We start from the raw sequence: 139,783 nt of genomic DNA on the forward strand, positions 1-139,783 counted from the left end.
TAAAAGTTACATAGCACTTGATACATACATATCAAACCCTAAACACCAAGAAACATACCATCCTACTTTGCAAGCAAACTTCTGGACACCCTGGCCTCTTTTCTAATCAGAGTTCAACTTTGTGTTTATCATTCTCATTCCTTAAAAAATGTTGCTTCACTTTTGTCTGGGACCTGCTTCTTCAAATGTAAGACGAAGCTTTAGATTACAGCTCCCTTCCAGCTCTCTGAGATGGGAGAAAGGGATACCAAAGGCACATACCTTGTATAACCGTGCCGGTGCTTATTTTTCAAGGATAAAGCTAAAACAACCTTTTGTGGAAATCTCCAATTCAACAAAAGGGTATCTCAATAGCGCTTCTAATCTCAACATCAAGCTTTCCATCAACTTTCAATCTGTACCTCTGCTATAAAGATCTAGTGGAAAGCAACACAAAGAGCTGAGCAAAGGGCAGCTTCTGATCCTGTCCACTGGAAATCTCAAGGCCAAGCCCAAGGAAATTGAACCGGAACCAGATGATCTTGGAAAGCAGACTTTATTTCTGTGACAAACATTTTAATAAAAATTAAGAGACACGGTTGGGGTGATAGGCAGTTTTTCATACAACTGGGGATTTATTTTGTAGATAATACAAAAACTACACCTGTCTTCATGTTTTCTTGAAATCTCTTACGCTATTTTAGATTCATATAAAACAGTCTTTTGGTAAGGCAGCTACAAATGCAAATCCGTTGGCCAAATCCTTTCGTAGGGTTAATGTCTGGTCTAGGATGCTGTGTTAACTAGCAATCTGATTTCCTACTTCTCGCCAGATACCAAGTTTCTAAGGGGACACTGAGTGGGAAATGCTGTGTGAGCCTGGTTCATCCCAGAACCGCGCTCAGCCAGCTCAGCAGCGGATGCCACTGGAGGCTGGGACTGGACTGGCTGACACTGGTGGAAGGCAGTGGACTCTAAGGAGGCCAAGTCTGTAAGGCAGGGAGTTCAGAAGCTTAAGAGCGTCTGGAAGACAGTGATCCAAACAGCAGTCACTCACTGCAGGGTTTTCTCATGGAACTTAGCCTTTCTACTTTACACACCACACCAACACATGGAAGTGTGACTCTCACAGCTCTCCCCCTCCTGGGGCCAATGCAACTGTGCTCATCTGTAATGTAGTCTACAGTAAACAAGTCACGCTGATGTTCCATCACCTGCCCTTTCACAAACAGGAGAAATAAGGATGCTATCTCCCCAATTTTTGCTTAAAGTTGACTAATGAACTCTGCAAAATATAGCTAAGGCACTCCAAGAATGCCAACATATTCTAAAGATACTTTGTCTTAAAGACTAACACAGTAGCTACTCTTCTGCCTCACCAATTGAAAGGGTACAGTGCAGCATGTGGAATTCAATCCAAACCCTTTTCTCTGTTTAGTTCAGGTACAGCTACCTGGAGAGCTAAGCATCACTTATCATCTACATTTGTTGACTCCTGGAGAGAACAAATGCAAATCACAATGGCACTTCTAGAACCCCGACAGAGAAAAGCAATCTTGCAGCCAGCCAATCCTCTCCTTGGGGTAGAGTATGGAAGCCCTGGATAAGACCAAAATGCAGGACTCAAAGCCTACCTCTCTCGGTTAAGGCTCTGAAGTACCTTCTGCGTTTAATCTTTAGCTGAAACTGCAGCAGAATATTCGACTGTTTACCTTCCACTACTCACATTTCCACGGAAGGGCATCCTCTGAAAAGGAGGGGTTCAAAGATAAGCTAGCTACCTCCCAAGCTTGTGACAGAAGTGGCTGAGATAAAGAGCACTTCTGTATACCAGTGTTTGGGAATCCTCCCCACATTTCCATCACACTAAGTCCATATTAGCCAGTCCTAGGTCCAATAAAAGCACCAAGCAGACTCTTAAAGCTTGTGAACCAGACAAATCGGCGACTGCAATAGTTCATTTACTAAGGAAAAAACCAGGACTGGCTGCTGTGTGTGAGCTAACAAAATGTACGTGGGCAGACATTCTTACACAGCGGGTTGATCACCCTCCCAAAGGTCCGATGTTCTGGGATGACCAGAGGTCTTAAGCAGACACATGTCCTTCTGAAGCTACTGGAGCTTTTCATGAATGAGAGCTGCTAGCTCATTTTGTCACTTTAAAAACAAAGCAACTGCTTTCTACATAACTTTCTGGCTGAGCTGTATTTTAGTAGTTAATGATTTGCAACCACTCTTTCTCTACTTGCTTTTCCTAAACTAGCAGTTCCCTGATACCAGTGTAATATACAGTTTCGATCTGTCATCACCAAAGCAAACAAATCCAAAGGGCTTGGTCTGTTCCAGTCCTGGGGCTACTTTAAAGTCAGGCTGGGAGGTGCTGCCTGATGCACACACACAGGGACCAGGGCTGGGGGTGTCAGGGGCCTCTTCCTTTTTCCTTTCCTGAAGAAACAGTCTGGTTAACTACTTCAGAGTACATAGCTAGGAAAAGAAATAGCACTGCACTGAGATTGTTTTTAGAACTTTGAACTAAATAAACGGAGCCCTACTTCATTAGGACAATCCTATTTTGTGTAAAATTCTTGGAAGGAGGCATTCCACAGGCACCCACCCCTTATCTGTTATCTGCAAACAATGCTGGAGAGAACATTTTGGAAATATTTGTCTCTTAGCTTCATTCAAGTGCCTATCTATACCAGGTCCCAAGTTCCTTTCCAGGCTAGACAGTTTAAAACCCAATCTAAACCAAACCTGTAAACAGCTGAACAAACAAGGCTGCTCTGGGGAAGACTGGGGGTCCACAAGACGCTAGGCAGCCACGGCCTTGAGGGTTTCAGAAGTCTGTTACATGCACATCCCAGGTACACACCAGTCTCTCACACGTGTCAGCTCTGAAGCTTCAGCAAATTGCACCCACATGGGGACAGCATGTCTTTTCTCCATAGGTACACTGGGTTCTCCCTGCCATTCCACATTCTGTTCTTACAGAATCCACATCTAGTCTGACAGCTGGCACAATTTCTAGCTGGAATTGTGGAGAGATAATATTTTCCACCTCTCCTGAGTGGAAAATATGTGGGCAGTAAGATGTCCTAAGGATTCTGAACAAAGAATGGCGAGTTTTGCAATGGTAATGCTTGGGTAAACAAATGCACGAATCAGAATAAAGCCCATCCCATACATCCTCCCAAGAATTTGGCCCAAGTGAACTGGCGAACACTTATACACAATGACTGTTATCAACCCAGGTTTCTCGCTTACTTTAAGAGGACTTTCAGTTTCATTCATGAAGAATGGCATGTGATTGTTGCCCTGGCCGCTGTAGGTACTTAACCAAACTATCTACATGGAGGGTGCACACAGAGGTTCTTCTGAGTGTGGGTGTTTTCACATTAAGTGAGTGAGGTTTTAGTGAAAGGAGGCTGAAATAAAAGGTACTTGTCAATTTGAAAGTCACCGTTTATCATTGTATAATCAGATTAGGAAGAAAAAAATGAAGAGCTCATGGGTAGCAGGAACAATGAGTCTTCTAGTGTCTGGCATCTGCAAGGAAACAACACAAGGACAGTTGTCAGTTCCCTTCAAGGACCAAAGCACCAACTATACTCGACAACAGGCTGCACAACCATAGCTCAGCTAAACCCTCTATGTCTGCTGAAGGACTCTGCTACCGCTGATGGCGGAACACCAAGTGCCTTCTGACCATTACTCAGGTCTTGAGTACCACTAAGCATACAAACTTGTTATCAAAATAAAAACACTGACTCTTTAGACAGCTAACTCCTTCAGACAGTTCAGTATTAACGTCAGTGACTGACCTTGTCCTTCTCACATGCATCACTTATCCATTCATTAAACAATACAGTAAGCTGTTACAATGAATATTTGGGCACAAAATTAATTTAGTGTTACCAGCTTTTGAGTCACTTGTCTAGTAACAAGTGGAGCTGGGTAAAACACAAACAAGGGGCTGGAGTTCTGGTGTAGCTCGTTAAGCTTGCAGCACCAGAATCCCACACTGGATTGTTGGTTTAGTCCCACTTAAGCTCCAAGATCCATTTATGATCCAGCTCTTAGCTAACATGTCTGGGAAAGTAGCAGGAGACCCAGGCAGTTCCTGGCCTCTGGCTTCAGTCTGGCTATATAGTCATTTGGGTATTGAACCAGTAGGTATGAGATCTATTACTCTTTCAAACAAGTTTTCAAACAAAATGCAACCACAAACCACAAATGGGATGAAGTATACCTTAAGTGCTTAGTCAACAAACCTTGCTCATGTATCATATTCAAAAACTTCTACAGCCACCTGCAGTGCCACCATCCCATATGGGCACTGGTTTGAGTTCCAGCTGTTTCACTTTCAACCCAGCTAACACATCCAGGAAAGGAGCAGAAGATGGCCCAAACACTTGGGTCCCTGCAGCCATAGCTGACACCCAGATGAAGCGCCTGCTGCCCAGCTTCAGTTAGGGGATGCTGCCATTTGGGGAGAAAATCAGCAGATGGGAAGCTGCCTCTCATTCACTCTCTCTTAACTCTGTCCTTTCAAATGAAAAAATAAAACCACCACCATCACCACCACAACAAAATCTCTCCCAACTGAAGTTCCCTATAGGAATAATTCACGTCTTTTAATTCTTTTGAGTCCTTCCAAACCAGCTAGAAAAATTCGGTAATAACAAGCATGCAATAACAACAACAAAAACCAAAACCAAAAACCCCAACCAACCAACCAAAAGAAGAAACTTCATCTCACTGAGAGAATGAGGTGGTTTGTGGCTTCCCAAGGATTTTTGCCTAACCCAGAACAATTTTCTTTTGTTCCTCAGGGGTTACACAGAAAAATAAATTTTCAGTGTGTATGCTTAAGAGCAGAGAGTTACAGTCCAAGAGACACATGTCTGGTCTCGAGTTACACACGGGGAAGCTCCCCCAGGTTTCCATCTCAAGAGTAGCCAGTTTACTAGACAACTGCCCACAATGTGTGCTCATCAGACACCTTGTGCAATGTGAGAGAGGGAACGCAAAGTGCACTGTTTGCAGGTAGGGTCCATGGTATGCCTTCCTGACACACTCCAGTGCTGTTGTGTCTCTTCCCCTTCTGGGTCAAGTTAAGCTTTCTAGCTGCCAGATAATCTGACACCAAATCTATTGGGAGAAATGGTTGGTGGCAAGAAGCAATAAATACTATTATCAGTAGCTAAGGGGTGTTTACTTTCAGCATCCTTTTTTTTTTTTTAAGATTTATTTACTTATTTATCTGAAAGGCAGAGTTACAGTGACAGGGGGAGAGGCAGAGGAAAAAGAAGAGGCAGAGAGAGAGAAAGAAACACCATCTAGTTCATTCCCAAATGCTGACAATGCCCAGGGTTTGGCCAGATTGAAGCCAGGCGTTTCCACATGGGTGCAGCAGCACAAGAACTTGGGCCATCCTCTGCTGCTTTCCCAGGTCCAATGGCAGGGAACTGGCCTGGATTTGGAGCAGCTGGATGCTCCAATAATAATATGCATCCAAATAATGGGATGCCAGTACAGTATTGGTAGTTTAACCTGTGGTGTTACACTACTGGCTACCTCAGGATCTTCTTTCTGCTTCTCACCAGAGCAAACAATATTTTTGGTACAAAATTAACATTCATACAGATTGATCAGCTTCACTGTCCAGGGAGAGTGACTGACCTAGAAGGCAACAGGCCCATTACTTATTCATTCAGTGACTAGACAGGTGGGATGTATTCCCATCCCTGGCCTTTATAATACTCCCTCGCCCAAGATAAATGTGGCTGGGCAAGCTTGACCAATACTGCAGTTAAAGTGTCAAACCTGGCTCTGCCACGGGTACCTGGGGTAACCAAAGAAAGGCTTCGTGGAAAGGAGTTTTTGGTTTCTTCATATGGATTTTGTGAAGTACTACTAACTCAAATGCCCAGGCAAACTCAACTGTGCAAAACTCTCAAAGACTCAAAACTTTTAAGTGCCCATTAAAAAGAGTATGAATTTTTTGATGAGTGTTAAACTATGCTGCACAGGAAAGAATTGCAGAGCAGTGAAGCACAGCTGCTTGATTAATCTCAGGCCATTAAAGGAAACACAATAGATGCAGACAGGCAACTCTGATAAAACAAAACAGAAAAGAAAAGGCAATGTGTACTGATGTTGGGAAAACACTTGGCAGTCACAGAATTCTAATTTAACGAGTAAATGCCTACTCATTAGTGTGTAAAGCCATAACAGAGGCTATATACTTAAAAAACACATGCACATACAAAACTTTAATTTGGTACCATAATCTGAAAGAAAATTGGACTCAAATTGCTTTATGTCCGGTTAAATCTTGCTACCATCTAAAAGATAGTGAAATGAAACTCACTTACTTGGTGAGACGGATATTCAGTTACTGTGCATTTCCATCTATGAGTAGAAATATTTTAAAATAAATATACCATGTCAAATGAAATCCATCCCATCTCCTAGTCTTACTGAACACAAATGGCTTGTTCCTATTCCTGAGTTAGAAGAACTTAAAATTAGTGACTGAATTCTATTCAAGACCAAGGGCAAGGGTCCTTTGCCTATTACCTTTTTGGTATATAATTTAGTGATCTTGTTATTTTGGCAATTCCAAGTTACCAAAGAGAAATGTTTTGAAGGGAATCATCTGGCCACCCCCACATTAGCTCTGGTACAAGGCAGCAAAGACTGAAATCAAGGGAATGTGAATGTGGAAGCAATGTTAGAAAAGGCAGTTTGTATTAAAAAAGAAAAAATCCTGGGTGTTCCACATGTGGGAATTTCCTTATTAGGTTGGCACCATGTGAATCTGACGCCTGTTTCTTCAGCAGGGCCTCTAGTGGCTACAGAAGACATCTGCACACACCACTCTTCAAGCAGTTCTGAGGACATCTTGCCTTCCTTTTCTCTTTCTCTCTAGCTGCATCTTTCTAGAAAGTTCTGGCAACCCCAATTTTTTTTTTAGGTTGTTGGGATTACTGCCTTATTTATTTTTCATCATACAGTACTATAGGCTCAGAGATTTCCCCTTCCACCCTTCCATTCCCCTCTCTGCACTATTTTCCCTTATATTATTACAACAGTATAGTCCTTAAACAACCGTCACAAGTCTATCATTCTGCTATTTAAGTCTATCATGACACTGTAGGTATAGACAACAGAAAGTCCAGCATCCTACAGTTTCATTGACAGTCCATCGTTTATTCAGGAGTAGAGATGCATACTGCATTGTGTCTTTACTTCTTGGCATGCTAGTCTCCATTATACAGTTCCTCTAGAAATGTATCTACTGATCTTGTATTTTGCATGATGTTGGCAATCCAATTTTTAACTCCAATTGCTTACTGATAGATAGTCCTTAAAACCAGGGATAATTTCTTTCTAGCTGAAATCGATAGTTCCTTATCGATCCCCAAATGTGGTCATGGTGTTTGCTGTTAGTGGTCACCCACCTTGGAGACAGTCTCCTGTCTGACATCTTACACTTTCGTGTTTATACTTTCCTATTCCAAACTAGGGCTGGAACTGAGGTGAAGTCGGTGAGGCGCTCAGGACAAAATCTGAAGAGGCACTCACTTTCAGCACTGTGCAAATGCAAGGTATTCAGACTGAAGATGTCTGAATAATCAAGACCACATGTGTCTGGCACAGGATAAGAGGAGAAGCACTTTGCCCCTGGTTTACTCACTATTTTTCCATGGCAGAACATAAGGCAGAGACTTGGGAACTCGCATGCCTGAAGCCAGGTTACTCTTGTGTTCCATAACTATGTTGCTTGCAGGGCTGTAAAAACAAAGATGAATTTGACTCTGTTAGCCTGTCAGGCAGGCAGGCATGAAACAAAAGTGTGTATTTTTTTTTTTTTTTTGGTAATTATTGGGAAAACAACAACCTACATTCATCTGAAATGTAAACACATTTCCATCAAGATACTCCTGCAATTAGAATGATTACCACGTCTCTGGAAAACTCCCTGTTCTTTCCTGCCATTAAGACGGGTCTAGCCATTTTCTTTTTCCAGGAATTGAGATAAACAGCAATGCCATCTACTGTTCAGTTGTATGACAGTCTCATCAAGTCACTCGATAAACGTTAAGATATAAAAAAATAAAATGCTAAGGCAACCAAATCAAAGGCAGAAAATATCATAAATTTGAGGTAAAATTAAAATGTAACCTTTAGTGTTTATAAAATAGCATAGTTAAAAGAATTGATGTCAGTACTTAATAAAAAATTGGTAAATATTTCACTTAGCCCAAAATCCAGAAATATTTTGGTTTGAAACTTCATTTTCTAAGGTTTGAATATTAGTGGTAATGAGAAATTCTATGAGGCTGGTGCCATGGTGTGGCGGGCTGAGCCTCCATATGCTGTGGTGCCAGCATCTCTTATGGTAGCCCATTTGAGTCCTGGCTCTTCCACTTCTGATCCACCTTTCTGCTAGTGGCCTGGGAAGGTAGTGGAGGAGGGCCCAAGTATTTGGGTCCCTGTATCCACATGGGAAACCTGGAAGAGACTCCTGGCTTCATATCAGCCTGGCTCTGGCCACTGTGGCCATGTGGGGAATGAGTACATGGAGGCCCTCTCTCTCTCTCTCTGTGTCTCGCCTTTGTAATTCTGCCTTTCAAACAGATAAATCCCAATTTTTTTTTTTTTTTTAAGTTTTAAGTTAGGTACAAAATTGGTGGGAAGAAAACATGCTTTTTCTACCCAACAAACACTCTGGATTTCTTATTCTCAAATGCTGCTACTTCTTGGATACTAGTTTCTTAGAGTAAAAGTGATCCAAGTGGTACACCTGAATAAACTCTTTCAAACTACTAATGTAAACTTAGCAAAACATCCAATTAAAAGAATGTCTGGCACTACTGTCTCTTGTGTTAAAACCATGTTGTAACATTTCTGTATCTTCATTGATTAGCACAAAGCCACGTGACTTTTCAATAAATCAAGGAATAAGTAAGGAAAAAGGTTCCAACATAATATTTAAGTTATCACTAGGGAACATCATTAAGGCTGAGGTTAAGCCATGCTTTGGTGGCTTTTTATGGTAACAGAACACTTTAGTTAAGGAGGCAGGGCTGGGAATGAGATTAATTACCTGTTGTTGCCACAGAAGTTGGCTGTTCCCCAGACAAATGGGGTGCTGGTCTGTTCCCACAAATCTGCCAAAGGAAACAAAATATAGTTTGTGATACTACTAGAAAGTAAGATAAGACACGAGCTCATGCTAGTTGAATTTATAAGATGGAAAATGACACAGTTAACTTTGGAGAAGTAAAAATTAATCAAATACCCTGCCTAAGTGACACAGTAGCGGGAATTGAATTGAAGGATATAAACACAAGCGACATAAATAATAATAAACGTGCCCAGTAACAATCACACACAGATGGTCCAACACAATTTATAGAACATAACAGATGTAAGGAAGTGCTTTTTCCAATCAAGGGGGATAGACTGTTCCATGAGTCTGCACAGCGACACAAATGTGTTCATTTTGGGGTCCAATAAAAATAATAAGACGCTTCCAAACAACATGGTATGCTCATAAAAAAGGAAACTCTTCCTTCTGTCTTAAGGAGATAAGATTTAGACAAGAAAAGGCTGTGGAGGCCCTTCACCTTTATCCCAGTCTTCATCACAAGGGGGGCATTGCCATGTGCTCTCGGTCAGAGTCTCCTGTCCAAGGTTCCTGGTTTGGTTGACTGCAAGACAAGAATTTGACATGAAAGGGGATATTCCCAAATTATTGCAATCCCTTTAAGTAAGGGATTAGTAACTTAAAAGACTGCAGGGTAGCTGAATGGGGCTCTGTTATAAACAAAAACAGAAACAAGTAACACAAAAGTTAAACACAGGGATCCTCTATCTTCGCTGACAGAAGAGAAAGAAATAATGTTTACCATACTGATGGTAATAAAAGGATTTTATTTTTAGATGATTTATTAAGCAAAGGGAATCAGGATGTTCAGATGAGAAAGCATTCTGACACACATATTAACTGACACCTTATTGCTGCTATGAGATAAAAATTTCAAGGGCAGAAAAGCACTGTTCTGAAATGAAAGCCAAAACTCATGCTGATAATGCAGCATAATACAAATCTGAAAGGGCTGCCCTCTAGAATTGAAATATTTTAGCTAGTCAGTCTTACCAACATCCTGCTCAATACAACTCTTATCATCACAGCTTGAGATATGATGACTGATTTCAGCCCGAGGGACCTGGTGGCGAGCATTGAAGGGACAAGTAGCCAATTTATTTGCAACATCAGGATGATTCTGTACAACCAAAATGAAGAAATCTGTCAGTTCTTTGGATCTCTTAAAGCCTAATGGGAATGACTCAGTCTTATTCCATAAATGGCTCCCCGACAATGCTGCAGTAAATTTATGGCTTAGCTATGGTCGGAAAACTCATAGTAGGAAATTAAAAGTGAATTACTTATTCATTCATTCAGACCATCAGACATACTTCAAAAACATAAACCTCTTTGTTATTAATACAGACTGACAATGGACCCTGGAGTTTTAAATGGCTTATAAAAAGGTAAACAATGCATCGGGTATTTAAACCACACCTTATCTATTTATTTCTCAAGGTCACACAATTTAGGAGAGCTAGCCTGTAATGGTGGAGCTCTCTGGACAACCCTGAAAGCTGATAGGGTGAACAGTAACGCTAAAACACAATTGGAGTCTGCATTGCAGTAGTGCTCCTGCAACTGTGATACAACAGGGATGGAAAACAGCTGCTGGAAAGAAGCTGCAGAATAGGTGAATCAATGATCTGTCCAAGTAAAACAGGACATTCAAAGCAACGATGCTAGAAACGAGGCTTCAAACGCTCTCATTTCAGCTTCTTCATTCAGAGAAAGCCCAAATGAGAGCGACTACTTTGGTGACCCAAGTTCCTTATTTTAAAACAAAGGGCTTAATATCACCAACATACCATGATAAATATATATTACAATTAAGACATTTGTTCGTTAGGAAAAGAAAAAGATGTCACAAACGAAACTCCAAAAATCATATGAAGTGAGGAGAAAGCTAAAAAACTATAGGGCTGAGAAACTTGTTGGGTGTAAATCCACAGCATTTTCATGAGGGGTATCAGGTATTCCATGCAAAGAATTTTGTGGTCAAAGTTTAAGACTATTATAAGAGAGGGCTATAAAGGCATTTTTTTTTTTTTTTAACCACTTGGCTCCCTTTCCCAATTACTGTCCTTGGCAAATGTTGAGGGCTTAGAGGAGGAAGTGATAGTGGCATCTGATTATCTATACTGTCCAGAGATCCTTCAAAGATTCTTATTCTAGAAATTAAAGAGCTAGAAAAATAACAAAAGTATATTCTATTTCCAGGACTGAAAGAGAAATGCTTTTCAAAGGCTGTTAGAAATCTAACTTTATATAGTTTGGATTAAATACCAAAACTTTTTTCGAAGTGTGAATCCTGGCAGAATTTTGGCCTCTGTATCTGATGATCCTGACAAGTCTTCAAAGTGACTGAATTAATGAAACATTAATTTGTACCAGCTAGGATCATAAGAGAGTGACCATAAAGAAAAACAGATTTTTGTTTTAAAAAGATGCTTATTATTTAAACTCTAACAATTTAATATTTTGAGGAATACTCTTTCTTGAGCTATCCCTTATCTGTTCAACTTCTCTAAAATGTCTCAACAACAACAAACAAATCAGAAACAACTGCACTGCAGAATTCAATCCTTACTGGGGTAATGAACACATCAAACTTATAAGAAGGATCTCCCGCTGCTAACAAGAATTCCTGTTTCCTCTGCTTTATAAAGGCTGAGAAGATGCCAGAGATGTGTTTAAAAGGATGTCACTAGCCAGGAGAAAGAAAACCAAAACAACAAAAAAAAATGTACCTCAAGGAATAAACAAACTCTTTTCTACAAATTTTGGTATTTAACACAGAAGTAGATTCCTAAAACAATTCTGACATTCTATGAAAATGTTTATGCTAAAATCATTTGATATTTATAAAATGTGGCTTTTGAAATGTAGTCAGAAGGGCACTAGAGGGCAAGTTTATGAAGACAACACTTACCTTTCTGCACTTGATAAGGTGGTAAGGGAATCTGCAGGCCCTGATCTGGTGGTTTTTATCATAGGGGCATTGTAATAGCTTCTCAGGGTCCAGGGAGTCAACTGGAAGAAAAATACAGCAGGTACAACAGGCCTTTGTAAAATGGAAGCATTTCAGGAACAATGACCATTTTTTTTTCCCAAATAATATGTAATGATAGAACAAGACAGCCTTTAGGTTACATGAAAATGTAACCCTTAGAAGACAAAATTGAGTACTGAGTCTTAAGCAGAACCAACAACAGTTGTGGGCAGTGCAAGTTCTCCATTCATGAGGTTTTTTTTGTTTGTTTAAAATCAGAAAGATGTTAGGCAGAGGTCTTTCATCTGCTGGCTCACTCCCGAAATGCCCACAACAGCAGCAAGGGTGGGTGAGGCTGAAGCCAGGAGACTGAAACTCAGTCTGGGCCTCCCACTCAGGACCTGGGACCCCAACTACTCTAGCCATCACCTGCTGCCTTCCAGAGTGGGCATATTCAGAATGCTGGAATTGGAACTGGAGCCAGAAACTCAATCCATGTCCTTTAACACAGGATGTGGGCATCCCAAATACTGTACTACTAAAGCATCCAACTCATCGATTACTAGTACTCCCTGACATGAAAATAAATTGGTAAGCACCATTCTGTAACAGTTACATGTTCTACAAAAGTTTGAGAAATATTAGTGGATACAAAAAGTATTGATATTGTATGTCTATTTTAATTTTGATGTATTTCCTGATTTTAGAAATCATAGTTGGTTCTTAAGTGAAGCCAACATTTCAGTCAAATAAATGGTTTTGCTTCTATATATTAGAACACAGATTAAATAAAACAGAATTCTTTAATCCAGTGACCACCAAACAGGCTAGCTAAAAAAAAAAAAAAAAAACAAAAAAAAACCCACCCTGCAAAATAAACTCCTGCAGTCAAGATGACTGTAAAATAAGGAACTATTGTGTAAAAAATGAGCACAGTCTGTATTTGCCCTTGGGCTATACAAAATGCTCAGGCTCATTCCCTCAATTTTAACAACTCTGATTAAGGAAATTAGATGGTTAAGCACATTTTGAGTATGTGCGTTATTCTATTTTTCCACAAACTTTTGAGACTCCCTTGTATTATTAAGGACAAGGGACAACCTAACAAAATGTTCTTGTGATACCTGAAGGCAATGATAAATGTGAAATAAGATAAACAGTTCACATTTGATAAGAAGCTTATAAACCAGAAGACTGTTATGAAAATCAAAAGCCTGTGGGGAACTGAAGCAGACAATTTCTCTCGAAGAGTGGTAAACATGGAATAAATTGCTAACCATGATCATGATGCAAATGAGCCAGAAAGGTGACTTGAAGGACAGAATGAATAGGAAGGAAAAATATCGGAGGACAAACAGGCTTATTATGCCAAGCAGGCTCTTCTTGACCAGTAATCCTTTCTTGTTTCTGAAGCTTTAGGACACCCAGGGAGTTTACAGATGAAATTCTCATTAGTTTCCCTTCATTTAATCCATTCCATCACTAGCAAATTTCAGGCCATGTTGACAGTTGACAGGTTGGACATATCTTATAATTCATGTGCATTATACTGTCCACACAGTGGCATATGTCAGAATAGATGAGTTTCTTACCTCAGTGCTTTGCTCCTTGGTCACTGCCAAGTTATGTTACTCTAATATGATCTTGTAAAGTAGAAACTTATTTTTTCACATTTAAAAAAGTAATTTTTATTGGAAAGTCAGATTTACGGAGAGAAGGAGAGACAGAAAGAGCTTCTATGCACTGGTTTACTCTTCAAGTGGCTACAATGGCCAGAGCTGAGTCAATCCAAAGTCAGGAGCTTCTTCTGGGTCTCCCACGCAGGTGCGGGTTCCAAGGCTTTGGGCCGTCCTCGACTGCTTTCCTAGGCCACAAGCAGGGAGCTGGACGGGAAGTGGAGCATCCAGGATGTGAACTAGCACCCAAATGGGAACTTAGTGCATGCAGGTGAGGGCTAGCTTACTGTGCTGGGTTTGAAACTTTGATTTTTAATAAAAAAAAATATAAATTGTGGTAAAATATAAAATTTACGATTTAAGTCATTTCTCGGTTGTATTAAGTATTTACACTGTTAAAACAACCAATGTTTGAAAACTTCTCGTCTTGTAAAAGTGACACATTATGACCCTTAACAGTTCTCATACCTCACCTTCTTTAGCTCCAGGTAACCAATTTTTAATTAAAAAACCAAAAAACAAAAAAAACCAATTTTGGGGCCTGCCCTGGTGCATTACCGTGGCAAGCATTACCTGAGGTGCTGCTATTCCACATAAGCAGCAGTTTGAGTCCTGTCTGTTCTACTTCCCACCCAGTTCTCTGCTTGTGGCCAAGAAAAGCAGCAGAGGATGACCCAAGCACTCGGGCCCCTGCACCCACGTGGGAGACCCGGAAGAAGCTCTTGGCTCCTGGCTCTGGATCAGCTCAGCTCCAATTGCTGCAGCCATTTGGGGGGTGAGCCAGCAAATGGAAGATTTCTCTCTCCCCTAATATTTGCCTTTTTCATAAAAGCAAATAAACCTTTTTTCTTTTTTAAGATTTATTTATTTATTTCTGAGGCTGCACATCTCAATCTTCAGCACAATTCTTTTAATATTTTTTTGTTGCTGTTAAATTTTGAATTTTATGGATCAATTTCATAGAGACTGGGGTTCCCCCCAAATCCCACCCCCAGACTGATTTTTCCCACATTGCTACAATAGTATCATCCTTTATAAGGAATCATGAGCCCAACAGTCTGTTATTTAAGTGTACCCAGACATTGCTGGTATAGACAATGTCAGACAGTCCAGCATCCCACTGTCTACAGTTTCCAACAGTTTCACTGGGAGTTGCCATTATTCTTAAATCACTTAGGGACTATGTTAAAATGTGGATTGCCATCCAGAGTGGACTGGGATGCGGCCTGGAACTGTGCATTTCTAACATGCTCCCAGGTGAAATTTTTTGCTAAGAAAAAAAAAAAAAGATTACTGAAAAGTGTCACTAAGAACTCAGAGGCAGAGATGGGCATTTGGGGGCAGTGCTTAAGATGCTGCTATAGTGGAGGGCCTGCGATCAAAGCCTGGCTCAGCTTCCAATTCCAGCTTCCTGCTGATGTGCACTGTGGTCCAAGTACTTGTGTTCCTTCCATCCACATGAAGCCTAGATTGAGCTTCATGTTTCTGGCTCTGGTTTGGCCTAGCCTGGCAACTGCTGGCATTTGGGGGGGAATGTACTGCAAATGGAGGAACCCTCTCTCCCATCCAAATTCCTCCCTAGTAAGGCTACTCCTTCCAAATATGGCTGTTTGGAAGCAAGAGTTACTACTACTGTTTTGAGAAGCTAGAGTCCTGAGAAGCTGAAAATGCCTTATTTAATAAAAACACGGTTTACAGGTGTACCAGCTACTGGCTATTCAAACATCTGCGGCTTTTCAATTTCCTTTGATTATTTCAATTTCAAGTGATGGGAACTTCTTTACACCAATACCACACAGGCCTCTTTCTGCTTTAGTAATTCAGGGAAAAATACAAATATTTCACAACAAAGTTTTAACTTATTTACTAAAAGTAATAATCAGTACATACTGTAAGTTTCTTCCATGGTGGAAATTAAGGAGCTTGTATCCAAGTGCTGAGGAAAAAAAATGTGATTCATGAAATTAGATGAAATATACTGAAAGGAAGTCTAAGATGGTAGTTACTTTGATATGAAGCTACCCATGAAGCCTAAAGTATCTGCTCTCCTTCCTTTAAACTTTTTCCTCTTTAAAGCCTATAAAAATACTCCTTTGAAACTTTTTTTAAAAAAAGATTTATTTCTTGTTACTGGAAAGTCAGATATGTACAGAGGAGGAGAGACAGAGAAGATCATCTTCCGTCCAATGGTTCATCCCCCAAGCAGCTGCACTGGTCAGAGCTGCGCTGATCTGAAGCCAGGAGCCAGGAGCCTCTTCCAGGTCTCCCACACAAGAGAAGGGTCCCAAGGCTTTGGGTCATTCCCGACTGTTTTTCCAAATCACAAGCAGGGAGCTGGATGGGAAGCGGGGCTGCTGGGATTAGAACAGGCGCCCACATGGGATCCCAGTGCATGCAAGCAAGGACTTTAACCACTGGGCTACCATGCTGGGCCCCCCTGAAACATTTTAACATCACTGCCTATTTCATACTCTTGTAATAAATCATAGAGTCCAGTACCAATTATTATCAAAACTAATCTGTGTTCAACCAACACGATGTAAGTCTATTCTAAGCGCTATCACAACAGCCTGTCACTGTGGACTTGCATCAGGGTTTAATCTATTTAATGTCCAGGATGCAAGTAAGGGCCTGGTACAATGGCTCAATTTGCTAATCCTCAACTTGTAACAGCTGGGATCCTATACAGATGCTAGTTTGTGTCCCAGCTGCTCCACTTCCCATCCAGCTCTCTGCTTATGGCCTTGGGACCCTGCACTCGCACGGGAGACCCAGAAGTTCCTTGCTCCTGGCTTTGCACTGATTCAGTCCCGACCATTATGGCCATTTGGGGAGTGAACCAGTGCAAGGAAGCTCTTGGTCTTTCCTCTTTCAATAAATCTGCTTTCCAAATAAAAACAAGTAAGTATTTATTTCCAGCCAAACACTGGAAGAACGTACTATTGTAAAGCCTTCCTCTTAAGTACCTTAAAAATACCGGATGGGCAGGCTGCCAGCCTTGCTCCTTGCAGGACCTGAGGAAGCTTGGTAACCTCATCAGGCAGTCTACATCCTACCCATCCCAAATGCTCAGAGCCACCGTGGCCGACCGCTTTCACACCTTAAATGTGCTGCCCTTCTCCCTTCCCGTCCTTACATGCTAAAGTGACAAGACTCGCCACGGAAAGACTTTCCAAATCTTCATCATTTCCTCTCTGAGCTGGGGCAAACTCCTAAATGGTAGGCCCCAAGAGGCCCGTAATATATAGCTAACACAGTTATGAAAACAAACAAAACAAATCGATAGCAGCAAATGGAAAGACCAGAAGTGCTTCTTCATTTTGAATCCTCTTCGACAAGAGATCTCCACTATTGACTGTGGGCAAAAAGAGCTTATTATTTGCAGGAAATCCCTCTCATGGAAAACTCCCCCCAAATGGTTAGACTTACAGCTCGTCTCTACGCAAGCTCTCCTTTGCTGCTTCCCACAATTCCACGCCCCTTCCCCCATTCTATGACACAGCACCATTGGAACCCATGGTGGAACAGACCAGTGGCCAGCCCTAAACCTCGGGGCAGTAAACCTGCGCAGGGGCCTGTCTACAGTAACCGCTGGAGAAAAACTGTCCTAAACATGGGTGATTTTTTAGGTTTGGATGCGGAAACTCTGACCCCTCTGGCCGTAATCCGTATCCATAATTAACTCCTAAGTTTTCACTAAAAAAATAAAAGAGGTTTTTGAAGGATCAAGGGTTATACTTTCTAATATTAGGGTACATGAAGGATTGACCAGAGAAGGTTCTAAGCAGCCATGCAAACCCCACTGGTGCCAGTGAGCAGGCCGAGGGCTCTCGCTGTGGCTTCGCAACAAGCGTCAGCAGCAGGGTCTCATGCCCCGCACTGTCCCTCCAACTAGACTGTCGTGCGACGGGCGAACCTAGAGAAGCGGTGTAGCACCATTTGGTTTTTTTTTCTCAGAAGACATAGTAGGTTACCAAACAGGAGCAAGCTAGAGATGACGGCAGCGCAGGCGGGGAACGTTAATTGAAAAATAAAATAAAGTAGGAACAGGTGTTAGTGAGCCCCTCGAGGGGACGACGACGCACGGACCGCCAGAGGCCGGTGGCCGCTCTGGCGCTGGGAACTCCTAAAGCCAAAGACTGCTGGCCAGAGAAACGGCAAAGAGAAGGGAGAAGACGGTGAAGGCCACCCTGGACACCACGGGCGGAGCGCCCCGGACCACCTTCCCTACCTCAGTCGCCACACGCTCTACCCACCGCCGGCTTCGCCCGCTTCTGGCCCGAGTAACGCCCACTTCCGGTCGCTGACGTTAAGGGGCGGGGCCCTGACTTCCTGTGACGGGCATCCTCGGGGCACGCAGGCTCGTGGGGGCACGCAGGCTCGTGAGGAGACACGCAGGCTCGTGGGGGCACGCAGGTTCGTGGGGGCACGCAGGCTCGTGAGGGGGCATGCAGGCTCGGGGTGGGGTTGGTAACCACAATGGCTGCTGCAGCCCAGGGGGCCCCAGGTGTGTGCACACCACTGCTTGGTCTCTCCAACACTGTCTACGGCCTGTCCTCTAAATCTTTAGTCTTTACTCCTTTGCTCCTCCCCCGCCAGAACCATGTTGTTGTGTGGCTAGAACTTGCGCCTCGCTACCTGGCCTGAAGCCGCCATCTTAGGAAAGAGCACATCTTGGCGGGGAAAGGGGGTCGCTTGGTAGGCAGTGCGACTGGTGACGGAGAAGTGTTGTTAGTGGAAGTGGTCTAGGTGGAAAGATTGTTTAGACTGAGGGAGGGAAGGGACTTAGATGGATGGAACAGCCGGGAGCTAATCACCTAGAACACGAGAGGCTGCTTCTGTTGGGCACGTGGTAGAGAATCTCAAAATTCAAAAGGCAATGGCAGTAACCGAGAATCTGTTAGGAATTGGGAGAACGTTAGTGAGAAGAGTAGGGTGGGGTTAAGAGGACCAGAGGGTTAACAATTTGATAGGGAAAACCGAAACGTACCCTGAGCCTTCCATGTGAAAACCATGAGCCTTGGGCCTTGAACGCACTGGGATCCCATATTGGCGCTGGTTCTAGTCCCGGCAGCTCCACTTCCCATCCAGCTCCCTGTTTGTGGCCTGGGAAAACAGTCGAGGACGGCCCAAAGCCTTGGGACCCTGCACCCGTGTGGGAGACCCGAAAGAAGTTCCTGGATCCTGGCTTTGGATCGGCATAGCATAGGCCGTTGCGGCCACTTGGGCAATCATCGGCCACTTGTGAATCATCGGACGGAAGATCTTCTTCTCTCTCCTCCTCTCTGTATATCTGACTTTCCAATAAATAAATCTTAAAAAAAAATAAAGTAAAAACCATGAGCTCTTCCTCCATGAGAATATAAGCATTCGACCTTACCTACATAGTGGAGGAAGGGTTAACACACCATGCAATCATGTCAGAGAAATGGTAGACTGTGCATTCCTGTAAGGAAGAAATCAGTGGGGTCCAACATGGCTTGGGAAGGCACTCAGGACAAAATAAGGGGAAGTGAATCTTTGATGGCCACACAGGAAAAAAAGGAAGGTGTTATGCTGTAGATTAGTCGGTTGGTAATGCGTTTTTAAAAATCCAGATGGGGCCCGGTGCGGTGGCGCAAGTGGTTAAGGTCCTCGCCTTGCACGCCCGGGATCCCATATGGGTGCCGGTTCTAATCCCGGCAGCCCCGCTTCCCATCCAGCTCCCTGCCTGTGGCCCGGGAAAGCGGCCCAAAGCCTTGGGACCCTGCACCCGCGTGGGAGACCTGGAAGAGGCTCCTGGCTTCAGATCGGCATAGCATCGGCCGTTGCGGCTCACTTGGGGGAGTGAATCATCGGATGGAAGATCTTCCTCTTTGTCTCTCCTCTCTGTATATCCACCTTTCCAATAAAAAAAATAATAAAAATAAATCTTTAAAAAAAATAGAAAGCTTTCTTTATAAAAAAAAAAAATCCAGATGTAAAAGGTGTGCTGTGAGAAATCTGTGCTGTCCAAGGCTTGGGAAGCAGCCTGGGAGATTGAATGCTAATAGATTGGGATTTCTGGGAGACTTAAAAGGCTTAAGAGCCTAAAAATGATTTGATAAAACCGATAATGATAACAAATCTGAATGCAGCGTTAGTGAAAAGGATGATGGGAGTGGGGCATCTTATTTTTTTAAAATTAATTTTTATTGGAAAGTCAGACTTATAGAGAAAAGCAGAGATAGATATTCTGTCTGCTGGTTCACTCTCCAAGAGGCTGCAATGGCTGGAGCTGAGCCAAGCCTAAGCCAGGAGGCTGGAGATTCTTTCGGGTCTCCCACGCGGGTTTAGGGTCTCAGGGCTTTGGGCTGTCCTCGGCTGCCTTCTCAGGCCACAAGCAGGGAGCTGGATGGGAAGTGGAGCGCTGGGAGATGAACCTGGAGCCCACATGAGATCCCTGCGTGTGCAAGGGGAGGACTTTAGCCACTAGGCTACCGTGCTGGGCCCAAGACATTTTATTTTTATGGGAATAGTTTGTGAACATAAATTTCTCCCTTGATTAAAAGTCTTTAGGTTGAAGACTAGCCTTAGATTCAGAATTAAGACCCTAAAAAGAAAAAAAGTGTTGATGGAAGCTGGGCGGATGCCATTGTTATAGCCTGGTGGTTCTTAGTTGTGCCTACACATTAGAATCATCTGGGGAGTTTATAAGACATACCATGCCAAGTTCTCATCCCAGAGCAATTAATCCAAGAGTCGGGCTTAGTTATTTTTAAAAAAACCTACCCAGATGATTCTAATGCACAGCTAGGGTGGAGAACAACTGACCTAGGCGCTGTTTTGAATTAACAAAAGCTATTCTTTCACCTGGGTGGCCTGAATGATTCATACCAAGAAGGAGCAAGCTGTTAAAGTGCTTCCTGAAAGATAATTGCCAAGAATAAAAAAAGAGTCCTTGCAAGCTTTGCACAAAGCATTTTAGAAGAAGGGGCTGTTCTGGTAAATACGTGTCAGATTGTTAGGAAATATTTTAAAATAATTTCTGAAACCCTAAACCTCTGAATTTATCACAGTGCATTCATGCAGAACAGGTGGGGCCAGTGTGATTTGAACTGAAATGTGATTTTCCAGGCTTTAAATTGCAGTAATCTGGTGCAATGGTTGACGCTGTGACTGTGACCCAGAAGTACACCTGCAGATTGAAATTTCTGAGCGAGAAAGCGCTAAGGGTTTGGGAGGAATGAGAAGTGGATGGCAGATCGGGATCCAAAGTCAGGCTTCACTGCGCTCAGTAATGCCTTGTCAGGGTGACAGGACCGTCGGCTGATAAGGCTATTCCATTTAGGACCAGTGAACCAACCCACCAACTTTTTGACAAACAGAAGTCAAACCTGTCTTTCTGTGGCAATTTTGAAATGAGAATGTACCGCACATCCATTCTTTCTATTTTAAATGCTTTGTTCATTCCTTTCTAACCCCAAAAGATCCCTGCTGAGGTTTCTTTCAGACTACTTTTCCAGCCAGGTTGATTATATTTGAAAAGGAAAGAAAAACCAATGAGAGACCAAGGCATTTACCAGAGGGGTCATTCTGGGAGCTAACAGGGAAGGATTAATACCCAGAATTAAATCTGATCGTTGCTAATTGTAAGCATGTGTATACTGGCATTTAGCTCTAAATGATAGCTTTTATTTTTAGAATTAATAGTTATTAAAATAAAGTCTCTGGCCTAATGACTAGAAAGAAGAATCTGTACTGTTTTTGGGAAGATTTATTTATTTTTATTTGAAAGGCAGATTTTAAGATTGGAGAGATCTTCTGCCCGCTGGTTCACTCCCCAAGTGCCACAATGGCTGGAGCTGAGCTGATCCAAAGCCAGGAACCAGGAGCTTCTTCTGGGTCTCCCATGTGGGTGCAGAGTTCCAAGACGTTGGCTATCCTTGAATGCTTTCCCAGGCCACAAACAGGCAGCTGGAAAGGAAGTGTAATTGCTAGGATGCAAGTCAGTAGCCATGTAGGATCCCAGCACATGCAAGGCAAGGATTTAGCCACTGAACCATCGTGCCAGGCCCAGCATTTGTACTGTTGAGTGATTGGAAAAATTATTTGCTAGGTGAATTTTCTCATTTTTAAAGATTGAAGGAATTCTAGTAGTTGTTAAGGTTTTTTTTTTTAATTTTTATTTTTTATTTTTTTTTAAAGATTTATTTTTATTATTTTTTTAATTGGAAAGGCAGATATACAGAGAGGAGAGACAGAGAGGAAGATCTTCCATCCGATGATTCACTCCCCAAGTGAGCGCAACGGGTCGATACTTTGCCGATCCGAAGCCAGTCCTCGACTGCTTTCCCAGGCCACAGGCAGGGAGCTGGAAGGGAAGCGGGGCTGCCGGGATTAGAACCAGCGCCCATATGGGATCCCGGGCGTGCAAGGCGAGGACTTTTAACCACTTGCGCCACCGCGCCAGGCCCTTTTTTTTTTTTTTTTTTTTTTAAGAAACATGTCAGAACTCAAATAAATCGTACTTTTACCCATCGCAAGATTAAAATATTTGTATTTTGCCTAAAATTTAACTAACTCCTGACTCGTAATTCTTTTTTTTTAAATATTTATTTATTTTTTATTATAAAGTCAGATATACAGAGAGGAGGAGAGACAGAGGACAAGATCTTCCGTCCGGTGATTCACTCCCCAAGTGAGCCGCAACGGCTGGTGCTGGGTGCTTTGCCGATCCAAAGCCAGGATCCAGGAACTTCTTCCGGGTCTCCCACACAGGTGCAGGGTCCCAAAGCTTTGGGCTGTCCTCAGCTGCTTTCCCAGGCCACAAGCAGGGAGCTGGATGGGAAGTGGGGCTGTCGGGATTAGAACTGGTGCCCATATGGGATCCCAGCGCGTTCAAGGCAATGACTTTAGCTGCTAGGCCATGCCACCGGGCTCTGACTCATGTAATTCTAATATCTTATAGTTAAATATAAAGTTAAAAATAGCAAAAATATTTAATAAACTTAGTTGCAAAATCTTTCAAAATGAGTCCCTGGGGAACTGTAGATGATGTGCTTATTTAATTTGTGAAGTAGTATTGCTTTAAAGGACGTTGAAAAGTTTGTCGCTTACAGTTGTTCAGGTGGCAGAGCAGGGAGGAATGATGAAAGCCAATGAAAATTAGTTTATGGTTCAAATGAGTTTCCAATGGCAGTTTGCCCTGAGCATCTAACATTCAGCTCTGGAAAGCTAATGTCAGATAGAAGATGAGTGGAAAACAAAACGGTTTTGCCATTGGCCCTTGTTATCATCATCATTTTTTTTTTTTTGAGGAAGGGAATCCAAAATCTGTTCCTTGTCCAGTTGGTGTCATGAAGCCATTAATAAATTCAAACTAAACAGCAACAGCACTAACTATTGAGTGGCCAAAGAATGGAGAAGTGAGAGCCTGGCCCACTAGTTAACTTCTCAAGCTGCTGGGTCTAAACTGTTACAGAAGACAACAGGAATGAGGGGGAGGCATTCATGGATTTTTCTGGGAAAGGGACAGTATAATTCTTGGAATAAGGAAACTGCCATCTTTACCATTTTGTGGTACTTTCCAGTACTTGTCATAATGCTTGTCCATTGTCATGGTGCTGGTGGGAATGATTTATAATGCAGAAATGAGGTAATAATAAGGCTTGAGGTCATGCTGGCAGCCACCTTGGATCACATAAATACCCCCAAGTTGTCCTGAGAAGGAGCTTCTGTCCTTAGATCATCCTGTTTTCCAAGAGAAATGATGTTGCTGTGGGATAGAAACGTCACGCTGGATTCATTCTGTGTCCTCATATGAAAGTGTTCTACGCCTGTAACATAAGCTGCCTGTGATAGTTACCGGTATACTTGAGAAGGCTGTTCTCTGTATTTTTCCTTGACTTATGATTCTTTTCTCAAGGACTCATTAATATCCTTTCTGTGCTGGCATCTAGGGTGTAAATGATAAACCCAAGGCTACAGAGAATATTATTATTATTATTATTATTCTCTAATATTATTTAGAGAATATTGAATAGATAGGTAAGAAAATGGGAACATCATGAAAAATTGTTGATATCATGGCAGAAGTATGCTGTAGGAACTTTGCCTATTGAAAATTATACAAAGGACTAGACCTGTGCAGAACGGCGCTGAAATTCCAACATAATCATTCTTTGGATCTGTAATCTGTCATATGTGTTTGAACCTAAGGTTTATTGTTCTCTATAAATCCATCTTATGGGCCCGGTGGTGTGGCCTAGTGGCTAAAGTCCTCGTCTTGAACGTGCTAAGATCCCATATGGGCACTGGTTCTAATCCCAGCAGCATCACTTTCTATCCACCTCTCTGCTTGTGGCTTGGGAAAGCAGTCGAGGACGGCCCAAAGCTTTGGGACCCTGCACCCACGTGGGAGACCTGGAGGAAATTCCTGGATCCTGGCTTCAGATCGGCATAGCATCGGCTGTTACGGCTCACTTGGGGAGTGAATCATCGGACGGAAAATCTTGTTCTCTCTCTCTCTCTCTTTTTTTTTTTTTGGTAGCCTCTATGCGCCTCCTTTCCCAATACTTTACTGTTATCACCAGTGGTTCTTGATGGACCAACTGCATCAGAATCTTCTGGAGATTTGAGCATATGCACATTCTTCCACCATCCACTGTGAGGGGATGCAGCTGAGTTATAGCATCTCATAGTTCTGGGAAGCCTTGCTAGGACAAATGAATCTATTTTTTTAAAAAAGATTTATTTAATTCTATTGCAAAGTCAGATATACAGAGTGAAGGAGAGAGAACAAGATCTTCCATCTGATGATTCACTCCCTAAGTGACCACAAAGGCCGGTGCTGCGCCTATCTGAAGCCAGGAACCAGGAACTTTCTTCCAGGTCTCCCATGTGGGTGCAGCATCCTAAGGCTTTGGGCCATCCTTGACTGCTTTCCCACGCCACAAGCAGGGAGCTGAATGGGAAGTGGAGCTTTCTGGGTTAGAACTGGTGCCCATATGGGATCCTGGTGCATTCAAGGCGAGGAATTTAGCTGCTAGACCACCGGACCAGGCCCACAATTAAATCTTTCAACTGCACAGAAACTTTGGGCTCCAGTGGCTCCAGGTACCCTGCCCTTCCTGTCTCCTCCTGCATGAACTGCTATGAGGAGTCGACTGGGTGAGGGGCAGTTGAGCCCGTTGGAATGTGGCAGTTGGACCAATGGAATGCAAGGGGCCAGGCCCACTGGTGAGAAGTTATGGCAGTTGGAAGGCAGTTCATTCAGTTAAACTGCTCTTGGTTGTGGAGTGTTTAAAATCGCCTGACTTCAGCCAGGCAGCGCAGTGGCTCCTGGGGTGTAGCTGGAGCTACTGTCACCAAGCTTGTCCAATAAAGACTCCTCCTTACAACATTGTACTTGTGTTGGGTGTGATCTCTCTTGCTCTCTGCAATAGTTAGCAAAGGGTATGACATTTCCCAACCAGCAAACTTAGGCAGTCATGCATATTAACAATTTTGAAATTTTCCTAAAGCAACTCTAGCTGGAAGTTGCGGCATAAAACTAAGATTTATTATGAGGCCATTTTTCATTTAATCTCAAGGAGCACTAAAGCCAATCAGTGTTAGTGTAAAACAGCAACTTAATTTTTCAAAATACACCCTAGGAAACTGTTAGACTAGAACTTGGATTAACAGTAGTTATCCCAGCACTGGATCTTTTGTTGTAAGCACCACTGCACTCGGACCAGCTGCCAGCACTGGATCTTTTGAACGAGTAGTTTTAAGATTAACAGAATAGGCAGACACCAAGACAGACAAGTGGCCGCTACATTCTCACAATTCAGAAACTTGATGGGAACACAAGCTGGTAGGAACCCAAACCTGATAGGAATCTAAACATTATAGGCAGTAATGCTGTCTCATGTGGACCCTAACTCAAGAAGCTGTGCTGTGTCCAGCCTTCTTAGAGTCCCAGATGAGTACAGAAACAGATGGTGAGAAGCATACTGGTAAATTCACCTGTGATCAGTCATCCAGATGACTCCTCTAGCAGGTCAGGGTGAATCCCATGGGCCCGGCAGCCAGAATCAGCTGCTGGGACTGTGTTAAGTCTTCACAGTGACCTTCCCAGGCTGCCAAAAACAAGTATAGGGTTGTAAGGAGGAGTCTTTATTGGACAAGCTTGGTGTCAGTAGCTCCAGCTACACCCCAGGAGCCACTGCGCTGCCTGGCTGAAGTCAGGCGATTTTAAACACTCCACAACCAAGAGCAGTTTAACTGAATGAACTGCCTTCCAACTGCCATAACTTCTCACCAGTGGGCCTGGCCCCTTGCATTCCATTGGTCCAACTGCCACATTCCAACGGGCTCAACTGCCCCTCACCCAGTCGACTCCTCATAGCAGTTCATGCAGGAGGAGGCAGGAAGGGCAGGGTACCTGGAGCCACTGGAGCCCAAAGTTTCTGTGCAGTTGAAAGATTCAGTTATCCTAGCAAGCCTCCCAGTGCTAATGATATGGCTTAGGCAGGCAGTTAGTTTACGATCATGTATCTGGAAGCCACATTTTCCCTACATGTGTAATATTTTTCGTCCACGCATGCGTGCCCCTCATTTCCTAGGACTTAAGTGGGGGACAGACCCCACTGTGGTTGGTCATTCCCCTCTCAGGCCCTGCTTATAAAAACCTGTGTGAAGAGGGATTCAATGTATCAATCTCTCTCCCTTATCCCTTTTTACTTTTTGTTACATGGTTAATTTCTGTATCTCTGAATAAACTTTACCACTCATTTATGCCTTGTTGGTGCCTATGTTTAAAATGCTTTTTAGGCAAAATGCAAGAATCTAACAAAATCCTAAGCCACAATACTATTGAGTGCTATCACCCGGCTGCACCCCGACATACTACAATCCTATGGGACCAGAAATCCCATTGCCTTCTCAGGTGGACACATTAACAGGAAGCTGCAATAAGAAATAGATCTAAAACTTGAACTCAGGCATTGTGATAAAGGTTAAAATCACTGTGGCAAGTACCCATCAGTACAACTTATGCATCTTATAATGTTTGTACCCTTTGACCAATATCTTCCTTTTTTCTTGTGCCATTACAGTTCTTAAATAGTCACAAATGTAGGAGACACAGTCATTCACTGTATAACAATATTTTGGTCACTGACTGTACGTCTGTAGAGTGGAGGCTTCATAAGATTCTAATTCTAATAATGAATTGCCTACAAAATTCATTATAGTAATACTCTGCTGTTTGTAGCCTGGGGAAGGTAGGCTGTACCACATGGCCTACATTATAGTATATGTGTGCCAGTGTACTCTGTGATGTTCACACAGTGATGACAATGACTAAGATGCGTTTCTCATACTGCATCCTCAACCGCAAATGACCCATGACTGTCCTTAATTATTTATCTTTTTTTTTTCTTTACTTGAAAGGAGCAGAGAGAAAAAGAAGCAGAGAGAACGAGCAAGTGCGTCTATTTGCTGATTCACTTCCCAAATGCCTGGAAGAGCCACGGCAGGACCAAGCTGGAGCCAGGAGTGAACTCAATTCCTCCTCACAGGTGGGAGGAACCTAACTACTCAAGCTACCTAACTACTCCTGCCCCTCAGAATGCACAACAGCAGAATGCTGTATCAGAAACCAGAGAACCAGGTCTCAGGGCAGGCACCAAGTACACGTAGCTCTGTGCATGTGAAGGTGGTAGTGGTGGGATGAAGTTTGATTTATTCTAATAGAAATATTTTCTGAGAGTCCTGAGTTTCTTTTTGTCTCACTTATCCGTGAGGTACGGGTTCTCCACATTCAGTAACCTTGTTTGTGGACGTAGGACTAGTACAAGATCATGCCTATTTGAAACATGTGCTGCTTTAGTCACAATTAATCAGAATGCACGTTTATATGAAAACATAAGCCACATTTTGTGGGGGAATAGCTAGGACTTTAGGAAATGTAGGATACCTTTTTTTAAGTAAATATTTTTCCTTACATGTTACCTTTTTTTCTTGAGGCTTTGATCAAATGTCATGTAGAAGCCCAAAAGTTGGGACAGTGCTATGGCATAGCAAACTAAGCCTGTGCCTGCAGCACCAGCATCACATATGGACACTGGTTCAAGACCCACAGTTCCACTTCTGATCCAGCTCCCTGCTAATGGCCTAGGCAAAGTAGTGAATGATAGCCCAATTGTTTAGGTTCATCTGGTGAGTGAACCCTTTCTCTCTCTGTAACTGACTTGCAAATAAATGGGTATGTATGACTTATGGACTAGGACTCATATTTTAAAATAAATTTGCAAAGAAGAAGTAGATTTGGAACTGTGTCCAAAACTCAACTCATCATTAAAAAGCATGTTCTTTAAATATGGAAGAATTGGGCCTGGCGCGGCATCTAGGGGTTAAAGTCCTCACTTCGCATGCACCAGAATCCCATCTGGGTGCTGGTTCTTGTCCCCATGGCCCTGCTTCTCATCCAGCTCCCTGCTTGTGGCTTGGGAAAGCCATCGAGGACGGCCCAAAGCCTTGAGACCCTGCATCAAATGGGACACTCAGAAGAAGCTCCTGGCTCCTGGCTTCGGATCAGCTCAGCTCCAGCTATTGTGGCCATTTTGGGAGTGAATCATTGAATGGAGGATCTTCCTCTCTGTCTCTCCTCTCCTTTATATATCTGCCATTCCAATAACAAAACTTTATAAATAAATAAACAAATAAATAAATAAGGAAGGTGCTGTGACCTAACGGCTAAAGTCCTTGCACGTGAACGTGCCAGAATCCCATATGGGCACCGATTCTAATCCTGGCAGCCCCACTTCCCATTTAGTTCCCTGCTTTTATGGCCTGGGAAAGCACCTGTGTGGAGACCTGGAGGAAGCTCCTGGCTCCTGGCTTTGGATCGGCACAGCACTGGCTGTTGCAGTCACTTGGGGAGTGAATCATCGGACGGCCAGTGCTGTGCCAATCCGAAGCAAAGAGGCAGGAACTCCTCCAGTCAGTATATCTGACTTTGCAAAACAAACAAACAAGCAAACAAACAAAAAAGAACAGTGGTGAGGGGAAAGATAAAGATCATTAAGAAATAGTTCCTTTGACCACGTTCAAATTAAAAAATGGAATATTTATATAGATTATTGATTGAAGAAGGTTGATCTGATAATCTCATATTAGCTGACATGGGAAAATAGATTTTAAGATGGAGAATCTGATTACGGAGTAGCATTTAGCTCATATGTGGACTTCTAAAATTTTTTTTTTTTTAAAAAGAATGTATTTATTTGAAAGGTACAGTTACAAAGAGAGTGGAGAGACAAAGATCTTCAGTTCATTGGTTTCCTCCCTAAATGGCCACAATAGCTAGGGTTGGGTAGGTTAAAACCAGGAGCCAGGAGCTTCTTCTGTTTCTCTCACATGGGTGTAGGTGCCCAAGCACTTGGGCCATCTTCTGCTGCTTTCCCAGGCACATAAGCAGGAAGCTGGATCAGAAGTAGAGTAGCCAGAACTCAAACCAGTGCCCATATGGGATGCTGTTGTCTCAGGAGGTGGCTTTACCATGTGCCACAATGTTGGCCCCTGCGTGTGGACTTTATTCCTCTGCTAATGAATCATACAAGCCCTCTAACCTTTTGGTTGATCAGTTAGAATATGAAAGCAAGGAGAAATAAGAAAAACTAAGTTATACTTGTCATAGAAAAAAAATTTTAATAGATTATTTATTTTGAAGACAGTTATATATATATATAAAACAGATATGTAAAACAGATATATATATATATATAGGGGGACACAGAAATATCTCACATCCAGGCCTGGTGCAAAGGCTCAGTGACTGAATCCTTGCCTTGCACACATAGGATCCCATATGGGTGCCTGTTTGTGTCCCAGCTGTTCTACTTCCCATCCAGCTTCCTGCTTGTGGGCTGAGAAAGCAGGCCCAAAGTCTAGGCACCCTGTACCCTTGTGAGAGATCTGGAAGAAGCTCCTGGCTTCTGGTTTTGGATTGGCTCATCTTAGCCATTGTGGTCTCTGGACGAGTTAACGTAGTGGATGGAAGATCTTTCTCTGTCTCTCCTTCTCTTTATAAATCTACGTTTCCAATATAAATAAATAAATAAGTAAATAAAGTTTAAAATCTCCATCCACTGGTGCATCCCTAAATGGCTGCAGGCCAGATTAAAAACAGGAGCGTGGAATTCCATGCAAGTGTCTCACACGGTGGCAACTTCCTGGGTTATCTCCTGCCTTCCCAGGTCCATTGACAGAAAACTGGGTCAGAACTGGAGCAGCTTGGACTTGAACTGGTGTTCATATTGGATATCGCAGGTGGTACCCCAACGTGCTGTGCCATAAATGTTTCACCCCAGGAGAAATATTCTTTCTTTAAATGAAAAAAAACATGTTTAGATGCCAATAGTGATAAGGTTTGTTGCTTAAAACTTGACAAGATATCTCCAAAGTTTAAAAAAAAACAACCTTGAAGACAAAAATCTCCATCTTCGGGCTCTTTATTTATTTATTTATGCAAGCAGCGCTTTTACTGACAGGCTAGAGCCACAGTGGACAGTTTCACAGGATGGAAATAGACAGTCTCAGACAGTGGAGCGCACAGACACAGCAGACAGGTTAATCCTCTTCACTCTCTTTCTCTCTCTTAGCACTGTCTGCTCCAACCTCCCTTTAATCCTTCTCTAGGGCATCCAGCCGTATCCTTTGGTCTCTGAAAACTCTCCCTCCTCCATCCCCTCACCTACGTATCAGTGATCAAAGGCATGCTTGGCATACATCAGGTCAAGTTTGTGGTCCAGGCAAGCACAGGCCTCAGCAACGGCTGTGAGTTTGCTCAGCATGCGCACAGCTATCTGAACCCTGCCAGGTCTTGGCAGGCACCACAGAGGGAGGCTGGTAATTAATGCACACCTTGAAACCAGTGGAGTACCAGTCCACAAACTGGATGGTGTGCATTGTCTTGATGGTAGCATTGGTGACCTTGACATCTTATATTACCACAGTACCACAGGAAGCAAGCAATGGGGAGGGTCTCATTTCTCCAACTATTTGGCCGTGATGGAGGACACAATTTGGCCTTTAACCTGTTCAGGTTAGTACAGGTTGGATGCTTGATATCAAGGTTTCCACTCCAGGGTGGTGTAGGTAAAATTTTAGGGTTCTTCAACTGGAAACCTAAATAGATTTTTAACTGAAAAACTCCAACTTGAACTTCAGAAAAAAAATTTGTTTTGCTTATTTTCATCTAACCGAAAGGCAGAAAGAGAGAGAGAGAGAGAAAGGTGTGTGTGAGAGAGATCTCTTACATCTTTAGACTTACTAGCCAAGTGCCTACAACCACTATGGCCAAATGGCTGGGCTGAAACCAGGAGCCAGGAACAAGATCTGGGTCTCCCACGTGGATGGCAAGTGCCCAAGCACCTGAGCTCTTGTCTGTTGTTTCCCAGCATGCATCACAGGAAGCTGGATAGGAATGTGGAGCAGCTCTCTATTCTGACAGTAAAAAAATAGATCATTCTATCTTTCACAAGTAAGTGTTTTTGGAGCAAAAATTTAAAGAACAAATGAAGGAGAATGAAGTATGCTTCTAGAAAGGAGAAGTAACCTAAGAACTAGGCATTTCATATTGCTGCAGGGAAGGCTCATTGGCAACCGAGAGTTTTTAAAAGATTTATCTTATTTTTATTGGAAAGGTAGATTTATGGAGAGAGAGGGAGAGACATACAGTAAGATCTTCTGCCTGCTGGTTCACTCCCCAAATGGCCACAACAGCCAGAGCTGTGCCAGTCTGAAGCCAGGAGCTTCTTCCCAGGTCTTCCACATGGGTGCAGGGTCCCAAGGCTTTGGGCTGTCCTCTACTGCCTTTCCTGGCCATAAGCAGGAAGCTGGATGGGAAATGGAGCAGCTGGGATATGAATTGGCACATGGGATAACGGTGCTTTAGGTGGAGGCTTAGCATGCTATGCCATCACACCAGCCTCGGCCAACAGTGATTTTACATTTCCACTTATGTGAGTTCAGGTTGCTCATGCAAATCTTTTCGCTAAAGGATGAAACTATGCTCTTGCAGGCAGAGGTGATTAAAAGGCAGCTGTGTCTTCTCTGTTTTCCTGTGGTGGCTTGCTCTGGAAGCCAAATGTGGGAGGCGACTGTTACAAGATGAAAAGAGCCCGTGTCCCCAGATGACCAGAACCCTCTGATCACTTCCAGGGGATTTACATAAGAAAACTTCCATTGTGATAAACTGTGATACTAGCATAATTCGGAATTTAGCTTTATTTGCTTGAAACGCTAAATAACTGAAAGAGAGAGACCACAGCAGTCAATGACCACAACAGTCAGGGCTGTGCCAAGCTGAAAGAGGAGTCAAGAACCCCTTTTGGGTCTCCTGTGTAGGTGGCAGAGACCCCAGGACCTGGGCCATGATCTGGCTTTCCAGGAACCTAGATCAGAAGCAGAGGTGGCACCTAACCAAAGGTATTCTGATATGGAATGTGGATGTTCTACACGGTGGCTTGACCTGCTGTGTCATAATGCTTGTTGCCAATTTGGGAATTTAGTCAACATTGTCAGGTTAATTGTGAGGTAGCTTCTTTAATGACTGAGAGAGATGTGTTGGAGAAGTAACTTCCCCTAAAATCTGAACAGGTAGTTGAATTTAGATCTAACTGGAAGCTAGTGAGGCTTCCTGTATAACACCTTGCATCTTAAATAAAGCGTTTTTCTTAAAAGATAAATCTTGGGGCCTGCACCATTTCATGCTGTTAAGTCTGCCCATGGTGCTGACATCCCATATAGACTCTGGTTCAAGTTCCAGCTGCCCCACTTCTGATTCAGCTCCCTGTTAATGGCCTGGGAAAGCAGTAGGAGGTGATTCAAGGGCTTGAGCTCATGTATCCATGCAAAAGAACCTGGAGCCTGGTTCCTGGCTTAGGATGGGCCCAACTCCAGCTGCAGCAGCCATATGGGGAAAGAACAAGTAGACAGAAGACCTCTCTCCCTCTGTCTTTCCTTCTTTCTCTGTTGTAACTCTGCCTTTAAAATTAAAAATAAACATTTAAGGAATGTAAGAAAGTATTCTCAATTAAAACCAAAGATAGATTCCAGCATTTCAGATTACAGAGCTCAATTTGTACTATAATATTTTGTATGAATAAGAAAGTAACCAGATATCCCAGTGCCCGCAGGGGGAGAATTATTTAATTGAGCCATTGCATCAAGCCCAATTTATTATACTTATTGAAAGGCAGAGTTATGGAGAGAGGGAGAGACAGGGAGAGCAAGAACAAGAGATCTTTCATTTGCTGATTCACTCCCAAATGGTCACAACTGCTGGGACTGGGTTAGGTCAAAGCCTGGTGCCTGGAATTCCATCCTGGATTTCCATGTGGATGGCAGGGCTCCATGCATTTGGACCATCTGCTGCTTTCCCAAATATATAGTGGGGAGCTGGATTGGGATTGGAATAGCTGGGACTCTTGTGATACCTATATGGATGCTGTCATTGCAGATGATTTAATCTGCTGCATCACAAACTTGGCCTCTAGTTAAATACTTACTTTAAAAAAAATCATTCATTTATTTGAAAGGCTGAATTTTACAGAAAGGGAGAGAGAGAGAGAGAGAGAGATCTTTCATTCGCTGGTTCACTCCCTAAATGGCTGTAGCAGCTGGGGCTGGGCCAGGCTGAAGTCAGGAGCATTAAAAAGCCATTAGAATGTTTCATGTGGGTGGCAGGGTACAGATACTCAGGCCATTTTCTGCTGTTTTCCCAATTGCATTAGCATGGAACTGGATTGGAAGTAGAAGAGGTGGGACTGCAACCGGCACTCATATGGTATGTTGGCTTCACAGTTGGCAGCTGTACCTTGCTATACCACAATGCCCACACCTAGACTTTTTTTTTTAACAAGCTACCTCTCCAGAGGTGAAATTCTTAGATTTGTCATTTTGATTGTTCTGTTGCAGAATTTTGTGGGAAGAGTATTAAGATTTAATTATTCAAGGTTGTGGTACTTATTAACCATACAGGACTTGGGGCCTTCATTGATGACTATATTCAAGATTTCACCCTCACTGTGATTCGCTCCAAATAGCAGAGTCAGGAATGTAACAGGCATCATTTAACACTTTTCCCTCTGATTTTAAATTTGGAGAAGCAATCTTCTGAAAAGCTGCTCTGAGGCCAAGGAGATCAGAAGTTGTAAAAGTAGGAACCAGCATTGAGTTCAGCCACTGTTTGCAATGTTGGCATCCTGGTTTATGTCCTGGCCACTCTGCTTCTGATCCAGCTCTCTGCTCATGCACCTGGCAAAGCAGATAATGATCCAAAAGCTTAGGAGACACGGATGGAGGCCCCTGGTTTCAGCCTGGCCCAGTTCAAGCCATTGAGGTGCCATATGGGGAGTAAATCAGTGGATGGAAGATCTTTCTTTTTGTCTCTCCCTCTCTCTGTTACACTGCCTTTCAAATACATACACACATAAAATCTTTAACAAATATAGAATCAGAGTAAAAACTTATTTCTCTGGTTTGTTTGGAGACTTTCATAGTTATAAAACTGGCCAGGAGTGAAGGGAGAGGAGGAAATAATCAACTTGATGTCACTTGCTGGGCTGGTGTTACAGCAAAAGGGTGAAGCTGTTACCTGTGTTGCTGGTATCCCATAGAGGTGCCAGTCAGAGTTGTGACTGCGCCACTTCTGATCCACCTCTCTTATAATGTAGCCAGGAAAGGATGGAGGATGGCCCAAGTGCTTGGGTCTCTGCAAGAAGCAGTTCCTGGTTTCTGGCTTTGACCTGGTCCAGCACCAGCCTATTGTGGCCATGTAGGGAGTGAACCTTGGATGAAAGGTCTCTCTCTTTCATTCTCTATAACTCTGTCTGTTAAATAAATACAATGAATTAAAAAAAGAGAAAACCTTAACTATCATCTATAGTGATTCTGTTGACACAGCTTCATGTTCCATAAGTCTTTTGACTGTGACTATATGACAATCACTATATTTATAATTAGTCATCCTTTGATTTTTCCAGAAAGAGAAAGTTTTTGTTGGGTTTTGCCTGTCTGGAAATTCTAGAGATACCGGGCTCCAACATCAAGAATCACTGCACCCTGACTATGGTCTGAAGCTTGTTCTTTAAAGTAAAAGCTCTAGATTCTGAGCTGATCTCTTCCCTCTAGTGATTTACAATACTTTTCAGGAAAACTTACCTTTCTACATGATGTCAGCTAGTGTGGTAAATTGCTGGCTACAGTTTGTGTCATGAGAACTTATTTATAAGGATGCTGGCACCGTGACAACTAAATGACAGGACCTGTGAATTGTCAAAGATAGGACTGACATTTAAGATCAGGCAGTCTTGGGCTGGTGCAATGGCTCAACGGGCTAATCCTTTGTTTGCAGTGCTGGCATCCCATATAGGTGTTATTTTAGTCCTGGCTGTTCCACTTCCAATCTAGCTCTCTGTTTATAGTCTGGGAAAGTTGCAGGAGGATGGCTCAAGTACTTGGGTGTTGGCACCCTTGTGGGAGACCCAGCAGGAGCTCTTGATTTAGGATTGGCTCAACTCTAGCCATTGCAGTCATTTGGGAAATGAACAGCTATTTGTCTTTCCTTCTTTCTGTAAATCTGCCTTTCAAATAATAATAATAATAAAAATCTTTTAAAAATAAGATCTTGACATAGGTCTGTTCTGTTATTGAAAGATAAGTGCTAGGCCCAGTGCAATGGCCTGATTGCCTAATCCTTTGCCTTCAAGTACCAGGATCCCAGATGGGTGCCATTTTGTGTCCCAGCTGCTACACTTCCCTTCCAGATCCCTGCTTATGGACTGGGAAGGCAATCAAGGATGGCCTAAAGCCTTGGGACTCTGCATTCATGTGGGAGACCCAGAGGAGGTTTCTGGCTCCTGGTTTCAGATTGGCTCAGCTCTGGCCATTGTAACAACTTGGGGAGTGAACCAGCAGATAGATGGAAGATCTTTCTCTCTGTTGCTCCATCTCTCCATAAATCTGACTTTCCAATTAAAAAAAAAAATCTTAAAAAAAAAAAAAGGACTACATTTCAGGGATGTGGGGGTGGGGCTGGTGTGATGGCTCAATTGGTTAATCTACTGCTTGTGAGTGCCAACATCCCATAAAGGCACTGGTTTGCTCCACTTCTAACTCAGCTTTCTGCTTATGATTTGGGAGAGCAGTGAAGGATGGCCCAAGGGGTTCTGCACTTGTATGGGAGAGTTCGATGAAGCTCCTGGCTCCTGGCTTTGGATCAGCTCAGCTCTGGCCATTATGACCATTTGAGGAGTGAATCAGCAGATGGAAGATCTTTCTCTGTGTCTGCTTCTCTGTGTAAATCTGCTTTTCCAATAAAAAAAATAAACTTCTAAAATAGAAGGATGACATTTCAGGGGTCTGAGGTGGTTCCTGAGGACATTGATGGTGGCTGATGGCATTGATCTGCAGGCAGGCGATATCAAGGGGGGGGCGTGTGTCATTGTTCATCTTTCCCAAAGAATTGGAAATGGCTGCAATCCTTGTAATTTCTGAAGTGACTCAGTTGCTGGGGCATCATAAGCAGCAGAACAAGAGGGCAGACGGTGAGCAGGAGCTGTTGGAGACCTTCACGTAGACTTTAACTGATACAACTTGTATTAGTCATTTTGAAAATAGAGGGACCATGACTAGCATCCATAGCTTGCTGCTCCAAAAAATGGTTTTGGAACTTGGAGTTGGCATGTTTTGGCTAACCTTGGTCCAGAGTTTGCCAAAGGACCCTGATCCCAGGCCCGAAGGGGCAATTTGAAGATGAGGAGCTGCAGCAAATTTTTGATGATGCCTAGACAAAGTACAACTTTCGGTATGACTCCCCAGACTTCTCAGCTGCTAGAGGGAACCGTGTGGCCAGCACAGCACCACACTCCCTGGGCCTGGGGTCACTTAGCATAGAAGAGCTACTGCATTTATGCTGGAATGTACAACTCAGCTTGATGTCAGTTTAGGAAGCAGTGGGAATGGGATTCTTAGACCAGGATGAGCGTATATATAATCTTGGGGTGGCGTTCAAGTGGCTCTCTGTGGCTTTCTGAGCCAGGAAAGGGGTAGGGTAGGGCGCAAGCTGTCAGCTGCTTCATGCTGTGGTTTTGAATTCCCATGTCATCTTTTTATTCCTTATGCAGCCTATTTTAATTTCAGTGTGTTGATAGCTTTTGGAAGCAGACCAGGACACAGGAAACTTACATAGTCTTAGCTAGATGCAAAACAAAGAATTAAACTAGACAGATGTTATTTGAAATATTTTAGAAAGGGCCAGAGTGCTAAAGGCTGTGAACTAGGGGCAGGGAGGAACACCATGGGAAGCCCTGGGACCTAAGGAGACCATGCTAAGTGCAGTGGGGCCTTTGGCTTTGAGGGACACAGACACTCAACAGTTCCTTCTTGACCTGTTTTGCAGAGGGGATTTGGAGGAAGTGGTTCTGAAATCCTCCTTTTGTCATTCCCAAATTAAGATACTTTCTATTATAGGCTGGACTTGAAAGTCTGAGGACTGGGAAGTTGGCTATCGGCATCCTGTCCAAACTTCTGGTTTTGCCCTTTAAACAGATAAATAGTGCCCAGTGTGGGCCGAGTGGCTAAAGTCCTTGCCTTGCATGTGCCAGGATCCCATATGGAAATCGGTTCATGCCCCGGCTGCTCTGCTTCCCTTCCACCCTTCCAACACCCTGCTTGTGGCTTTGGAAAACAGTCAAGGATGGCCCAAAGCTTTGGACCCGGGACCCATGTAGGAAACCTAGAAGCTTCTGGCTCCTGGCTTTGGATCTTACTCTCTGTCTTTCCTTCTCTCTGTAAATCTGACCTTCCAATAAAAGTAAGTAAATGTTAAAAAATAATAGATTCACTTCCTTAAAATGTTTAATTTGATGCAAAAATATTTTGCAATGCATGCATATAAAGAATCTTCAGGAAATTCATGAATATATATGTTAGGAAAACACCACACAGACTTGAAATATCTTAAGGGACAGGTGTTTGGTACCATGGAAGTCTGCATCCTACAACAGAGTGCTTGGTTCCAGTCCCAGCTCCTTCCACTCCAGCTTTCAGGATGCTAATGTGCATCCCAAGCGGGGTAGTTGAAGGCTGTCACTCACATGAGAGACTTGGGTTGAGTTCAGGATCCTGGTTTGTATTGGCTCAGCTCTACCTGCTGCAGGCTTGGGGAGTGGCCAAAAGATAGAAGTTGGTTATTTGTTTTTCTCATTGCCTCTCAAATAAAATGAAAATCAATTTAAAACTTTTTTTTGAACCAAAGTAAACTTATCTGTTAATCCTATTTTTTCATAAATTATAAAGTAAAGATTTGTTATGTATTTGAAAGGCAGAGATAGAGATCTTCCATCTGCTGGTTCACTCCCCAGATGGGCTGCAATGGCTGTGACTGGGCTGGGCCAAAGCCAGGAGCTTCATCTGAGTCTCATATGTAGATTTAGGACTCCAAGTATTTGGACCATGTTCTGCTGCTTTCCCGGATGCATTAGCAGGAAGCTGGAATGGAAGTGAAGCAGCTAGGACTCTTCCATAGAAGCAGTACCCTACAGCATAATGTCATGACAAGAGGCAGTTTAACCATTATGCCACAATGTCAACCCCTCCACAAACTTTTTTTTAAAAGTGAGGAGGCAAGTATTTTTAAAAATTATTATTTTCCTGTTTATTTGAGAGGCAGAGTGAAACATATAAACAAAGATCTTCTGTGTGAGGGGCAGATTCCCAGGCCCTTGGGTTATCATCTGCTGCCTTCCCAGTCACTTAAGTAGGAAGCTGGATCAGAAGCAGAGCAGGCACTGCAAATGATGGCTTAATCTGCGGTGCCACAGTATGAGACTCTTGAGCCAAAAGATGCCATTTTTGAAAGTTCTGTTAGAATAGCTCCTGTCACTGGTTCACTCCCGCGTGGCAGGTGAGAATTCTACCACTGAACCACCCATGCACTGCTTGATTCACTCCCCAAATGCCTACAACAGCTAGGGCTGGGCCAGGCCAAAGCCAGATGCCAGAACTCCATCTCCTGCACGGTGACAGGGATCTATGCCTTTGGGTCATCATGCACTGCCTCCCAGGATGCATCAGGAAACGGAGTCAGAAGTGGTGCAGCCAGAGCTTGAACCAGCACTCTAATCTGAAATGTGAGCATCTCAAAGGATGGCTTAACCCACTTCACCACAACTCATATCCTATATTTAGGTACTAAAACTCTTTCCCCATCATCTTTAAGAATCCAAAGGAAGCTATCTGCCACAGTCTTTATTTTCCAGAAAGACAATTCACTAATAGTGAGTGTTCACTGTGACTTGTGTCTCTGAAAAGTGCCGAGGTTTAAATCCCTGGATTTACTCCCCAAAATGCCCTCAGGAAAATCTGACATTTAATAGTCTGAATCTATGCCCTTTGTCTATGCCCTAGGCATGGAGCAAAGCCAGAATTGAAATGGGCCATTCTAAGGCATCTTTCTATCCCTACTATTTATGCCGGTCTGCCTTGATCTCCCCTCCCTGTCTCAACCCCATCGAACTACACCTCTCTACGTTGTGGAAATCTCAGCTGATGCTGTTGACTGGGGACTTGGAAGCCCTTGAATCAAATATCTGCGAGGATGGCTAAAGACAGCTAGCCATGGGGGACAGGAGGCCTCCTATTGACAGCCAAAATGCAGCAGTTTTGAGATGGTTATTCCTATTGCCCTTTTACAGTTTTCAGGTGCAAATACCTTCAACTTCAGACACTTCAGACTGGCATTCTCAAAGGACTATAAGTGACCTAGAGGCCTTGTTAAATTGGAGGGCTGGAACCTCCCTCACCCCATCGAGTTTAGGGCTTAGCAGTTGTGGGATAGGGTGGGAGAACTGCAGATATAATGCATTTCTGGGTGATGGTGGTGCTGTGACACTTCAAGAGTCACTGTTGTAGAGCATTGTGAGGGATATGAAGGAGGAGCAGATACAATTCCTGGCACGAGGGGGCCGATGGTGTAGCAGCGGATGTAAGACATGTATTTAAGCCATAGTAAGGAATACTGAATTTGCATGTAAATTAGACAACAACCAATATACATTTGACATTGTCTGGGAAGAAGAAAACTTTTTAAAAAGATTTATTTATTGGGCCTGGCGCGGGGGCGCAAGTGGTTAAAGTCCTCGCTTTGCACGCCCGGGATCCCATATGGGCGCCGGTTCTAATCCCGGCAGCCCCGCTTCCCTTCCAGCTCCCTGCCTGTGGCCCGGGAAAGCAGTCGAGGACGGCCCAAAGCTTTGGGACCCTGCACCCGTGTGGGAGACCCAGAAGAGGCTCCTGGCTTCGGATCAGCATAGTATCGGCCCGTTGCGCTCACTTGGGGAGTGAATCATCGGACGGAAGATCTTCCTCTCTGTCTCTCCTGTCTGTATATCCGCCTTTCCAATAAAAAAAAATAATAAAAATAAATCTTTAAAAAAAATAAATAAATAAAAAAGAAAAAAGATTTATTTATTTACCTAAAAGAATTACAGAAAGAGAGAGAGAGAGAGAGAGGGAGAGAAAGAGAGAGCGAGCTTCCATCTGCTGGCTTACTCCCTATATGTCAACAACAGTCAGACTCGGCAGGTCTGAAGCCAGGAGCCAGGAATTTTATTTGGGTTTCCCATGTAGGCAGCACAGGCCCAAGCACTTAGAGCATCTTCTATCACTTTCTCAAGACCATTAACACAGAGCTGCTGGTTTGGAAGGCAGCTATGCTCTTCGCTATACCATCAACACACCCAGAGAGCTGGTTTGGAAGTGGAGCAGTCTAGACATGAATTGGTGCCCACATGGAATGTTGGCATTGTGGGTGGCCGCTTAACCTGCTGGGACCACAGTACTTGCACTAGGAGGAAAAAAATTTTTTTTTTTTTGAAGAAAGATTTATCTATTTTCCAAAGGCAGAGGGAAAGAGAGAGAAAGAAAAAAAGAAAGAATTTTTTATCTTATAACTTATTCCCCCTGAAGTGGAAATGGCCAGGGCTGGTCCGGGTCAAAAGCCAGGATCCTGAAACTCCATCCAGGTCTCCCATGGATAGCAGGAACCTAAACACTGGAAGCATCATTGGGTCTGCATTAGCAGGAAGTTAGAGTGAGGAGCTGCAGCTGGGAATCAAACCCGGGGACTCCTACATCTTAATTTCTACCCTTACATGCCCACCCAGTCTTGATGGAGGTGGAAAAGAAGAAAGGTGTAGCGGTGTATGAGGTGGTAGAGTTGTTCGGTGTGGCACTTGTGTAGGACCCTGGGAGAAGTGAAGGGCCTCGAAGGCCTGTCATTCTCCCCCTCCTCCACCCATTTCCCAGCTACACCAAGAGTGCTGCACAGCCAGAAAGAGGAAGTCTCCCTGCTGAGTGTGCAAGAGGAAGCACCAGAAGGTGAGCAGCGATGACTGCTTTCACCCATGAGCCAATTGCAGAAGCAACCGGAAGAGCAATGCACCAACCACGCGGGGCCCCCTCCGCCCAGAAGGCGTCACCTCCCCCGGCAAGCTGGAAGTGTTTGGGGACACCAGGCATCGGTGTCTTGATGCTCCTCTCCCTCGGTGGCCATCATGTCGCTGACCTCCCTGTATGAGCACAAACTAGCAGAGAAGCTCACCATTCTGAATGATCGAGGCCAGGGAGTCCTGATTCGAATGTACAACATCAAGAAGGTAAGTGCCAGAAGGAAGTGTTCTAGCAACCATAGGGCGAGGGAGTCTGAGACCTGCAGGTGCAGCGGTCCCACTCCCTTCTTTGGCACTGCTTTGGCCTCCAGCCCTTCCGATGATGTAGGCCAGACAGTTCTAGCAGGCTTCCTCACAGGGTCTCCCTTTTGGGAGTCTGATGCTCACCCCTAAGAGCCTCTGTTACCCGCTGAGGGTGGGGACGAGAAGGGAAGGGTGGGGCAACAGTACTTGGGTTGTGAGTGACTCGGATGAAGCTCCGAGGTCTAGAATTCTGGGCCTCTTGCTTACTGCTGAGATCTGAAGCTGGATCTCTGGAACACACTTTTCTGTGGAGGTTCTTCTCCAGGAGGGAAGTCATAGACAAGTAGATTAAAAGGGACCAGGTGCCTGCTGGGGTACTTGGACTGGGGATCATTCATGCCCGCGTGTGTAGGACAAAGCTGGGAGAAGGAACTGGGAGAAACTGGTGGCAAGGGGAGGGCCAGGGATTGAACGAGTCAAGGAGATGGAGAGCTAAAGACAGGGAGGGGTGTTTATGGGGAGTTCTTGGGAGAGAAAATGGGGACCGAAGGAGTGGGCCTTTGTTCGTTTTGTAATAAAATCAACCATCAGGACCATGCCTTCTCTGTCTTGCTAAGGCCCTTGGGAATGAGATAATTGTATAATGGCTGTAATTGTGACCCTCAGCCCCAGTCTGGCTACTGAGTGGTCGCCTTTCTCACTTCTTCCGGCTGCCGTTGCCGGCGAGGCAGCTTCCCCTTTGCACTGGGCTCCAGCAGGCACTGAGATCTCCCTAGGACGAGATGCCAGGGTTGAGCCTCAGCTCTTAGCTAATGGGTTTCATGTTCTGGAACTTGTTCCTGTACTACTGCCGTGGGTGCTTTTGTACTGAATTTCCCGAGAGAGACTGCATGTGGAATGGTGCAGGGAGAGGGGGATGTTTGGGAGGAATTGAAGAAGGGTTGGAAAGAAGATGTGGCTCATTTCCCCACAGACTTGTTCCGACCCCAAAACTAAGCCACATTTCTTGCTGGAGAAGTCCATGGAATCGTCGCTCAAGTTCATCAGCAAGAAATTCCCCAACATAGATGTCCGCAACGGCACGGTGAGAACTGGGCCCCCTTTTTGCTCTGTCACAGCTCTGGGCTGGGGTAGCCTACATTCTCCCTCCCTGGCCTGGCTCTCTGCAGACTGCAGGGCGTGGAGTAGCATTCCTTTGACCTTCTTAGGCTGTGACACTTCCAGCCTTGAGAATTCTTTTCTTTTTTTTTTTTTGAAGATTTACTGAAATGTATAAAAAATACACAGAACAGATTTTTACAGATGAGAAAGAAGCCCCTGGAGTGGACTAAGCAAGTGGAAACTGTATTAACAGTTTTGCATTTACCATGTGGCAGATTCTGGCCTGTAAATTGAAAAAAAAAATATATATATAAATATATAATATATAATATATATTATATTATATATTACATAATATAATACATACTACATTATATATTATATACTATAATATAATATTATGTATTATGTAATATATATTATATATTTATATATTTTTATATTATATATATATATATATATATTTTCTTAATCCAATGCCAGGTCTTTAAGGAGTCTTTCTGGGGCTAGGGAACTAATCCCTGTCTCTTTTTAAATTTATTTATATTTTCTTTTAAATATTGTCTTACATAATTGAGAGGCATATTTACCCAAGTGGGCCTCTGTTAAGGTGTGGAGGGTCAGGTATGAAGGAAGACAGGCGGAACAAAATTTTCTATTTTTTTTCCTCCTGTATCCACAGGGGAGGAGTGCTTCTTTCTGTCACCATTAGTACTCGGGGATGGGAGATGGTCTTTGATGACGCCTTAGAGACTCCTATGTAGCGAAGAGTGTTCCAAGGATGTTACTTGAGTGGTTTTGATAGTTCAGAGAAGTCATTGGTTTTGTTGCTCTAAGGTTTAGTAAAAGCTTTCCAAGGTCTGTTGGTTGACAAAATCCACCTTAGTGCATCCACAGATCCAGGAACATGCTACAAAGGTTGGCCAGGAGAATCGTCCAACCTGTTTTGCTTTCCATCCTCTGACAAGGCACTTGATGTCCCCTGCTGGTGTAGATGAGCTGGCTTTCAGATCCCATGTGTGCATCTGGACATGCTGTCCACTGAATATGTATCGGCAGCTGAGGAGGCTCAGTCCTGATACATACACTCCAAGGTCACACCACACATCCTGTGATTTTTTTTCCCCTGTGGCTGGCGTCTGAGTCCAGTGGTCTAGTTGGGAAGTCTCCCAAGAAACTTCACCAGGGATGACCTCAGACCTGACTCTTGTATTTACCAGCCAGTGCAGGATCAGGTTTGATCTGTCACCTGCACACGCCAATGCACATACCAGTGGATGTAGTTGATTGATCACTTTTGTCCCAGCCCCATATCTCACATGAAAAAATGGCTGCTGCACTCCAGCCTGCCACAGACCTGGTCCTCACTCATACTAGTGGGTGCTGTGGCCTAGTCAGGACAACCCGCAATAACTGCCAACAGGCCTGCCCCTGGCCCCAGTTTCTGTGTGCCACACTAAGCAGCCCAGCCCACATCCCATCTGACTCATTTATACCCGTGAGTGTTATGGCTTAGCATAGCCCAACCTGCCCCAAGACCTGGCCCTCACCTGTGCTGACAGCTGCCACTGCCTTGTCTAGCCTGGGCTTGCACCCAGCCCTGGTTATTGTGCTCATTGGCAGTAGGTACAGTTTAAGAGGGGAGTGCCCACAGTTTCCTTGCCAGGCATACTCCCAGCCCTGTATCTTGTGCCTGCCAGGGGCTCTGTGGTCAAGCTTCCCATATGACTTGTTCCTAGTTCTGGCACTTACCAGCTGGTGCTATGGCCTAGTTTGGCTGGCATACACTCATTCTGGCTCTAGTGTGCACTGAAGTTGTGACAGTCTAGCCTAGCTTCACCCACCACACCACCAGTGCTAGCTCTCATACTGTGGAAGCCACAGTACTGCCTGGTTTTCCTTATAAGATCTGGGAGGATGCTTTGTGCCTGCTGAAGGCAGTAACTGCAGCATCCCTCAAGCTAGAGCACCTTATTTTTTTTTTAAAGATTTATTTTTATTATTTTTTCATTGGAAAGGTGGATATACAGAGAGGAGAGACAGAGAGGAAGATCTTCCGTCCGATGATTCACTCCCCAAGTGAGCCGCAACGGCCGATACTATGCCAATCCGAAGCCAGGAGCCTCTTCCGTGTCTCCCACGCTGGTGCAGGGTCCCAAACTTTGGGCTGTCCTCGACTGCTTTCCCAGGCCACAGGCAGGGAGCTGGAAGGGAAGTGGGGCTGCCGGGATTAGAACCGGCGCCCATATGGGATCCCGGGCGTGCAAGGCGAGGACTTAACCACTTGCGCCACCGCGCCGGGCCCGAACACCTTATTATTTATTGTTCCTGGTTCCCACTCAATGGTGCCTCATTGCCTGTCTTAAAGTTATACATCTAGTGCAATATGCCTGATTTTTCTGAGAAGAAATATTAGCCCCAGGGACCAATGTTGTGGCATAGTACGAAAAGCCACTGCATATGATGCCAGCATAATGGGCACTGGTTTATGTCTCAGCTTCTGCACTTCCCATCTGACACCCTGCTCAGGGCAAGCAGTGGAGGATGGCCCAAGTTCTTGGGTCCTCTGCACTGATGTAGGAGACCCAAAAGAAGCTCCTGGCTCCTGGCTTCAGCCTGGTTCAACTTCAGTCATTGTAGATGCTTGGGAAGAAAACTAGTGGATGGAAGTTCTCTCTCTCTCTCTCTTCAACTTTGACTTTCAAATAAACAGATCTTTAAAAGAAATGCTAGCCCTAGATTTCCCACCCATCTTCCCTATACCATCTTCCCATTCTGTTTATTCTGACTTTGATAGAAGTAGTGAGTGGCTTCAGTGAAAGGGGCCTTGAACTTCCTCTTGGTTAACCCTCCAATTGTGGTCAGGATTACATACAACATCCACCTAGATTAACCACCTTCAGGAGTTCCAACTCGCATTGATGAACTTTAATCTTTAAGGTCATTTAGGCAGCACTCTGCTCTTGTGTTAACTTGGACTGATATTCTTTTTCATCTTGTGTTTTTTCATTTTGTTTTGCTTTTTGTTTTTCTCAGCAACATTTAGGACCAATACATCGTGAAAAAACCGAGATCATTCGATTCCTCACCAACTACTATCAGTCATTTGTGGATGTCATGGAATTTCGGGTGAGCTCTCTGGGGCCCATGCACCCTCCATACGGGCATCATCTTTCAGAGGCCCATCCTTCTTTAGCAGGTCTTCATTTGTGGTGCTTCACACATGTGCTTGAGCAAGCAAGAGTGATGAGTTGATATTTGATCTCTTTCAGTTCTAAATTGTAGTGCTAGATGAAGCAAATTGTAGAGGAGTAGTTAGATATCAAGTGTTCAATTGTAATAGAGCCATAAGCTTATATGCACATAGTATTCATATAGACATAGGCAAGATTAGAATATGACACATCAAAACTTAACGATGACTATTTTGGGGCATGGTTTATGACTGGCTTCAATTTACTGAGCTAAATATTGTTTTCAATTTCATTGTGATAAAATAGACATAAAATGTATCACCTTAACCATTTTTAAGTCCACACAGTGCTGTCAAATGTGTTTATAATGTCATGTAACCATCTTTTCATTGTGTAAAACTGAAATTTTATACCCTTTAAAGAGTAACTTCCTATTTTCCCATCCCCCAGTCCTTGGCCAGCACCAGTTTGCTTTCAGTTTCTATGATTTTGACTACTCTAAGTAGCTTCTGCAAGTGGAATCATAAAGTGTTTGTCCTTTTTGTGCCTGGCTTCTTTCACTCAGCACAGTATCATTAAAGTCCATGCATGTTGCATAATGCAAACTTTCCTTCCTTTTTAGGGCTATGCTGCACTTTGCTTATTCGTTAATCTTTCAGTTATTGTCAGTAATTACAATAATGCTTCTATGAACCTGGGTATACAAATATCTCTTTAAGAACCTGCTTCTAATTCTTTTGAATATGTATACCCAGAAGTGGACTTGTTGGATGGTATGATCATTCTATCTTTAACTTTTTGAGAAATCATCATCTAATTCTCCAAAGAGCATTTTATATTCCTACCAGTAGGGTACCAGGATTGTAATTTTTCCACATTTTCATCAGCATTTGTGATTTTTTTCTGTTTTGGTAGTAGTCATCCTATTGGGTGTTACTTATTGTAACTTTGACTCACTTTTTGCTATGACTAATGCTGTTAAGTATCTTTTGTTTATCAGCCACTGGTGCATCTTCTCAGCCACTTTATATTTTCTTTGGACAAATGTATGCATACCCTAAATCCTTTGTATGATTCTCAATTTTTTTGGGGGGGGGGAGTTATTGCTGTGTTTTAGAAGTTCTCTCTAAAAAGGTATATGCTTTTGCATTATTTGAGTTTAAAAATGTTAAGTCTGTTTCCCCAATATTTTATAGCAAATCTGATGAAAAGTGGCTAGAATAGTGCAATGAATAAGTTAGTATTTTGTCTTCTTTTAACCTCTATTTTCTTCCTGAGTCACTTGAGTTGTAGACATGACATTTAATTCCCTAAATGTTTTAGCAGACATCTGTTCAAAACTAGAATATTTTCCTACATAGCCCTAATGTCGTTACTGTGCTCAGGAAATGTAGCATTGCTCTAATAGTATCAACTAAAACATAGCCCATATTCATATTTCTCTGATTGTTTTGAGGATTGCACAACAGATTTAGTTATGTTTCTGAAGTCTTCCTTTAATCTAAATTAATTCCCAGGCTTTGCCTTTCATGACACTGACCTTTATGAAGACTCCAGGCTAGTTACTTTACAAATTATCCCTCTATTTGGATTTGGTTTATTGTTAATACTTGTATTATTGTTAATACTTAATGCTATATGGGTGATATTTTATTTGAATTTTCAACAATGAGCATGTACTATTTTTTATTGATTTATGAATATATGGCACTGTTTAATACAATCTTTTTGAAAGGTGATTTGATAAAAAGCAGTACAGCGATTCTTTTTTTTTCAAAGATTTATTTTTATTTATTTTATTTTTGTTGGAAAGTCAGATTTACAGATAGAAGGAGAGAAAAAGAGAAAAATCTTCCATCTGCTGGTTCACTCCCTGAGTGGCTGCAACAGCTGGAGCTGTGCCTGTCAAAAGTCAGGAACTTCTTCCAGGTCTCCCACATGAGTGCAGGGTCCCAAGGCTTTGGGCTGTCCTCGACTGCTTTCCCAGGCCACAGACAGGGAGCCAAATACAGTGATTCTTAAACATTTTTTATTTACTTGTTTATTTGACAGGCAGAGACAGATAGGGAGAGAGAAAAATCTTCTATCTTCTGGTTCATTCTCCAAATGTCTGCAATAGCCAGGGCTGGGCCAGGCTGAAACAAGGCCTCCCACTTGAACTTGAACTATCACCTGCTGCTTCTCAGATTGCACATTAGTAGGAAGTTAGAATGTAGAGTAGAATGAGAACTTGAACTCAGCTCAAGAACTCAGATATGGAAATAGGATTTTTTTTTTTTTTTAGAAAAAGAAAAGACTTATTTTGTTTTTATTTGAAGAACAAATTTACAAAAAAAGCAGAGATAGAGAAAGGTCTTTTTTATCTACTGGTTTATTCTGCAATGACCACACAGCCAAAGCTGATCTGATCTGAAGCCAGGAGCTAGGAGCTTCTTCTGGGTCTCTCACATGTGTGCAGGGTCCCAAGGCTTTGGGCCCATCCTTTCTCTGCTTTCCCAGGCCATAAACAGAGTCCTGGATTAGAAGCAGGGCATGGCCCAGTGCTCATTTGGATGCTGCAACCATAGGTAGAGGATTAGCCTGGTACTCCAAGGTGCCAGCCCTAGCAGTGGCATCTTAATGGCTGTGCCAAGTATCTACTCTTAATGTGATAATTCTACTTTTAAAAAATTGTCTTTTTTCTTTAAATACTTATTTATTTATTTGAAAGACTGAGTTACAAGCAGAGTGAAGGAGACAGAGACAGAGAGAGAAACAGAAGCCTTTTATTCACTAGTTCACTCCTCAAACGGCATTGATTGCCAAGCTTGGGCTAAGTCAAAGCCAGGGGAGCAAGGAAATTTCCCCAAATGTCTCACATGCATGCAGAGACCAAGCACTTGGGCCATTTTCTGCTTCCCTCAACAGGTGCATTAGCAGGGAGCTGCATCAGAAATGAAGCTGCTGGGACTCAAATTGGTTCCCATATAGGATGCTGGCATTGCGAGTGGTGGTTTAAACCATGATACCATGCTATTGGCCCCAGATATTTGTCTTAAGGAAACAGCTGGAAATGGAAGGATGCATGTACAACTATATTCTCTGTTGTATTGTTTGTGACAACTTGACAATTGATATATACAATAAATTTTGGCTAAAAGTTTGAGTAGATGTCATTAGATAGTAGTATGTAGCTGTTAAAGATGAAACATTTATTTGTCTTAATTATTGTGGGAAAATGTTCTTCACAATTATTTAGTGCAACAGCCAATTGCAAGGGTAACTATTTGTTGCAGTGGCTTAAGTTGCTGCTGGGGAGGCCTGTATGCCATAGTAAATGCCTGATTTAAGCTTGTGATACTTCATTTCCAAGCCAGCCAACTTGTGGCTAATGAGTGTCTGGAGGCAGCAGAAGATGGCCACCTGTGCTGGAGACCTGGATGAAGTTCAGGATCCTGGCTTTGGCTTGTCCCAGCCTTAGGTTTTGCAGGTATTTGGGAATTGAATCAACAAATGAAAAATCTTTTTTTGTCTCTCTGCATTCAAATAAAAAGTTAAAAACAAACAAAACAGAATAAAATAAAAAACTCTCTCTAGAGCAAATTAAAATACAGCTGAAGTTGTAAGATTTGTGTTCCCAAAATGTATATTTACATAGTTAATATGTACATGTTAAGAAGGTTGGAATTGCTGAAAGATGTGATTATGAGTGCTTTTCAAAACCAATTAAAATTAAGCTGGCCTATATTTTCAAGCATTTCTATAGTAAACACACATTATTTATATATTCAAGAAGCAATGCCAAGAAGCAATTGAGCATTACAGGATTTCTTCCCTCTCCCACCTTGCATGCCCTGAGCCCATCCCAGCTTGCCGATCCAAACATGCATGAAGATGACACAAAGAAGAGAGAAGTGGGGACAGAGAGGAATATAAGGTTTAGGGGACATAGGATGGAGAGTGTCAACCTAAACAGAGGGTGGATTCCGGAAAGAATGCTGGAGGCATTAAAAAGCCACAACATGGGAAATACGGAGTTTCGGGGAAATCTCAGGACACTGGCTGGTTGCTGTCACCACCAGGTCCTGAGCTCCATGCCTTCACTATGGCTCTTCAGGGAAGGAAGGGAAACAGGGACCCCAGAGTATGATGCTGTGGAGTAGATTAGCGCTGGGTGGGACCAACCTGGGTTTCACATCTCAGCTCTGTGATCTACTTGTATGTCTTTAGAAGAGAAACTATTCTTTTTTTTTTATCTAAAAGAATTTTATTTTTGATGATGTTTACATAGTTGATCAGATGGGAAGGACCAGGTGGGAAAAGTGCATGTGATTGTTGTTTTCAAATTTTTATTTTTACTGTATCTGGGAGAAGAGGGTAGAAACCATATCCAGTTTCCTAACTGCCCCAGTATCCGGGGATGGGGAACGGCCACCTGATATCAACCCAGGGTCCCCCATGTGGCACATGCTCTGAGGGTTCTGCTCAAGTGATTTAGATAGCTCTGAAATGCTGTTGATCTCATGGATCCAAGGATGAGGAACCCCTTCCAGTGTCCTTTGGCTGACATAGTCAACCTTAGAGTCTAGAGGAACTCTTTAGAATCCCGGCTTCCTTATGTAGGAAATGAGATCTCACCAGTGGTATTGGTGAGAATTCAGCGAGATTACATGGAAGATATCTAGCTCAGTGTTGAGCAGATATCCCTTCCCGACTTCAGAATATTAGATCTGTAGAATGACATTATTTGAGTGAGTGGCTGCAAGTGACCCTCAGCTGTATCCTCTGAGAATTGGGCAGTGGACTGGGGTTGTGGAGAGGCACTGCTAGCAAATGAGTTAGCCTTGGGACCAGTACAATGGCTCAACTGGCTAATCTTACCCCTTCAAGTGCCAGGATCCCATATGGGTTTGTGTCCTGGCCATCCCACTTTCCATCCAGGTCCCTGCTTGTGGCCTGGGAAAGCAGCAGAGGATGGCCCAAAGCTTTGGGACCCTGCAACCATGTGTGGGAGAGCTGGAAGAAGCTCCTGGCTTTGGATTGGCTCAACTGGGGAGTGAAGCCAATCCAAATTGCCCATTGTGGCCATCTGGGGAGTGAACCAGTGGGTGAAAGATCTTTCTGTCTCGTCTCTTGGTAAATCTGACTTTCCAATGAAAATAAATAAATTTAAAAAAAATTAAAAGTGAGGCAACAGACCTGTATAGAGATGTAGAGGTCACGTGGCAAGCAGAGATAGAGATGTTGGGTTCTGGAACTCTCAGCATCCCTGACTCATTCTGTGCTCTTGGGCAAATTTCTTAGCTGTTCTTCCCTATTCTGTTAATTGAGATAAAACCTTTTTGGGAAGATGAGTTAGAAACATTTTTTACTCTATACATTTTAATAAGTTTTGACAGAAAATTTCCATCACTCCCAAGGTTCCCTATGCCCCTCCACACCCATCAATCCCTTACCTGTACTTTGGCCCCAGGCAACCTTTAAATCCGCCTTCTAGAATAGACATTTCTTTTCTAGAGACAGAAATAAATAGCATGTCACAGCGTATATTCTTTGGTGTCTGGCTTCTTTTGCTCAGCGTCATGCTTTTGAGATTTGCCTTTGTTGCACATATGAGGGCTTCATTCTTATCTTTGTTGAAAATTGCTCCATTGTATTGGTACAATATATTCAGCCATTTACCTGCTAATGGGTATGTGGGTTGTTTTCACTTTTGACCATTATGTTTTAAGCTGCTTGCTATTGTGCAAGCACAAATATTTGTGAGTATGTAATTTTTCATTTCACTTGGGTGAATAATCTATAAATTGAATTGCCAAATAATATAGTAAGTATATTTAATTATGAAAAGGTTTATTTCTTTATTATTTGAAAGGCAGAGAGAGAAGAGAAAAAGAGATGAAGAGAGAGAGAGCAAATTTCCATCTACTCTAGTCATTCCCCAAATGTCCACAGCATCTGAAGCTGGCCAGGTCAAAGCCAGGAGCCTTGAAACTCCAGCAAGGCCTCCCACATGGGTAGCTCAGATCATGTACTTGAGCCATTGTCTGCTGCCTCCCAAGAAGTACATTAGCCATAAAGTTGGATTAGAAATGGAGGAGCTGAGACTTGAACTAGGCATCCTGATATGGGCTGCGTCTGTCTCCTCAAGGGCAATGTAACCTACAGTTCCATAGCACCTGGTTCTGCTGAGTACCTTGTCATGTGCCTGCTGGCTATTGTACATTTTTTTTTTTTAAAGATTTATTTTTATTATTTTTTCATTGGAAAGGCGGATATACAGAGAGGAGAGACAGAGAGGAAGATCTTCCGTCCGATGATTCACTCCCCAAGTGAGCGCAACGGGCCGATACTATGCCGATCCGAAGCCAGGAGCCTCTTCCGGGTCTCCCACGCGGGTGCAGGTTCCCAAAGCTTTGGGCCGTCCTCGACTGCTTTCCCAGGCCACAGGCAGGGAGCTGGAAGGGAAGCTGGGCTGCCGGGATTAGAACCGGCGCCCATATGGGATCCCGGGCGTGCAAGGTGAGGACCTTAACCACTTGCGCCACCGCGCCGGGCCCTATTGTACATTTTTTATTTTAAAGTGTTGGTACAAATATTTTCACAACAAATGTTGTCCCCACTGTTTGTTGCTGAAAAGGCACAAACAGGTACACACAGAGATTTTACATCTGTTGGTTCACTTTCTAATTGCCTGCAAAAACTGGGTGGGGTCAGGCTGAACTTGGGAACCAGGAATTCAGCCTGGATCTCCCACTTGGATGGCAGGAACCTAAGTGCTTGAGCCATTACCTGTTGCCTCCATGGGTGTACATTAGCAGTACCAGAATTTGAACCCAGGCACTCTGGTGCAGTATTTTTTTTTAAAAGATTTATTTATTTTTATTAGAAAGTTAGATGTACAGAGGGGAGGAGAGACAGAACGGAAGATCTTTTGTCCTTTGGTTCACTCCCCAAGTGGTCACAATGGCTGTTGCTGTGCTGATCTGAAGCCAGAAGTGAGGGGCTTCTTCTGGGTCTCCCATGTGCGTGCAGGGTCCCAAGGCTTTAGTCATCCTCAACTGCTTTCCCAGGCCACAAGCAGGGAGTGGAAGGGAAGTGGAGCAGCTGGGACATGAACCAGCACTCTGATGGGATCCTGGTACATGCAAGACGAAGACTTTAGCAACTAGGCTAAAGGCTACCATGGACTTTAGGCTACCATGCTGGCCCGCCCCCTCCCCCAAGCAGTATCTTGGGCCAACATGCCCAGCCCAACATATTGAAAGGAATACATACAGATATATTCATTCCTATTTGTATACTCTTTGAACAATTCTACTTTTACAGAAATGAAAGTACCAATATACAATGGGTAAGGCCAGAAAGTAGGAGTAAAACAAATGTTCATCATTAGGAAAAAATGCTAAACGAAACATGGAACAGCACCGTGGTTGTTATGGGACTATCAAAAAGAGTGAATTATTCTTTACCAGATGACTTTGAGGACTTTTGACAAGGTTGAAGGAGAAATGCCAACAAAAACAAGGACCTTTCAATTTTGTAGTACAAAGGAAAACCAAATCTCTCTCTTATTTTCTGTGAGCATAGGCTTATATATATAAGAATGAATAAACCAGGTTGTGAAACTCAATTGACTGAAAGTTGGGGTAGGATGGAGAGTGGCTGCTTATGTTGGGGGAGATGAAACTTATTCATGTGGGTAAAATTATGTGTGAAAAGAGAAAGAATCCTGGCCACTCTAGAACATGGCATAACTCCATAAATCTATAACAGGCCAATTTTTAAGTTGATAATTTTGACTGGCCCACAAATGATGTTATACATACCCAATGATCCTTGCCAGAAAAAAAGTTCCCTACCCTGACTGTAGAATGAAATAGATGGAAATTACCTGTAGGTTCTTGATAAATAGTAGGTATTCAGCAAACACAAACAAATGGAAAGTTGGGTAGTATTTTTATTTGTCAATGGTTAACTTCTGAGAAAAGGAAATGGAATCCAAGAAGAGATTTGAATTTTGACAATAGAAATGGGTTTGACTTTTGGCATTTCTGAACCTACCTGTTAGACAGTCTACATTTTGTAAGCTTTCTATTAGTGGAGGAATGTAACCCCTCCATGGAGGGTGTAGTAGTGGAGGAATGTAACTGTAGTGATGTGTGACTGTGGAGATGTGGGCATTTGGCAGGCCAGGGTGGAAGTGTCATGGGAGGCACCTCCTCCCCACGACACACAGTGCTGCCCCTTGTTACCTGTGGCTCCCTGAATCACTAGGGTGGAGGTCCCTGCCCCTCAAGCTCAGGTGGTATATGTCACTTTCTCTTTACTCCTCATTCTCTTCTCGCCCCCAGGATCATGTGTATGAACTTCTCAATACCATTGATGCGTGCCAGTGCCATTTTGACATTGTAAGATCCTTCACAATTCTCTTCTGCAGTGCAGTCAAGGAGCAGGCTAGGTCTGGGTGGGTCTGGATCGGGTGGCATGAGACTAGAAGAATGGTTCCTTCAGTTGTCGCTCCAGGGCTATATAGGCTTTTTTTTTTTGAGGTGGGGGGTGAATAATAAGGGTTGAAATTAAATATATCTGCCTGCGATTTAAGTAACACAACAATTATACCAAAGTCTTCTTACTCTGTCCTCAGTAAGCTCCCGATGCTACCTTATTTCTTCACCTCTTTTTATCTTGTGCTACTTTTTAAACCTCAGCTTTTGTTCACATTTTCTTCTGAACTTTCAACCCCTTCAGTTCCTATTTTTCTTTAGATCCACTCGCTCTAACTGAAAGGGCTGGGGACAGAGAGAACTACACACACACACACACACACACACACACACACTAACTGCTGTCCTTGGGTTCTCATGTATTTTCCTCACAGAATCTCAACTTTGACTTCACCCGGAGTTACCTGGACTTGATCGTGACTTACACCTCAGTTATTTTACTCCTGTCCCGGATTGAGGATCGACGGGTACTCATTGGCACGTACAACTGTGCCCATGAGATGCTGCACGGGCATGGGTGAGCTAAGGGGTGATGCTGTGTGGACACTAGGGGAAAAGATGCTGTGATCACCCATATGGCAACCTATAAGCTGCATGATGACCTGGGCAAAGTAAGGTGCACCTTGATGTATAGTTAACCCTGAAATCTCTGCTAGTGGATTACCAGTTTGCATTATTTCCATTCTGTTTTTAATTCTGTACTGGATTCTATTCTGCTTTTTCAGGTTACTACAAAATGCAAATAGTCCTTTTTAGTATGTGTAGAGGTAGTCTGAGTTAGATAAAAAACCATGAAAGGCAAGTTATATGTGAGAATACATTTGGAGCCAAGTAGAAATGGAGCTCAAATTATCTTTATTTCTGCCCTCCATTAGTACAAACTTAAATACTAAGTATTTAAGTCAGAGTAGGGAATCTTTTTTCTGCCAAGGGTTTTTCAGGTATTTAATTTGTGGGTCATAGAGAATTATCAACTTTAAAAATTGGCCTGCTACATAGACTTACTGAATTCCAACTCCTGCCTGTGGTTGCCTTGGCTGGGCCAGACCAAATAATTTTGCAGACCTAATGCTGCTGTGAGCCAGCTGTTTCCCCACCCCAATTTAAGGGCTGAGAAAATGAAGACCAGAGGGATCTGAGTGGGTGGTGGTGCATCATTCTACGTGTGAAATGCCTTCCCATGTTTGCACCGGGACACTTCACCACATTCCTTACCCAGGAGATTTGGATATTGACATTTCCTTTGGGGCTATGCACAGATTTGTGTCTAGGCATATAAACTTGGTTTCCAACTAGGTGGCCTAAGCTTACAAATTACCTATTACGTGTCTAACCCTATTTTGGGTGCTTATAAGGAAGCAACTTTCATGGACCTGCCCCAAATTGTATGGTTCTAAGTAACTCTAGCTTTGTACACCTGCTCATGCAATGGGGTGTCTGTCCTTGAGTCACACTTTAGTATGTTTGTCTTTAGATGTGGTGGGAGTGCCAGTCTGTATATGAGTCTGTATTCTACCTGCGCTCATGGAAGTGTTTATATTGTAGTTAAGGATACGCCCCCCCACCCCCGCCACCCCTGCCCAGCTCTTCTTTTCTCTGCCTTTTCTAGAGACCCCAGTTTTGCTCGACTCGGTCAGATGGTCTTGGAGTATGATCACCCTCTGAAGAAGCTGACAGAAGAGTTTGGGCCTCATACGAAGGCAAGTTCCCCTAGAGGGTGGGGCGGGGTGTGGGGACTGCTCCAGCAGGAACACAAGGTGGCCACGATTGACTTCGCTTCTCCCCGCAGGCTGTGAGTGGAGCCCTCCTCTCTTTGTACTACCTCTTTCTCCGAAGGAACCAGGGGGCTGAGCAGTGGCGCAGTGCCCAGCTTCTGAGCATCATTAGCAGTCCCCCGGCCATGATTAGCCCCGCTAATTCAGACACAGTGAGTGCCCTTTCTCCTTGGTTAGCAAGATCTTATCTGTGCTGAGGCTGGCGCTGTGGAGGGTGGGCAGGGACTTCTTGAAGAAAATGTCACCCCTAACATTGCTTCAGCTCTCTGCTAGAATATGCCTCTAAGTCAGTCATTCCTTGTAGCTCGAAACCATGGTCGTGTTGGAGCTTTTGTTTGGGCCAGGATTAGTGTGTGCGCCTGCTTGCAGAAGGAATTCAGTAAATATTTATAGAAGAATGAATGAGTGGATGAAACTGGATAATTAGGCAGCTAGTTAGCAGAGTAGGAATTTGCGCGTAGGAGTAAATTAATCAAAAAGTGTTTTTTGTGTGTGCAAGGACTATTGACCCTAAGTCTTCCCTTCCAAAAACTTATGGTCTAGCAGGAAAGACATGCCATGTAGTTACAGAAATACAACGGATGATTCAAAATTACCGGTAAATGACACACAGTTGATGGAGAAGAATCTGAAGGATGGCAACATCATGATGGATTTGAGTCTTGCTCTCCTGAAATGAAGGAAGTCCCAGCTAAGAAAGAGACAAACCCATTACTAAGCCTGGCGTCCAGCCCAAGCTCCCTTTCCTCTTCTCAAGCGCGTTCTTTTTTTTTGCCTCTCCTCACTTCCAGAGCTTGCAGCTTTCTCCAATGGACCTATCAATGTGCTATACTCAATTTGGCAAAATCTAAGCTGTCTTTGCACTGAGTCTGGCTCAACGTCTCCTCTTGAGGGGAGGACTATGTTTGGTCATCTGCCGTGACCATCTCTGCTTCTCCTCCCGCAGATGGCCTGTGAGTACCTGTCTGTGGAGGTGATGGAGCGCTGGATTATAAGTAAGTTTTGTGGGATTCAGTGGGGAGGCCAAGGAGGGCACACCTTCCAAAAGCCTTTGTCTGTATGCTCCCACCTCCCTGCAGTTGGGTTTCTGCTCTGCCATGGGTGCCTCAACTCCAACAGTGAGTGCCAGAAGCTGTGGAAGCTGTGTCTGCAGGGCTCCTTGTACATCACCCTCATCCGGGACGACGTGCTGCAGGTGCACAAGGTCACCGAGGACCTGTTTAGCAGTTTGAAAGGGTGAGAGGCACGAGATCCACACTGAGTTTCTTTGAGATTTTTTTTTAAGCTCCTCGCTATATCCTTTTTCACTTTCTGTGCATATTGTCACTTTTCCATGCGGGTACAGGTGGTAAGGATTAATCCTAACTATTGAAAGATTTAGTCAGTGCCCACTATTTGCTAGGTGCTTTGCTGAGTTTTAGGGAATACAGTAATTAATAAGGTAACACAGGTGGCTGGTGCATGGCGTAGTAAGCCTGTGGTGTTGGCATTCAATATGGGTGTCAGTATGTATCCTGGCTGCTTCATTTCTGATCCAGCTTAAGACCTGAGAAAACTGTGGAGCACAGCTCAAGTCCTTGGGCTCCTGCACCCAAGTGGGAGACCTGAAATAAGCCCGTGGTGCCTGACTTCAGATTGGCTCAGCTTCAGCCATTGCTGCTACCTTGGGGAGTGACTGGAAAATCTCTCTCTTTCTCTCTGAAACCCCAACTTTCAAATAAAAAATACATCTTTAAAAAAACTTCTGTGTAAGATAACACAGAAGTTAAGAGCATGGGCTCTGAAACCAGAGTATCTGGGTTTGAATTTAAGCCCTACTGCTTACTGTGTTACCTTGGGCAAATGAATGAACTTTTCCATGCCAGTACCTCAATTTCCTCATTTAAAAAACGTACCTGATGGTAGTACCTGCCTCTGAAGCCACCTCCGAGTGGTGTTGGTGAGTAAACACAAAGCTCTGTGGAGGTGTTGAAAAGGACATTTAAACTAGCCTCTAGGATCCAGAAAGGCTAGAGGAAGGTCGGCCTGCTGAGGTTTTGAGGTGAGAGAGGATGCGCCCCTACTGGGGAGATTAAGGAGCGCAGTGCATGGGCAGCTGGGTTTCGCTGTGGCCTGAGCCGGACCCAGGCAGGTCACCTGGGTCTTGTAGGCTCTGCCACAGGGTTGGACACAGCCTGCTGAATGTTTCTAACAGGGGAGTGGCATAGCCGCTTTTGCATTTTTAGGGAGGACCCCTTTCATTGCAGGGATGAAAAGAGATGATATATGCAAAACTGGAAGAGAACAGAGAAAGAACAGAGATTTTCCATTTGCTGTTCATTCCCCCAAATCACCCTACTTCGCAATGGAAAATCAGACTTTATTTCTCCTACTTAACTCTACTCAAAAATGAACAAACAAACAAAAAAACAAAAACCCTTCCCCTTCCTCTCCACTCTCCCTAGCCTCTGGAAATCATCCCTCTCCTTTGCATTTCCATGAGACTAGGTTTTACGGAGTCCACTTAGGAATGTGATCCTGTAGTACCTGTCTGTCTTTGCTTATTTCACTGACCATAATAACATCTAGCAGGCTGCCACAAATCTCAACTTTTTTTTTTTTCAAAAAAACCTTTTTTTTTTAGTAAAGTGAAGCTGTTCCTGTGTCTTGCTACCTCCCCACCCCCCACTTTGGTGAAGATTTATTTATCAGAAAGGCAGAGTTAGAGAGAGAGAGAGATCTCCTGCTGGTTGACTCCCCAAATGGCCTCAGTGTCAGAGGTGGGCTGATCCAAAAGCCAGGAGCCAGGAGCTTTTCTGGGTCTCCCACTTGAGTGTCCAAGTATTTGGGTGCTCCTCTGCTGCCTTCCCAGTGCCTTAGGAGGGAGCTGGATTGAAAGTGGAGCAGTCTGGACTTGAATCGTTGCCTATATGGGATGCTGGCACCTCAGGCAGAGGCATAGCCTGATGTACCACAATGCTAGCCCCCAAATGACAGAATTTTACTCTTATGGCTGAATAAGAGCTCCAACACCAATTTGCTTTGATTGTGTTTTGAAGTCCCACCAACGTGGCAGCAAAGGTGGCACAGGATGAGAGAAGGCAGCTGTAAGGAAAGCAGAGGATGAAGAAGGCTGATTTCTGAGCAGAGGTCTGTGGGAGAAAAAAGAGGCTGATTAGGAGAGTCATACATCGCAAGCAATTCAAACAAACTCAAAAAGGCTGTTTGATTTGCTGATTCAAAGGTTCCCATTGACCTGAGAGGGAGCAGTTTGTTTGGTGTTGACGGCCGCATGAGATTTGAGAATGAGTGAGAGCAAAGCAGGTAAAAAATAAAAGTGCAGGTGTCACTTTGGGGACATTTGGTGAAAGAGTAGCTGAGGTGAGTGGATTGTCAGGGTTAAGCAAGGGTCTTTTTAGAATAAGGGAGGCTTTGAACTTCTCTGTTGGAAGAAGAGAATAAGCCAGTGGAAAGAAACCAGCTGAATTCTTAGAGTAAGCCGTCGGGAAGGGGCCTGAGGCAGGAATGGAGTGGCCACGTCCTACAGAGCAGAGCCTGCACGACTGGGTCCTGCTTCTTTCATCTCCCTCAAACCTGGATGGGTGAAAAGAAAAGTCTAGCTTCCACTTTGCCACAAAAGCTACCCTGTGACCTTGTCAAGTCCTGTCTCACCCCTGGGTGTTATTTTCCTAATAGTAAGATCGTGAGGGAGGAACTAAATGATCTCTAAGCTCTAAGAGGGATCTTTGAGTAACGGGCAGGGGGAGAAGTCAGAGTTTACAAAGATCCTAGTAGTGAGGGCTGTCCAGGTTCCCCTGCTGATTCTGGGCTACGCTCTTGGAGGACTGGGCTCTCGGAGGGCTTGGCTCTCATAGGGCGGGGCTGGGCTCTTGCAGGCTGGGCTCTCAGAGAGCTGGGCTCTGCTGGACTCTGCTGGGCTCTGCTGGGCTCTTGGAGGACTGGGCTCTCATAGGGCTGGGCTGGGCTCTTGCAGGCAGGCTGGGCTTTCAGAGGGCTTGGCTCTCATAGGGCGGGGCTGGGATCTTGCAGGCTGGACTCTCAGAGAGCTAGGCTCTGCTGGACTCTGCTGGGCTCTTGGAGGACTGGGCTCTCATAAGGCTGGGCTGGGCTCTTGCAGGCTGGGCTCTTGGAAGGCTGAGTTCTCACAGGGCTAGGCTCTCTGGGCTCTCAGAGGGCTGGGCTCTGCTGGGCTCTTGGAGGACTGGGCTCTTGCGAGCTGGGTTCTCGTAGGGCTGGGCTCTTGGAGGGCTGGGTTCTCATAGGTCTGGGCTCTCATAGGGTGGGCAGGTGGGCAAGCCCTGGGCAGTCTGGCTAACCCTACTGTGCTTGTGCCAATCCTCAGGTACAGCAAGCGAGTGGCGGACATAAAGGAGAGCAAGGAGCATGTGATTGCAAACAGGTATAGGTGGGCAGGGGGCTTTCAGAGAGGGGACGGGGCAGGTGTCCTGCCTGACTTTCCTTCTCTCCCAGGCCACCCCAGGGTGCTGTGCAGCCTTCTGGCTTCAACCCACGCACTGGCTACTGCCCCACAGATGCCGTGTTTTCTAACCAGCCCTGCTGTTAACACTGACGCTTCCTGCTGTCTGACACCCCGTCCTAAACACAGCTCCCTTCTGTGCTGCCTGTGGTTTTGTAAGGAGGGGAGAGACCCCCATTCTCTCGCTTCCCCTTTCCTTCTGCAGTGGCCAGTTTCACAGTCAACGGCGGCAGTTCCTGCGGGTGGCGGTCAAGGAATTGGAGATTGTGTTGAGTGATGAACCAGGGCTCCTGGGTCCCAAGGCAAGAGAAGGAGACGCTGGGATGGGGTTGGTGGCCAGTGGGAAGAGGTTCACCGTGGGGAGTGTCTTGGCATTCATGCGAGTTTACATTTTGAAATTTATCATGACTTGTTTTTATGTGAATCTGTTGATTCTGTACTCCCAAACTTTTAATGTCTTTTGAGGGGGTGCACCCTTAGAGTATGTCTTGGATTATAGCTGTTGATGTTGTTGTTCTCAATTTGCATGTAGACTAACTGGTGACAGAGCTTGCTGTTTTGTGTTAAACCTCACCATGCCCACTATTTCTAGAATTCAGTTTGACGGCGAGGGAGGGGTACTGACTGGAGCCAGTGTCAACATATGGCCATGTCTGATTCTGTGCCAAGTGGCTGAGGGTTTTTGTAGGTCTGAGTGTCTGCTATGGGACACTGCTGCTGCTGCCACACCCCCAATCCCGACTGGGTCCATGGGCACAGTATGGGAGTTTCCTCTGTGCTTTGAAGTACACTTTAGAGGTTGAAATTTCTAATAGTCCCTTTTCTCACCCTAGGCGCTTTTCGCTTTCATGGCCCTGTCCTTCATTCGCGACGAAGTCACCTGGTTGGTCCGCCACACAGAAAATGTCACCAAGACGAAGACGCCAGAGGACTATGCTGACTCGTTAGTATTTGACATGGTCACAAACCTTGTGCTGAAATGGGCTGGGGAAAGGGCACGGCAAGGCACCCCGTGGGTCCATGAGCCCCCAAGTGTCTGTCTTGCAATCACTGTGTTTGTCTCAACTCGTGTTTCCAATCTCCAACATCTCTCTCTCCCATCCTCAACTTCCTAGGAGCATCGCCGAACTGCTCTTCCTGTTGGAGGAGATTAGGGCTCTGGTCCGAAAGCACATTAAGGTGATCCAGCAGTACCACCTGCAGTACTTGGCCAGATTCGATGCCCTGGTGCTCAGTGACGTCATTCAGGTATATTCATTTTGCTCTTGGAGTGCCCCCACCCCTTCCCCGGGCTCATGGTCTGTGGAGCGTATGTCAACCAGCCCATTTCTTCTCCCAACCCACACTCATTTGTTAAAATGAAAGACTCAAAATCTCAGCATTCTTGTCAAAACATTGTTTTTGAGAGGCAGGGAGAGAAAACAAGTGAGCTGCCATTTTCTGGTTCACCTCCCAGCTGCCCATGATGGTTGGAGCTGGGCCTGGGGCCATAGCAGAGGTAGGGCTTCCACACGGGTGGAAGGAACTGAAATATCTGAACTGCCACCACCACTGCCTCCCAGGGTCTGCATTTGCAGAAGGCTGGAGTTGGGAGGCAGACGTGGGAACCGAGCCCAGAGGCCCTGGTATCTGTAGGATGCAGGTGCCCTGACTGCTGTCTCAATCACTAGGTCAAATGCCAGTTTCAGCACTGTTCTCTGCACCTCAGTGAAGCTACACAGAAGTCAGGAGAGATAAAGAAAGGGCAACCACGTGTTGGAGTAACAGGAAGCTCTCTTCATCTCTTGTTTGCCATGTTTTTTTTTTTTCTCTGTTTGGGGCAACTGAGGTAACGAGTACACCCAGGTGGACTAACCTGGGACAACCTGGCAACTCTATGTTCATGCACAGATGGAACCCTCTGGCCCTACTTTGTATCCTGCGGGAAGCTAGGCGCACTTGACCATAACTTCATCTCCCCTTTCAGAACCTGTCTGTGTGTCCTGAGGAGGAGTCAGTCATCATGTCTTCATTCGTCAGTACTCTCAATTCTCTCAATCTCAAACAAGGTAACTGGAGGCAGGTGAAGGGGCAGGGGGTCGGGTGGTAGTGTGTGTGTCTGAGCCACAGGGGAAGAAGCAAGGTGACTTTGAAGAGGATGCTGTTAGATATTAGGATGCAGTCTCGTCGTTTCCTTTTAAGCTTGATCCTATTTTTCCTCTTCTTGCAGTTGAGAGCGGAGAGAAATTTGAATTCACTGGATTGAGGCTGGACTGGTTCCGCCTGCAGGTAATTGTTCCTGCTCATCCTCAGATTGCTTCTCCCCTGTGATCCTTTTCCCCTTTTTATTTCCTAAGCTCTGCTGTAGGGAGCAAATCAAACCTTGCAAACTGCTGATTGGACAGGACATACCCCAAGCCAAATTTCCTTCACCGTGTTTTTCTCCATCTTTCGCCAACGGCAAACACAGGCATACACAAGCGTGGCAAAGGCCCCTCTGCACCTGCATGAGAACCCTGACTTAGCCAAGGTGATGAACCTCATCGTCTTTCACTCCCAAATGTTGGACTCAGTGGAGAAGATGCTGGTGGAAACATCTGACCTGTCCATTTTCTGGTAGGTCCTGACCCTGGGCTCTTTTTTTTAAATTATAAATTTTATTTTTTATAATGATTACATGGTGGATCAGGATGGGAAGGATCGAGGTTTGGGGAAAATTGGTTGTACTCATTGCTTCCAAGTTTGCCATTTCTTCTTGTTGTTTCTGGGGGAAGGGGAATGACAAAGGGGGAAACCACTCACAACTTTCCACACGTCCCAGCACCCAGGGATGAGAAACTGCCACCTCGTATCAACCCAGCATCTCCATGTGTACATATTCCAAGGGTTCTGTCCTGGTGGTGTGGATAGTTCTGAAATGCTGCTGATTTCACCAGTCCGAGGATGATGTCACCCTCCCAATGTCCACTGGCTCCATTCATCGAGATTTTTTGCTGTCATTGTTTGTTTGGGGTAGTTGTCCAGTTTATTCTGTTCTTCTGCTACAGCACCAAACGAGCTGCCACATTCTTTTCTTACAACAGGGCCTATGTCCACTGCTCCACCTTTTTCATCATGTAGGACATGTTTTTGCACTCAAGTCCAAATACCCAGACCAGGTGTCCCACACATCGCTAGATCCCTCACCCCTGGGGCTCACAAACCTGGCACCCACCTAGTAGGTGGGCTCCAAGACCTGGGCCAGGAGATCCAAGGAGTCATGGGCTCTTTATCAGCTCTCTCTCCATCTCCTTCCTGGCCCCCATAGAGGATTTCACTTCTCCTGGAGAGCTGGGAAAGTCGTGTGTATGTGTGTGTGTGTGTGTTTTAATCTTAAAGGCAGATGCTCCAACTCCACATCTTACACCAGCTTTTTCCAATAATCCAAAGTGCTTGTTGCCTTCTGTCTAGTATTTGTCCTCTTAAGACGACCTTTTGGGCTTTCCAGTCTCTGGGACAATTGGTCTATATGCCTTTTTCCAATATTGTCTCATCTTCACTATTTTTTTTAAACCTCTCTAGCGATTTTTCTCTATTTTTTAAACTCTCAAGACATTGTGATTTAAAAGGAATATTGAGTGGGCATTTGGCATGGTGGCTTATGTCACTGCTCGGGACACCCACAATCTGTATCAGAGTGCCTGGTTCGCACTCAGCTCCCTGTTTCTTCTTCCTGCTGATGAGGGGGAGGCAGCAGAGGATGCCTTCAGTCCGTGGGTCCCTGTCGTTCACATGAGACACCTGCACCGAGTTCCAGGCTTCTGCCTTCAGTCCTGCCTCTCGCAGGCATCTGAGGGGTGAATTAGTGAATGGAAGCTCTCTTCATCTGTCTCTGTGCCCTTCAAACAAAATGAAGGAAAAAGCAAAATTAAAAAAAAAAACAGGCAAAAGCTTGAGGATTTAGTTAGGTGAATGGAAAGTAATTCAGAGTGCTGTAGCGTAGGCCTTTGGAGAAGAAACCTGACATGCCTGTCTTCCTGAGGTTGCGTTCAGCATGTATTAGGTGACTGCTGTTGTACAGAGCTGTACTCTTTGAAGGATCAAACAAAGCACATGACATGTCATCTCTGCTGTCTGCAGTCAGTGCGCGTGAGGAGATGCAAGACCCTTCTGCTAAAAGAATGTCAACACAACACCTGGAAATGGGAGAACTTGTGAAAAAGGGGACACGGAGTTGACACGATATGGGAGTGAGGAAAGATCAGCCTCATGGAATTAATCTGAGATTTTCCGGTCCCTGGGTGTCAACTGTGGGGAGGAATATGAAGGAGTGGAACTGAGGACTCCCCAAGTGTGCAAAGATGCAGAGGGGGATAATGGCGGGAGGAAAGCAAACTGTGTGTGAGGAAAGGGAGGAAGATGATCCCTGGGCGGCCCTGAAGTCATTAGAAGGGTCTGAAAGGGTTAAGTTTCTGGATGCCTTCCTACCTCAAGAGTAGGGATTTTAACAACTCATCTAATAGTCAAAGTTTGTCTGCCCAGCTTGGTAACCTAGTGGCTAAAGTCCTTGCCTTGCATGCATTGGATCTCATATGGGTGCCGATTTGTATCCTGGATGCTCCACTTCCCATCCAGCTTCCTGCTTATGACCTGGGAAAACAGTTGAATAAGACCCAAATGTTTGGGCCCCTGCACCATGTGGGAGACCTGGAAGAAGCTCCTGGCTCCTGATTTCGGCCCAGCTCAGCTCCAGCCATTTCGTGCACTTGGAGAGTAAACTAGCAGACAGAAGATGTTTCTCTGTCTCTCCTTCTCTCTGCAAATCTGACTTTCCAATACAAATAAATAAATTTTTAAAAAAGAGTTTGTGAGGAGAGTAAGAGGGAGAGAGGTGGGAGGTTGGGAGGGAGGGGGAGAGAGAGAGATCTTTTATCCTCTGTTTCTTTCCCAAGGTGACCACACAGCCAGTGCTGGGCCAGGTGCTGGGCTAGGGCAAAGCCAGAAGGAGCTGGGAGCTTCATTCAGGCCCCCCATGTGGGTTGCAGGAGCCCATTTTCCACCGTTTTTCCCAGGCCATTAAGAGGGAGCTGGATTGGAAGTGGAGCAATCTGATCCTGAACCTACCCCAATGGGCTGCTGGCATTGCAGGAGGCAGCGTTACTCACTGTACTACAATGCTGGCCCCAGGGCTATTTTTTTTTCATGTCAATCATTTTGAAATTTATTTTCACTTTTTTTTAAAAGGCAGGAACAAAGACAGACACAAATCTTCCTTTTGCTGGTTTATTCCTCGAATACCTGTATAAGCTGAGACTGGGCCAGGCAGGAGCCTGGAGCTCCATCTGGGTCTCTTAAATAGGTGGCAGGGCCCCAAGTACTGGAGCCACCATGAACTACCTTTCAGCCTTTGCAAAAAATAGGAAAATGGGTCTGAAGCAGAGGAGGCAGGACTTGAACCAGGCACTCTGATTCTGATTCGGGATGCTAATGTGCCAAGCAGAGTCTCAATTTCCAAGCCCCCCATGCCTACTCTACAGATAAGGAAATTCAGGAGGCAAGTGATGAATACAGCTGAGTATTTGTTGAAAGGGACTAGGGACTAAGCCCTGGTCTTTGGTCTCCCTTTTGCTTTCTCTGCAGCTTTCACCTGCGGACCTTTGAGAAGATGTTTGCTGTGACCCTGGAGGAGCCCAGCATGCTGCGTTATGCCATTGCTTTCCCCCTGATTTGTGCCCATTTTGTCCACTGTACTCACGAGATGTGCCCAGAGGAGGTAGTTATCCCTGAACCCTGAGCCCTGTCATTTCTCCCTAGTCACATCTCATCCTTATCTTCCCCACTTCCAAAAACACAGCTGCAAGGGTTGAGCTTGGTTCCAGGAGGGCTGAAGGATAGGTGTGAGTCCCTAAATATCTGAGCTTGGTGTAGAAAACATGCTGTCTCTCTTCCTCTGCACCTCGGGTTCTTGTTGGTAGCTCACCACAGGGGATTGGGAGCAGTGGCTGCTTTGGTGATGCAATGTCCTGCTGGTCCCTCCTCCCCCATGTAGTACCCTCACCTGAAGAACCACGGCCTGCACCACTGCAACTCTTTCCTGGAGGAGTTGGCCAAGCAGACCAGCAACTGCGTCTTGGAGATCTGTGCGGAGCAGCGCAACCTGAGTGAGCAGGTAGGCTGCGCCCTGTCCGCTTCCGGCCCCTCTCAGTCCCCTCCTCAACTCCCTCTCAGACACCCAGCTCCCTAACTCTCAACTAGGTCCAGGGCTGCCTTGTACTTGAGTGTCTGACAGGAGCCTTTTCTTAGTGTGGTCCCTTCCGTCTTTCCTTCCTTAGGGCCAGAGAGAGGTGTCTAAAAATACCCTTATTTGAACAGCTGCACTCAGGCAACGTGTGTGCTCTTAAGGTGAAGGGCTCCGGAAGAGGAGTTTACTTTCTCATTCACTTTCCCTCCTCTCTTGGAGCCGGACATACTCAGGCCAGTGTGGCCCCAGACCGCCTGGCTCATGCCATCTTTTTGTTTTTCTGCATGCTCACCTGTGGCTGTCCGGACAGTTGAAGCGCCTCTTTCGTGCCTGTTCTCAGAGCTGCTCTCTTTTTCTTATCTCCTGATTTATTTTCCCCCCTCCCTCCTGCACACTGACTCACAGCACCTGGTCATGATGAGCGCAGCTTCCAGCTCAGATTGTTTGAAAATGAGGAATTTGTTTTGTTGTTGCCCGGGAGTCACTGTTCAGGTTTCCCAGACTACCCACCCTTCCTGGGTTGGAGTCAGGCTTTGCAACAACTTTGGTGGAGCTGGGAGCGGGGGTGTTGCGGTGTGTGTGTGGTGGGGGAGGGTGTGGAGAATCTCCAGCTGCACAGTTGTTTGATCACTTAACCTTGTCGTTTGCTTATAGACAAAATGGGGGCGGGGGAGATTAGAGCCATTTTCTTCATACACATGTCACAAGGCTGAAATGAAATAGACAACATTTGGTGTGCAGCACCTGGTATGTGCCAACTGTAGTATTGGTTGGCACTTCTTGGACACTGAGCCTTGTGCTGGGTTTTGGAGTGAATGGCAACCCACAGGGAATGTCTCAGTTTAAGGCAAAAGGGAGCGCACACACATACACACAAGTTGGAAAGAAGTTGAAGCAGTGAATGCAAGGGAAATATGCAAATCAATCCAGCTGCAGGAGTCAATCATCAGACAGGGGAGACAGAGAGCTTTGCTCAGTGCTGCCTCAGACCTGACCAAAGCATGAGCAAGTGGCTGAGCAGAGCTTTAGCAACCCAACAGGGGCTGGCACTCCAGAGCTAGGGCTCAGCGCATCAGGGATATCAGCCTGGCCTTTTCTGACATGGCTTTCAGAGTCTACCTACAGACACTTTTGCCTAGGTTCAGGATCCACACATCTTTGTCCACCAGAATGGACCTTTTTTGTTTTTCCTGAAACAACGAAGAATCTGGACTTAAGAAATTATGACTAGTAGAGCCAGTTTTCTGGTGTGGCTTTTGTGCTATCCTCAGAATGTGTCCAGGCAAGCTCCACACATGCTCAGCATCGCTGGTGGAAGGGAGGTCCCAGGTGCTGATCTTGCATGACACCTGAGCAAGTGGTTGTATCTGATGCTGACTGTGTGGCCAACTGGGGGGATCGCAGTGAAGAGAAGACGTGGAGGGTTGCTGTGTGAGTCAACCGCAAGAAACACGGTGTTAGCGAAGCCGTGGGAAGAGGGTGCTGTGTCTCTGGTGGGCTGCGGCGGCGTGGGTGACTGTCTCCATGGCACGGTGTGAAGGAACGTGGCGAGTAAGAGGGTTGTTGTTCCATCTGGCAATGAAAGAACCCTTCTCCCACGGTGGAAGACCCTAGAAAGTAAACTGAGTGGTGTTCCTCACTGTATTTTAAAAAGTGTATTTGAAAGGCAAAGAAAGAAGGAGAGACTGTTTTAAATCTCTGTCAAATAAATTGATAGGAATTTTTTGACCCATTGGGTACTGGTTTTACACGAGCGAACTTGAACTTTCTCCACTTGATTATTGTTATAGCGCTTGCCTGTTTTCCTTCTGATCTAGGGTCTTTTGTTATTTATTGAACTCTTTGTTTAGTGGAGCATTACGTCTTTGACTATTATGTAAATTTAAAATGTCATCTTAAAAAACAAGAAATAAAATATAAAGTTGAAATGTTTATTGAATTTTTTAAAAAGCCAGAGAAGGGGAGGAGAAAGAGAGAGCAAAAGTGCTCCCGTCTGCTGGTTTACTGTTCAAGTGTCCCAATAGCCAGGAGCCAAGAGCCAGGAAGTCAGTGTGTGTCTTTCACATGAGGGTTAGGGACCCAAGAACTTGGCATTGCCTGTTGCCCCCCAGGGTGTGTATTAACAGGAAAGGGCACCTGAAGAGGAGCAGAGACTGAACCCCAGACACACGGTGGCAAATGCAGGGGTCCCAGGTGGCACCTGGACTTGGTACAAATGCCCATCTGCCCATCTCTTAGACCTTCCTCTTTTTCATTGAAGTTTTCCACTGGGTGCTGGACAAGCTGCTCAGCAGTTTCCGCAACTCTGCCTCATATCCCCACTCACCTGCATTTATTTCTAAAGCTTCTACCCAAGCACTGTGCCACCACCATTAGCAAGGCCAAGAACAAGAAAACCATGAAGCAGAGGCAGACTCCCAGGAAAGGAGAGCCCGAGAGAGATAAGCCGGGAGCCGAGAGTCACCGCAAGAACCGCGTCGTTGTCACCAAGTGAGAGCCAACCCCCAGAGGTCTACCTGGACACTGGACCCCAAAAGAGAGACAGGGAAGAGGGAAGGTGGTACAGCAAAGGACCATGGGCGTGGTGGCACTGGTGTCGGCTGTAGGAAAGCACTGCATGTGGCTTTTCTGTGTTTGAAGTCAGCACCCAGAGACAGTGCTGTGGGCTGAGTGTTGTGGATGAAAGGGGCTTGAGGGATCCCTCACAGGGCCGGCATTTCCTTCCCAAATATTAGCCAGGCAGGGCCAAGACCTGTAACCTGACTTATTTGACTTTCCAGCATGGACAAGCTACACCTACACTTGACAGAACTGGCGTTGACGATGAACCATGTCCACAGCTTCTCTGTCTTTGAGCATACCATCTTCCCTTCTGAGTATCTCAGCAGCCAGCTGGAGACCAGGCTTAACAGGTATCATTCTGTGTGTGTGTGTGTGTGTGTGTAGTGCATGTAGCCTGGTGATTGTCAGAGCTGGGCTCGTTCAGGTTTATCTCAGTGGTGATGCCACACGTAGGAGATTCTGGTGCAGCCATCTTGGTCTGGGTGCCCTGCACCTTTATCCAAGCAATCTCTGCAGGTGGTTTCGTTGAACAACTGGAATTAATCTGTGGGAATTACCCCAAATGAGCAGGGTCTTTGTTGTCCTCTGTCATCCTAGCTAGGACCCTGGAGCTGGTTATCTAACTTATCTGAGCCAGTTTCCTTCCCCATAAGGCGAGGCTAATAGTATTTACCTTATAGAATTACCTGCCATCAAGAACTGGCTGAGAACTAAAGATAGCAATGAGCGTCAAGTTCTCAGTATATCAGAAACCTTAGTGAAGCAAATTCCCTTCCCTATACTTTATTCCTCATGCCACCATCCCCCTAAAGTAGGAGGGGATGATGCTGAATGACCCTTTAATCTTCAGGTTCTGTTTTGGAATGTGAGTTCACTCATTTAGCAAATATTTAGTGTGTACCTACTCTCTCAAGAATGTTCTAGAAGCTGTTGACACGGTGGTATACAAAACAGATATCCCCTGCGTTGTCTCTGTGAAGTTTGTCTTTTTAGTAGAGGAGACATACCAAAAAAAAACAAAACAAAACAAAAAAACAAATACCCAGTGGGTTGGATGCTGATAAATGCTAGGCTGCACGATCAAGCAGGGGAGCTAGGGAGAGAGTGGGCAGATGGCAGTGGAGGGCTGGTGTTGCAGGTGTAAGATAGTGTGGGCTGCTTGAGAAAGTGACATGTGCAGGTGTAGGGGCCCGCAGGAACTGAGGGAGCCAGGTGTGTGGTGATGAGGAGAAGGAGCGTCATGGACAGAGGGCGATGGCAAGGGCAGAAGCCTGTTTGGTGTGTTCCTGAGGCACGAGGGGAAGCCAGCATGGCACAGCAACACGGGTCCTGCAGGGCAGGGGATCAGAACACCAAGACAAGAGGCAGTCTACACAGATGCTTGTGTGTCCTAATGAACACGTTCCCTTTTGTTCTGGTGATATGAGGAGGCGTGCAAGTATAGGGCAGAGCTGTGATAAGGTTTGACTCCATATTTCATGCTGCATGGACAGAGGCAAGGATGGATGCCGGGAGACCAGTTTAGACTGGTGTTTGGATTAGAGGAGACACTCTTTTTTTTTTTTTTTTTTTTGCAATGAGGTTTTTGCCTGGGTAAACTGAGATCAGTTGGCTTCCATGACATGCGGTTGGCTATGTCTGCCTGATGTCAGGAAGAGGAGACAGGGCCTGGTACCTGTGGTACCTAGCTGAACACAAACCCCCAGCACCTAGAGCACCCTGCCTGGGATATTCCAGGTTTCTCGGAGGATCTCTGGCACTTGGCTTCCCTGTTACTGTTGCCCCTGAATCCTGAGATTGGCCCAGAGGTTTGATAGAACAGGTGAGCCTTCCTCCCAGCTGCCCTTTTGGGTGGTGGGAGGGTCCTTTTTACCTGCCTTCTCCTCCCTGCCATAAACACTTTGCCCCAAAACTCCCAGGAACTGGTGACCTGGGGAAGAATCTGAGGAATTCATCCCCAGACAAGTACAGATGGCTGCCAGGGGCCTGTGGTGTGTTCTCAGGCTCCAGGGAGGGATTTGGCAAGGAGAGGGACATCTAGTGGGGCGAGGTCTTTCTGTGTTCCCCAGGTAACAGCATGGGTGGTCCTCCACCTTCTTGAAGGTTGCTTGTAGCTGCGTGCTGGCTGAATGTGCCCTTTGTCCGGCCCTGCATTACTGTGGTCACTTATGATCAAGATTTCCAGACATGGCTTCCATTAAAAAAATTATTTTTTATGTATTTGAGAGGTGTATGGGTGCATGCACACACAGATCCTCTATCTGCTGGTTCACTTCCTTCAAATGCCCACAACAGTTGGAGCTGACCCAGGCCAAAGCCAGGAGCCAGGAATCCCATCTGGGTCTCCCACATAGGTAGTAGGGACCCTTGTGCTTGAGCCATTGCCTGCTGTTTCACAGGGCACATGAGCAGGAAGCTGGATCGGAAGCAGAGACAGAACCTGATCCTAGGTGCTCCAATATGGGATGTGGGCATCTCAAGTAGCAGACTAGCCAGCTGAACCACAACATCTACCCCTAGTTTTCCATTTTTGAGAACAGTGGGGATAGATTGTTTCCAAGGAAAAGACAAACACTGGCTCTGTGTATGCAGGAAGAGTTGGATGGAACTTAGGGTCCCAAGAAATCCCTTGACTTAATTTCTTCAGAGAAGGTGAAAGAGTTTAAGGGGTTAGAAATCAGATATTACTGGCCTCAAGTCCCAGCTTGGCCCCCTGCCCACTAAGCTGTCTTCAGCAAGTGCTGTGCTATCTTCATGTCTCAGTTTGCTTGTCCACAACCCTCTTTTGTTGGGTTGTTATACGGTTTAAATGGGATGATACGGGCAGTAAAATCTGTATATCCCAGCACCTGGAACGTGATACATACTTGGCATGATCGTTTGTCATTCTGACTGCGTTTGTGATTTCTGTCACTTAGAGCCATTGTGTGGCTGGCTGGCTACAACGCCACCACACAGGAGATCGCGAGGCCCTCTGAGTTACTGGCAGGAGTGAAGGCCTACATTGGCTTCATGCAGTCACTGACCCAGTTCCTGGGTACAGATGCTTCCAGAGTCATCCGCAACGCCCTCCTGCAGCAGACACAGCCGCTGGACTCAGCTGGGGAGCAGACCATCACCACCCTCTACACCAACTGGTCAGTGTGGCTTATCCCTTCCCTGCACAGAGCAGGACCACAGGGGCCAAGCATAGCAGCCCCTTGGGCCCAGACCTGGTGGCTTGTCCATGCTTGAGCATCAGAGCAGTGATTCAGGGCCAACCTGGATCCCCTCTGTTCACCCACAAGCTTCCTTGCACTCCACAGTATAACAAAGTCTACCTTGCTGCTGTTTGAGCTGCTACAGGCTCACCACTCCTTAACTTTCCCTTTCTGGCTTCTCACTATTGCAGTTTCCAACAATTGGTCTTCTTTCAAAGATTCTCTTCTCTTTCTCTTAAGGCATCTATGTTATTTATTTTCATTCTCCTGTCTAAAAAAACACATCTTTTAAAAATAGATTTACCTATTTTTATTGGAAAGGCAGATTTACAGAGAGGAGAGACAGAGAAAGATCTTCTGTCTGCTGGCTCATTCCCCCCATGGCCACAATGATTAGAAATGAGTCAATCTGAAGCCAGGAGCATCTTCCAGGTCTCCCATGTGGGTGCAGTGTCCCAAGGCTTTGGGCCGTCCTCCATTGCTTTCCCAGACCACAAGCAGGAAGCTGGATGGGAAGTGGAACAGCCAGGACATGAACCAGTGCCCATATAGGGTACTAATGCTTGCAGTTGAAGGATTTGCCAGTTGAGCTACTGTGCCGGCTCCTTTCATTCTCCTTTAAAATGGAGAGAGAGAGAGAGAGAGAGAAAGAAAGACAAAGAGAGGGAGAGAGAGAGAACAAATTCCTGCAAGAGCTAAGGGCAGGCTCAGGCAGAAGCTAAGAAGCTGGAGCTCAATCCAAATCTCCTACACAGATGGCAGGGACCCAAGTATTTGAGTCATCTGCTGCCTTCCTGGATGTGTATAAGCAGGAAGCTAGATCAGAAGCAGAGCAGCTAGAATTTGAACCTAAACACTCCAGTGTGTGATACAGGGGTCCCAATAGTGATTTAAGCTTGCTGCATCAAATGCCCACCCCTCTTCTTTCTTTTTTGTCCTAGCTTGGTCCCTTTGAAAACCGGTCCACTACTATCTTTCCTGATTACTATCCCTCCATGCTCAGATATAACCAGGTCAGATGGAGTAAACTGTTCTTAACAGGAAATGGGGTCTCCTTCCCCGAATTGAAGCTATGAATCTGTCCCCTTTCCTTTGAAATGTTAAGAAATGGAAATTGGATTGCTACCTCCTCAAGCCACTGGGTGGCGCTCTTAATCCAATATCAGCCCAGCAGGAACCAGGCGGCCCAGAACTACTCCCTGAGAAAGGGGAGAGGTAGAAAGTTTAGACAGACAAATGCCAACAAGGGTGGGTGGAACTTAAGACAGATGGATGACCTGGGCCAGGTGGGGACTTGGAGGAGTCCGAGAGGGAACGCTTTCTGAAGGTGACAGCCATCACTCAGCTGCACTTGCTTGCTGCTCTACAAAATCCGAGTTTTTAAACTTTTGACTACTAATTTGATTTAAAAACCCACCACCATGTTTGATGAATTTGGCCTGCTGGTGTTTGGCTTGTGATGTCTGCCAGATACCTGTTAGATACACACTAGACTAGTAGCTAGGTGGCTGGCGGGGGCTGGTCAGACCTGCTCCGCCAGGAATGGCTGGAGCTCAGCCCCTGTGTGTATGCCTGCTTGCTCAGCGGTCAGGAGGGGCTAGATATTTGGAGATGGGATGACCAACACTCACTGTAGACCAAAGGTGTGAGGCTTTTTCTCGCTATGACTCTATTTTAGGGTTGTCCAACTACTGACAATATTTCCCCGGCCTGATTGAGCCTGTGTTCCTTGACAGAGAGTGAGGGGGATGAGGGAATACACCTGTTGGCAGGGAGTAGGAGCCGGGGTGAGCCATGTCAGCAATAGGCCACGCCCTGCAGGTTGGAGGTGAACTGGGATGACAATGAAGCCCGGTTCTTCTCTGCCACTCTTCTCCCCACTGCAGGCTTCCAGCAAGATCCCATCCCTGTGTGTGCCCCATGGGAGTAGGAGGGAAAGGGACTGGTCCTTAACTCTTTGATGCTTCTTGGTTCATCCCTGCAGGTACCTGGAAAGTTTGCTCAGACAGGCGAGCAGCGGGGCCATCCTCCTGTCCCCGGCCATGCAGGCCTTCCTCAGCCTCCCCAGGGAGGGGGAGCAGAACTTCAGTGCCGAGGAGTTCTCAGACATCTCTGGTGAGCTGAGGGCCTGCTCAGGGGCCTGGCCTCAGGGACCGCGGAAATTCTCCCACCTTCCCAGATGCCCGTTTGTGTTCTCCTGGATGCCTCTGTCAGACAGCTCCTTCAGGGCTCCAAAAGGAACTTCTGAGAACCAGCTCAGAATTTGACAGCAGCCCAGAGGTGGTGGTGGCGGGGTGGGGCAAGGGATGTGGAACAGGGTGGAGAGGGCAAGACAGGGGAGCTTTGGTGGTCAGCAGGGCCCCTCTTAAGTCACTGAAGGGATTTAGTCTTCCAAAGGTGGTACAGGGTTATTTTCCACTGACATGAATCAGAATGGAAGAAGGGGCCCGGCGTGTGGGCTAGCGGATACCATGGAGGACTTGCCCAGTGCTCAGAGCTGTTGCTAGGCTGTCTCCTTCAGGCCTGGGCTGAGGAGCCTCATTTGGCTTGCTGATGTTGAGGGTGTTGACAGTGGGCTGCATGCTCAGGGTCTACCTGTTGTTCACCCTCTTCCTTCCCAGAGCCTTGGGGCGTCTGCTTTTCCTTTCCAGGCTTCTCAGTTTGAGATGCTGGGAAGGTCAGGAGCTCTCCAGGGACTATGCATTCCTCAGTGGTAGGGCTGGGCTTTCTGCTCCAGAGCAGGTGCCTGCCGCGTTCCCAGGGCATGGAGGGGCTTTTGTGTCTCCAGGGCTGGGACAGGTGTAGAGTGTGCGGTGAAGCAGCTGGGAAGCTACTCCCTTGGGAAGGAAGGCTGGAGGCCATACAGATCCCATTCCATGGATCTGTTTTCCTGACTGTCCCAACATCCTCCTCCTCATCCTCCTGCTTCTCACCTCGATACCAGTCTTGAGTCCTGCTTGGTGCCTGGGACCAACGGCAGGTGTTCCAGTGACCCTGCCCTCGCCACTCTGTTCCTTCTTCCAGGGAGTGTGTGTGTGTGTGTGTGTGTGAAGAAAGCTAGAGCTGACAGTTCTGTCTTCCAGCCATGCCTCCTCATGGTCTTCCCATTCCATCAGGACACCTGACTTGCCCCTCTGCCTGCTGGAGGTGTCACAGGGCCCTTTCTCATCAACTCTAACCCGCCAATTGTAGGCAGCCTCTAAAAGCCAGTCTAGGTCTTGCTGACAAGTGATGAACAGCAGGAGGTGATGCTCCTTCCCCTTCTCCCACCCCCATCCCAATTTCCTTGGGTTGCCATGGTGATGGGGCAATGCTCCTGTAAAAATAGATAGACGGAAAGAGAAGGCTGCCTGCCCTAGGGTTTTGACTGGGAGTAAGTAGACCCAAGACCAGGGCTGGAGTGGGGGCGGGGTGTCTGGTGGGTCCCTTCTCCATCAGCTCCAGACAGAACCAGCCAGCCCCTTGTCCTCTCTCTCAGCGACGTTAGCATGGTGTGAGCTGGCCAGCTGGGGAGATCCTTTAATATTTCTTGGCTCAGTTCTTTCTGTTGTAAATAGGTGATTCTAAAAACGTCCACTGTGTCCTTTGGACAAGGCTATCCATTAGCTGTGGGGGCCAGTTCCGCTTCCTCTGTGGTTGGTGCAGGTGGAGAACAACTGGTCTCACCTTCAAAGCCTTGGTTGGACCTGTAGCCTCAACTACCTGCTCTGTCTGATCTCCGTGATTAACAAGCCCCAGCTTGCCTTTCTTCCACCTGCTGTCCCAGTGGTCATGTTGACGTTGCCGCTGGTCTTTTGTGGTTTTCGCTGTGGGGACGGCCCATTGCCAAAGATCACAGCGCACCTTCCTGTCTGAATGAGTCACTTGGTGTTTCTAACATGGGGGAACTTCCCTGGGGCAGATTTTATTCAATTCCTAACAGACCACATAGGGAGGGATAAAGGCACTGGGGAAGACTAGACAAAAGAAGGTTCCATAGGGCCAAAGAGTTGTGTACTGTGCAAGGAGAGGGGAAAGTTGCACAGTGAGACACAAGCAAGGAAAGTGGAGGGAGCTGCGTATAAAAAGCCTGTGATGGGAAGGAGTTCTGTTGGCCCAGATACAGTCAGGGGGCAGCAAGGCATTGTGCTGCTTCAGGTCCCAGTCCCAGGTGTGGGCTCGTGGACTTGGACTAGTGCTTCGCCGGGTGCCCCAGAGAGCTGTCAGTCATGCTGCTGAGAGGTAGCCACAGTTCATGAGCATCTCTGTTGTCTCAGGACCCTTTATCTTGTTTGTACCCACGGCTGCTCTGTCGGGGTTCACAGCAGATCTTAATGCATTCATTTGACAATGATGTGAACTGAGGTTCCCCAAAAGCTCAATGACTTGCCAAGGATCTTACATCTCACAAAGTGGGTGCTGCGAGTGTAAGACCCCAGGGGATGGAGGTGAAGGGGCTTGGGGAAATACAGGGGCATGAAACAGAGGAGGAGCACATTGTTATCGCTTGTGAGTTGCCCACTGAGAGTTGGGGGAAGGTGAGGGGAGATGGGGGCAGTTACCTGCATAAGGCCTCAGGTTCTCCCTGAAACATGATCGGGTTCTAGGCTCAGGCGGCCCTGGAGCTGCATAGGGCTCGCTGAGTCCCGCCTGGGCCCTTCTAACTGTTCCAGAGATGCGGGCCTTGGCCGAGCTCCTGGGCCCCTATGGCATGAAATTCCTGAGCGAAAACCTGATGTGGCATGTGACTTCTCAGATTGTGGAGCTGAAGGTAACCGTGGAGATGCACCCCTGTGTCAGTGACCCTCTAGGGGAGGTGGATGGAGTGGGGGAGGAGGGAGAGACCAGGGTGGAGACCGAGGTTGTGAACAAGTGGGTTTCCTACCGCATATTGCCATTTTACCCCCTCCCTCCACCCCCGTCCCCTGGCGGCTGCAGAAACTGGTGGTGGAGAACATGGATGTGCTTGTTCAGATCAGATCCAACTTCAGTAAGCCTGGACTGATGGCTTCCTTGCTTCCTCAGCTGACGGGTAAGCGCTGGCACGCAGGGTCGGGAGGGAAGAGCACTGGCTAGGTGAGGGCTGGGAGGGACACTCCCCATCCAGGCACCACCACTGCTCTCCTGAGCCCCCCCTCTGTCCTAGGGGCTGAGAATGTGCTAAAACGTATGACCATCATCGGAGTCATCCTCAGCTTCAGGGCCATGGCCCAAGAAGGACTTCGGGAGGTGAGTGGTGACATCATAGACTCGTAGTCGCCTCTGTGGGCAGGGCTTGTACGGGGAGTGTAGAAGGGACTGGTGAGCCCGGAGGCGCAGCTGGATTTGGCTGGGGGCCCAGCCAGGTCCCTGGGGATGGATGAGCTGGGGACACCCGAAGGCATAGGAGATGAGTTGCTTGGGGAGCTTGGCTAAATTCTTGTGTCTTCTAGGACCCCCTTTCTGGTTGATTTTCACCTAGTTCTGAGGACGCGGATGGCTGTCTGCTGTCCTAGGGGGCTCATTTCTCTTCTCTTTTATCCAGGTTTTCTCCTCCCACTGCCCGTTTCTCATGGGCCCCATCGAGTGCTTAAAAGAGTTTGTGACTCCGGACACAGACATCCAGGTATGAGGGAGAGCAAGGTAGTATCTGGCACAAACACTTTGCCGCTGCAAAAGCAGAAAGGCCAAGGATCAGATCTGTGAGGGAGAGAGAGCACCCAAAAATACAGCAGGGAGAGGAGCTGACACGTGTCATTTGTGCTGATTTATTTACCAGACACAGGGAGCACTCTCATCCATTGGTTCACTCCCTAGATGCTGCAGCAGCCAGGGCAGGGTAGGGCCAGGCCAAACCCAGGAGCTGGGAACTCAGTCCAAGTCTCCCATGTAGGTGGAGGGGACTCAGGTTTGAGTGCACATCAGCAGGAGGCTGGAATCAGGAGCAGAGCCGGGACTCCAACGTGGGTGCTTCAGTATGGGTCGTGGGTATCCCTTGTGCATCCCTGTGTAACCGCTGCACCAGTCTCCCTCCCAGGGGACTAAACTGACCAAGCACGTCTTCCTGGAGAGAAGGGGCGTTGCTGGGAGACAGAGAGAAGTGGAGGCTTCGTGAGCCCCACGGGGTGGGAGACACTATTGCTGGGAGAGTGGTCAGAGGGTGGACAGCACCTGCCAGCTCTCTCCTGGGAGGAGCACTGAGCCCAGCAGCTGCCCCAAGCTCTGGGGACATGAGTCCCACCTCAGGCAGGAATGTGGTGCTTGCTGGTGGAAGACTTGGTCCTTCTGTCCCCATCCACCCAGCCTGCCCTCAGAATTTCCTGTCTTTTCCTGGCCCTTTTTTCCTCTATGGTTCTTAAACCTTCCAGTTGCTCTGTGTCGGTTACAGGAGATACAGCTCACCTAAGTGGCACAGCTAACTAAGCTCCACCTGTCCCCAACCTGGAGTTGATTTTTGAGTGTCCGGCAACAAACACAGCCAAAGCTGGGGAGGCAGGCTCCCCACCACTCCCATGTGGAGGGCCAGCCACTTGTGTTACAGTGAGCTGCTCTAACAGAGAGAGGGCTGTGACACAGGGGACCCCTGAGCTGGAGGAGTTAAGTTTGAAGTTGAGGAAAAGACCCTCCCCACCACCAGAAAGCCACAAGACCAGACTCTTGGCAACCTGGTGGTAAGGTGCCACCAGCAGGGCCCACTCCCCAGAGATTTGCTGAGTGGCAGAGCAAGAGGAGGTGAGGGTGTGGCGGCAGTGGGCACGCCCCCAGGCGGAGTGCATGCGTGCTAATGTCCGTTGATCTGTGCCTAAAACACTGACCTAGCATTTGGATCCTGGAGTTCTTCTCTGTTCTCTTGGAGCATTCAGAGTTGGCTGGTCTGCAGTCCTGAAAGGGCTCCCAGTGTGTGGTGTGAGGGTGGAGGTTCCACACCGTGGCTTGGGAAGCTGGCCCCCAGCACCAGGGGGAAGCACCTGCTATGCACTTAGCCTTATGTTGGGCTTGGCAGAAGACAGAAGTGCCAAGATCCAGTGGATGTCACAGGCATTTGGGGGCGTTCTTCTCATGGCTGAGCAGTCTGTCGCTGTTTCTGGGCTCTCAAATAGACACCAACAAAAGCAAGGTGAAGGAAGAGGCGAGAAAGATGTACCCCCTGCACTTTTGGTCACTGGAGTTAGGTTTTATTCAAGTGGTCTGTGGTGAAGTGAGCATTATTATGAGCCCAGTTTTATGACGAGAAGACTGAGGCTTAAAGAAGTGGAGTGACTGTTAGCTAAAGGCATAGCTTCTAAGTGGTATTGCTAGGATTGGAACCCCACATCTTCCTGGCTCCAAAGCCCTTTCATTTCTTCTCCTGGGTGAGACAAGCCTCAAGTCTTACCTCCTATCTGAAAAGATAACAGACCTCAGAGGCTGTGTGGGTACCCTGTGCTAAGTCAGTGGTTCTACTTTAAGGAGGGAGAGATGGGTCTGGGCAGAGAAATCGGGGAGGGCTTCACAGAGGAGGTGAAATTTGAGTTAAACCTCCAGGCATATGGGGGTGCATTACCAGTAGAGGAGAGAAAAGAATCCTTTGGAAAGAGGAAGGATGGGAACCAATGTGTCATATAGTGAACAATGACCTTGGCTGCCCAGACCAAGGAAGCATTTCAGGGAGATGATGAAGTTGAACAAGCAAATCCTGTACTTTGGAGTATCCTAAAGGCCACTCCAAAGTGCTTGGGATCTCTTAGAATCTCTTAGAATACTCCAGAAGTTTTGAACCCAGGGCCCAGGAATCCTGATTTCTTGTGAGTTACTGCCAAGCCCTGCTCCCCGGAAATCCTCTCTAACCTGCCATTTTCTTCTCCGCCAGGTGACTCTGAGTGTCTTTGAGCTGGCCTCTGCTGCGGGTGTGGGCTGTGACATTGACCCAGCCTTGGTGGCTGCCATTGCTAACCTGAAAACTGGTGAGCCAGGGAACAGCTGGGGCCCTTCACTGGGATCTGGGGGACACGGGCGGCAAGCAGAAACCTTTGCTTTGGGATTGTGAACTCGGAGGGAGTAAGATGGGGGCTGAGTCTCCAAGCGCAGACCTCTATCTTAGACTTCTCCTCAGCCTCCAGCCAGCTCATCCACCAATCAGCTAACAAGGGATCCTAAGTTAGTCTGTTTGGAGGAAGTGAGATGAATACAAGCAGAACAATGAGAGTGTACAACACAGTGCAAGACTTCCTGGTATAGCGACTAGGTCTCCCACAATCCTCCTCTCCCACAATCCTCCTCTCCCACAATCCTCCTCTCCCACATCGCCACCTTCATAAATTCGATTCTTCCCCGGCCACAGACTCGTACCTTCTGTTTTGCATTTTCTATCAAGCAGTTCCGCGGGTGAGGTCACACACACACACACACACCACACACACACCACACACACACACACACCACACACACACACACACACACACACACCACACACACACACACACACACACACACACACACACACACACACACACACACACACTTCGCACAGGAGGGAGCCAAGGGGGCTGATGTCCAGCCCTTTGTTACTTGGCAGGCTCACCCCTTCCCTTCTCTCTGCGTGAGACACAGGCTTTCCTTCTTGCCGCTCCACTCTGTCGGGAAGCCTGCAGGTGCCTTGGGCCTGCGTATCCTCAGAACCCCTTGCTGTGAGTTCTGCCCTGTCCCAGGGGTAGGTGGTGGAGACTCCAGCCCCCGGCCACGAGAGGCTGCCAGCCCTGGACCCTTTGACAGCAATCACCTGCTTTATGAAGTGTGATCACCGATGTTATTCCTTCTGATCTTCATGGAGAGTCCACTGGGATGTGATGGGTCCATGGGGACCCCCGTTGGAGACCACTGCCATCTGCTGACCTAATCCATTTATCTTCTTGCACCAGATGGCTCATCCCCGGAGGAGGAGTACAAGGTGGCCTGCCTGCTCTTGATCTTTCTCGCCGTTTCCCTCCCACTCCTCGCCACCGACCCCTCTTCCTTCTACAGCATTGAGAAAGATGGTGAGGAAGAACTGGGTCTCGGGCTAGTACAAGTCGGGGTTAGCATCTGGGGTAGAGCTGAGATGAAACCCTTTCCTGGGAAACACAGACTTTTGACCGAGAGATCAAGTTCTACCTCAAAAGGCACTCAACAGTGGCTTACTGGACCTGCAAGGTGTGATGCCCTTGAATAACAGCGTGCTAGGCTTGGCACTGTTGATGAAGGACTATATTATTGTAATGATATGGGGGAAAACAGCGTAGGAGGAGAATGGGGAGGGAGCAAGGGAAGGTGGAGGGGGGAATCCCTATACCTCTAAAACCGTATCATGGAAAATAATATTAACAAATAAATTGGTTAAAAAAAAAGAAAAGCACAAATAATAAGAAAAGGCACTTGAATGATGCAAAAAAAAAAAAATCCTGGCTGGGTAAGATCTTATAGGTACATCCTCCCTCTATCCCCCAATGCCTGTGGTCTCTCCGATGTCATCCAAAAGTGGCTCATCTGGCTCATCCTGAAAGAGTGAGAGTTTACGCTTTGGTTTCAGCTGCAGGAGGCTCACCTGGCGGTTTCCTCTCTTCCTCCACGCCCCCCCTCCCTGCCCCGATAATAATCCAGGTTACAACAACAACATTCACTGCTTGACCAAAGCCATCATACAGGTGTCTGCTGCCCTCTTCACGCTCTACAACAAGAACATTGAAACACACCTCAAAGAGTTTCTGGTGGTGAGTGGGTCTGGGTTGTAAAAGATTGCAAAAGGCTGGGGTTGGCTTGGTGTACATCCACGGTGGTTACCGATCTTACTTCCCACCTCCTTCACTGAATAAACAGTGAGAAGCTGCTTCATGCAAGGCAGGTTTGTAAAATTTATTTTCTTTTTGATTTGAAAAGGTAGAGTTACAGAGTGGAGGAGAGACAGAGAGAGAAGGTTGTTCCATCTGCTGGTTCACTCCACAAATGGCTGGAGCTGAGCCAATCTGAAGCCAAGAGCTAGGAGTTTTGTCAGTGTCTCCCACATGGGTGCAGTGGTCCAAGAACTTGAGCCCTCCTCGACTGCTTTCCCAGGCTTCTAGTAGGGAGCTGGATTGGAAGCGGGGCAGCTTGGACTCGAACTGGAGCCTATGTGGAGTGCTACTACTGTAGGCAGAGGATTAGTCTACTATGCCAGGGCGCTGGTTCCAGCAAGGCAGGAGGGGTTTTTTTTTTTGCCTCAACCTGAGCACTTGGGAGGAGCATTGGACAAAAGAGTCAGAAAAGCCAAGTACTGGTTCTGGATGTGCCAGTAAGCAGCGTAACGTCATAAGAGCTGAAGTCTTGGAGACTTGGTTTGTTCATTGATAAAATTAGGGAGAGTAAACTGAATTAGGTTCTGAGGAATGTTGCAGGGTATCAGTGCTCAAAGAAAGACTCCTGATCATTGTACCCCAGCCCCACGGGTGAGTACCGGCTCCTGGGCTGTTTTGTCAGGTCTCCTGTTGAGTAGGGTGTGCCCATGTTGTTCTATGGTCAGTCATTCACCGGTTCGCAGACTGTGCTGTCAATCAGAATCACCCGCAGGCATCTGGAATCCATAGGTGAGGGGGCAGGGAAGGACCCTTTGCTTTTGGAAGGTTTCTAGGTAGTGTTGAGGCTGTGGGCTTGGAATTTCACTCTGAGAACCACTGGCCCAGGTTTCTAGGGACCACTGTTTACAACCAGGCAACTATGTCATTGTAGGTGATGTGCAATCTGTTTGGAAAAACTGTTAAAATGATTTAAAAAAATTTTTTTTAGCCAAAGTTGACTCCTTCTTGCTCTCACCAATGATCTTAGCTTTGCCTCTGGAAAAACACAATAAATAATCTCTCGCTGTCGCTGAACGAGAGGCCCTAGAGTTTTCCATCCTGAATCTCCGTGGAGGCATCCCATCCCTTCGCCTTGGATCCATGGTCCATTAGCCACCGCCTGCCTGAGCGTGCTCCATAATGGGAGCTTATGCTTCTGCAAAAACCGTGCTTCTGATTTAAGAACCAGGGTTTCATTTGTCTCTCTCCAGCAGGAAGCGCGACAGATCACGTTGTTCTCTCTGGAATCCTTGCCTTGTCCTCAGTTAGAGGGGCTGTGTTTTTATTTTTTTTAAAGCCAGGACAAGCAACCAGGCAGAAAGGAGTCCTGAGCATCTTAGATTTAAGAAAGATTCACATCAGATCTCAAAGATGAGGTTGGGGGGTGGAGGGGCAAGGCAGCTCCCTGTTCCCACTTCCCTTTTATCCTGTTTGTTTGCTAAACGCAGGTAACCTGGGCCTGGGATGCGTGAATCACATTACCTCCTCCCCCTTTGATGCGCTGGGGGCCTGAAGGTGAAGGGAGATGACAGCCACTGGGGGAGCCTGACAGGAGAAGAATACTAAGAGTGCTGGGTCTGCATCCGAGGCCCAGCTCTGCTTCCATCCGGCCAGGGAGCCCGACCACAGCAGTGTCTGCAGGTGCAGGTGCCTGGAAAAAAAAATAGAGATTAATCTCCGGGCAGACAGCCTCACCTGCCTTTTTCTAGGCCCCACCTTTGTGCCCCTTGTCACCTCTCCTCGCAGCAGTCCCCCTGCAGGCTTGCTGCTGTCTGCACAGCCGGGACTCCTGGCTGGTTTGTAGGCAGCATGTGTCTGGGAAACCTTGGGGACCTGCCACTTTTCCACCCCGAGTCTTCAGGAACACGCTGGCAGCTTCTTAACTCTCCTCCTTGATCTTTTCTTAACTTCCTGTAGCCCGAGGCTGTCCTATCCTGACCTCCATAAAAATCAGCGGCTTCATAAAACCTTCCCTTACAGGTGGCTTCTGTCAGCCTCTTGCAGCTGGGCCAGGAGACAGACAAGCTCAAGACCAGAAATCGGGAGTCCGTTTCCCTGCTCATGCGCTTGGTATGTGTCTCACTCAGGCTGCTGGTGGGGGCACAGAGGAAGGGAGGAAGGGTGGGCTTGGGGGCATTCCCTGTTTAGGGTCTTTGGGTTCCTGCAGTGTCATCAGCAGGAAGCAGTAACAGAACTTAATTTTGCCTGTTGCTCCTGGGACCCAGTTTCCCAGGTTGGCTCAGGCATCCTGAGCTAGTCTCCAGTCTTCAGAGGCTTCTGTGCAGGGCAAGCCTCCCTGTGCCTTTTTTTTCCTACAGTGTTCCCAAATTCCAAGCCGGAAGCCCAGCAGGGGTGCTTTAACCTGTGACTTCTAGTCTAGGATATGGCTTTTTTTAAAAAAAGATTTATTTATTTGTATTGCAAAGTCAGATATATATATATAGAGAGAGGAGCAGAGACAGAGAGAAATATCTTCCATCCATTGATTCACTCCTCAAGTGACCACAATGGCCAGAGCTATGCCAATCTGAAGCCAGGAGCCAGGAGCTCTTTTGGGTCTCCCATGTGGGTGCAGGTTCCCAAGGCTTTGGGCCATCCTTGACTGCTTTCCAGGCCACAAGCAAGGAGCTGGATGGGAAGTAGGGCTGCTGGGATTAGAACTGGCACCCATATGGGTTACTGCCACGTTCAAAGTGAGGACTTTAACCGCTAGGCCACCGCACCAGGCCCCGGGATGTGGCTTTAACACACAGCTCCCCATTAGAGTGTGTTTTTGTTCCTTGGGGGCCTCTGAAGAGGGTGCCAGACAGCAGACTGTGGAACCAAGGGGCCTGGAAATGTGGGATGGAGGGGGGGTTGGAGGAGGCCAGTGCTTCTAGCTGAGGGGCCCACATTGGGCTGCTGCTCACTTTCCTGCAAGCTGTGGGCCTCCTTCAACTCCAGTGACATAATGTTCAGGGAATTCTGACTCCAGTCAACTGTTGAAGATCTTCTCCCCCTTGTGAGCTTGCTTCTCTCTTCTCCAATGCTTGTGTGTGCTCTTCTCTACCAACCAGGTTGCCCTTGCACGCAGCCAGGAGGAACTCTTGTGTCTAAGAGCAGAGAACACTCTCCCCCTGGACACTGTGCCCGCCTCACAGCCCAGAGTGACACCTGGGGCCCAGCATTCTCTGCAAAGGCCTGCACGGGCCCCTCCCCATGGCTGTGCCATGCCTGGGAACAGATGGCTGGAGGTAGCTTTGTGGGTAGAGACATCTACACATGGCTACAGAATCCCCCAGACTGCAGGGAGGAGATGAGAAGGGGCTGAGCTGGGGGCTGGCATCCTGCTCCCACTCTGTTCTGGTGCACAACGGAGACAGAAAGAGTTTGGAAATTCTCAGTTTAAGGCCAGACTCGCGTGGACTCTCCCAGGGACGTGGGCCAGATTGAAGGAGAAAGCATGGCTGCATTCCATTTGTTTTGTCCTAAAGTATGTGGGGACCCTGTTTGTATTCTAGGCCTGGGTTCAGAAATGTCCCTGGGGTCTCCCGCTTTGAATCCTCTTCCACCCTGGGCATGAGTGGTATCTCCTGCTAGCAGAAGGCACTACGGAGGTACTGATTGAGGGGCTGTAGTGGAGGAGAAAAGGAGTGTGTGTGTGTGTGTGTGTGTGTGTGTGTGTGTGTGTGTGTGTGTGTGTGGTGGGTCAAGGTTGAGAGAGGAAAGGAACAGCATGCTATTTGGGACAGCGCGACCTTGGCAGGGTAAGTTGCCTCTCTGAGACTCTGACTCTGTGCCCATCAGAGTGGTGGACAATCCTTAAGAGAATGAGATATTGGGTGTGAAAGTGCCTTGGACCTAGCGGGTGTTCCCACTCCACTGCTTACGTTAGTTTCTGGGTGGTTTAGGCATGGCCTCTTGGTGTGCTCAGGCAGTGTTTGCACCTGGAAGGTTGGAGGTGACTCTGTATGAGCACTCAGCACCCCTTCTTCTGCCTTGACCACCCCCTCCAAGTGTATGCGGAAGGATCTGCTCCCCTCCCACCCTCCTGCCTCCCGGTGGGGCTGGCACCTTGGCAGCTGCAGAGCTGGGACGGGAGGCTGCCGCAAAGCAATTCAAATGCAAATATCGTGCTGAGAGCCGACTGCAGGGGAAGGAGCTGCGGGAGCTAGTCTGAAAGGCTGCTGTGAAGCCCACACGCCTTTCCCTGGGGGCTGTCTGTCTTGACTGTTACGCCCGGGCAGTGCCCAACCCCGAGACTGCTGCTGACCTGCTGCTGGCATGGGTTTCCTGCAGGAGAGAGAGATGACTTCTGGAACCCCAGACATCAGAACTAGACCAGGCCCTGGCAGTTGGTCAGGGAACTGAGGAGGAGGCAGAAGTGGAGGGTGCTGGGGTCTCCTGCTGTGATGCCTGGACAGGTGTGACACTGGTCCTCAGCCTCCAGGGCTCTTTCCATCTCCATAAACACCTGCGGGCTGGGAGCCAGGCCAGTGCATCCTTCCTGAGTTCATCCTTCATTTTCCTGTATTTTCCTTCATTTTCCTGGAGTCAGTAACTTGGAGAAGCATTCTCCCCTGATTTAGGGTTTGAGACTCACCTAGCAAGAAATTATTTTTAAATGTGTATTTATTTATTATATGAAAAGAAGAGAAATCTTCTATCTAGTGGTTCACTACCCCAAATGCTCACAAGAGTTGGAGCTGAGCCAGGCTGACGCCAAGAGATACAAGGGACCCAAGCACTTAGGCTTACCTTTTATTGCCTGCCCAGCAGCATTGGCAGGGAGCTGGACTGGAAACAGAGGAGTTGGGACTTGAACTTGCACTCCAAGATATCAGTGGGATGAACCACAGACTCACCTGCTGTGCTGACTCTAGGGGATCCGTTACCATCAAGTTGAAGCTGTTTTGCCCACAGATTTTTTTGTTTTTTTGTTTGTTTGTTTCCTTCATCCAGCAGTGTGTTTCCTGCTGAGGCTGTCGTGTGTATGTGTATGTGTGTGTGTGTTTGACAACGGCAGAGCATTTAGACAGAGACACACATTAGCGTGGATATGGTAGATTGTTCTTTCTGCATTTCCAGGACCTGAAGTACCAGCCACCATGGGATTGAGTCCCAACTGTGTGACTAGTCCCTAACCCATCCAGGGAAATATACCTGTTCCTTCCTCAAGGATGGGGACCCTTCAGCACCATGCTAGGTCATCACAGCTGTTTGTGAACATGCTCTCTCCTTCCCTCCCTGTCCCCCCCAGCCTGCCCCCCTCCCCCAGTCTGATCCAGGCATCTTGATCTGTGTTCCTGCCTGCTTGTAGAGGCTGCTGGGATTACCACGACATGCAGGCTTCTAATTAAACTAATTAATCATGCCTGCTCCTTTATGCAGTATCCTTACTGGTCCCCAAGCACTGTGCTGAGAGGAGGACACAGGCCCAACACAAGAGGACCCCTGTGGCTCCCAAGCCCCTTGTCCTTGACCTGCAGTGGCAATTGTTTGCTGTGTGTGAAGCTTTGCAACTCATATTTCTCTCTCCTGTCTTCGCCTGCTGCCCACCCATGTAGGAGTTAGCAGGCAGCACAGGAGAGCACTGGGCTTTCCTACCTCTGGTTCCTGGGCCATAGTAGACCCCAGTTAAGACGGGTGGGAGGAAGAGGCTATTGTCACAGAGCCCAGAAGGCCACATTACCTTGCTGGTGTCCAACAGAAAGACATGGGTGAGGGTAGTGTGAGGGCAGTTCCACTGCTTGCTAACCCCAAGGGTCTCCGAGGGGTCCTGAGGAATGCATGACAAGTGACAGACACACACCCTTGCCTGGGGTCCTCACTGCCTGGCCATGTTTCTTCCAGGTGGTGGAGGAGTCGTCCTTCTTGACCCTGGACATGTTGGAGGCCTGTTTCCCCTACGTCCTGCTCCGCAATGCCTATCGGGAGGTCTCCCGAGCCTTCCACCTGAACCGAGTGCCTGCCAGCACCCACTGAAGGGCCCCCTGGACCTATACATGCCATCGTCATCATTGTCCTGGAGGCTGGGGGCGTCTGGTCACGGGGGGGGGGGCGGAAACAGGGTGGAGGGGAGGGAGGAGGGTGGCTAGGGAGAGGTTCTGGAGCCAGGACTGAAGAGGAGGTGATTGGAGGCACATCCTGGGGGTGGGAGGGCAGAGGCTGCCTTGCAGGGAAGGCAGGGGATGCAGGCCATAGGTATGAATTTGGACGGTGAGGCAGGAACAAGTGACATGCACTTGGGTTTTCTGGGGCCTCTGAGCTCTGCATGGGTCTCTCCGACCTTCATCACTATTCTAGGCTCACGCTGGCAGGCAGAGGTGATCAATCATCATATTAAACCATAATGAGCTTATAATCCTCCCACTGGAGCTGCTATTGTCTCCTGCACATTCATTAGGACGATTAGTTCCTCTCTTCCTTTTCCACATGTGCTCGGCAAACATGCAGCCTGCTCCTCCGGCAAGTGCAGCCAGTGCCCAGGAACCCCTCTTTTCCTTTGTTGTGGGGAATGCTCTCTGAGGGGTCATCGGGCCTCTTCCTTTGCCCCAGTGTGACTCCCTTTTCTCCTGGCTGAGGAGGAAGCACCCCCTTGCACCTGCCCACGCTTCGCACCCTGCTGCTTTCTCCTTGCCATCTCCTGAGTCCAAAGCAGGGGTCAGTGTTGGGCCACTGCAGGTCACGTGACAACTCAGTAGACCGGTTTTCCCTCTTGAGCCTTTTTGGGGGGTGCTCTCTCTCTCTGTCTTATCTGGAGGAGCTGATTTCACCCCTCACACTCCCACCCCACCCCTGAGTCTGGGTACAGCTGTTGCTAAGGGCGGGGATTTCTCTGCTAAATCCCACATTTCACAGACCTCATTAGGTTGTAAGGCCCTGAGAGTAGGGGATTCTTGTGGGAGCACAGGCTGTTTCAACTTGGCTCTCTTCGGCACTAATTAGAATTTCAAGTGTCACGGAGCCTGAGGCACTCAAGATAGCACTAAACCAGGTTTAGTTAACTCCAAAGTGGGAATGTGTGGCCTCACCATCCATCACTGTTGTGCATCCACTGCCAGGGAGGAGGACTCAGGCAACTGGTCCAGAATGGTCAGAATGGGCAGATACGATTAGCCAGTTGATTAATAAAGGTCACTTCCAAACTCAGGCAGTAATTGTGGGTGTCAGCCATCCAGCTTTCATTAAAAGCTATTTTTGGATTCTGTTACGTGTATTTTACTTGTCTTTCTCGAGATCTGAGCTTAGTTAATACTTTTTGAACTTGGCACCTAGAATCAACACACGACGTCTTTCCTAGCAACAGTTGTCAGCTCCTTGGGACAAATGCAGCAGAGAGTCCTGCTCCGTGCCTCGGCTGATCGTCCATCTTCACCGTGGGAGGGACAGTGTGTTCTGAGCAGTGACTCAGTGTCAGGCCGGCTGAAGCAGAGTCTCCAGAGAGGGAGAGGCTGGGGGGGGGTAATGGCTGAACACCTCCCCCCCACCCAGCCCCCAACCATCTGTGCTTGGTCCTTCTGCTTGGGGGCACAGGTGGGGTGGGGTAGGGATTTCTTTCCCACCTGCGTTCATTGGATCCGCTTGGAGGAGCTTTCCACAGGACAGCAGTACAAGATGCTGCAGGGGGACAGACGGTAGACATGCTGCCTTCTGTCACACTGAAAAATGTGTTGTGATGGTTAATCCACATGTACTTGTAAGAAATAATGGTGCCTAGCAGCTAAGAGCCCAGCTAAGATCCCATGTCACCAGTTGGAGAGCCTGAGTTCCATCCCTAGCTCTGGCTCCCGACTGCAGTTTTGTGCTGGTGCAGACCAGAGGAGGCAATGGTGATGGCTCCAAGTACTTGGGCTCCTATCACCTGCATGGGAGACCTGGATTGAATTCTCAGTTTCCAGCTTTGGCCAGTCTCAGCTGCTGCAGGCATCTGGGCATAATCCAGGGGGTGGGAGATACCTGTTTCTCTTGCTCTCTTAAAAAAAAAAAAAAAAAGGATCAGTGTGACTAGGTTTGAGTCGCAGCTCTGCTCCTGGTTCTGGCTTCCTACTAATATGCATCCTGGGAAGCAGGATTGAGTTCCTGGCTCCTGGCTTCAGCCTGACCCATCCCTGACTATTATAAGACATTTGGAGAGCACACAAGAAGATGGCAGAGCTCAGTCTTTCAAACAGATTAAATAAAGAAGCATGTAAAAAACAGGTCCCATGTACTTTCATGCAGCTTCTCTCAATGGCAGTAGTAGCTCAGGTACTGACCCTGATGCAACCCACCGGTTCTACTCAGATTTCCCCAGCTTTCCTCTGTGAATGCATATTTAGTTCAGCATAGCTGGTACATGTAGGATTTCTGGACCCACCAGCACCACAGCTGGGATGTAGAGTAGTCCCATCCCCACAAGGATTCTTCTTGCCGAACTTCTGTAACCACACTCACTTTGCTCCTGTCACTGTTTCTGCTCTAGCCCCTGGCAGTGCCAGCTTCTTTAACGTTTTGTCATGGAATCTTTTTATGAACACATGCACACTTCACCACTGATTCACCTTCAGAGTGCTTTTGCATCCTTAGAGCAATTCTGTAAAGCAGCCAGGGAAGTATTAGATGAGTGAATGAAAGCCAGGTACCTAGTACTGGAAACTGGAGTTGGGACCCAAGTCTTATGTTCAGTTCTCGCTATTTCCGACCCAGCCCAACTGCCTCTTCCTGGTAGAAGACTCCCAGATTTGATTTCAGAGAGCCTGGAACAAGCACACGGGAGAAGATAAGGACATGCTGGCCTTTGCCACCTGAACAAGTAGGCGACTGTCTAGAGGCAGGTGAACTAATGAGACTCTTGGGTGTTCAGACAGTTTGCTTCTTGGCCCACAAGGCTCTCTGACCTCTGAGAACCTGGGATGCCATCAATGATGGCTTCCCTTTTGCTCTCAGACCCCCTGGCTTGCTTTGCTGAGAGGCCTGACAGGACCTGGGGAATGACAATCAGGGAGATTATTTTGTCTTGCAGGCAGAGAGTCAGATCCAGCCCGGCGTTTTCATTAGTGCCGTGCTTTCATTAAAATCTCCATTAACTTGTTTGCAGTAATGTGATGAGATCAGCCCTCCCACCAAGTCTCGGCCAGGATGCTCACAGAGGCGCTCTGTTCCCTGTGGGAAGGAGAAGTGTGCGGTTTGGTCCAGGGGCTGAGGTTGAGGGGTGGTGAGAAAGGTACCCTTGCAATGCAGCAGATTTGGAGCTTCTCACCAAGGGTGCCTTGGCTGTTGGCTTTTTGCTTTGCAGGAAGGAGCCATTGTGTGATGGTCTGAGTACAGGGAGGAGAGAGAGGGAGGTCCCTGAGGGAGACAAGGCTTCTTTGACCTTGAGTTTCAAGTCTGTGTCTGTATTGTTCTTCTCCAACCTAGTTTGACTTTCAGCTGAAGCTGGCACATGGGGCGGGGTGGGGTTGGTTGGGGAGAGGAGGAGGTTGCACTCACGCGGCTGGGGGAAAAATGTTCTTGCAGCCCTCTTCTTCCCCACAGAGCCTCCTGCCTTTCCTGTCATTGAAAGGAGTTGAAGATGAACCCCTCTCTCCCAGCCCCCACACCTCTGGGAGGTGTCAAACGCTCTGCCTCCCACCTGAATGGGAAGCAGGAGCAAGCAGCAGGCCAGGCTGCAGGTGGAAGAAGTCAGAAGTGAACTTGAGCTGAGTTTGCAGCTCTGGAGAGATTGAGGAGCAGCCTTTCTCTTGTCACTGGGGAAGGAGAGAATTGGAGGCCGCCCCTTTAAATAGCATTCCCGTAGGAGGCAGATCACATCCATCCGTCACCTGCTGCCAAAGCATCATTTTTGGTCTCCATCAAACCCAGAGCTTGTTAGGAGGAATTGTGGGGTTAGGGGAGTTGGGGAGGCAGGTGTCTCAGGGAGGCAGGGGATAGTTCAGAAGCTGAAAAGTAAGGAGTGAGGTTGGGCAATAGGACCCTGGGAAGAGCAGGGGCTAGGGGACCAGAGGAATAGGAGAACAGAACAGCTGTCTTTTTTAGTCTAGCAATGGAACACACATACCCTATCTTTATCTCTTTCGAGGTGCTGTGCAGCAGAGATGGGACTGGGCTGCCTTTGGAAAGAGGCTGGAGCTAAGCACCAGGGCTGATGACCAAAGACTGGCTTCCACAGAGTGCAAACAGCAGTAGATACAGGCTGGGCACTGAGCGCTGGCTTTGTCGCTGACTCTCATGGGATGCCTAATCTTTTGGGGCTTAGTTTTCCCATTTATTAAATGAAGGGATTAGATGGCATAGACTCTGAAGTCTCTTTCATGAGTCATTTGTTTTTGTGGGTGAATTTCTCTTTTCTAAAAAACAGATTAGGAGTCGGGGGGCCTGGCAGAGCAGGCAGGGTGAACTTCTGTGTTGACAAAGGCACAATAAGTTAAGATGCTGCCTGGACACCTCTATCCCATATGGCAGGGATGAGTCCCAGCTGCTCTACTTTCCATCTGCTTTCCTGCTAATGCATCTGGGAAGGTAGTAAACAAAGGCTCAAGTGCTATTCAAGCCCCTACCACTCACATGGGAGACCACGGAGGAGTTCCTGACCCAGCAACTGGATATTGTGGTCAATGGGAGTAGATCTCTTTCTTCCTCTCTGCCTTTCCAATTCTCTCTTTCTCTCTCACACACACCCCTCTTAAAACATTGCAAAGCATTCAGAGACCCCTCTGGAAATATGTCTCCCACTCTTTCTAGTTTAAATACCTGCCTGAACTAGGAAACTCTTTTTTTTTTAAAGATTTATTTTTATTATTTTTCATTGTAAAGGCGGATATACAGAGAGGAGAGACAGAGAGGAAGATCTTCTGTCCAATGATTCACTCCCCAAGTGAGCGCAACGGCCGATGCTATGCCGATCCGAAGCCAGGAGCCTCTTCCGGGTCTCCCACATGGGTGCAGGTTCCCGAAGCTTTGGGCCGTCCTCGACTGCCCTCCCAGGCCACAGGCAGCAGGGAGCTGGAAGGGAAGCGGGGCTGCCAGGATTAGAACCGGTGCCCATATGGGATCCCGGGCGTGCAAGGCGAGGACCTTTAACCACTTGCGCCACCGCGCCGGGCCCAACTAGGAAACTCTTTAGCTCCATTCTTACTTTCATAATTAGAACTCTTCAGTGCTAATCCTACTGTACGGTTCTTTTGACTTTTCAAGCCCAATTTGTGGCTGCTGAGGAGGCAGACTGCTTCCCGACTGAGAACTGGCTCGTCTTGGAGTGCAACAGGGGTCTCACATGCAGCCCTCTCTTGCCTGGCTCTGCTCCCCTGCAAAGAGAACATGTGCTCCGTGTGTGGAAGTCAGGTGCACCTAGAGCAGGAAGCCCCAGGCTTTCTTTTGGCTTGCCTTCCAACTCTGGTTCTGTCATCTCCTCCTGCTTCTGGATTTCCCATGTGCTGATTCTGCTGCTACTTCTGCTGGATCTGAAGACCTGACCTAATTTGGTAATTCTTTAAAATTTTTTATTTTTAAATGTAATTGAGAGAGAGAGAGAGCACGATGGGGGAGGGGGGGAGCGAGAGAGCAAGAATCCATCTATTAGTTTTCTCCCCACATGCCTGCAACATTCAGGAGCCAAAGACTCAATCCAGGTCTCCCAGGTGGGTGGTAGGCAGCTGATCACTTGGGCCAGCAGCACTGCGTCTTAGAGCCTGTATGGCCAGGGCACTGGGGCCAGGAGTCAGCCAGATGTCAAACACGGGCACATGAGGTGGGCAAGTTTACTGCAGGGCCAAATGCCCAGTCCGTGGCCATTCCTCTAGGCAGGAAGTCTCAGCTGGGAGAGCCCACGCTTTTCTTCACTCCACCACTCTTTTTGTGTTCTTTCTCCCTCCTGTGCCCAGGGAGGGGCAACTGCCACGGGAGATTCAAAGTGAACTAGATGCGGTCTCCTGCCCTGTTCTTCCAACCTTGAAATAAAGTTCAGGTTCTGGGAGGGATGAATGAGCTGATAGCCTGTGAGAAATAAGTTAGGGGTCGAGAAGAGATACCAAGAAGGAAGTTCCGGCAGAGTGGAATTATTGTAGAGCTAAAACAGGTGCACGCGGAGCTGCCCAGTCTGCAGAAATTTCCCGGGGTCGGCTGACACCGCTAGTGGTTAGAAGCAGCACGGGGAGGGTCCGTTCAAGTCTGCGCAGCGCAGTATGGAGAGTGGAGGAATGCCTTCCCCGCTCAGGGCAGACTCTGAGGACCCAGCCCTCTTTAAAGACAGGAGTACACACAGGTGGGGTCCAATCCGCCTGGGACGGCTCCAGTACACCTGTGTCCAGGTCCAACCTCCCGTCCCCCCAGACGGGGTTCATCTCCCTCTCCCTCCTGCCCGCACTGGACACATCAGGCGGTGGGGCACACGTGGCTCCAGGAAGCCGCACGCACCAACAGAGAGACTCCAAACACACATAGACTGAACCCAGGAAGCCACCTACAGCCGAGCCCTGCCCGCAGGCCGCCTGCGCTGCGCAGGGTAAACACGCACTCGCACCCGCAGCCGCCCGCGCAGGGCACACGCAGGCAGCCGCTCGCACCGGGCGCGGGTGTGCGTGCGCTCGCCCTTGGGTACTTGGGTCTGCTCGTGCCCCTCGGTTTCCAATCCCGCCTCTGGGAGGGGGAGGAGCGGCAGCGAGGAGTGAGAGACGGGCGAGCAGGCCGAGGAGGAGGAAGGAGAAAGGGAGGCAGGGAGGGAGGGAGGGAGGGGGAGCGGAGGGAGGGGAGCCGGGGACTGGGGAGGCGGAGAGAGGCGAGGAGGCGGCTCTGGCAGCGCGCGCGCGGCGGCCGCGGTGGTGGCGGCGGTAGCGGCGGCGCGGAGAGCTTGGACCCGGAGCCCAGAGCTCGGCTGGGCGGCGGGAGAGGAGGAGCCGCAGGAGCTGCAGCTCTGCCAGCTTGGGCCGAGCCTAGAGACACCGGCCTGGCTAGTCCGCACCAGCCGCAGGTGGGAAGGGGTTGGCATGCGGGTAAGGGGGTCTTTTGGCTCAAGGGCTGACGAGGAGCTGCTATTTCCTCCTTCTCTTCCATAGACTGTGGCCGAACATGGAGCTGTCCCCCCGCAGCCCTCCGGAGATGTTGGAGTCGGATTGTCCCTCACCCTTGGAGCTCAAGTCGGCCCCCAGCAAGAAAATGTGGATTAAGCTTCGGTCCCTGTGAGTCTTAGCCCGGGAATGGGGATGCGGGGTGGGGGAATCTTAGGGAACCTGGGTTGGCGGCGGGTTTTGGTGGTGGTGGTGGGTAGCCAGAGCTGGGGCTGATAGATTTTCCAGGGGGACCTATGTTGGCAGGTGCCAGGACACGCGTTGCCGGTCCACATGTGCAAGGCATGTGCGGAGCCAGCTGGCTGGCTGGCTGGAGCGGCTGAGGAGTTGCCCGAGGACCCCTCTGGTGACACACGCAGGGCGGCACAGCAGTGGCGGTGTGGCAGGGCTGCAGACAGCTGGGCAGTCTTCGGGAGGTGCCCGGCTGACTCACACGGATCCATGTGCAGGGGTGTGCAGATGGAGAGCTGTCACATGTGTGTGCCCCAGGCTCCAGCACTCGGCAGCAGGCTTCATGTCAACCTGTGGGGCATAGGTATATTCAGCGGGATGGGAGTTTTTACCTCCTGCATCCTATGGGGCAGTGGGGGAGGGGAAAGGGGAGCACCCCACCTTCCCAAGCTGTTAGTCTCTCCTGGGGCCTGGAAATTCACTCCCCACCTGGCATCTGGAGGAGAGGGATGGTGCCCCCACCTGAGAGAGTGGGTGGCAGTGAAGGCAGATTGAGCCACAGGAGCCAGGTAATTGGCTTAATGAAAGCCTTTTCGTTTCTCTAGGGTCTTCCGGTACTTGCCAGCATGTTTCGGCATCTTGGGTAACTGTTTCAGGACCAGGGCTTGTGGGGAGCAATCAGTACGTAAAGGGAGGACTCAGGTGTCCCATACTCCAGTCAGTGCCAGGGCGAGGAGAGCAACTTTCTCTCCTGCTCTGCAGAAAAGGAGAGGGCAGAGCCAAAGACCAAAGATGTACCCTCTTCCCCCAACCTTCTAGTCTGGTGCCGTTGAGAAATCCAGCTGTGGTACTGGGTTCTCCATCAGAAGGCGAGGGCAGGTGCCTTTCTTCCTGAGACCTGCCCCCTGCCTTCCCTGCAGTCCCAGAAGGGCAGGGACAGCCAGGGGAGCATATGGATGGTTAGTGAGGAAGCATAGCCCCTGAGCCCGGGTCCTTGGCAGCATCCTCAGTGGTGAGCCTTGGGTTGGGTAAGGGAGAGGAGGAGGTGATGGATAGATAGGTGCTGTGGCTGTGTCATACTTCAGGGGAACGCTAAGAGGATGCCTTTGTCTTGGGCAGATGGGATTGATGTGTAGGCTAGCTGCTTAGTGAGGCTCTAGGGAGAAGCCTGACGTAGTGGGCACCAAGGCTTTGGTATCCAAATGTCCTCTTCTCTTGCTGCCTCTGGCCAAAGCAATTTGCCAGGCTTCCTGAAGCGCAGCCTTGGAATGAGTTCTGGGGTGAAGGAACGAAAAACCCGGATTGAACTGGTTTTTCTTCAGAAGGGCACTGGGTGATTCTTGATGGCCAATGGTGCTCTGCTCCCAGTTGAGGGGGGGTGTATTGGCAAGCCAGTGGCTGAAAGGCGAGGAGTCAACAGATGGGGGAATTCAAGGTCTGTCAGGATATCATCCCCTCACCCCTCCATACCGCCGCCATAGTGCAGGTGGCTCAGGAAACAGGGTCCCTGCGGAAGACTGGGTTTTGCCCTATTCCTTGATTTTCTGTATCCTTCTAGCCAAAGTCTTGTCTGAAAGAGAGTTGTTCTTTTTTTTCCCTAAGCAAATGCTCCATGGAAAGAGGATCCACAGAAGGAGGCAGCTCCACCTGTGCAGGGGCTGAGAGGACAATGTCCTTTTGGGAGCTCGTGAGGGGACAGGGGTCACTAATTTCTCTGATGAGATTGTCCAGGTCTTTATTCACTTGGCCCGTCTGGTTCTTCAGAAGGCTGGCTGTGTGTAATAACTCATCCTGAGAGGTGCCGTCTCCTGAATACTAATGGCCAAGAGCCCCTTCCCAGTCTCACTTCCTCAAGACAAGGAGGTCTCAATGTCTGAGCAGCCCCCAGGTGCATGGCTGTGTGCGTCTGGCCCTGTTTGGATCCTGGGGAGGCCGAGGTGCACAGGGACTGAGGGCGTTTGTTGGACAGGAGGACTGAGGGGCCCAGCTCTCTGATGCCGTGATTTCTGAAGGGGTGCTCTTACTTTGAAATGGACATGGAGCTCCTTCCCTTCGGTAGGTCAGAATAGGAAGGATGTATTTATTCTGGAAATAGAGGGTAAGTCATGACTATTTCAGACCTGGGTACTGAATGAAAATGAAGACAGATGGGAAAAAATATCTAGCTAACTAGATATCTTTTTTTTTTAAAATTATTTTCGTATACTTGAAAGGCACAGAAAGAGAGAGAGAAGGAGATTGAGAGAGAAAGATGGAGATATTTCTTATCTGCTGGTTTGTTCCTCACATGCGCACAAGAGCCAGAGGTGGGCCAGCGAAAGCCAGGAGCTAGGAACTTATTGTGGGTCTCTCACGTGGGTGCAGGTGCTCAAACATCTGGGCCATCTCCTGCTGCTTTCCCAGGTGCGTGAGCAGGGAGCTGGATTGGAAGTGGAGCAGCCAGGACACAATCTTGCATTCCCATTTGGGATGGTGATGTTGCAAGTGGTGGCCTAACCTGTGCATCATAACAATAGTTCCTGTATGCATCTTGATTGTGCTACTCAGTACATCTTCTTTTCTCTCTTCTACTTTTAAAATGGCTAATCTAGTTCATTTAGATTCTCCCCAGGGGGGACCACGTGAGGCGTTTTGCCTCTTTTGACAAGAAATCCTGACTGACAGAGCCGTGCAGTGAAGAGCACGGGGGAATTCTCCTCTGCTCATTAGGAGCCTGTCAAGGGTGGATTGAGAGAATCTTCAGCATGTGAGCTGGGGACAGTCCCGAATGTAGGGTATCCCTCAGGCTCACCAGAAAGTGTTCCTAACTGAATAGGCTGCTCAGCTGAAGCTGGGATCCAGGGACCATGGCTGCAAGGCCTTGGGAAGGAGGGGCTGGCCTGGATGACGCTAAGAGTTCCAAAGTGTCTCGGATAAAGTGTGGCCTGTGTCCCCTTCCCTGAGCCCAGGGAGGGTGTGGGGAGGGCCAGCAGAGGCAGCAGGACTGCTCTGTGCTTTTTTGTGCTTCAGGAGAAGCCATGAACAGGGATGGGTTGAGCATCCTTGGCTTGATTATTTATTCAGCAGCTATGAAGGCACTTCAGAAAGTTGTGGAAAGCTAACATTAAAAGATAAGTTTCTTTGGGTGCCAAAAAAAAAAAAACCCTAGAATTTGTAAGTTTTCACAATAAACATTTCCCATAAACTTTTTGAAGACTCCTCATATGCATGAGTTTTATTTATTTGTTTTTTGGCACCAAAACAACCGTTTAAAAATTTATTTATTTGAGAGAGAGCAGGAGCAGAGAGCAGGGCTCTTCTGTCTTTTGGTTCATTCCCCCAAATCCTGCAACAACCAGGAACCAGGAACTCCATTGGGGTCTCCCACATGGGTAGCAGGGACTCAAGGACTTGGACCGTCGTCCACTGTTTTCCTGTTAACAGGGACTGGATCAAAAGTGGGGTAACCAGGACTCAAACGGGAACCATGATACGGGATGCTGGTGTCTGTCCTAAGCGGCAGCTTAATCCACTGGGTCACAATGCTGGCCCCAAAGGTGGCTTTTAATTCCATTTTCTGTGAACTTGTCGAAGTGCCCTTGTGTGTATTACATGCCTCTTTGGGCCAGGTTATGTATGCTGGATGCTGGAGATGCACAGTGGATAGAATGGACCTGGTCCCTGCTCTCACAAAGCTTGTGGTCTAGTTCAAACTCCTTGCGGGTGTGGAGGGTGGGAGGCATCCTGTTCCTCCTTTTGCTGCTCCCCCTAAGTGGTAAAATTCCACCTGTTGGCATGTCTGCCTGTTTTTTTCCTTATAGGGTGTCTTGTACACATGGGAAAGGCACCCAGAGGAATTTTCTCTCTTTCCCAGGTTAGCACTAACGTCCCTCTTATTTCTCCTCTCAGTTTCTCTTAGAATTTTACATTTCACAGATAAAACGTTTCCTTTCCCTTGTAGGGACAGCATAGACATAGCCCGTTCTCTCTTCCTCCATTCTCCACACAGGGTACACACTCAGGAAGCCCCTGGTTCAGGCTTGTGAGCCTGCGCTGTGGTTCAAGGTCAGTACAGCTGAGCTGAAGCCAGAAGCCAGGCTGGGGATTGTTGAGACTGATTTTGCTTCTTTAGTGTGGTGTGGTGCCCTGAACACAGTAGATGCTCAATAAATGCTATGAAAGAAACAAGCAAATGCATTAAGACAGCCAGGTGTATATGTCTCGGAGCCCAATTCTGTGACTGATTTGGTGGCGCATGCCTGCCTACCTCCGTGCGAAAGAGACAGGAAATGGAGAGGAAGATGATGATGTTGTTTTTGGGGATGGGTGATGCTTAAAAGGTAAGAGGTTTGGGGACCTCAGGACAGAAATGGCTATGAGAGCTACAGGAGGATACAAAAACCAATGGCCTGAGGAGGTGTGGATGGGACATGTCAGGATACAATTGAGAATGCCTGGAAGGCATGCATGCGTGTGTGGGTAGATGTTGACATGCATTTTGGGGACAGTTTGTGGAAGTCACAGTGATATCTCATTGTTGTTATGTTTAGCATTGTGATGATAGATATGCACTTCCCCATAATACCTGAATCTTTCAGGCATTCCCGAGGACGTGGAATTGTCCCAGGTATGAATGAGAGAATGAGATGATGTGTGTGTGTGTGTGTGTGAATGTGGATGCTGGGATCATATGTATGCATGTGTTTTTAGACAATGAGATAGTATGTATGTGTGGGTGCATGTAGTGAGTGTAGATAATGGGATAATATGCATGTGTGTATGAATATATGTAATGGGATAATACATAAGTATGCACATGTGAATGTGTGCATATAGATAATAGGAGAGCATGTATGTGTGTGGATATGCATGTGGGTGTATGTGTAGGTAATGGAATAATGTGTGTGTGTGTGTGTGGTCTGACATATGTGCAGCGCTCACTTCTTCTGGCAGCCCTGCAGAGAGGCAGTGGGCGCAGCGGAAGCCGAGGGCCTTGCCTGGGTGCTTTGCTGACGCGCCCCATCTTTCTTTCGTCCTCATTTCGTATATGCCCCATGGAGTGATCCTGTGCGGCTCTCACTAGTTTTGAAAATTACACTGCGTTCTCCTTTCTCTGCATGTGGCTGGGGAGCTGCTGTGAAGATGGCAGGATAAAGTGTGGCTCCCTGGACTGCTGGGGAAAAAAACAGCCTTGTTTCTCCCAGGCCGCGGTGGCGATGACTGTGCCCTGTCCTCCCTGGATTAGCCCTTCCAGCCACGCAAAGAGAATCTTGCCCCCAGGGCCCCACCAGATGCTTTATTTTTTCCTCCTCTGTCCTCCTTTGCATGAGGACTGTGTGGCATCCCTGGGATAGAAGAGGATGGACAATTCCTGCAGAGCTGTGTAGAGGAGGTACAGGGATGGGGGAATCAGAGTCAAACCAAAGAAAGCACTGCATGAACCTCTGGAAGCGTCGGCTGCTGGGATGTAGGAGGGCGTTGGGAGTGGAACAGCCTGAGGATTTTGGGACTTGTGAGTCCTGGGTTCCCATCCCACTCTGCCAGGGACCAGCTGTGCTGTTTTGAGGTCATATGATTTCTCTGAGTTTTAGTTCTTCATTTGATAGCATCCATCTGAAAGTGTTTTTTTTTTTTTTAACATAATAAGTCTGGAGAACTTTCAGCATGAGACAGGGGTGGCAATGAATGGCTGGCTGTTGGCTGGGGTAAGGAAGAATGGTAAAGATGGTAAATTCGAGTCATAATGGATGGGACGTGATTTGGAAGAATCTTATTGATGAATGAGGGAAGGGGTGAGAGCAGGTGACTCGCTTCAGAAAACAGGAGGTTGGGTGAGCTGGAAACGGGCTGTGCAGTGTAGGCTGTGGGCTAGCGGAGGCAAGAAGATGGGGAGGCACTTACTTCTTATTGTCTGGACCAGTGTTCCACCCAGGATGCAGGAATTGCAGGAGAGTGCTGTGCGTGTGGGTCGAAGTGAGGGGCACCCAGGGGCCACCAGGGGTTTACCCCTCTGGCACTTCTCCAGAGTCCCTGGAGCTGAGGAGGCACATTTTCGGGTGTACCATAACCTATCCTAGAGTTTCTTAGAAACCAGATATCACTCTTCCTATCCAAAAGCCGAAAGAATAGAGACTCCATGTCCTCATTGGAGGTGGAATTTCTAACTTTTAAAAATAACCTTATTCTTGCACTGGTTGACTCCCCAAATTGCCACAATGGTGGTGGGGGGAGAGCTGGGGCAGGCCAAAGGTAAGCGCCAGGAACTCCACCCAAGTCCTCCGCGTGGAGGCCCAAGTACCTGGACTATCATCTGCTGCAAGGAGCTGGATCAGAATTCGAAGTAGCACTCCCATATGAGATGTTGGCTTCACAAGGTGCTTTGTGAATTTTGACCAGAGGAAGGTGAGGAATTTTGGGGTGATGTAGGTCTGGCAGTATGTGGGAGAGAAAACTGGATATCTCTAGACTATTCCTTACTTGTCTCTTACCCAGGGCTTTCTGCAATTCCTGAACTGAGTGGCTGTCTCCCCTCTGCATCCCCCTCCTTTTTTTTTTTAAGATTTATTTATTTTTATTGGAAAGGCGGATATACAGAGAGGAAGATCTTCCGTCTGATGGTTCACTCCCGAAGTGGCCACAATGGCCAGAGCTGAGCCAATCTGAAGCCAGGAGCCAGGAACTTTCCTCCAGGTCTCCCACACAGGTGCAGGGTTCCAAGGCTTTGGGCCATCCTCGACTGCATTCCCAGGCCACAAGCAGGAAGCTGGATGCTGGACGGGAAGTGGGGCTGCCGGGATTAGAACCGGCTCCCGTATGGGATCCCAGTATGTACAAGGACTTTAATCACTACACTGTCGTGTCGAGCTCCTGCATCCCCTCCTTAAGAAGGAAACCTTGGAACAGGACTTGCCTTTCCTTTGGTGAGAGGAGAGAGAGAGAGAGACCTTAAACGTTTGCAAAGGCCAGGAGCTTGGCATTCCACCCAGGTCTCCCATGTGGGTGGCAAGAGCACAAGCATTTGGCTCATCTTCTGCTGCTTTCCCAGGTGCCTTAGCAGGGAATTGGATCAAAAGTGGAGCATCTGGGACTTGAACCTGTACCCATGTGGGAGGCTGGCTTTGCAGGTGATGGCTTAAGCATCTGTCCCACAATGCCAGCCCTCCTTTGAATTTTTAAACAGCCGTCTAAGATGCGTCTGCAGCATTCCATGCCCTCGTACTTTTCCTCTTTTGCTTCTTCCTGCAACCTCTCCTCTGCTCCTTCCTCCTTTGCTCCGTCTTTCAGAGTTTCCATTTTACTCCTTCTGGTCCCATTTGCTGTCTCTCTGGCCTATTCCTGTGACTTGCCTCCTTGCTCCTTCCCTCTCCTCCTTCCCTCTCTTCTGGGTTGCAATCCTGCTCTTCCCTCCCTATCCCACTGCCGGGAAGGGGGTGGAGGCATTGCTGGTGCAGGATCCGGGCACCTGAGGCATCCTTTGGAGTCCAGCCCCGGACTGCTGTCTTCTGCAAGGCCTTTTGCTTTTACTGTCTCGGTGACCTCATCCTCCCAGCTCCTCTGGGGGAGGAAGCCAGTAATTGCCTTTGAATCTCAGGGGGGCTGGTTTTCTCAGGTAACGGAAGTTGAGTAGCTATTTTCCAACTCTCTTCAGGACAGCAATGGAGAGACAGAGAACCGAAGCAGGGCAGCCGAGGCGAGGCAGCTGGGGAGAATAGAAGCTGTTAGATAACAAGATGGTTCCTCCAGGGAGGAAGACAGAATGACCCAGGAGAACCATGGGAGAGTCATGTTGAGGGACCAAGTTGGGAACTGAGAGGGAAGGGACAGTTCCTGAGCTGGGGAGAGCAGAAAGTTGAGTTGTTAGCCAGTCCACGCCAGGCAGTCCCTCGTACCAGGGCCCTCAGCCTCTACCCTGGCATCTGCCAGCCCTGCCACCGGCCTGCTCCCTGCCACCGCTGCTGCCGCAGTCCTGCCAGGAGAGAGGCTTCAGGTTAGGATTCTCCTGCAGCCTCCCAGCCCTGGCACAGTCCACCGAAGGAGGCTGACTGGGGCTGGGTGGGAAAGGAACCAAGGTGGATCCAGAGAGGAACCTGATGGTACAGGACCGGGAGAAGAACTCGGAAGGGGGCTCTTCAGGAGATGTAGTTGGATAGAGCCAGGCTCCAGGTCCATGGATGCCACAGCTGCAAGAAGTCAGATTTGCAAATAATTATGATGGCTGCAGCGGGGTGATTAGGCTGCCAGCTGGTGTCAGCACCGTTTAGATTGGGCAGGGAACTTGGCTTGCTGGGCCAGGGCAGGGCGTCGCTTTGGAATTCTCTGGCACATGGAACCAGGAGCTACGGACTGTCCTCCTTTCATTCCTATATCTTGGCTCCCCATTGCAGCCCTGTTTATCAGCTTCTGCATATCCAGCTTGACACCATCTCCTGGTTCTCCCCTCAGTGTCTATCTTATCTGGAAGTATCTCAGGCCAGGGCTGAATGAGTGCGCTGCGTGCGTACACACACACCAGCAGTGTTGCCATAACTGTTAACTCTGGCCATCTCTCCATGTCAAGTTTTCAAATTCCAGTCTGAAAAGCACACTGAAAACCTCCATTCCTTCCACCACCCGCCAATACCCCCCTGCCTCCTCTGCACCTGCTCTTCTCGGAAATGCCCAGAAAGTTGCCTGTTGTTTTGATGGGCTGAGGACTGGTATGCAGGAAACTTTCCTGCCAAACTCATGGAGGTCAGGAGTTGGCCTTGCTCCGTTCTTGATGAAAGCCACACGGCTCTCTGAAGCATTCGGTCTGAGCTGGTTTGGAGGAAGCAGCGAGCTGGGCAGAAAGGATGCCCTCTGGAAGTTAAGGATCCAGGCCCAGGGGCCCTGCTTCCCTCTGCGGCCTCTGGCCTAGGCTCTGATGAAGCTGAGAATCATCAAGAAGAGTAGCTGGTAAGGTATGGGGGGAGGGCATCCCTGGACCCAGACTCCAATCCTGCTGATCGGCAGTCTGGCTGCTGGCCCCCTCACACCTGCAGACAGACCCCGGTCAAGCTTCCAGCTCCTTTTCCCAGCCCAGGTGGCCTTCCACATCTCCTGGAAGCGGGCCATCTGCTGAGAACAGCTGTTAGGAGGCAGTTTGGAGGGCTGGCGGGGTGGTCCATGTGGAGGTGGTTAATGAGCAGAATGAAATAACACAGGGAGGGGAGACAGGTGGACCAGGGAGTGGAAGGGGTTCTTCTGATACCCCCTCCTCCACAGCCTATCTCTCCCAGTTTCTCCCTCTCTCCAGGGCGCATGGCTGAGGCGGGGGTTGGGAGTGACCTGTTTGTATGCAGGGGTGGGAATCGGGATGCCCAGGTTCTTAACTGGTCTGGCTTGCTTTTCTGCCTTCCCTCCTGCGAGCCTAGCCATGCTAGGGGCATCTGCTGGGTGGAAGGGGCAAAGTGGAGTTGCTTCTAGACAGGCCACTTCTGCCCTCTTCTTCAGAGTCTCCTAGGCTGTCTTCTGCTGCACACCCATCCTGCTCTCTTAGCACTCCCTGTCATCTCCTACTGTCTTGTTCCCTACTCCCTGCTCTCCCAGCCTTGCCCTGTCCCTCACCCCAACCCAGCTCCTCTGTCCCGTCTTCTTGAGACCTCTCACTGTGACTGCTGCCTCAACCAGAGGCCTGCACCTCTCAGGCTGGCACCCCAACTCTGTCACCAGGGGCGCTATTTTTATCCTTGGAGCCACCCCCGCCACCATGCCCAGCCAGCTGCCAGGGGCTGGGGCTGCTCCTATAGCAATGGGGACTGAAGGGAGCGGGTGTGCTTGGGTGAGTGCGAGCTGGTTGCTCTTGGTTTCCGGGAGCTCCAGGCTCCACAGGCTCTGCTCCTCACTGCCTCGCTGGTCCCTGTGGAGTAACAAAGCCCCTGAGAAGTTCTGCCTGTCTGGAGGGGAGCAGGTGGCTGAGAGGCCAGAGCGCAGGTGCCTTTCTGGGCCTGAATGGAAAACCAGGATTCATGGGTGGAAGGGTGGGCCTGGGGACCTGCGTCTTCATGAATATTAGCTGAGCCGACTGCATCGTAAGCTGGCCCTGGATGGACCCAGTGTGTTGTCATGCCACATCGCATCAGGCTTCTCTGGCGACTTCCGTGGAGTCTGTGTTTACCCACTTTGGGCAAAGAAATGGGGCCTCCAAGTGACTGGCCCCAGGGGTCGCATGTTGTCTCCTGGTTTTTACCCCACGTCTTCTCTATCTTGGATCTGGAGGATTCCCTTGGTTCCTTCAACAGCTGGGATTTTAGCGCCTCAAGATCAGCCGGTTCTTCCCTTTCCCCAGCATCCTTCTTTTGTGACGGGGGCCAGAGTCTCCCAGCCTCTGTTCCTTTTCCTGAGTTGTGTTCCTCGCCGTGGAGAAGGGGCAGCTGGGGATGGGCTGAGGAAGGACACGTGATTGGGCTTCTCTCGCTCTCTCTCTCTTTAATGTATTTACTTTCTGATAGCACCCTGCCCAGGGCCAGTGACCTTCCTGCCTTTACTCTGAACAGAAAAGCTGGAGGTAGATCTATAGTGGTCCCTTTGCTGAAGTCATCACCCCTAAGTCCTGCCTCCCAGGCAGCAGGGAACCGTGTCCTCTGCTCAGACAGAGGTAGAGTGTGGTGAGGTGTGTGTGTGTGTGTGTGTGTGTGTGTGTGTGTGCATGTGCCGTGTTTTTCCCAGGAAGGGAAGCTGCTTGGCCAGTACCCCTTTCTCAGCAGGAACAGCTGTTAACAGCCAGATGAGACAGTGGTGTAGCCTGTGTGTGTGTGAGTGGGTGTAGTTCCCCTGGGCAGGCCAGTAGAGGACTGGAGGTGTTCCTAGTCTGAGAAATGACTACCTTTCCGAAGGAGGGTGGAGGGGCACACACGCCAGGACCAGAGGAAGGGGTCATGGGTTTGGTGGGGGTGAGCTGGCTTGGTTTGGAGATTTGTAAATGTCCCAGGCTGGCTACAGCCCCCTCCACACGATCCTCCCAGGCCAGCAGGTCCACATAAGAGGCCCAGCGTGGCTTCTCTCGACCCCAGGTCTCTGGGGTGGCACTTCTGGGGCTCTGGCGCTGGGTCTAGTTCGTCCTCTCTCTCAGTTTCTCTTTGCAAGCATTCTATTAGCTTGTCATGCTGTGGGAAGGTGGGACTGGGGCACAGAGCGGTTCTTTCCTGCTTTGGGCTACGAGTTCACTAGAAAACAACCTGTGAGATACTCAAGTGTCTCTTGCACTGGTTCCACTCGCTACTCAAGAGACACCTAGAAACAGCAGGTTCCTAAACTGCTTGTTTACCATCCCTCGAGGCTTGGGCACGGTGACAAGGTGTGTTAACGTCTCCCTGCTGTGGAGGGCAGCGGTGAGGGAGGGGAAAGGCTGCCCGCCGCCCAGCTCCAGCTCTCCGCCGTGTCTGCTCCTGCACCCCTGGCCAGGGACGCTCCATAAAGGGGATTGCAGAGGCCAGCAACTCTTTGCCCCGGATGCCCCGCCCAGTCCCCCCAACCGACCAATCGCAGCCTCGGAGTTCGCGTATCGGTGACGTCACCGTTCAGCTAATCGCTGGGAGGCTGGCGCTGGGTGCGCACGTCCACTTGGCGCCACGGGCGGGTTTGGGGGGTTCCGCTGCTTTGCTCTGCAGCCAGAGCCAAGGGTGCAGCGGCAAGAGGGGGATCCTGGTCCCCGGAACGCGCCAGGCTGCTCTCCTTTGGCCTCTTTGAGCCATTTCGTCGCTTCTCTCCCTCTGCGCCAGACTGGCCTCTCCGACTCATCCACTGTTCTGCCCCAAATCCCATTTCACAGATGAGAAAAGTGGGCCTGGCAATGGGGAAGCTGCGTGCACATCCTTGTGATTTGGATAAACAAGTTCTCGTGGCTTTCACTCATTGCAGGGGACGGGAGGCCCTTCCCTCTGTCTTCAGCAAGCCCCCCTTACCCCTGCCCTCCCCCGCTACACACCTGTAGTGTCCAGTGGCCCGTGGGAGGTGCAACCTTCTGTCTTATTTTCTTTCTCTTGCGTGGGTGAACGTTCTTTTTTGGAGAACGGTCCTGGACAAAGACCCGGACAGGAGCCTGCATTGCACCTTCTGGGCTGGAATGGGGTCGGGTGGGGGCTCTTGTGAGGGACCCCCTTGCCTCCACTGTAGATTTCCTTTCCCTGGATGGCCTCTTGTCCCCGTGTCCCCAAGTCTCCCGCTAACCCCTTGTTCCCAAAGGCGAGCCCCACCTCCTCGGAGCAAGGGGCTGGCCTGTGCTATTTCTGGCCTTTCTGGGACTCTTCTGACGGCAGATTCTTGTTTTCGGTCTGATTCAGATGTGAAACTTTTCCCGCGGCCTCTCACCCGGTTCCTGTGGGCTGGGTCTCTGCCTCATCACTCCCTACTTCCTGGGGCCAGGCCCCTCCCCAGAGCTGTCTCTGGTTAGTAGCTCAGTTCTTCTGGGACCTGGAGGAGGAAGTTAGGGGCCCAAGAGGGAGTTGTTCCCCCAGGGGGGCCTTGGAGGCCCTGGGGTCTGCGGCTTGGACACCTGCAAGAGGAAGCTCGGATTCCCATGGCAAGCCGTGCTCCTGTTCAAAGGAGCCACCTCCAGGGCCCCATCCTCAGGTAGGTGCTGGGGAGGAGGACACAGGAGGACAGGAGGAGGATGAGAGGTTGCTGGTGGCTCTACCAGCTCCAATGTGGCGGGGGTGGGGTGGGTGGGTGGCGCAGGAGCTGACACAGGACCCTGTGAGTTTGGGGGTACATGCGTGCCACTTTGTCCACCTTTCCATCCCTGCACCTTATCCCCCACCCCTTTCCATTGCACTTGCCTTCCTGCCATTTGCTCATGTGCGTGAAAGACTGAACAGCAGTGACCCCTCCCCACCCCACCAGCTTTCTCTCCTTCTAATCCCAGCATCCTGGGCACTTTACATTGCATTGAAATGTTCTCATCTTGTCTTTAAAAAACTCAAACCATAGACGCAATTCTTCTCTGAGCGCCCAACCCCTGTCTTGAAACTGCCCTGCTCTAAGTCTCCTACATAGCCGTGGTCTGTTAGGGAGAGTCGGGGCGGGGGAGTTGCAAGGCATGGCTGGGGGCATTGGAAATTCCCAGGCCACTGCCAGCCATGTGGTGCTCCGAAGCACCAGGCGGGTAGGCCGGGGATGCTGAGCTCCTTAGAGATACTGAGGTGGTTACTGTGAAAATTTTTCCTTCCAGTTGACCACCCAGAGCTGGGAGAGACCAGGGCCTTTTGCGGGGCTGGGAGCTGAAGCTTTTCCCATTGCATGGGGACTGAAGGTAGAGGAGAAAGAGGTGGTGTGATGAAGTTGGGGCAGGAAGCCATGGACCGGACAGGGCTGGGCATTGTCTGTGCCCGGCTCATTGAGGGCTGAACCCTAGGGGCTGGGTGACAGCTGATGTGGGGTGGGAAGGAGAATTTCCAGCAGAAGAAGGGAGACGTGAGGGCTTGGGTGAGTTTTGGGGAGTTCTTCACCCTGAAGAACTTTCAAGCTAAGAGAGGTCTCTCAAGCCAGCAAGTACTGTATGTGTGTGTGTGTGTGTGTGCGTGTGCGTGCTCAATTGTATGAATATGTGTGTGCGTGTGCACGTGTGTGCGTAGAGGCCGAATCTGACTTCAGAGGGGTGCAGTTCAGCACCTGGCTCCCTTCAGCGGCCTTCTTTCATTTATCAAATTTATTCTTCCATCTTTCTTTTCCCTTCCTACCTCCCTCCTACCTTACCTCACCCAGCCCCGCCCCGGTGTCTGGATAATGTTGAGATTTCAACAGTAGCTATACCGGTGCTCCTGGCTGGAGTCTGCAAGTGAGGCTGGAGAGACTTGGAGGATGAGGTGTGTTGTCCATCGGTGCACCCACAGTGACCTGCCTCCTCCATGGAGAGAGTCGCGGAAGCCTGGCTCCCAAGTGTCAGCTGCAAGTTCTGGGCACTCAACTTACACCTGATTAATCTGCCTCCTCTCCCTTTTATTTACTTAATGAACTTTTTCTGGGCACGTCCTGTGTGCTCTGAGGATGGCTAAGATAAACAAGTTCCCGTTAGTGCCTCCAGTCCCTGGGCTGACACCAAGGCTTCGTTAAGTGGCAGGAACTGGAGAAGCCAGTCCTCTCTCCAGACTGACACCATGCTTGGTCTTGCCCAGACCCACCGCCTTCCTTGTTGTGGGGCACTGCTCAGGCCCATGGTTGTGAGCTATGGGCCTTGCTGATCTGACGGATGTGGACAAGTTGTTTTACCTTGGGCAAGTCATGGAGCCTCCATTCCCAAAGTGCTTGTGAAGATCAAATGAGGTTTGTAATTGTCAATCGGAGGTCATGGTCATTGTCATCCTCCCTTCTCTGTCCGTGCTAGGCTTCTCTCCCTGGACTTGGGATACAGGAAGCAGGTGCTTGTTGGGATTTAAAAAAAAAGATTTTATTTTTTATTGGAAAGACAGATTAAAAAAAAAGATTTATTTATTTTGTTGGAAAGGCAGATCAGATTTACAGAGAGAAGGAGAAACAGAAAGATCTTCCATCTGGTTTATTCCCTAAATGGCTAAAACAGGTGGGGCTAAGCTGATCTGAAGCTAAGCCAGGAGTTTTTCCCGGGTCTCCTAAGCAGCTGCAGGGTCCCAGGGGGCTTGGGCTATCCTCTGCAGCTTTCTCAGGCCATAAGCAGGGAGCTGAATGGGAGGTGGAGCAGCCAAGACATGAATTGGCACCCAAATGGGATGCTGGCACTTGTAGGTGGAGGATTAAAAAGTTGAACCATTGTTCTGGCCCCTATAACCTTTTTTTTTTTTTAAAGATTTATTTATTTACCTGAAAGGCCCAGAGAGACAGATATCTTCCATGAACTGGATTGCTGTTCACATGCTTGCCACAGTCAGGACTAGATCACTCTGAAGCCATGAGCCGGGAACTCTGTCCAGGTTTCCCAAGTGGGTAGCAAGAAACCAAGTACTTGAGCCCTCACCCGCTGCCTCCCAGAGTTCCTGGGCAGGAAGCTGGGTGGAATGTAGAGGCAGGATTTGATTTCAGACTCTGAGATGTGGGATGCCGGTGCCCCAAGTGGCAGCTTACCGTGCTGCATCGCAACACCGTCTGGTTTGTTAGAGAATGGTGTGAGTTGAGTGGGATAAATATGATGCTGGTTGTTAATTCCCGTAGAGATCCCATTTATGGAGATTCTTGTATGTGCCAGGCCTTCCACCTGCATCCCTCCGTGTAATACTCCTGTTAATACCCCTGTGAGGTGGTTTAGTGTCATTCTCAAATTTTTACAGATGAGATGATTAAGGTTCTGACTTAAAAGTCCTCAGACTTCTTAGTGTACATTCGACATCTTTGTGGGGTGTTTGGAAATGCAGATCCCCCGGACCACACCCTCAGAAAGTCCGATTCTGCAGGTGTGCAGTGACTCTAGGATTGCTGTGGTTTTCCAAAGATTGTTTATTGAAGACAGAGAGCGCTGCCACCTGCTGTTGTGCTTTTTGGCTGCATCCTGGAGCCTCAAGCTCTCCCCTGTGGGTGACCAAAACTCCATGGCCTGAGCCATCACCTGTGGCCTTTCAGGGTGTGCATTAGCAGAAAGCTGGAGCCAGACCTTGAAACTCCAGGGGGGGAGGTGGGAGTGTTAACCTGCACCTTCACTGCTGGGACACACACCTGCTCCATCTGTGTTACGAGTAGGTATTCAAGGTGATGGTAGTGCTGGAGGCTTATGGCCACATTTTAGTAAATATGGATCAAGTGTTAGTGACTTGCCCAAGAACTCAGGGCTGAGTGAGAGCAAGAGAGAGAACACGCTTTGAACCTGGGGTTGCCGCTCCATGCCAGACCATCCGTGCTTCCTAAATCTTGTGTTTTGCACAGAGTGGGGTTGCAGTTCTTCCCCTAGCTTCCCCCTGCGCAGGCCCATCGTGAGAATAAAATGAACGATATAGGAGAACAGACTTCTTAAAATGTAGAGCTGGCAGCATTGTTAGTGCTTATGCAGATTCATGCAAATGAGCATGCATGGGCGTGGCTGTTCACTTTGGGATGTGTGTTGTAAGAGTTGGGTCAGTCGAGAAAGAAGCTGGGAGAGTTTTAGTGGTAGGCAGTGACCCTGGTAGAGAGGGGTGGGAGCAGAGGAGGTGGGCCGTGTCCCATGGCTGTGCCTGGGGCCCCAAGGCACAGTGCCTCCATTCTATGATCTCTTGTTGGGATTCTGTAAGAATCTGGAACACTCTGGCTGGTAACTCTTTCCTGGCTGCTTGACCTAAGAGAACCATTCCTGATGTCTACTTCTGTTCCTCCTTCCTCGTGAAGCCAGAGCTGTGCTTTGCTCACACCACCCTCTCTGTCTCTCAAACATCTGGCTGCTCCCACATGGGTACTGGCAGCAGACGGGCCTGGAAGTGGGACGCGAAGGCAGCCCACTGAACAGGCTGCAGTGCCGGTTTGGCCCGTTTGCTCTGCCAGCCCCTGGAGGCTCGGCCCAAGCTGCTGCCTGGAGCTGGCTGTTTTGGGTGAGACCCCAGCACTCTAGAGCTACTGCTGTTCAGGAATGCTATGCTCCTCCCTCCCCCAGCAGCCCGGAATCGATGCTAATTTCAGCCTCTGGTCCCTGACTCACTCTCTCCTGACTCACAGGGTGACCTTGGGTTTCTGAAGCCCCTTTGGGTGGGGGAGTTGGGATGGCTACCATTTTACGCTGCTTTGGGAAGGAGTGGGTATGGAGCCAAAGAGGGCGGGGTGGCGGGGACTTTAAAAATTGTCGTCTAAACTCAGAGAGCTGAGCTTGCACTGTGAATGTCTGAACTTGGACTCATCAGACTTCCACCAGGCCTTCTGGTTGGTTCCTCACCCATCCCCAGGCTTCCTAAATGCCACAACTGAGGGCACTGCCCTTTAAGGCAGAACTGGCAGTCCACGAGATCCTAGGCCCTGGCTCACCACATCCATGGGGACTGAGATGGGGGAAGTGTCGACTGGGCACAGGTGCAAGGACCAGAGGTTGCCTGTGGTGCCAGGTGGGGAGGCAGGGGTTAATCCAGCTCTGTCCTGGTTGATGGATTCTGGAATCATAATCCATTAGCTCTGCTTGCATGGAGTGAGGCCAGGCGGGAGCATTCAGATGGGTCTTTGTTCTGAGCCCTGGCTGTCCCCACCAGTGACAGAGGGGATGTGGATGCCCCTCCCTGTCTTGAGCTAGAGACAATGAAAGAGCCTACCCCCCCACCCCCCGAGAGAGAGAGAGAGAGAGAGAGAGAGAGAGAGAGAGAGAGAGAGAGAGAGAGAGAAATTCAGAGCTTGATTATTCAGCCTAAGAGACGGATCACTGCACCACCACCTACTCTCAAAATCACCTGAGGTGCTTGCACCTGCCTAATTGTGCTGGGTCCTGCTGTCTTGGGTAAGAGTTTGGCTGGATGGTTGGTGTGGAGAGGCAAAGGCAGGGGCAGGAGAGCCTGGGCTTAAACTTTAAGGGTGATTGAACCTGATGGAGGCAGCAAGGTGGAAAATGTGGCTGCTGTGGTCGGGGTTGTTATGAACTGATGTGCACAGACACACAAGCGTGTATCTGTCATATGTCCTCTGGAGGGGCTTGGGGGGTGGTGTGTGTGACCCAGGAGCAGGGTCTAAGCTGGCTGCTTGGTGCCACTGCCCACAGGCTGCGTTACATGGTGAAGCAGCTTGAGAACGGGGAGGTGAATATCGAGGAGCTGAAGAAGAACCTGGAGTACACGGCGTCTCTGCTGGAGGCCGTCTATATCGATGAGACACGGTGAGCATGGGACCCATGGAGAGGTAGACATGGTGCACCAGAAGATGGAGGAAGTCAGGAAGCTGGAGATAGGACTGAGCCACCAGGGCAGCGATGGGAAAGAAGAGGCAGGTGTAAGCTAGGGAGAGGAGAGATGACATGAGGGAGAGGAGACTCCTATTGGAAAGCACCCTAAATCTCATCTGGTCCTGACCCTCCTGGAGTGCAAAGGTCTAAATGCATTGTAGCTTTTATTTCATTCAGAGGGAGAAAGGGCGAGAGGGAGTGCTTCTATTTGCTGGTTCACTCCCTAGGTTCCCACAAGAGCTGGGACTGCGCCAAGCTAAACCTGACTGGCGGTTGGGAACTCAACCCAGGTCTCCCACGTGGGTGGCAGGAGCTCAGTTAGAGGAGGGTGTGTGTGTGGGCAGGATGCTGGAGTCAGCAGCCAGAGGCGGGTATGAAACCCACGTGCCCCCATGTGGGCGTCTCATCTGCTGGGCCAGACAGCTGCCCCCGGTGTGGAGTTCCTCCAGACCCCTCCTGTCCCGCGTGAGGGCCCTGAGTCCTAGCATTGGATCTTGAAATGTGGTGAGAATGAATTGAAATTTCTGTAGAAAAGACATGCTGTGTTTCAAAGACTTAGGGGAAAAAAAAGAATTGTGCAATATGTCACTCAAATATTTTATATTGATTCACGTTGAGATGACAATATTTTGGAGGTATTGGGTTAAATAAACTTTATCATGAAGACAAACCTCCCCCGTTTCTTTTGATCTGTTGTAGCAACTAGAGAACTTAAAATGTCATATATGCTTGCATGCCGTTTCTTTCTCCTGAACAGAACTGCTCTGTAGCACCCTGATAGATGCTATTCCGTTTTCCTGCTTGAACACTCCCATAGCTGGGGAGCTCACTCTGCCACCCCCATACAGCATGACCTGCTGCTTTACTGGGGACAACAGGTAGAATAGAAAGAATCAAGGAAAGGGAGACAGTGTCAGTGTTGCTGAGCATGGGGTGTGGCTGGGCTGTGGAGAGCAACACCTGCTATCCTCCCCGCCCCCCACTCTCCTTCTGGGGCGTCAGGCAAATCCTGGACACGGAGGACGAGCTGCAGGAGCTGCGGTCAGATGCGGTGCCTTCGGAGGTGCGCGACTGGCTGGCCTCCACTTTCACGCAACAGACTCGTGCCAAAGGCCGCAGGGCGGAGGAGAAGCCCAAGTTCCGTAGCATCGTGCACGCCGTGCAGGCTGGGATCTTTGTTGAACGGTGAGACAGGACCAGGCTTGGCTCCTCCCTCCTGGTCATCCTGGTCTGCTCTGAGCCCCCAAGCCCTGTGTTCCTGATCCCACACAGCTGTACCTGGCTACGTCCCTGCTCCTCAGACCTTTCTACCTGGGGTTCCCGCCCCCATCCCTGCTACTGTTTTCTCTTAGGATGTTCCGGAGAACATACACCTCCGTGGGCCCCACCTACTCCACCGCTGTCCACAACTGTCTCAAGGTGATGCATGTGATGGTGGGAGAAACGGAGAGACAGGAGGGGTTGGGGGATGGGACAGCGCTTGAGACCTGTGGAATCCCTCGCCATCTCCCTGCTTCCCATGTCTCCATAATCACTGGGAAGTCCTCCTCAAAATCCAACTCCGACCCTTGCTGCTGTGTCCAACCCCTCCTGCTGGCTGCATTCTTTCTCTGCAGAATCTGGACCTCTGGTGCTTTGATGTCTTTTCCTTGAATCGGGCAAGCGAAGACCATGCACTGAGGACCATTGTGTTTGAGTTGCTCACTCGGCACAACCTCATCAGCCGCTTCAAGGTTGGGCAGCACCCTGTTCTCACATTCCCATTCCCAGCTCCCCCCACCTCGCACTCCCACACTGCCCCTCCCACTCCCCCTCCTTCCACAGCTCCCTCCCACCCCACCCTGACTTTTTGAGGTCCTGTCTTCTAACTTGGTTGATTTGCTGGTCTGCAGCAGGGGTTCTGCTTTCTCTGCACCCCAAGGTGTCCTCTCTAGGCTGTCCCACTTTCCAGCTGTTCTGTCATTTGCTTGTGGACCTTTCCCGGGCCCCAGACCTAGAGTCTGTACATTGCAGCTTGCTGGACCCTTTGGGACTAGAGTCTCTCTCTTAGTTTCCTGCCCTCCCCCACACCTTAGGAGGTAGAGAAGAGGACAAACTTGACCCTTCCTCCCTCCTTCCCTGGGCAGGGCCTTCCCTAGGGAGCTGGGTTGCGTGAGCACTATTGCATCTTCAGCTTGGCTAGACAGGAAGAATAACAGGGATTAAAGACTTCTCCAGGCCCTGTGCTGGGAACAGCATCTTTTGAGAGGGATGTTTCTGCAGGGACAAAGCGCACATGGGAGCTGGGGCCGAAGGGGGCTGTTGCCCAGTCTCTCCGGGGCCAGAGGCAAGGGACTGTTGAAAGCAGCTGTCCCAGAAGGTGATGACCTTAGAAAGGTTGATGCCTCCACAGTCTGTGTCCTGTGAGCCTGCCATGACTCTGACCCTAACCCTGCCTCTAATAGCAGCTCCCCAGAGATCCGCCTGCTCCCTGCCATCCCTGGGTTGTTCCCTTGGGTCTTCCAGAGTCCTGGATGGCTGCCATGTCATGTTCTTCCTTCCAGTCCTGCTCTTTCTGGGAGACAGAACGGCAGGCTGTCCACTCCTTAGTCTTTTGTCAGCTCCTGTTTCTGCAAGCTGGTTCTCGTTTGAACTCTGAGAAGCACCTGCTTCTTCTATACTCCGCCTCCTTAACCTGATAGCATGGGCTCTGGCAGTGTGGCTTAGACCCAGTCCCAGTCTGCCTTGCTCTGAGGCTGCTAGATGAGATGGCGTATATGTGGAGACCCCAGTTGGTGGAGCTATCCTTCTCAAGCTGCCCGTTTTCCTTCTCTGGCACTCGCCCCTCCTCTGCTCCTCCCTTTTTCATCCCTTCCCTTCCCTTCAGGGACGCTATGGCAACGCAAAAGCAAGGGCAGTTGTCATGGAAACAGTCCTTTAAATTCCCTGAATTTGGGGCACAGCCCTCCAGGGGTAGAGGTGGGGACGATAGGGTCTGCCTGTGTGCTTCTCCAGTGTCTTATACCACTCTGTGGTTTTCCTCACACTATCAAGTCCAGAGCCTTCGTTCCTGCCCCATTGCAGGAGATGCAGAGGCAGGTGGAGAGACCCCAACCCCAGGGCTGTGGGAGCCCTGAGGCTGAGCCACGGTTGTACTCAAGGACAGGGCGGAGTTAGAAGTCCTTGCTTGGAAGTGCTGGCTGTGGCTGTGTGTGTGTGTGTGTTGCACATTGTGTGTCAGCGCATATGGCCACGACGTGGTCAGGGAAGGCGTCTCAGAGACGTTGGTCCACATCTGGCAGCCAGGGTTCATGCCGGGTTGCTCTTTCTCCTACTCCTGAGTTCTCCATGCTGCTCCGTTTGGGGCTGGGGCAGGGCAGTGGGATGGTAGGAAGGAAGGTAGGAGGGAAGATAGGAGGGAAGCTTTCTTTTATCAAGACTCTCCAGGGAAATAATAATAATTATATCTACTCTTTAGAGTATTGACTAAGTGCCTTGCACTTATCTCATTCAATTTCAGGTAGGTGGTATGAGCTGCCTACAGGGAGGCACGTGACTTGCCCAAGATCACTCAGCTAGCAGGTGGTGGAGCCGGGCTGTGAGCCCAGGTTCATCTGCCTGTGGGTGCCTATTGCCCTCCCAAAGAAGGGTGGAACTGCTGCAGTTAGTTCTGCAGCTCCTGGACATGGCTCCCCGACCTCCCTCTGCTGCAGATTCCCACTGTGTTTCTGATGACCTTCTTGGATGCCCTGGAGACCGGCTACGGCAAGTATAAGAACCCTTACCACAACCAGATCCACGCAGCTGACGTCACCCAGACTGTCCACTGCTTCTTGCTGCGCACCGGGATGGTGGTAGGTGGGCCTTCCCTCTTCTCTGAGATGCAGCCCTGGCATGGATTGACAGACTCACTTGACAGGATTCCTGGGGTGGGAGGACTGGGAGGCTCAAAACTTCATGGGGACTTGTGCTGTGATGGAGATGTTGCAGGTTGGAGGTGGAGATTGGGCACTGAGGCATCTGGGAGCTGGCACTGGGGGATGGAAGGAGGGGTGGCCCGGGCATGCACAGCTCTGGGCGGTGACTGGCGGCGGGCTGGCTGTCTCCCTTCCTGCCTCTCTCATTTCAGCACTGCCTGTCAGAGATCGAGGTCCTGGCCATCATCTTTGCCGCGGCCATCCACGACTATGAGCACACGGGCACTACCAATAGCTTCCACATCCAGACCAAGTGAGGGTTGGGGTGTGGCAGGGCCAGGAGGAGCCCTGTGAAGGTGGGGTGGGGGTGGGGCAGGGTACAGTCTGGACACGGTCGCCTTCGGCCACGTGTGCAGGTCGGAGTGCGCCATCCTGTACAACGACCGCTCGGTGCTGGAGAACCACCACATCAGCTCCGTTTTCCGCATGATGCAGGATGATGAGATGAACATTTTCATCAACCTCACCAAGGACGAGTTTGTGTGAGCAGAACCAGTCCTGGATGTTGCCCCACTCTTCCACCCCTGCCCGCTTCCCAGACCTCCTACCCCACCAGGGTGCACGGTGTGCCGATCATGTCTTCTGTGGTCTCTCCAGAGAGCTGCGGGCCCTGGTCATCGAGATGGTGCTGGCCACCGACATGTCCTGCCATTTCCAGCAAGTGAAGACCATGAAGACAGCACTGCAGCAGCTGGAGAGGTGGGGTGGGGTGGAGTGGGGTGGCAGGGCTGAGCCAGCAGGGTGAGATGGGGGTGTGAATGGGGGAGTCATTGTATGTGAATGTAGCCGATGACCAGGGCTTTAGCTGTCCCCACTCCAGGTGTGAGAGTTTGTACGTGTATGCATGTGTGTGCACACGTGTGTATGTGAATGTGTGTATGTGTTCACAGGTGTGTGTGTGTGTGTTTAACTGGGGAGTGCCTGGGGCTGAAGTCTGAGTCAGGAGAGTCTGTCACCGGTTCAAGATGGGAAGCCGGTGAATGTAGGGGTGCTTCATCAGCACACCCCACCCTCCACCTTCTCTGTGAAGGAGTGAGACGCCTCCCTCTTCACGCCTTGCGACTTGTCCTGTTTCAGTAGGCCCACTGGGAGAGCCCTGAGGGGGTTATAAAAAAACACCAAGGCAGGACAGAACAAAGGCCGTTGAGCACTGAATGCTGCTGTGAGGTGGGTGAGGGTGAGCCAGCTGTGTGTGTGCACGCGGTGACTCCGCGGGTCACCCTCGAGGATATCACCATGATAATGAGTGACCATGACAGCTGCTCGGCACTTAGTGTGAGCCAGCCGCTCTCCCCAGTCCTCGGCTGTTAGGTGCCATTTATTTCTCAGAACGGCTCAGTGTGTGGTGGGGTGGGTGCTTTTCCGTAGTAGGCTCGAGAAAAGGGAGATGTGGAAACAGCGGTGATGTGTGGCGAGTACTAGGTGAGGTGCAGATTCAAGCCCAGACATGAGGAATTCAGGAGTTAGTATTTCTTCCAGCTGTGCTGCTGGGGCTTCGGGGAGTTCACGGGGACGGGATGCAACCATGAGAGAAAAGATTGAAATGCACGCATGGGTGCTTTTATGTTTTATTTTTTTCACAATGTGCATGCATTTCTCATGAGTTTTTTGATGAACTCTCCTTATGCTTGGAATTAGAAGTTTATGTATTTTTTGCACTGAAATAAATCTCTTTCAGTTCCTTTTCCCTGACCATTGGGGCGTACCTTGTGTGGGTGTGTATGCACACGAATGGGTTTGAGAGAGGGCATGAGATGGGGCGTTAGGCAGTGGTTGAGGGTTCCTTTCTCTAAAATACCAGCCCCGCTTCCTTTGCCCTCTGCCCCACCCAGGATCGACAAGCCCAAGGCTCTGTCTCTACTCTTGCACGCTGCTGACATCAGCCACCCCACCAAGCAGTGGCCGGTGCACAGCCGCTGGACCAAGGCCCTCATGGAGGAATTCTTCCGCCAGGTAGAATCTTGCCCACCCCCTGCCCTCTCTTCTCACTCAGCTCGGTCCTCCTCCTCTGGATCACCCTATGTGTGATCCCGTATGTGTGAGAAAGAGATCTCATTATCCTTAAGTCTCATGGTGGTCGCCGATAGCTTGTACTCCATTTACATGTCACTCGTTTCCAGGTCCAAAGTGAGGAATTTCCCCCTCATCACTTGCTCCAGCAGCCCCTTCCCATCCCCACCTGCACCCCAGGCCTGTTAAGGCTGAAGTGTCCACTCTCGCTTCCCCACAGGGTGACAAGGAGGCTGAGCTGGGCCTGCCCTTCTCTCCGCTCTGTGATCGCACCTCCACTCTGGTGGCCCAGTCCCAGATAGGTGAGTGTCCCCGTCCTGCTGGGAGGATGGGGTTGGGAAGGGGTCCTCCCACTGTCCAGAGGGGGCTGGCATTGCTCCAGGAGCATAGGTTCCCCCATAGGTAAGGGGCAAACCTGCTTTGTCAGAGCCGGGAGATGGGGGTAGGAGGGCAGGGGCTGCTTAGAGTGGGAAGGTGGCATATCATCGCAATGCCTGCTGCCACTTGCCAGCCCAGGTGACCTCTGTGCACCCAGGGGTGGCCAAGACACCTCTGGCATGTGACTCTGTACCCTGCAGGTTTCATTGACTTCATAGTGGAGCCCACATTCTCTGTGCTGACTGACGTGGCTGAGAAAAGCGTGCAGCCCCTGGTGGATGATGACTCCAAGTCTAAAAATCAGCCCAGGTGAGGATGGCTGGGGGCGGCCGGTCAGGCTCTGGGTTCTGGGCCATACACATGATCTGCCCGCTGGATGGGGTGGTGGCTGTGGCAGCGGTGAGGTCCCTCTGCTAGCTATAACGTTGGGGCCAGGTGCACTGTGCACCTGTGCTGACCTCCCTGCTTTATCTCTCCCTTTTTGTGTTGCCTTGTGGGAGAGACAGGGTGGCGAAGGGGTATAGGCGGAAAGGACAGGGACTTTAGGCTCCCAGTCTGGGGCGGTGCTGGGCTGGGCTAAGTCTCATGGCTGGGGTTTGCTTTTAGCTTCCAGTGGCGCCAGCCTTCTTTGGACGTGGACGTGGGTGACCCCAACCCTGACGTGGTCAGCTTCCGTTCCACCTGGACCAAATACATCCAGGAGAACAAGCAGAAGTGGAAGGAACGGGCGGCCAGTGGTGGGTGCTCTGGGGGTGCAGGTTGGGGAGATCCACTGGAGGCAGCTGGTGGGACCTTAGCAGATCATAGCGGATCTGTTTTCCTTAAGCCTCTGAGGCAGCTCTGTCATTTTTGGCAATTGGGAACACAACTAATTGGACTAGGGTCAGAGTCCAGGAAAGACTGAACAGCTCAACAGGTCTGGAGAGAGGCTGGGAACTGCTATAGCATTCTACAACCCAGGGGCCTCCAGAGTCACAGGGGGTTGCTGCAAATGGGGTTCCCTGTAGATGTGGGTGGGCCCGGCTGGGACGTCCTTCCTTCACACGGGGCCAGAGAGGCTATCTCGTGTGACCTGGGCTTGGGGGGGGATGGGGACAGGTCAGTGGTGATCTAGCCCTGCCTCCCCTTTGCAGGCGTCACCAATCAGATGTCCATTGATGAGCTGTCACCTTGTGATGAGGAGGCCCCATCCTCGCCTGCGGAAGATGAACACAATCAAAATGGGAATCTGGACTAGCTCTGCCTGGGGCCGGCCCGGGTGAGCCAGGGCTCAGGAGGGGGCTGGGTGGCCACCATGGCACCGCTCATCAGTTGTCTGCAGGGGGTGATGGGGAATGGTGCATGGAGGTGAGGGTCTCCCTCACCCTTTCCCAAGGGAAGAGAGAGGAAGCGAAGGTGACATGTGGAGGGAGTCCTCCCACCGTTGCGGTTCCTTGGCTCCTGCAGGAAGGGAGGCACGGCTTCCCCACATGGGAGCAGGCACGTGGGATCTGTACCTGCTGCGGCTCCCTCCATGTGCAGCCCGTTGGGGGTGAGGGAAGTGGTGCTGGCCCAGATGCCAGGCCGCGGGGAGGTTGGCAGAACCGGATTGTTCCTTCTGGCCTCAGCTCACGCCCTTGGTGGGTCACCTTCCCCAGGGCACTTTTGCATAGCCCTGCATGGGAGCTGGGGCCTGCCTGGGCTTGGAGGACCGGTGAGCCTGCAGATGGAGGCAGCCTTTGCACGCTCAGGCCTTGACCTCTTCCCCCAGGTCCTCGCCGAGGCCAGAGTGCTTGATGCCATCAGCACCATCCATCGGGACATCTGCTCCAAGGGGCGTGGAGGTGGCCCGAGGGACCACCCACCCAAAGGCCACGTGGATTCTCTGGATTGTGGGTCCGGGGAAGGGCCCCTTCCACCTGCCACCCTTTGGGGCCCACTTTAATCCCTGGGCAGCAGGATTGGGAAACACGAGGCTCCCAGTGGTCACTGTGCCCCGCCCCCTGCCTCTGGCCCCCTCTCATGGTCATGGCTGCCTGGGAGGGAGCCGGGGTGCCTCCCGGCCATGGGGAGGGGGAGGTCAGAGCTGCCAGCGCCCCGGGCCCTCCCCCATCCTTTTTGCCTCCAAGTTTCTAAGCAATACATTTTGGGGGTTCCCTCAGCCCCCCACCCCAGATCTTAGCTGGCAGATCTGGGGCCCCCTTCTCCTCCCTACCCCATGGGGAAGGGCTGAAGTAGGATAGAAGGCTGGGGTTCCCTGGCCCAAGTGTGGGGTGCAGAGGGGCATGGCTGCTCCCTAGGCCCTGTAAGTGTGGGTGGGAGGCGGCAGCCCCTGTACCCACACTTATTCTACTTCAGCCAGACTTTCTGCCGTTTACCCCTGCCCTATCCCCTCTACCATTCTGAAACAGAGAAGCCAGGAGGGCCAGGGGCTGGAATGAAGCCTTTTTTTTTTTTCTGGGGAGGGGGAGGTCCTCTAGGCCTGACCTAGAGGATAGGGGGCTGGGTTCTTGGTGCCCCCTTCCTCCTCCTAGTGCTAGGAGGCTCCTGCCGACCAATGTCTGTAAAGGGTCTGGGTGCCTTCAGGATGGGTCTTGGCGCTCAGGCTAGAGGGACTAGGGTGGGAGGCGAGTGTGAGGTGTGGTGCCCGACAACAGCGTCCCTGGCCAGGGATGCTGGGGCCGTGATGGGCTGAAGGTGGGTGGGTGGGGGGCTCCACGCTGCTACTGCTGCTGCTGCCACCACCCGCCAGATCCTATGCTGCCCCCTCCTCTCTTTGGGCTCCCCCTCGTCCCAGGTGACCGCCCCCCCACACCCGCTGTCCTTGTACATACCAGCCAAGCATTTGTACAGTTGCCTCCCCTGTGCGTGTACACTCTATGTCCTTGGTCTCTGAGACCCACCAGCCCAATACTAGTCCCAGACGCATGTGACTCACACCCACCCCAGGTCTCCCATACCCCCACTATAGCCAGAGATCAATAAAGAAGGGAGACCGGGTCTGTCTGTGTGTGGGGTTTGCTGAGTGATGTCAAGTGAGCACCATAGCATACACCGGCTTCTGGAAATTCTGGAAGACTCAGGGTGGGGAGGTTCCCAGAACGCAGAAGTAGGCAAGCTGTAGACCCTGCCCCTGGCCTCACAGTGGGGCAGGTGCATGGCTCACATGGGACCCTGACCTTGTCTTTGGGTCTGCTATTTGTGGCTCCCTCATCTTCCCTTCTGTTGCCTGGGCAAGACAAACAGGGACGGCAGAGACACTGTGGGATGTGTAGGATGCTTGGTTTATGCCTTTCCTTTGCCCCTCTGTGTCTGGGACAAAGGGAGACACGACTGTTCCCATTCCTGGACTTTGTGTGTGTGCTAATGGACTGGAATGAGGGAGCTGGAGAAGGGAACACATCCTTCAGGAAGGCAGCAGGGTCTGGGAAGCACCCACACGCCTTGTCAGAGTGCAGTTCCCCACATCGTCCAGCAGGAGACGCTCGTGGCGCACAGTGACAGCGTGAGCGCTCCCAGTTTCGCAGGTGCACGGCGGCCCTCCTGCCAGATGGCAGCATCTTCCCCTAGCCTCATCCCACAGGCTGCCCAGGCTCAGGGTTGGTGACTGTGCAGAGAGAATTCTCCGAGTCCAGGAAAAGAAGTAAAGTGCCAACGACCTAACACCAAATTTATCACTTTTTAAAAACGAGATGTTTTTTTCCAAAAAGTGAGAAAGTAAGAAACAGATCCAGTGTCAGTGCATGCCCCAACTGTGGTCTCCATCTAGGATACCTCCTCCTTCTCTCTCAGACCTGTCATGGGGGTAAAAAGAAAAGGTGAGCACGAGGCCCAGGGGCCATCTGGTTCCCTCACCTGCTGGTCTGCCCTACAGCCCACCTGCCAAGCACCCAGCACGACGAGAAAGCCAGTTCTGCTGTCTGATAACCACTTTCAGTCCATTGCCAGTCGATGGCTGTGTGTGTATTCACAGAACAGACCAGGAGGTCCCATCACACACAGCCTACCCAGCTTGGGAAGGTGAGGAACACCCTTTGGGAACCAGTGCTCTTTGTCTGTGTGCAGTCACCCATCACCCATTCCAGGATATGGAGGTCCTACAGCGAGTCTGACCTCAGTGCCCCCTGCTGCAGTGTGGTCCCTCTGAGGACAAAAAAAAAAAAAGCCCTCTCATCACAGAAGACAGTGTCTCAATGACAAAAGTTCCCCTTGCCCCTCAGCATGTGGCCTGTTCCTCGGGGTCCTCCTTACCGCGCTGGCTCCCTGGCAGTCCGGTGGCTTCGGGGTGGTGGGGTCCCCTGTGCCAGCTTCCTCACTGCGCCTCTCCTGAGCTCTGGGGCTGGGCTGTGCAGGCTCTAGGAAGGGAGAGGTAGTATTGGGGAAGGGGCCTTGGCTGGTTGGCAGTGCATTGCTCGTGGAACCCTGTGCTGCAGGCAGTGGGGAGAGGCGCCCAGGACGCATGGTGCATGGTCTCTGATCTCCATGGCTGCCTTGGGTTCTCTGCTTCTTTAAATCTGCTATCGACAAGTGCAAAAACAGAACAGAAAGCCACCCCCCCCAAATAAACCTCTGCAGAAAGTTAGGACACGGAGTAGACAATGTACAGCTCCAAAGGACCTGGACTGCTGGCCAGCGCCTTCTAGTCTGTGCTTATCTCACTCACGCACGTCACTGCCTTGCGAGGACTGATGTGTGTGTGATTGGGAAGTTTCATGCGATACACAGTGTCGATACTGGATTACCTTCAAGAGGTCGAAAAAATCCTGCATTCTGGTGCGTGCTAACATCACACACTCGCTGCACGTGGTTGCCAGGTGTGTGTCAGGAGCTCGGTCTCACAGACCAGTCTCACTGAGCAGTCACACACAGCCCAGTGCATTGGCTGAGCTAAGGAAGCAGCAAGTGGCAGAGAGAAGGTTCTAGCCTGTGGGTAGGGAGCAGCCACCACAGGAGCCCTGAAGTCCAAGGCAGGGGGTGGTGTTAGACAGGAAAGTGTGCAGAGGTGCCCACGATGCCTTGGGGTGGGTTTTGCCTTCCCCTGCGCCTCTCCCAGGTGCCAACTCTTGCCCCTCCCCAGTGGGCGAGGCTTGCCTGCAGCCTGGCTGAGGGACAGGCTGCCCGGGGCCCTCCCAGCCTGCACGTACTCTGTGCTGTGCCAGAGGAGCCCAGCGCGGAGTCCGCTCCCGTGCCCGCGGTCCCTGGTGGGCAGCACTCCTGGCTCCCTGTGCTCTCGCCGGCTTCGTCGGGCTCCTCTCCTTGCTGCTGTTGCCCCAGGTGCTGTTCAACCATCATGTGCAGCTCTGGGGACACACACAGAGGGAGGCAGCACTGGGCGAGGCTGCCCCAAACTCGACAGTCTCACCTAGGGGTCGGCACACGTGACCGGGATTTGGCCTCTGCCCACCTTCCCCACTGAGGGCTGAACCGGAAGGCAAATGAGCTGGGTACCAGCTAGATCCCAAGCAGTGCTTCTGCCAGGGGTGGCCACTGTGAGGCACTGTGCTCAGGAGGCGGGCACCTCACGGCACAGCGGGTCCTCTGCCCTGGGAAGGCAGCAGGAGACGGCCCACATCTGGTCCCCTGCCACCTGGATCCTGGCTTCGTCCTGGCCTGCTGCTGGCACAACCAGCTGAGGACTGAACCAGCAGAGGGAAGCGCTCTCTGTCACTCTCCCTTTCAAATAAACAAGTAAATACACTTTAAAAACAAAACACTTCTTCCAAAGGTGAGTGGTGGTGGTAGGAGAAGAGCCTTTTGTGCTTGGAATAGAAGGTGGAGCTGATGTGGTGCAGCAAGTTAAGCTGCAGCCTACGTTGCTGGCATCCATGTGACTGGCAGTTCGAGTCTGACTGCTTCCCATCCAGCTCCCTGCTAATGCCCCTGGGAGAAAAGCAGAAGATGGCCCACATGCATGGGCCGCCGCGCCCATGTGGGAGACCGTGATGGGCTCAGACTCCTGGCTTTGGCCTAACCCTGGTCGTTTGGACCTAGGCCTCCTGTTCTGCCTGATCCTTGTGGTCATTGCGGGGAATAAACCAGCAGATAGAAAATCTCTTTCTTTCTCTCCTGTCTCATCTCTCTGTCATTCTACCTTTCAAAGAAAATAAATCTTAAGTAATAAAAGATAGCTGACTGGCTGGGATACCTGGCTTCCTCCAGGGGAAGGCAGAAAGATACAAGCTCAGCTGAGCAGGAGGGCAGACAAGCCGGGCAATAGGCAGGCACAGAAGTTATATGGCCAGCAGTGCGCCAGCAGCGTGCCAGCAGCCCTCAGGTACCCTGGCGTGCACACATGCGTGCAGCGCCCTATGCTAGTGAGTTCATAAATGGCGTGCCACTTTCCAGGCTCCGAGGGTCAGGGGTTCAAGTGGTATCAGCTCACTCTGAGAAAGTCTGACCTGACCATCTCCCCAGGATCCCTTCCCAAGGGGTCAGTTTTGCCTACTCAGTCTCCGCCCTTGGGGCAAAAAGGGGCAGCAGCTTGGCGCACCTTTCATCGTGGGAGTGGTCCTTGTTGTCTTCTTCCGTTGCCGTGGAGACATAGCCAGGGTGGACTGTGGGGGATATGGAGCAGAGATGGGTGCCAGGCGTGCTCACTCTGCCACCCCATCTTGCTTCGCTTTTTGATGGAGGGGGTTGAGAGGCAGTGAGGGCTTCAGCAAGGCAAGGAGAACAATGCTTGACTCCCCAGCCACCCGCCCAGCGGGTCAGGGAGACCCTGTGCACTCTGCAAGTACACATGAGTGTGTGTGTGTGTGTGTGTGTGTGTGTGTGTGTAAGCATGCAGGACCATTTGTTCACCTGTTTGGATGCGGGGAAGGAGGGGTCAGGGTTTTGGGGACTTGCCCCCTAAGAAGCTGTGGGTTCCTCAGACTTCTGGGTGGAAGGGACCAGCTCACCTTGAGAAGTGGGTTGGGGATCCGGTCTTCATCCACCTCTGAGGGGAACAGGGACAAGAGAGGTGATAAGGACAGGAGATCCAGGGCGACCCCACAGTGCTGACTTGCCAAGGGAGTTGGGGGGCTTTGTAGTCATCTCCTTCCTGATCTGTCTCTTACCTCCTCTGCTCCAGGAAGCTGCCCTGACGCTGCCCAGCCTTCTCTCCCTTCCCCCCCTCCTGCTCTGCCGGCAGACCCTAACCCATGCCTCTAGTCTTGTCCTTGACCATGAGGTTGCAGACCCAGAGGTCTCTGGCAGCAGGCTCTGCAGCCTGTTCTCTCAGTTTGCCAGGCTTACCCCCCACCCCAGGGCTCTGCATGGGAGGCAACACAGAGGCCACAGCAGGGGCCGGGACGATGGTGGCTGTCCCAGGAGGTCCAGGCACCTGGGTTCTAGACCGGCTCACCAGCCTGGCTCACCCTCCTTCACCCCAGCAGCCCCCTTCCCGTCACTCTCTCCGCAGCCCTTGATGGGACACTGGCGCCCAGTATCCCAGCTGCTCCCAGGGCTGTTTCTAACCTTCGCCTTTCCTCTGGGGGCCAAGAAGAGAGCTGGTGGAGGCGGGCCCTCCCCCTCACAGCTGTCACTGCCTCTGGGGGTGGGGGCAGCAGTTGCTGGAGAAACCTGGGAAGCTGTTGCCGCAGCAACCGGCCCACCATTGACCACCCTAATGCCTCCTGGCGGGGGGGGGGTTGGGTACCGGGGTGGTCTCCTCCACTTCCCAGCACTGCTCTGTCTGGCTAACAGTGGAGGAGATCCTGCTAATGTAACCACAGCGCTGGCTTGCTTGCCTTGGGGAAGATCCAGGGGCCCTGCCCTCCATCCCCCTGGCACCCCAGCCGTCTGTGGTGACTCCTAGTCCCCTTGGTGCTCTGGCCCTGGGTTACCTGGGGAAGACTGGTCACTGGTCAGCACGAGGGTGGCCGGGGTGGGGCGACGCCTCCGAATCTGAGTGGGGTGGGGGGAAGGGTGGGAAAGTGGGAAGAAGTCAAGTGCAGGTGGAGGTGTCACAGCTCACCCCACACAGCCAGCCCTCTGGACACACACCTCTGAGAAGGCCACCATGCACTGGACCCACCGGGCCAGGGTGGCCAACCCAGGGGACTACTGCTCCCAGGGACCCAAACGCCACCTGTCTTGCTCCATCTCCCCTGTCCCCCCTCCATCACAGCAGCCCTATCTGCTCTAATGCATCGATTTCTGGCCTGCTGTCCTTCCGTCCGTTCTGGATCAATGGTCAGAAATAACCTAGGAGGGTGTAGACCTTTGTCTTGGCCTCTCACCCAGCCACCCGCTCCACTCCTAGCAGGCATTAACCTTCAGTGGGCCAGTGCTTAGCAACAGCAACCCTCAGTTCTATCTAGCGGGAGGCAGGGCGGGGCACAGGGTGGGAGGGGCTGAACTGCATCTCCTCTGGCCCTCTGCCCCCACACCTCCGCTTCAGGGCCCCCGACCTGGGACACACCATTGTTCTGATTGGCTGGGAAGCAGGATGAGGGGAAATCCCTGTTAAGGTGACTGCCCCACACGGAGGAGTCCCAGGCAGGACCTGGTTCAGATCTTCAAGTTGAGCTGAGAAAAATCTCACTGAGTTTTAAGGTCTCCTAAGACACTAACACACAAAGCTGGTGGATGGCAGGGCTCCCGGAGTGCCCCCTCCCCTGCTGCCATTCTTGTGTCATTGCTGTAAGTTGGCTCAAGGACTCCTGGGACGTGTAGTTTTTCTCCCGGACTCTGGTGGCTTGGAAATGAGTGGAACGAAGTATTGGAGTTGCCGGTGCAGCTTCTTCCAGGAGGGCAGTGGAGCGGGAAGGCCAATAGGCCAGGGGAGGACGAGGGCAGAGGGCACGGACAGTGAATGGTCAACCCCTACCCCCGCCCCTCTCTTTTTGCAGGTGGCTTGCTCAGCATTGGAACCAAGGGCAGCACAGGGTAGGGGATAGTGGTGAAATGCCGTCCTTCTTTGCCCAGGGGTGCCAGTTGTGCAAGAGGAGGGTACTATCCCCAGAAAAGCAGGTGCCCCTTAAGGGGCTGATGAGGGGTGGGACCGTTTCCTAGGAGATTGAGTGGCATCCGTTTTTGGTGACATTTGAAGGTCCTTGGCAATAGCGGTCCTGTGTGTGTGTGGGCACGCACACACATTAACCATCCACTGTTTCTGCCCAGTTGCAAAAAGGGCCAAAGACTGGCAGCTGGGCACAGGCAATCCACGTGACTGGGGTGAGGGCCCTCGTTTTGCTAGGACACACTCTTCCTCCCTGTTCCTTTGGCGGCAGAAGGGATGGGAGCAGTGAGGACTGGTGCGTTGATGTGACATCCACATTGGGAGAGGAACCTGTCAGTGGGGCCCTAGGGGACTCCGAGAGGGCAGCAGGACTCTGCGACCCTGGACATGTCCTCCTCCCTTATCTGATTTCCTGGTCTTGGACCAGGCTTCTAATCGCTCCGAGTCCTTGAGAAGTGTGATGTCCTACATCAGGAGGCAGGAAAAGTCACACTTGCTGGGGCACTTCCCAGGCTGGGCTTCTGCACCCAGCCTGGCCGCTGGCTCTGAAGGACACATGGTGCCTTCACCCCTGCATTCTTTTCCACAACAGTTAGGCCAAAGGCCGGGGAGCTGGGTGCTCCTTTCACCTCCCCGGGTAGGGCTGGGTTAGGGGCTCCTGACAAACCCATACACTCAGGCAGCACAGCAGCAGGGACAGGTCTGAGTCTACAGGTAGAGAGAGCCCCAGGCCTCGGAGACACGGATTTCTGAAGATGCCAGGAAAGAAAGCAGGTCTAAGTTCCAGCAATCTTTCCTCCCCCGACTCCCCCCCAATTGCTTCACACATGCCCCCTTTCCCCCCAGATTCCTCAGCCAGCTGGCCTGCCCCTCCTCCCTCCAACCCACACCCATTACACCTGCCTTCAACACCAAACAGAAGCAGGTGCCCGGCGCCAGCGCGACGTGTTCCCAGCCTCACCCCACCCACTGTGGCCTGGTCTTGGGTGTGGGGTGATTCTAGCCTGGCCCTTGCTTTCCAGCACTCTTCCTTTGACCTCCAGGGAACCCTGCACGCTAGCATCTTCCTCATTCTCAGGAGGCTTCTGGCCCCTCCCACACTCAAACCTTGGATGCTGGAGATGAAACAGGGAGGGTGGGGAGGGCGGAGACCAGGGACCTGAGCGTTTCCCTGTTTTGGGGAGCAGGAGTTACAGAGGTGCCTTTCCCCTCCACATCCACACCTTGGTATGTCACACAGCTGGAGTGGAAACGACAGAGCCCCTCCCTGGGCCCACCCCAGGGGGGCACACAGCCCTTTTTTTGGGTGGAGTGTGCGGCCCCACCAGAGCCTGGCAGCTGTTGGTCAGGGGGCAGGCAGGGGGCGGTGGGGGGCGGTGGGGAGTAGGTGGGAAGCAGAGAGCTGCCCTTGTGGGAAGGAACCCCTTCTTTTGGGAGGGGTGGAGTCTGGGCAGGTGGACAGAGAATACAAAGAGATGGAGTGATGGGCAGACACAGAGATCTTGGGCAAATGGGCAGTAGTAAGGACCATGGGTGGCCACCCTCTCTCCACACACACACACACACACACACACACACACACACACACACACACGCTCACTCTCTCACTGAGACACTGCCGCTGTGCCAGGCTGCTGAGCTAAAAATAGGCCAGGCCAGGAGGCTGGGCCAAGGCCCTGGACTCCCACCTCTCCAGTGAGGCCCTTCCTGGTGGCTCAGCTGGGGACCCCTTTGCCTCCTGGTGTCAAGAAGGCTGTCTGTCCCCCGCGCCCCCCCCCCCCCCCCCCCCCCCGGCCTCTCAGCACTTACTCACTCCATCCCACCCCACTCCAGCTGGGATTCCAAAGGGCAGGAGTTGAGAACCACGTGTCCAGACTTGCAGGACAAGGGAGGACCCCTGGCTGCAGCGGGGAGCAGCCTTCCTCCTCCAAAGCCCCAGCCCCTGGGCTTGGTTGGTCCCTGCATCACCTGGCCAGCTCTCTGAGAAGCCGGCAAGGTGTGCCTCCAGGTAGGCAGCGACGTGAGAGCTGCCTCCCTGCCAACTCCCCACCGCACCAGCCCCTCGGTCACCCACCCCCTCCCTGTCCCCTCCCGAGCGGAGGCAGGTCCTCTTGGCGCGGTCAGCAACCTAGGAAACTCTGGTGGTGGTGGGGTGATGGGGTGGTGGGGGGGGCAAGGCTGGTGAAGAGGGAGGAGGGGTCGTGTCCTCGTGAAGGCCCCCTCCCCCAGGGTGGGGTGTAGGGAGCGACTCTGGCGGGGTCAGCCGTGGGGTGGACAGTCTGCACAGATGGACAGATGTGGCTCCGACGGTGGGGGAGGGGACAGAGACCCTCGCCCTCCCCTCCGAAAGAGCACATTCGTCCTCCAAGGGACGCGCAGCTCCGGGAAGACTGGACAGGGATTCCGGGTGGCCCCGGTCCAGGGGTCCCTCGCGTCTTTCGCTGGGCGAGTCCCCAGCCGCCCCGCCCTGCTCCGCACCTGCTCCGCCGCCTCGGGATCAAGGTGCGGCTCCAGCAGCGGGACCGTGAACTGGATCTTCCGGGGACTGTTGTCTTGCTCCATGGCTTGGGGCGGCGGCCGCGGCGCCCGCGCTGCGGCGGGGGGCGGGAAGGCGGCGGGACTCGGGGCTGGGGCGGGCGCGCGCCCCTCTCCGCTGCGCTCCGGCCCCGGCCCCAGCCCGGCGCGCTCGGCTCCCGGCTCCCGGCTCCCGGCTCAGCGCTCTCGGCTCCCGGCTCCGGGGACTGGGTGGCCACCGATTGGCTCCGCACCCGCCGCTCCCGGCCCCCTCCCCCCTCCCCCAGCCCGGAGCCTTAACCCCGTCGTGGCCGCGCCTGCCAGCTGCCGGGGGTCACCACCCCCGAGGGCGGGTGCGAGGGCGCCGGGCGTGGCCGGTCCCTGCGGACACCCGGCTGCCCTCGGAGTTCTGGCCAGAGAGTAGAGATGGGGAGTGGCTACGTAGAACTTGTCCAAGCCTGGGCAGGTTTTAGAGGGGGCGGAGGGAGGTGAGGGGGAAGGGTGAGGGCTGGGGAGGGTGGAGGGGAGCAGGTGGCACAGGCGAGAGGGAGATTTTATTTCTCATCTACGGGGGTGGGGGTGGGGTTATCTCGAAGAGAAAAAGTGCAAAGCGGAGGGGAAGGAGGGAGGATTTAGTCGTGCAGCATCAGGGACTAAGGTTAGACTTAGAGAGGGACTGATCTGTGAAAGGACATGCTGGTGGAGGTGGAGACTTGGAGGGGAGGTGTGGGTTCCAGAGAGGGAGCTGAGACCCTGTCTGGCGTCTTCTCAGGGGAGGGTCTCTTTCTGGGAGCGCCTTCCTGGGTGGGTGCAGCAGGGCTGGGAGATAGCAGCTCCTGCAGCTCCGGGCAACCGATAATGCTTGTGGAATACCTTCCACTTTCTGGGTGCTAGATTATAGGGATCATCGGAAAGTAGGCGAGAGGCCGACAGAGGGAGGAGGCGGCCATTCTTTCCATCCAGTGACTTGTTTACAAATGACCCAGGGTTTCCACTTTCACCTTGGGCGTCCCTGGCAATGACCTGTGACAGAAGAGGTGGAAGTTAGACCGAAGGAAAAACTTACTGGTTTGGGACGGGACCTGAATGGTCAATCAATACCATGGAGAAAGAGAGTCAGGCTATTTGGAGCAGCTGGCCGGTGCCTGTCCTGGGTCAGTGGGCAGAGGGGGAGGTGGGTGCTGGCCCCTGGCAGGGCCAGGGCTGGCTGGCTGCCTGATCCTTGTGGGGGACAGGAAGGGGGTGGGGGAAAGGACTGGAGGTCTGGGGTAGGGGTGAGGGTAGCGGTGCAGAGAGGAAGAGGAGGAACACACCTGGCATTCTGTTTCTTTTGAACCTTAAGCCAAGCCTGAGTGCTCTGCAGATTTATGGCTTTTTTTTCCCCAAGGATCTTGGGCTCACGCTGTCTTCCGGAGGGTCAGCTTCAACTCTGCCGGGCGGTTTTTCCCTGGACCTGGATTGCACATGACCCCTTCCCCTCCCACCTCCCAAAATAACCTGTCCTGCCCTCCCCCCTCAGCCGGATCTCTTTACAGATGTCTGGCTCAATTTTCCCTGGATGAGGCTGGGGCCACAGGGACCTAGGGAGCCCTTTGCCCTCCTTTGCGTGTGGTTGCCCCTTCATGGCTGTCCCATGGCCTCTCAGGAGTTCCTCCCTGCACCCTGCCCAGTGCTAGGGGTCCCCGTGGTGTAGGAAACCTGGTGAATGGGGGCTGGAGGCAGAAATAACTCTTAGGCTTCAGGGTGGTGGCCCCAGCTGCTGCACAACCACCTTCCTGCAGGAAGGAGGGAGAGGTTGTGAAGGTATCCAAGCAAGGAGAATAAGGGTGTGGTGTGTGGTGTGTGGTGTGGTGTGGTGTGGTGTGGTGTGTGTGTGTGTGTTGGGGCAGGAGGAGCTGCCAGGCCCATAGGGCCCAGTTGTTGTTCCACATGCATTCCAACTCCGACCCACAGAATGGGCTGCAAAGCATCCTGTTAAAATAGGTGATTTCTCTGTCTCCATCCCATTGCACCAGGCCCCTTTGAGACTTGAAGCCAGAATTCTCCCATTCCCTCATCCCTGGGATCTGGGGTTGCTCTCACTGGACCCCGGTCTCATTTGTAAAACAGACTCTCCTGGGGTTGGGCAGTAAGGAACCCTCTGTGACTTGACAGCTGCCCATCCTATTGTTCTGTCACCTCCCAGCAGGGCTGTAATACTGGGCAACACATTTCCAGATTTTCTTAGGATGCATACCTCTATAAGAGAGACTCTTCCAAACGCTGGTTCACTCCCCAAGTGCCCACAACAGCTGGGGCTGAACCAGGCTGAAGCCAGTAGCTGAGACCTTCATCCTAGTCTCCAGTGTGGGTGGCAGGGACTCAAGCACTTGGGTCATCTTTTGTTGCTTTGCCTGGAGCATTAGCAGGGAGTTGGATGGGAAGTGGAGCAGCCTGGACTCTGCTATGGGATGCGGGAGTGCCAAATGGTGGCTTAACCCTCTTGTGCCACAACCACTCTTATCTCCATTTTGCTTGGGTCTTTTCCATATTCCCCTTTTTCTCTCAAACTCTGGTCTGGATTGTGGAAATCCCTTCCCAAGTCTCTCACTCGAGCCTTCAAGTTGCTTTCTGAAGTCCTAGGTTCTCAGACCTCACTCTCCCGAGATCTATGGATAGGGAGAGGGGCGCAGAGAGCTGGGGCTTTGAAGAGATAGCTGGTGTGTGTGTGTGTAGGTGGGGGGGTGGAGGGAGGGTGGGCAGGAGCAGCCGGTGCTGGGGTGGAGGCAGAGCAGGAGGGAGCAGGGAGCGGCAGGAGAACGTGGGCAGGTGGACTGTTGTGGGTGGCAGGGAGAGGAGTGTGGCTGCCGTGGGGTTTTCTGGGAAGGTGTGTGGATATGTCATTTTGACCTTTAATTTACACCCAGAGCCGTTGGAGCGCCTGCTGGGCCTGTGGGTGGAAGAAGCCCGGGCTGCCCACGCACGGCGAGGGGGTTGTCAGGGCCTGCACCTGCTCTTGGAGGCCCTTGCTAGAGCGAATGAGTGTTAGAGACGGGTGCCAGTCATTCCCGCAGCTTGCCAGCGTCTCCATCAGGTGTGCGTCCGTGTGCAGGTGTGCTGGTCCCTGCCGCAGTCACAGCCAGGGCTGGGGGAGCGGCAGCAGCTCTTCTCTGTGGTGTGCTCCCGAGTCCATGAATATTTAAGGTTACAGGGATGTGTCTGGGTGACGCAGCCACTCTGCTGTGCTCCGGGTTAATGGGGCTGTTCTGGGTTGCTCTCAGCATTTTCTGCTTTTGTGTATCTACTCTGCTCCCCCATCCTGCCCACCTCCCCCGTATTGATTCCCCCATCCTCACAAGCAACAAGCATAGGGGGAGCAGTAGCCTTTATATATTTTTTCCATATATATTTTTATTATTAATTACATTGCATTATGTGACAGTAGCCTTTATTTTTCAAGGGCAGGGTGCTGCAGGGAGGGGCTGGCGACATGGACCGCCTGGGCTAGCCTCTGGGGCTTGAGGGTCTAGTTCCTGCCTTTGCTGCCAACCCCCTGGGTGACTTGGGGGTCCTACCCCCACCATACAACACACGCATAGGCACACACAGGCATACATACTCACACACATGCCATAGACACATGTCTCTACACACATACATGTAACATGTAACAGCACACATGAGTACACATACACACATGTACACACTCAGACATGTATATATATCCTGGGCTCACTTTTTTAATCTGCAAGATGAGTGGGACCAAATGACCCTGGAGGTCTCTTCTGATCTTGGTGGGGGATTTCATTTACGGGCTTATTCTTGGAGTGCCCGAAATAGCTGGGGATGAGCCATGTCAAAGCCAGGATCCAGGAACCCAATCCGTTTCTTTCATGGTGTAGCAGGAACCCAACTATACAAGCCATTCAGGGTCTGCATTAGCAGGAAGTTGGAATCAGGAGCTGGAGCCAAAACTGGAATTAGGAGCTGGCATCAAAACTGGCATTTGGGGTTGGGGAGGGAAGCGGCACAATCCACTGCCTGCACTGCTGGCATCTCACATGAGTGTCATTTGAAACCCTAGCTGATTCTCTTCTGACCCAGCTCCCTGCTTATGTGCTTTGAGGATGTGCAGCAGAGGATGGCCCCAGTCCTTGGGTCTCTGCACCTACATGGGAGACCTGGAAGAAGCTCCTGGCTCCTGCCTGGGCCAGCCCTGGCACTGGGGCCATTTGTGGAGTGGACTTAAGAATGAAAGTCTTCTCTGCTCCCATCCTCTCTCTCTGTCTCCCTTTCAAGTAAATGAAGACAAAAACAAACAAAAAACAACAGACCTCCAATGGTGGGACCCAGATACCCCAAACACACTGGAGGGCAACTGCTCAGACTGCTTCTATATCCAGACTGACTCCATCCAGTGAGTCCCTGAAAGCCACATGCTCATACCGGCGCACTGCAATTTCTGGAAACTGTCCTCAGAGCTGTGGCAGATGCTCTGAAAAGACACTCCAGGGAGCAAATCTTGGTCTTCTGTGGTGGGGCGGGGGATGCTCCTTCTGCAGTGATGGAGACCCTCGTGGCCAAGTGTTATGGAGAGGACGAGAGGCCAGGAAGGGGACGGACCTTGGTTTGCAGAAGTGTGGGTGCCCTGCAGAGTCTGTGTGTATCCCCCTCCTACTCTCCCTGGGCGCCACATCCAGGAGTCCGCAGAGCAGGGCTGCCTCAGAGGCGTGGCCTCCTGGGAGACACCTTGCGAGGCCCAGGCCCCTAGGGCAGCATGCCACCTGGCATGCCTGCAAGAAAGCCCCCTAGTTGTGGTTGCCAGGCTTGGGCGCACGCTCCTGCAGCTGGTGCTTTTGGGAGTGTGGCCAGAGCTGCTGATTCACACTCAGGTGGCTGCTCACTTCCAAGCTGCCTTGCCTCTCACAACCGCAGAAACCACGGGCACAGGTGGGAACAGCCTGTGAGGTGGGCAGGAAGGGTAGTGGTGGTGGGGGGGGTGCAAGTAGGAATCGGGGCCAAGTGGGAGAAGGCAGACTTCTCAAGGGCTGGCAGTAGTGCCAATTTTCTGGAGTCATGCAGACTCCTGGCTGTCACAGGGCAAAGTTTGGACCTCAGGCAGGGCGTGGAGTGCGTGACCTTTTAGAAGCATGAAAACCTAGGTGATTTGCTAGCCTCCTGCTAGTCCCTTTCATCCCCAACCCTGTAACAGGTGGAATTTTAAATATATATATATATATATGTGCAATATGATTTATCTGTTTGAAAGGCAGAGTGACAGAGAAGGAGGAAGAGGCAGAGAGAGAAAGAACTCCTATCTGCTGGTTGCTTCTATCAATGGCCAGGGATAGATAGACTTGGCCAAAGTCAGGGACCAGGAATTGCATCCGGTTCTCCATGTGAGGGTCAGTGGCCTGAGTCATCCCCTGCCGCTTTCCAGGAGCATTAGCAGGGAGCTGGAACTGGAGCGGGGCGGTCAGGATTCAAACCTGGCCTCATGTAGGATCGTAGCACTGCAGGCATAGCTTCCCCAGCCATGCCACATGCTTTCTGAAAGCATTCATGCTCATGGCCCAGAGCTGCAGAGGGGATTTGTCTGTGCTTAGTGTTCTGCTGAGTACCAGGGACACAGTGGAGCGGAAAATGAGCTGAGCATCTGTGCTGAGTGCTCGAAGTCTAGCAGGAGCCGGGGCTGTGGTTGGAGGGGCTAGGGCCATGTCACCCGGGGGGAGCACAAAATGCTATGGGAGAGGAGGGACAGGAGGGAACCCACAGGAACTTTTGCTTCTCTCTCTACACTGTGGCAATTAAGTCCCCAGCCATGGACTGGAGCATGCTGCCTGCTGTCAAGTCCCAGATCTGCCATTCATTGGCTGTGTGACCTGGGGCAAGTTGCTTAACCCCCCTGAGCCTCAGTGTCCCCACTCTTACAACTAGGTGAATGGCAGGTGTCCCCAGTATCATCAGTGAGAGGTGGGGCGGGGGGACAGAAGCCATGAAGCACCCAAGAAAGCTCTCTTACCACCCTGACTCCTGGGAAAGCAGGGCTGCAGTTTTTAGAACCAGGGGACTGGACCGTCTGTGGGGAGACAGGTCCTGCTCTCCCTGTGCTTGTCAGATTAACTAATCACTCTGCATGCACAGTGGTGTCCTCACCAGGAACAGTGACCCCCCGCTCCACCCTGCTAATTAACACCCGCCCTGTTAATGATTAAATCTAATGACTTTGACATGGGGGTGGGAGGGTGGAAAATTCCCGAGCCACAGTCAGAAACGGGGGTGGCAGTATTGGTTACTGGCAACGGGACGGCAAGGGCCCCTGGGCCTTGGGCTCGCTGTGAGCAGCTGCGTGGAGCAGATGCTGGGTTTTCTCCTGGGGCTGCTCAGCAGGGGCGAGTACACGCCTGTGCGAGGTACAGCCCTGTGCTCGTCCCAGGCTTGGCAGAGGCCTCGGGCCCCCGTCCAAGCCCGGGCCCTGCACTGCTGTTGCCAGGAGCTGACCACTGACTGCTGCTGGGGTTGGAGGGAGGCGATTTAGGGTAGTACTTAAAACCATGGGAACTGAGCCTCCAGAGGTTCAAGTTCATCAGGGTCACAGGCACTGGAAAAGATGTCTGGGACCCTTTCCACTTCTGCTGGCCTCGGTGTCCATGGCTTGTGGCAGCATAGCTCCATTGTTGGCCTCATTCTTTACTTGGCCTCCACACTCTTGTGTGTCTCTCGGCTTTTTCCCTCCTCTTCCTCTCTCTTTTAAAACATTATTTATTTGTTTTTATTTGAAAGGCAGAATTACAGAGAGAAGGAGAGACAGAAAGGAGAGAAAGAGAGAGATCTTCTTTCCGCTGGTTCACTCCTCAAATGGCCACAGTGGCTGAAGCTGGGCTGATCTGAAGCCAGGAGCTTCTTCTGGTCTGTCACACAGGTTCAGGGTCCTAAAGCTTCGGGCTATCCTCTACTTCTTTCCCAGGTCACAAGCAAGGAGCTGGATGGGAAGTGGTGCTGGGACACGAACCAGTGCCCATATAAGATGCTGGTATTGTGGACAGCTGTTTAACGTGCTGTGTCACAACACTGGCCTCTCTTTTTCTTTTGTTTTCTTTCTTTTTTAAAAAAGATTTATTTATTTTTATTGGAAAGGTAGCTATACTGAGAGGAAGAGAAGCAGAGAGGAAGATCTATCTGCTGATTCATTCCCCAAGTGGCTGCAATGGCTGAAGCTGAGTTGATCTGAAGCCAGAAGCTAGGAGCTTCTTCTGGGTTTCCCACTTGGGTGCAGGGTCCCAAGGCTTTGGGCCGTCCTCCACTGCTTTGCCAGGCCACAAGCAGGGAGCTGGATGGGAAGCAGGGCTGCCAGAATTAGAACTGGCGCCCATGTGGGATCTCAACATGTGCAAGGTGAGGACTTTAGCCACTAGGCTACTGCGCCAGACCCATCCCTTTCTTTTTCTTGTAAGGATTCCAGTCACTGGATTTAGGGCCTACTCTGAATCCAGATTTATTTCCTCTTGCCATCTTTAGTCATCTTACATGTATAAATACCCTCTTTTGATGTTCTGAGAGTGAGGGTGGACAGGACCTTGAGATGTGCTGTGGACAGGGCAGGGACATGGTGAGAGCTGCAGGATGTCAGCTGGCCAGGCTGGAGCTGGCACACAGCTCTGCCTGGCTCTCCCTCTCCCCCACAGCAAGTGCTTGGGATGCTGGGTGTGGTTGGGCGGGGTGATTGGAGGGCAGGCTGCACTCACAGCTGAGGGTCCCTGTGGTGTGATCCCGAGGAGGGGGCGACGGTAGCCTGTATGACGGATGATCGTGACTGTCATATAACTGAACAGTGAAGCAGCAGGGCTGGCACTGCTGTGCATCACGTTAAGCTGCTACCTGCGGTTCCGGCATCCCGTGTCACAGCACCAGTTTGAGTTGTAAGTGCTGCATTTCCTATCCAACTCCCTGGAAAGTGTCTGGTAGAGCAGCAGACGATGGCCCAGGTACCTGGGGCCCTGCCACCTGAGTGAGAGACCTTGTGGGAGCTCCGGGGCTCCTGGTTTGGACCTGGCCTAGCCTTGGCCATTGTGGCCATTTGGGAGAGCGAACCAGTAGATGAGAAGGTTTTTCTGGTGCTCTGCCGCTCAGAAAAATAAATCAATCTTAAATAGATAAGGTTGCATCTCGATGACGCAATCCAAGGTGCATTTTTGACCTCATGACGCTGTGTGGTGCTTGCCGTTTCTCTATGCTTTGTTCAGTGGTAACCTGTTCCCTAGCTCCTAGGTGAAAACTCAGCGAAGAGGCAAAATGAGAACGACCATGTAGGGAACCCAAACTGGTGGAAGACAATGCCTGCCACTTCGGTAGCCCGCTGGACCCTGCCCAGCGCTGGAAGCTAGGCACAGGGGCAGGCATCGCATTACTTGGGGCCCTGCCTCCTCTTGCTCCCCCTCCGCTGTGTTCTGCATTCTTTCCTGGTGCTGCTGGTGGTGGTGATGGGGTTTGGGGTGACTTCCTGGCTTCCTGACTCCCCTTGTCCCAGGAGTTTGCAACTCCTTCCTCAGCTGTTTGGGTCCTTTTGTCTCCTGATATTATCCAGGAGATGCCCCTGCCTCCTCCCAGGAGCCTTGGCCATCCCTCTTTTGCCAGGTAAATTTGAGACGGCCAGGGCATGCGCACAGGAGACGCTTCTGCTTGCTGCCTTCTTCCAACTTGTAGGTGGCATCCAGACCCCAGGGTACCCTGTGTTCCCTCCTCTAGGGGACCTCAC

At 49.5% G+C, this 139,783-nt stretch overlaps 4 protein-coding genes across 7 annotated transcripts; 2 read left to right on the forward strand and 2 right to left on the reverse strand.

The window, feature by feature from the left end:
- Nucleotides 1-3,427: 3,427 nt before the first annotated feature.
- On the reverse strand, nt 3,428-18,099 carry GTSF1 (gametocyte specific factor 1). The gene is made up of 9 exons (XM_040989408.1): nt 18,039-18,099; nt 15,698-15,743; nt 12,072-12,172; nt 10,151-10,277; nt 9,618-9,701; nt 9,095-9,158; nt 7,682-7,776; nt 6,357-6,393; nt 3,428-3,525 (listed from the first exon to the last, which is right to left on the reverse strand). The coding sequence occupies exons 2-8, from the start codon at nt 15,711-15,713 to the stop codon at nt 6,377-6,379; spliced, it is 504 nt and encodes a 167-aa protein (XP_040845342.1). The 5' UTR covers nt 15,714-15,743; nt 18,039-18,099; the 3' UTR covers nt 3,428-3,525; nt 6,357-6,376.
- Nucleotides 18,100-41,311: 23,212 nt separating this feature from the next.
- On the forward strand, nt 41,312-89,479 carry NCKAP1L (NCK associated protein 1 like). Of its 2 annotated transcripts, none has more exons than XM_040980046.1 (31): nt 41,312-41,484; nt 42,464-42,598; nt 45,652-45,744; nt 54,143-54,199; nt 54,670-54,812; nt 55,905-55,995; nt 56,085-56,222; nt 57,017-57,065; nt 57,150-57,306; nt 60,413-60,469; nt 60,753-60,849; nt 61,381-61,490; nt 61,663-61,795; nt 62,514-62,595; nt 62,757-62,815; nt 62,997-63,142; nt 66,146-66,278; nt 66,555-66,674; nt 69,091-69,236; nt 69,527-69,658; nt 72,227-72,445; nt 74,493-74,623; nt 77,161-77,258; nt 77,426-77,519; nt 77,634-77,716; nt 78,012-78,092; nt 80,316-80,409; nt 81,364-81,480; nt 82,082-82,191; nt 84,271-84,360; nt 88,123-89,479. In XM_040980046.1, the coding sequence occupies exons 1-31, from the start codon at nt 41,377-41,379 to the stop codon at nt 88,252-88,254; spliced, it is 3,435 nt and encodes a 1,144-aa protein (XP_040835980.1). In that variant the 5' UTR covers nt 41,312-41,376; the 3' UTR covers nt 88,255-89,479. The 2 variants fall into 2 exon arrangements, with proteins under 2 accessions (XP_040835980.1, XP_040835990.1); XM_040980056.1 differs by having other exon boundaries at nt 41,312-41,478; nt 42,488-42,598.
- Nucleotides 89,480-93,393: 3,914 nt separating this feature from the next.
- On the forward strand, nt 93,394-122,582 carry PDE1B (phosphodiesterase 1B). Of its 3 annotated transcripts, none has more exons than XM_040980068.1 (16): nt 93,394-93,731; nt 95,301-95,423; nt 113,089-113,202; nt 114,271-114,453; nt 114,621-114,687; nt 114,885-115,001; nt 116,961-117,101; nt 117,377-117,477; nt 117,581-117,706; nt 117,822-117,923; nt 119,057-119,177; nt 119,455-119,536; nt 119,813-119,921; nt 120,219-120,349; nt 120,746-120,870; nt 121,363-122,582. In XM_040980068.1, exons 2-15 carry the CDS (start codon nt 95,314-95,316, stop codon nt 120,847-120,849), a joined length of 1,608 nt encoding a protein of 535 aa, XP_040836002.1. In that variant the 5' UTR covers nt 93,394-93,731; nt 95,301-95,313; the 3' UTR covers nt 120,850-120,870; nt 121,363-122,582. The 3 variants fall into 3 exon arrangements, with proteins under 3 accessions (XP_040836002.1, XP_040836011.1, XP_040836021.1); XM_040980077.1 differs by lacking the exon at nt 93,394-93,731 and adding an exon at nt 94,979-95,215; XM_040980087.1 differs by lacking the exons at nt 93,394-93,731; nt 95,301-95,423 and adding an exon at nt 107,148-108,050.
- On the reverse strand, nt 121,339-131,097 carry PPP1R1A (protein phosphatase 1 regulatory inhibitor subunit 1A). Its single transcript, XM_040977940.1, has 7 exons — nt 131,014-131,097; nt 127,418-127,478; nt 126,491-126,528; nt 126,082-126,145; nt 124,736-124,891; nt 123,843-123,946; nt 121,339-121,476 (listed from the first exon to the last, which is right to left on the reverse strand). The coding sequence occupies exons 1-7, from the start codon at nt 131,095-131,097 to the stop codon at nt 121,339-121,341; spliced, it is 645 nt and encodes a 214-aa protein (XP_040833874.1).
- Between the last annotated feature and the right edge of the window lie 8,686 nt (nt 131,098-139,783).

Source organism: Ochotona curzoniae, unplaced genomic scaffold (genome assembly GCF_017591425.1).
Source record: "Ochotona curzoniae isolate NIBS_2020 unplaced genomic scaffold, NIBS_Ocur_1.0 contig_1014, whole genome shotgun sequence".
Taxonomy (NCBI): Eukaryota; Metazoa; Chordata; class Mammalia; order Lagomorpha; family Ochotonidae; genus Ochotona; species Ochotona curzoniae.

What these genes read in the sequence shown, in the direction of transcription:
- GTSF1 (XM_040989408.1), bottom strand. An exon ending in TTGTATTGAGCAGGATGTTG is followed by an intron (nt 9,702 to 10,150) that starts GTAAGACTGACT and finishes CTTGTCTTGCAG; the next exon opens with TCAACCAAACCAGGAACCTT. An exon ending in TGATGAAGACTGGGATAAAG is followed by an intron (nt 9,159 to 9,617) that starts GTGAAGGGCCTC and finishes TTCCTTTGGCAG; the next exon opens with ATTTGTGGGAACAGACCAGC.
- NCKAP1L (XM_040980046.1), top strand. Translation starts at nt 41,377, where the DNA reads ATGTCGCTGACCTCCCTGTATGAGCACAAACTAGCAGAGAAGCTCACC. An exon ending in GCCAGTGCCATTTTGACATT is followed by an intron (nt 54,200 to 54,669) that starts GTAAGATCCTTC and finishes TTTTCCTCACAG; the next exon opens with AATCTCAACTTTGACTTCAC. An exon ending in TTTCCCTGCTCATGCGCTTG is followed by an intron (nt 84,361 to 88,122) that starts GTATGTGTCTCA and finishes TGTTTCTTCCAG; the next exon opens with GTGGTGGAGGAGTCGTCCTT.
- PDE1B (XM_040980068.1), top strand. Translation starts at nt 95,314, where the DNA reads ATGGAGCTGTCCCCCCGCAGCCCTCCGGAGATGTTGGAGTCGGATTGT. An exon ending in TGGATTAAGCTTCGGTCCCT is followed by an intron (nt 95,424 to 113,088) that starts GTGAGTCTTAGC and finishes CACTGCCCACAG; the next exon opens with GCTGCGTTACATGGTGAAGC. An exon ending in AAGTCTAAAAATCAGCCCAG is followed by an intron (nt 119,922 to 120,218) that starts GTGAGGATGGCT and finishes GTTTGCTTTTAG; the next exon opens with CTTCCAGTGGCGCCAGCCTT.
- PPP1R1A (XM_040977940.1), bottom strand. Translation starts at nt 131,097, where the DNA reads ATGGAGCAAGACAACAGTCCCCGGAAGATCCAGTTCACGGTCCCGCTG. An exon ending in CTCCTCTGGCACAGCACAGA is followed by an intron (nt 123,947 to 124,735) that starts GTACGTGCAGGC and finishes CTCCCTTCCTAG; the next exon opens with AGCCTGCACAGCCCAGCCCC. An exon ending in ACTGCCAGGGAGCCAGCGCG is followed by an intron (nt 121,477 to 123,842) that starts GTAAGGAGGACC and finishes CCCACAATCCAG; the next exon opens with AGAATCCACGTGGCCTTTGG.